The 135180-nt window shown below is 43.3% G+C and overlaps 1 protein-coding gene and 1 non-coding gene across 3 annotated transcripts; one reads left to right on the top strand and one right to left on the bottom strand.

Moving 5' to 3' along the window:
- Positions 1-31579: 31579 nt before the first annotated feature.
- Positions 31580-121017, bottom strand: CNKSR3 (CNKSR family member 3). 2 transcript variants are annotated; one of them, XM_010965736.3, is made up of 13 exons: positions 120348-121017; positions 66980-67143; positions 60828-61030; positions 60233-60320; positions 54913-54954; positions 52069-52188; positions 48902-48961; positions 44194-44262; positions 43811-43957; positions 38650-38774; positions 35937-36145; positions 35362-35451; positions 31580-32961 (listed from the first exon to the last, which is right to left on the bottom strand). In XM_010965736.3, the coding sequence occupies exons 1-13, from the start codon at positions 120397-120399 to the stop codon at positions 32663-32665; spliced, it is 1668 nt and encodes a 555-aa protein (XP_010964038.2). In that variant the 5' UTR covers positions 120400-121017; the 3' UTR covers positions 31580-32662. The 2 variants fall into 2 exon arrangements, with proteins under 2 accessions (XP_010964038.2, XP_074224227.1); XM_074368126.1 differs by having other exon boundaries at positions 31580-32873.
- TRNAN-AUU (transfer RNA asparagine (anticodon AUU)) lies at positions 55916-55991 on the top strand. The gene is given in 2 exon segments: positions 55916-55952; positions 55956-55991. It is a non-coding gene; the product is annotated as a tRNA-Asn (tRNA).
- Positions 121018-135180: the final 14163 nt, after the last annotated feature.

Raw genomic sequence — 135180 nt, 5'->3', positions numbered from 1 at the left:
CCCTACCTCACAATCCAAATGTCAATAAAATCTGTGTTAAAAATAAATAAATAACTGTCGAGGGAGCAAAGAAAGAGAGAATGCATGACAAAGTGACTATTTGGTGAAAGCTTTGCCTTTGGGGAATAAATCAGAGTTTGAACACTGGTTCAGTCTCTGGTCTCAGACTTCCTCTCATTTTTTTATATTCATTTCATGATAAGATAAAACTTCAATCTGCAGAGAAGTGAAAGGATTCAAAGAAGATGCTGTATATTTTGACCAAGAATATAAAATGCATGCTCTCTTGGTGGCTTCTTATTTGCAGAAACTTCTGTTTCTGAGAAGAGCTGCCTTTTCTTATTCCCACGTTGAGCTGTCCTCTGGTCTCCTGCCTTTAGCATCCAACAGTAATAGATGACGTCAAAAGTATTTCGTGACATCAGCAGCACAGGCTTATTTTTCATCAGGTTTAGATGCCATCTTCACAGTCATCCTCACAGGGCGTGTAATTTACACTCGTGGGGCCAGGATTGGAGCCACTTAAATTCTCCGAGCATAATCACCTGATTCATACAAGAGCAATAATCCTCAAGTCCTTCCCGTTCAGGCTAAGCTGATCACAGATTTTTTTTCTTTTTCTTTTTCTTTCCTTTTTGCCCCTTTCCTTCCCTCCCCAGACTCTATTAAAATGATAGGGAAAGTATACAAAGATATATATATATATAAACCCAAAATAGCAAAAGTAAAATTGGAGGAAGAGCATTAGCACTTGAGAGATCTTAACAGATTTCTGGAAGATGGGATGACGAAGGAGGAGTAAGAGATGAAGGAGGTCAGGGGACCACAGCATCCCATCAGTAAGAAGGACACTGGGGCAGAGAAACTGGCCACCTGGGATGCAGGATCCCTGAGAGGATCAGGACTCAAAAAGCCCACGGAAGTTAGAAAACCTAAATGAGTGAGGGGGCTGAAAACTGGAAGATGCACTGAAAGTCTGCAAGACCCTAGCCTTCCTCCCACACCCCTCTGTCGAGTACCTCTGTCAGCCCCGCCTTTACACGGTGTGTGTACAAAGACATTCAATCCTGTGAGCAGCCGTTTCAGCCCACCCTGAGTAGTTCTGGGGAAAGGGTGCTCTTCTCCAAAAAATTTGAAATTGTACAGAGAATACAGACAATGAATGCTCACACGGGTACTTCAGAGTGAAAATCCCACGTTCTGACGTGAGAGAATCACTCAGCATGTTCTGGGGCATAACATCTTCTCCCTGTTGGGTAATCAAGAAATGTAGAAGAGGAGGAAAAAAACGCTCTTCTAATCAGTATCCTTACAGATACTTATGAAGATTTTGTATACATTAAAAAAAAAAAAAAGAACAGGGTGGTAAGAAAGATAAATAATCTGAAGATAAGAAAGAACCTTTGGATATGATAAATATGATTGCCAAATAAAGGTTTTCAGGAAAGGCTGGGAAGACAAATTGAAGTAAATCTTTCAGAAAATGTTATCAATGACCTCATCAAAGAAATAACATGAAAGATTTCCATTAAGTGAAGTCCATGAGTATTTGGATTAAAAGGTCTCAATGAGTGCCCAGGAGAAAGAATTTCAGTTACGGTAAAATTCCCAAACACCAAAGATGATGAGAAAATCCTAAAATCTCCCAAATACAGAAAACAAATCACTTTTACAGAAACAAGAAACTGAAGGGTTCCCGATTTCTCTGAAGTAGAATTGAGGGTTAGATAGCAAGTGAGCAAAACCTCCAAAGCTCTGCAGGACCTTAATTTCACATGAGAGTAGATGCTCATTCATTCAGCAAATTCTTGCCAAGTAACTGCCAGAAGCACTGAAAATGGAGATTTCATTATAATGGGAGTAGGAAGGAGATGAGGGTGTTCTCAAGTGAGCCAAACCCTCAACTCTTGTTCCCTGAGGTCAGCAGATAGCGTCTGAAATTGACAAAAGGGGAGGCCATGAACACAGCAAAGAAATCACAAGGACTGAAACCAGAAGAGCCTAGCGGGAAGCCCGCAATCAAGTCGGAGTGGAGAGGGTTGCAGCAGAGGGACGATGCTTTTCCCGTAGCCCCCCTTGCCTCGATGCCCCCCAGCTGCCCCAGCTGTCCATCTACCCGTCATGATTCAGCCCACAAGTCATTCCCCGGGGAAGCTTTCCCCATCCTTCAGACTGAGCCACTCCTTCCTGTTTGCTCTCGCAGTATTCTGCACAAAATCTCAAATTATATTTTATTATGTTTATAAGCACATGTGACATGTGCCTTCTCAAGTCCCTGTTCTTAGAAAGACCTCATACTTGATTCGATGCTCTATAACCACCATTGCAAAATTCCACTAAGGAAATTCCACTAAGAGTGATATTGGACAAGGGATTCCCCTGTTTTCATTTTGAACTGGGCCCTGCGAATCATGCTGCTGTCCTGTTTGGAAGTTTACGTCCTAACTGGACTGTCAGCTCTTCAAAAGCAGGGATGAACTGTTTGTTTAAATTTGTATCCCCGTAAACGAGTACAGGGACCTCAGTAAATCACCGTTTGCCTAACTGATACTTACATGTATTTCACTTGTCTTAAGGGCTATATTTTTATAGTCTAAGATCCAAGAACATAATCCATCTTTCAGGAAAGCTATGATTTGTAGGATGCCAGGAGTCACCTTAACACCATCCATAAAACATCTCAGACTCTTTCCTCTGATGCCTGGAGGGTCAGAGTTACAGTTTCATTCCTTTCTTTTTACGACCTTTCCTCTCTTGCACTGTCAGTCCCTCCGGGAGAGGTAGCCTTTAAGCTTCGCTAGCGAACCTTAACCAGCGTGAATCTGTCAGGTCCCTTCCGTTCAGACAGAACCAACCCCATCCCCAAAGCAGGCAAATCACCTTAAGTTCACACTTTGAACACAACACAAGGCTGTGGCACTGATTTGGGACCGTGTCAGTAAAACATACAGATGAATAATTCAGCTTGCTGAGCCTCAGCCACGGCAAATCAGTGAAGTGAAAATACGTGAAATTACACCAATACTCAAGATGGTTTTTGAAAAATATACATGGTCTCCAAAACATAGGACCTCGTCTCTAATTTTCGCCTGACCTGAAATGTTTTTATCACCTTCTCCACTGATCCATAAAAAACCCTCACCTTATTTACTGTTTATCACTATCATTATTATTGAATTTTATTCAGAGTATTTGTGGACTATGTTTCTTGAGCGATGATGTGTCAGACTCGGGGCTGGTTACCTGAAGGCTCTGGAGCTGGGACGGGAGGAGAGCTCAGGGACACAAGTGGACAAGGAGGACAGGAGACGGCATGGGACTGGAGCCAAAAAGAAGGACTGGGAAAGGTCAGAGACAGGGGGAAAGAATCCGGTTGGGTGTACCTGCGCCGGCTCACAGAGGAGACGGTATCCGCGCTGATCCCTGGAGCACAGATCGGCTATTGGCAGGGGGATGGGGCAGGGGAGGACCGTCCACCTAGTGGGACAGGGTTTAGGAGACCAGCAAGCTGACCATCAGCTCAGTGGTTCCCACTGAGCTGCTACAGCGCCCCCAAGGGGCGTTTTGGAAATTATCGGGGCTTTTTTGTTACAGGGATTGAGTCACTTCTGGCGTCTAGTTGGTCTGGGGGTGGGTTTCATGGTAAGAGTTTGATGCCCTCAGAACAAAGCATTATCCTGTGCCGATGTTCATAAATATGAATAGCATGGAAGCCTTAGCTACCTGAGTCTAGAAATAAAGTGGGGTTTTTTTTGCATGGCTTTTGTATACGTTAAAATATCATCACGTTCAAATTTATCTTGCAAATTTGTTTTGCTTAGAAATTTATGAAGAACCATTCACCATTTCAGAAACTCACGATAGCTCTGAAAGGCCCGCTTATGAAATCCGTCCTGTATCCGCCTGCACTAGTGGCTGCCGCTCACAGTGATCGGACACCTGTATGTGAATGTGGTTAGTCAGGCGTTCTTCAAAAGCCAAATATTTTTTCACATGTCAACAATATGTAGTTGAATATCATCTTCAACTTAAATCAAAACTTACTCCTTAAAGACTGGAGCAAGGGTCTGACTATTCCATTTGTTTTCCTAGTGTGATCATGTCTGAGTATTTATATATTAACATACATATTATTTGATTATAAACTGCTTTTATTTCTTTTTTATATCTCATTTAGGACATGAAGAGTAAATAGAGAGTTTGTTCTATGCCAGACATGTTCTAAGACCTGTACGTGTAACTCACTTGAGCCTCACAATAACTCTGAGACAAGTAGGCTTACCCCCATTTCAGAGATGAGAAACTGAGGCACAGAGAGGTCAAGTAACTTGCCCAGGGTCCCATGGCAAGCAAATGGCAGAGCCTGGATTCAAACCTGGGCAGTGTGGCTCCAGGCCTTGTACTCTTAACCAAATTACTCTACTGGATTATATTATTTTTTTAAGTGTATATGTAAGTAGGGTTTTTTTTAAGTTTATAAATAGGTTATTTTATTTATGAATCTTATTTCAAGATAGTAAAGAGGGCATTTTGATATACATTTTATCAAGAAAAGGGAAGCAGTGAGTCTGATAAGGTTGAGAATCACTGGCATAGCTGAGAATCGAAGCTGTTGGGAAGGAGGAACGAGAAATGAAAGTGGAAGGCTGGCTGAGGCCGCGACTGAGGCATGTCTCACCCGGCAAGCCAAGGAGTATGGAATGAGCTGTGTAGCAGGATCCCAGCCTACTGGAATGAAAAGCATTCTGAATATAATGCAGTTTCCCGCCATTGTATCATTTTTCGATGCAGAAATGTTCTCCTTGTTAAAAGAAGCAAGATTTTCAAAGGCAGGGTTTTTTTTTTTTTTTTTTTTAACTCTAAACCCCAAGGTACAATGTCTGGCATATGATGGTCAAGTAATGTTGGCTGAGTTAATTATATTTTCCAGTATTCAAGACTAAAATGTAAAAGCTTGGTGCTTGGCTTCTCTCTCGTTCTCTCTCTCTTCTCCAATCCTCAGTCACTTGCTTAATTAGGAAAAGCATTAGCTCCAACCTGATACATTTGGGGTCTTCCCCTTAACCAGCAAAGATCCCCCTAGTAGTCTCACCTAATAACCTTAACATAACCATTCCCTGTTGCAGTAAATGAGTTGGTAACTGGGGCCATTTTAGCCTGGATTATTTCTTAATAGCAACCTGCTGACAAGTCCCACTGAGTCTGTAACGTTGTTGGTTAAGAACCTTGTTTCACCAAATCCAAATCAAGCCTTCATCAATAACAAAGGAGATCACGCCCAGGGGAACACAACATCGCAGCCATTCTTACCTCATGGGCTCTTGAGGCCACAACAAAGCCAATATTCTAGAGGGGAGGCCAGGGCCCAACCAAGGCAGATGGCCCCCAGCTGGACTTTGCTGGTTAGCGAAGCAGACCTTTGGCAAGTAAGGCTCTTATTTCTCAGTCACAAAGGCTTCTCCCAAAGTACCCATTCCATCACTCTTCAGTGCTGTTTCTCCATCTCCCACATTTCCAGCCAGGACTGTGCCCACAGCCCCGGCCCAGGCAGAGGCTCAGCTCCACTGGCTGGTCTAGGAGTGCCATCAACCAGCAGACACTCTGAAGCCTGCAAAGACGAACCATGGTGGAGGCAAAACAAGAGACTCTCACAAAGTAGACAATCAAAGAATTGGAAACACAGGTAATAGGGTAGGTGCTGGAAATACTTTAAAATATAGATCTAAGATAAGATTTCTAGTATAAATTATTTGTTGGATTTTCAGGATGTTCCTAGCAAATAGAGTCAAGACAGAATGACAATGGAAGTATCGCAGAACAAAGATTCATCTGGAAGTGAGGACTTATGGGTGGTTTCTTCAGCATCTACAGGTCCACAAATTCACTGTAGTGTGAACTGCAGAACTTCTGTGACTATAACTCCCTCTACACTGTGAAGTCCTGGAAACCAGGGTCAGTATCTTGTTCCCTGATGTATCTCACCATGCTCAGCACAGAGTGGGCACTCCACAAACATTTCTTGAAAATGTGAAGGAAAGATGGAAGAAATGAAGAAACAATGTAAGCGGGTATGTCAGTGTCCCATTGTTCTTGTAACAAATTACCACAAACTTTGTGACTTAAAGCATCACAGATCTGTTATCATACAATTCTGAAGGTCAGAAGTTCAAAATGAGTTGTCAGGGCGGTATTCCTTCTGAATGCTCTAAGGGAGAATCATTTCCTTGTTTTGTCCAGCTTCTAAAGGCTGCGTGAATTGTTTGATCCATTGCTCCTCATCACTCAACCTCTGCTTCTGTTGTCACATCACCTTCTCTTACTCTAACCTTCCTTCCTCCCTCTTAAAAGGACCTTTGTGATTGCACTGGGCCCACTAGGAGAATCCAAACTAATCTCTCAATCTCAAGATCCTTAACTTTGTCACACCTGCGAAGTCCCTTTGCCATGTGAAATGACATATTCACAGATTCTGGGGATTGGACCATGGACGTCTTGCGGGATGCCCTACTAACAGTCAACTGGGGTAGACATTTTTCTCTCACCTAATTCTAATAGTTTATAATACACACTGCTTTTTTATTCCATAACTGGCTAGATCCCACTTAAAACGTGAAATATGACAATGTCCTCCCAATTCCCAGGTCAGTTAATGACATCAACTAAGCCAATCTCCTCACCTCCAGTGGATCTCACCAAGCCATCCTCCATAATTCTGAGAAATCCCGCAAACATGCAACTCTCACTCCCCAGGAGCTGCATATAACACCTCGAGAAATATTTGCTGAAATAGTTACTGAACATAACTGGTGATAATAGGTACTGATTTGAAAAAAAAAAAATGTTCAAAAACCAAATCCTAAAATCCAGCATCTGATGCTTCCTTGTTTGTGAGGGGTTATTTCAATTTGATTTCATGTTTCAGTTTTGTACAGAAGCCTATTACTGGTCCATTAGTTCATGTGTAATTCATATGAGTGGAAACTACATATTTATAATGTTAGATTTCTAAGCATCCAGAGATAAATCACAGGAGTTTGAAACTGACTCCTCAGGCTGGTGTCCACTGGTCACTGCCACCAAGTGGCAAGTGTTGTCATTGGAACAAGTGAGCACAGACACGGCGGCCTGTCATTCATTCTTCCCATTACAGACTTCGGTGCATAAGGAAGGCCATGAAATCTGTCTCAGACCTTCACTGGCCCAGTGATGAGCTGAGACTTAGAACCGCAGTTTGCAGGATTTTTATATCACAACAGGAAAAAAGAGGTAACGATTCTTGTGAGGTCCACCATAGAAATCAGTAATTTTTTTCCTTCTTTCCACGTTCAACTTTGCAAAACACAGTAATACCTTGTTTACTTGATATTAAAGGGTATGTGACCATCTGAAAGGTAGTTTTCAAGATAACTCAAGCTTATGTCTGTAAGAATTAAAACTTATTTTCACAATTTAACCATCTATGATGTTCTAACTACAAAATGATATGCCTGTTCCTCTTGGTGCAGTTGTGGAAGGCCCATAGTTGCCTAGAAGGCTGGCTCCTGCTCGGTCACGTTGTGAATTCACTGCTGTCCAGGTTCAGGCCCATCTGTGATGGCACAGAAACCCCTTTGTCCCTGCCTTGGGGTTTCCTGGACACAAGGGTGCTGACTTACCCTAACCAAGTCACACACAAAAACCTGAAAGCAGACTTATGAATTCGTTTGAGATAAGAAATGCAACACATTTATATAGCCATCAACCTGATCACTCTCTTCTGTACCTGTAACAGGGGTTGTTGGGGTCAAGGGCAGGAGGAAAGAGGGAGAGGAGACATAGATGCCCCTTAACAGGGAGAAGCAGGGAGCTGGGTTTGATGGCGTTTCTGCTCCTATTCTAGTTCATGTAGCTTAGCAACATTCCCCCCTCTTCCTAAGACAAATTACATGAGTCTCGGCTCCTGGGGAACAAAAGGATGAGCTAAAAATACTATTAAACACGACAGTCATTAAAGATGATGTTTTGATTGGTTTTCTTATGTTTGTTTTTGAGTTTGAAGCATTTGATCCTTTTTTTTATTCTTGTTTAAATTTTTGCTAGTTCTATTATTCCTAGTTCTATTACAAAATAATAAGGGAATGTAAACTGTATAATTTGTGCTTTGCAAAATAGATTTGCATATTCTTATTGTCCAAGTATACGATTAATTACTAGATGTGTTCAATGGAAAAAAAGTCAGTTCTCTGTATTGTAAATAATTTATATCTATTAATTCAACTTTCAAATTATGTTATTGCTCTTTAAATCCTTATTTACTTTGCCTACTTGATCTGTCAAAGACTGAGGGAGGTTTGTTAATGTCTATGACATTTGGGTATTTGTCAATTTCTCCTTATATTTCCAGTAGAAATTGTTTTATATGTTTTAAGTTCATGTACTTGGGCTTATATAGGTTTTTAACTATTAACATCTTCCATGTAAATTGTGCCTTTAACTAAAATGACACCGTCTTATCTAATGTTTTTGCCTTGAAATTTATCTTATCTGAAGTTAATATTGCCACTCCTTGTTTCCTTTTATCTGCAGACAATTTTGCCCATCTATTTTTTTCTTATACTTCTAAATAAATTTGGCTTTGGTGTTTTTCTGTTTGTAGTGTATAGATTAGTACTTTATAGAAACATAGTTTAAGAATTTGTATCGGCTTGTGTGTCTCAAAACCGCTGGGTTTGCTCTTCCGTCAGCTTGTTTTCTGCTTTCTGCTCATTTCTGTTTCACTGATGCGCCAGGGTCCATGGCTAGAGCACAATGACTAGGTCCAAGCCAACCAGGGACTCCCCTTGCTGGACTGAGAAATGGAGCCAACGCAATAGGAAACAGTCGAAAGATCGGGAAAAAGTGAGAGTCCTGAAGGCTTTCTTCAAACACCTATATTCAGCCATACTGGTAGAAAAGTCTACCTCTGGGCCAGCACTGTCCAACAGAACTTCCTACAGAGACCGAAATGTTTCATGATTTGCACTGTCCAATATGGCAGCCACTAGCCACACCATGACTGTTGAAATGTGGCTAGTGCAACCAAAGAGTTGATAAAAATGGTGCATTATTAACAGACGGGGAAATGCAAAACAAAGATTAAGCATCTCAGCTAAATTCACAGGATTAGCGACTGAGCCAAAACTAGTAGCCAGGCCTCCCAGAATCTGTTCCTGTCCCCTGAATATGCGAGCTGAGATACGCAGTAACTAATTGACAAAGCAATCAGGAGGAACTAAAAAATAAGATCAGTATTTGATGTGTGAATTTCTGACCATTTCTTTTCTGTTTCTCATTGGTTGTGGCCACTGGCATCAAATCTAAACAACAGTCTTTGGAACTAAATTATCTCTAATTATGCCAACTATAAACAGATTGGTCCTGCTATGTTTTCATCTATAAAGTTGATGTGCTGGCTGTTTCTTAAGATATGGTTAGGGGTCATGTTTAGAAAACTTCAAACGATTCTGATTCCATATTCTAATTCCTAGTTTACATCAAATACTTATTCTGATATTTAAAGTTACAAGACGGAAAATGCGACTCTTGAGAAAAAAATAGTTCTGAAATAGCCTCTCTAAGCTACCTGGAAATGCCTGATGCAAAGAGCTGCTAATACTGCACTAATGGGCCTCGTGTCAGGGTCACAGTATGGCTCGTTTTCCTTTTTATGCGGGAGCTGCCCATTATCTTTTCCCTTTGGCCTTTCTCTTGTTTGGGTCTATTTAGAGATTTTTTTAAATATTTATAATAATATTGTGGTATATTTAGATTATAATTCTTGGTAAAAGGCCAGCCCTCAATTTTGTTTGAGACATAGCTAGTAACTCAGGAGATTTCTGGAAATTTCAGGAAATTTCTGAAGCCCAAAATATTCACCTCTGACCTCTCAACGATCATGCTGCCTCAGATCTGTCCTAAATGGGTTGCCAAGCAGCCAGGAAATCTACGTAGCAGCAAACATTGAAATGAGCTAAAATGAGTCTTTGTTTTGTTTTTTGTTTTTGTTTTTGTTTTCGTTTTTTCTGGACATGGCCCTTCTGCTTTAAATTTTTGCAGACCCAAGGAAAGTGGAGAAGATTTTCATACGTTGATAATCATCGGGGAAAAAATTAAAAATCAGAGCTAAACCGGTCAGGTTTAGGGCCCAGGCTGCACCAGTCAGAGAGCAGAGAAGCAGCAGAAAGAAACCCCAAAAAAAACTGGAAGTGGAGGACTACTTTCCCCTGCAAGTTGGGCCAAAAACACCCAAGGCTTAAAGTCATTCAACTCTCAGGTTAATTGCCAGCAATTTCTATGATGAAATCTCCCACAGAAAAGCTCTCTGTTTATTATCAACATCCTTGCTATGGGTCAATCTAGCCCTGTTTTCCCGCAGATCTGACTGGGCTCTAAGCTGTGTGTTTCAAGGAGAAAAGAATTCCAGAGCGTCTTCCTGAAGCCTCACTGCTCTCAGCCTCGTGTGACCCCTGGGCTGTGCTGCTCTGACATCCTTCCCGACAGCAAGAGGGAGGAAGAACCACACACATGGCTAAGCTCACAAAATCCACCCCAGGCAGCGCCAGTGAGCCAGAGGCTGAACTCCTGTTCCCACCGAAGTCTGCGTGAGCTTCCCCAGATCTGTGTGGCCAACAGCAGACAGCCGTCCTCCAGGGTGGTCCATGCATCTCTCCCTGGAATCTGTGAATCCTGCTCCTGACAAGAGTTTACAAAGAGACCTTCGTGGGCACCAGGAGAAGGAAAACAAAGGAAGAAAACCCTGGCTCTGTTTGAAAGCCTGAGTCCAAGCTAAGATTATAACCAAAAGGCCCGTGACTGGCAGCAAAGTGTATTTAGGGACAAATTAACATAAAGTTGAATGTGGAATTCAAGACTACATCTGTAAGTTTCACCTCAGGTCTTGAAATTAAGAGTAAGGGGGTAAAAATGTTATTGGGATCATTTTTGATCCAGAGGAAAAGTTTGAGGAGAAATGACATCAGAGATTAATTAACTTTATGAGCAATGATAGCTTTTTGCAAATAAACTTAAAAATATATATTAGGATGATAAAATGGCAGTGGCTTTAGACACTAATTCAAAAAGAGACAAGCACCCCAAAGTTAATAGCTGCATTATTTACAATTGCCAAGCTATGGAACCCAAGTGCCCATCAACAGACAAATAGATAAAGCAGAAGTGGTGTATATATACAATGGAATACTACTCAGCCATAAAAAAGAATGAAATTTTGCCATTTGCAGCAACATGGATGGGCTTGGAGGGCATTTCACTAAGTCAAATAAGTCAGACAAAGAAAGACAAATACTGTATGATATCACTTACATGTGGAATCTAAAAAAATACAACTAATGAATATAACAAACAAGAAGCAGACTCACAGATACAGAGAACAAACTAGTGGTTCCCAGTGGGGAGTGGGAAGAGGAGCAGGGGCAAGATAAAGGTCGGGGGGTAAGAGACACAAATTATCATGTGGAAAATAAGCTACAAGTATAGACTGTACACCACGGGGAATATAGCCAACATTTCATAACTCTAAGTGAAGTATAACCTTTAAAAATTGTGAATCACTAAATTGTACACTTGTAACTTGTATAATATTGTGCACCAACTATATTTCAATTAAAATTCTTAAATAAAACAATTCCTCCAAAACAAAAAAAAAAGAAATAAAACCCATCTAAATTTTGCAATCTTACATACAGGTAGTCCACACTTTGCATAGTTCCAATATGCGTGAATTTCAATTACTACAGTTTAGTTAAACGACACCAGATGTGCAAAAACATGGTGCAAATGGCAGTTATCAAAGTGTATTAACTGTGAGCAATTGCATAAAATACAAACTTCACTGCTAGCTTTCCAGTCCCCTAATCACTACCTAAATAGCAGATGCACATCATGATCAGTGACCAATCACGTCGTTTCTTCCACAGCCTATCAGGGATGGGTCACTGGGAATCTGTTATTCAGTTCACACAGAGCCAGCAAAGTGTGTGCAAAAATGGACGATCAAACACATAAAAGCAAAAGTGCAGCAAAGAAAAAGAAAGTAATAAAGCGGGAAGTAAATTTCCAACCAAATGTAAATGGGTTATAGAACAAACAGTCACGCATAGGATCATGGATTCTGCCCTGGTCCTGAGACCCCAGATATGCAGCCGGAGGGTTGGTGAAGGTGAAGTCAGCCATATCAGTGAGGGGTGTGGCTGGGACACAAAGCAGGAAGGCATCGCCAAGGAAGTGGGGTAGGCAAAAAACAAACAAACAAAATCACACTGAAGAGCTCTGAGGATATTCCTCATTAAAACACAGAGGATAAAATGCTGGAAGCTGATTCAGATTTAGAAAGGAGCAAGACAAGTCTCCAGGATGTTGAAAAGATACAAAGAAGGCAATCTATTCTTGATAAGTCTTTTACAAAGAAATAAAACACGTTCATTCTCAAGCTTTCTAACATTTTAAATTACCAGGAACTATGTGTATGTGTGTGTATCAGTTTTACTATTTTTTTTTCATTTCCCTGACATTTATAACTGACAGAAAGGGAGCAGCTGATGTTTTGATAAAAAATTTTAAAGTTCACAGTAGACCTGTAACCTTGCCCATTGATTATTAAGCTCATTTTGCCAAATGTCCCCTTGCGTGGTCATACTTACGGTCCTGCACTACTGTGCAAAGCAAGAACCGTCTACTCTATTTTAAATTGGAACATAAATTCCTCTTTTTTCTCAAGGCACTGCTACGTACGCTCTTGATAAGAATTCTGATGGCGACATCTCCTCCTGCCTCGCTTGCATTGCTGTGAGTCTCCCCAAAAGGAAAAAACAAATGGTCAGCATCCTCACCCCTTCCGCCAGGTGCACCCTGTTAAAGTGGAAACGAATCCCTCTTTTTCAGGGATCATCATCACTGTGTCACGTATAAGGAATACTTTCAGTAACCACCCCTTGGTGATTATCTGCAATTCAAAGACAGGTTTCTAAAACCCGGGGCGCCCCCCTACAGCCAGCACCTGTCCCCATAACAAGCTGAATATACTTGGGGTGTAGTTACCTTCATGCCAGTCTTCAGCCTCAAAATAAGGGACATGCAGAAATGTCTGCCCTCAATCTAGTCTCACATATTGCATTTTGCACATGTTATCCCTCGAGCTACTCAAAAGCCTCCCTCTCTGGCAGCCCAGTTTATTCACAGAGTCATTTTCCTTCTGAAGAATGCCTGCCTCGCCCCCACTGTCTGACTGCCTAACCCAGAGACCTGTCTATCTTTACAGCCTGGGTCTCTGCCACAGCCTATCAAATAGCAGGTGCCCAGTAAATTTGTTTTGGAATAAATGAATGAATGACTGAATCCTCAAGTCTCACCTCCGACAACACCTCCTCTGAGAAGCCTTCCCCTCCTCCACCCAATGGACCACGGACTGGCCCTCTCTCCTCTGCAGCTCGACTTCCGCATCTTTGCTCTCATCCGCATCTCTTCCAAAAGTGAGTTGAAATCATTGCCCTTCCTTAAAAAAAATTTTTTTTTAAATCCTCTCCTGGATCCTCAGTACCTCAGATAAAGTTCAAAGTCCTTAGTTGACGTTCTTCTTTTATTCCTTCCTTCCCTCAACAAGGATGTCTCAATGGTTGGGTGTGTTATGAACAAGTTGAGGGCACTGTTCTCAGAGTCAGCCACTTGGACGCACTGATAGACACACAAACAGCTAAGTAGGGCACAATTCAGGGAGTGCAAGGGCAGAGATGTGCAGTGCATTTGAAAGCGGGGGGGAGGGGGGGCGCCTAATTTGTCTTGAGAATGAATGGGGACGAAAGGCTTTCCCTGAGAAGGCAATTGCTTGTGCTGTCTTAAGGATGAGCAAGAATCCGCCCACCAAAGAATGGTGGAGAGGAAAGTATGGAGAGGACAAGGCATCCTCTGTTTTCCTAAACTTAATACGATAGGATACTTAATACACCAGGAGCTAACACCCTAGCAGCGGGGAGAGAGCCTCATCGGTCCTTACGGCTTGGGTGCACTCCCTCATACGGATGCCCCGTAGGTGGTTCAACCAGCCCCCTTCTGATGGGCATTAATATTTCTAGTTCTGTGATCTGTTACCATAAACAATGCTGCAGGGGGTGGCACGGCCCCTATTTGTTGCCGTTTGTACTGTTACCAGTTGTAACTTTGGGATAAGTTCTTAGAAGTACGATTGCCAGATCAAAGTGTGAATGCAGATGTAATTATCCTAAATGTTGCCAAGTTGTGCTCCACAGGGGTTGTGTCATGGTGCATGCTCGTTAGCAATGTATGAGACCGAAAGGCAATTTATAGAAAGATTTTTTTTTTAAAGGTGGTGTCAAAATTCTGGTGTCAGAACTGTACTCTAACAGCATCCATGAGAGAGGACAAAGCTTAAAAAATGTAAAGCGCTAGGAAGTCAGCTGCACAGGTTGAATCCTAAAATCAGAACGTTTATTGTAATGGATAACGACGTGCAGGAGAATAACCAAGACTTCTGACTATGCTTTGTCCTGGAAGAGGACAAAACAAACACCCAGCCTTCCTGGAAACCATGGAGAAGTGGGAGCCTGTCTATCCTGGGAGAGGTGGGATCACTGGTGCATTGCCCATGATTAGCAATCACTGTCTGTCTGTTCCCCAACTGCATTTTGCCATCAAGTAAATCTCACAACAAACTTGTTCTGCCCCAAATGTCTTCAAGATCTTCACCCCTGTCATCCTTACTCCCACTCCTCCCGGACCCTGGGGTCCTAATTTTCGTTGAAAGCAAAGTGGTCAGGGCAGCAGGGTCCCATTAAAGCTTAGTGATTTGAACCACGTAGCTCAGCTCCTACACCTGATCTCATGCTACCAAACTCCCAAATCCATTTTCTGTGTTCTTTGTGGGGACAGCTGAGGAAGGCAGATTGTGTTGTTTTATCCATTTTCCTATATTTGGTTTAAATAAAAATGCTACAGAGATATGTGCAAACTGTATGTAACTAATGATGCAAATACAAATCTAATCCACACTGCAATTTAAGACCTGGAATATTACAACATCCTCGAGGCTCGCTGTGTGTTCACGCTTGAGCCTCTCTCCTTCCTTCCCTGCAAGCCTCTTCTGAGAAGGATGTGTGTTTGCATTTGCTGAGAGTCAGGTGATTCCCTGGGCTGCTCTGGCCTCCTATGGGTCCTATCAGGTGGGACTTTGTGTTATATGGGCAAGGCTTAGGCTCCACATCCCAGGACTGCTGTAAGAGCTTGCCCTCAGGGACACTTTCCTGTCCATTCCCATCATTCTGGGCTCCCTGGTGGAGGTCCTGTACATTCTAACAAATCCAGCAATGCCTTATAAAATAGCGTCACTGTGACTAATGCATGATTTATTTGTAGGGGACCAGGAGGGTTCTTCACAGCAGCCAGTGGCCCAGACTACTGTGAGTGGAAGTCTATGGTTTCCTCATTCTTGCCTTCGGTCTTGCGATAGTGTCTCCTTTCCTTGCTATATTCTAAGGATTACAACAAATCCTATTTCAAGTGCTGCTACCCCTCAAGAGTTTTATTATCTATGACAGTTTCACCTGGTTGATAGCGGTTCCCTGAAATTCTGTCTTGAAGGACTTGAGATTCTTTTTTCCTAAACTCTTCAGGAATGCAGGCTTAGTTTCTTCTGTGAGTAGGCACGTGATGAGATGAGTGACAGCCTCGTAAGACTTGAGCCTTGACAGCCTTATAACCCACCTCAAAAGTCATATGCTGTCATCTCCACCATCTCACGATTGGAGTTCCAGGTTCTCTCCATTCAGTGTGGGAGGAAATTACACAGGGGGTTGAACACTTGGTGATGGAGATCACCAGAGGTCCTCTTGTAGGCTGCCTCCTAAGCCTGGAAAATATTTCTCCTTTGAAAGGAGTATAAAGCCAAAGATCCCCAAAGCCTAAAGTTTGATAGTTTGTAAGCTGCTCCAAAGTTCCAAATAAAGAACAGAAAGGAAGCTTTTACATTTCCTGTGCAGGAGATGATTTCACATTTTTGCAAGAAATCTCATAGCTTTATCCTTATACCTCAAAAAAGATATAAGCTTATCACCTTATATCTTTTTTGAGATTCCAAAAATGAAACTACATTTCATGACTAAAGGGTAAGGAGCTGCCAAGTTGATAGAAACAAGGGGGTTGTGGCAGAAAGTTGTTATTCAAAGGTTCTTGAGTTTTCCTTGTAAGAGTCTTTGAGGTTAGTTATTTTCCACAGAATAATAAACTCCATTCAATGAAAAAAAGTCTTGCCTTGCTACTTCTGACAGTAACTGTCATCACAGAATATTAGTAGACGACATCGCCTTTTGTTTTGCTTTGCCTTCTGGAATGCTGGATATGACAGCACACACAGTTTCTGGAATTTCCAAATAATCTTCTAAGGAGGTAGAAAGCCCTAAGTCTGATTATAAAACAATGGTAGCCTTGTCACTGCTCGGTTAGCAAGCCAGAAATCCGGCAGAGTTCAACAAAGCAGTGGTTATAAGATACTCATATATGACTCTGTTTAATTGCCAAACCTCTGAAGAGCCTCTGGGTTTTTCCACAAGGTGCATCAGCACCACCACGTAATGGCTCATAAGCCCTCTCCTCCTCCCGAAGAATCAAATTCAAGAGAAGCCGATGCGAGAATCTCCCACCAGAATGTGCCAGGCGTCTTTCCAGACTTCCCGGGGATGTTAAGGAAGTTAAGGTGCTGCCCTCCAGGACCTTGCAGACCTCTGCCCAGTGTGGGAGACCTCTCAGGGCTCGTGGGGGGTTTTCACGATGTCCCTCCGTGTTATCACCTTGCAATAAAGCGTGACAGCTGGTGACACAGGAATTCAAGGAGGAAGCCTCTTCCTTATTCTTTTCCGTCTACCTCTGCCCATCACCTACTTTCCTGGGAAGAGCATACCTAAGGGGGCGAGCACCTGGCTCTTCCCCTCCAAATTTGAGAGGTTTGGAGTCTTATTCTGTCTAAATCTTCCCCAAATCTACACAATATATATAGTGAGCCTGCTCAGGCGTGACTTTAAGATTTTAGACCCTTCATCCTGCCAGGGTTGTAGTTTCATGATATAATAACAACTGCAAGCAAACCTCAGCCCCTAGTGACTGACCCAGAAGGGATGTGTCCAGGGCTCCACTGCAGCCTTGAGAGCAAGGGACACAGTCCAGGTGACAGTGAATGACCACCTTCAAAGGAAACAAGAGGAGGCATGGTGGAAGCAACAGCTTTTTCGAATGGGCTCTTTGAGTTTACATCATCCTAGGAACTTCGTTCTCTTCTTGAGCAAGAAGAAGTAATCCTACCCCATGCAAACCAAAGCCTCACTCAAATGCTTGATCCTATTTCAGTGCATCAATTTCCCTTCTCCTTCTCTTATATGTCTCAGAATTACTCAAAAAGAAAAAGGCACGATGCAAAAGCAGCCAGGTTGATGGAGGAAAGCCCTCTGTCTACTCCATCTTGAAATGCCTAAATTTCTTATAGACATCTTCCCTTTTTTGAGGTATAATTAACATAGAACCTTATATTAGTTTCAGGTGTACAACATAACGATGCGACACTTGTATCTATTTTGAAATCATCACCACAATAAGTCGTGTTCGCCACACATAGTTACAAATTTCTTTTCTTGTAAGAAGAACTTTTGAGATTTCCTTTCTTAGCAACTTTTAAATATGCAATACGGTATTATTGACTGTAGTGGCTATGATCTATTACATCCCAGGACTTATTTATTTGATAACTGGAAGTGTGTACCTTTTGACCCCCTTCACCCATTTTGCTTGCCCCCCACACTCCATCTCTGGCAACCACCAATCTCTTCTCTGCATCTGTGAGCTTGGGTTTTGTTTTAGTTTTTGCTTTTTTAAGATTCCACAAAGACGTGAGATCATATGGTATTTGCTAAAGACACCTTTTTACACTACAGGTTAACAAACTTAAAATCTTCCATTTAAAAGTCTTTTGAAACACTTATGGATTACAAAAATACATAGACTCATATGAAATTATTAGCATCCCACCCACCCGTGTCCCACTTCCCTAACAAAGAACATGTTTCTGACACCATCCTTCCACCTGTCCCTCTCTAGGATCAAAAACAACAGACGTCCTCCAAAGTCCAAAGGCAGGTTCCCCCCTAGTGCTCATCACTTTTGAAACCGGACTAAGTTATCAAAACCAAAAATTTCTAGAGGTAAAAAAGAAACTTCTCCAAACAAATAAGCAATTACCAAAACATGGAGGGCAAGGTACTTAATTCCATTCAAGAAAGAGTTATTTAAAATCAGTTTGAGATTTGCAGATATTAATATATATAAAATAGACAAAATAATAAATTGATACTGTATAGCACAGGGAACTATAGTCACTATCTTGTAACCTACAGTGAAGAGGAATATGAGAACAAATGTATGTATGTTCCTGTGTGACTTGAGTATTGTGCTGTACACCAGAAATTGACACAACATTACAAACTGTACTTCGATAAAATATATTTTTTTAAATGTCAAAAAGAATTGTTTAGTGTGTTTATCACTGTAGGAACAGCCCTGTGAGTGTGCTAGATGTTTTCTGTTTGTCCCTTCCCATCTACTCTTTACTCCCTCAAATCTACCCCTTGCTTTGGGCCAAGGCAGCTGCCCTCCAATGGACCACTCTGTCAGTGGGGCTTTCCTGCCCCCTGGCTTCTGGTTGGGTCCTGCCAATCAGGGGGTGCTGACAGGAGAGAAAAGTCAGAGCACCTCTCCTCTCCGCTCCCTCCCTCACTCCACCTCCTCTGCATTGGCAGTGATCTTCCACCAAAATTCATGGCTCCTGATGGGCATCCTCTCCCCTGACTGCCGCATTCTCCCGGGGTTCCAGGATCTCCCCATCCCCTAACCTTCTGTCCTCCCTGCTGACCCTGGCATGCTTCGTCACCCCTTGTGGAATCTCTGCATCTCCTGACGCTTTTATAAGTAACTCGTTCCTGAGACTCTCATCAACGACCTGCCTCGAGGGTACCATATGCTTCCTGTAGTGACCATGACCAGTACTGTTCATGACTGACTTTTTTTAGCCTTCATATCAATGCATCAAGCATTCCACTCTTTTCCAAATGAAAAGTAATTTCAAAGGGAAAGCATAAGCCAACCACAGGGCGCACAACTTTACATAACTAGCAATGTAATTTCAGGCATTGCTGCAAAGAAAATTAAAGAAAGCTGTTTCCTTGTGTACATTATTTAAGTGAGGCAATAAGAAAGGAATGTTCAGAAAAGCAGGGATGTTTGTCAAGGTCAGGGTCCATGATAACCATACACTGCTGCCTGTTGCAGCCCCATGAGAGTTCACAACGGACATGGCCGTGCACATGCAACACGTCTTCCACCTTTAGTGAAACATAAGAAACTGACAAGCTTTGGAAATTAGAAACATACATATTCAATTATTTTATTAGGCCTTATTTAATGGGAAAGTTTTTCCATAATCAAATATACTGTACACCATTTTTCTAACGTCTGAAGCAATAGCTTACAAATAAAACAGACTGGAGACTTAACAGTTGAATTTTTATAGGAGATTTGATTCCTTCTATCTCCCAAGTAGGTTTAATTAGCTTTTCAAAATAACCAGCTAATTTCCCGGATGCAGGGAAGAGCAAGAATAGAAATCAACTGCTCTTCTCTTTTGTACAGAAAAACACACACTCAGAAACACAGAACTGAATTCACTGTAACTTAATCTTTGATTCTTTATACATCATCATTATCATCATTGGTCCATGCTTGTCCTTTTATTTTTAAAATTTCACTTAAAAAGTAATTGACTACCTCTGTACCCACCATCCCAACCCAGGGCTAGAACATTGCTGACCAGTCACAAATCCAGCTCAGCTGGGCTTCCGGGGTCCCGCATCCATTGCTGACCAGCCCAGGGCGTCCCCTTAACCGTCAGCCACACAGCCGGGCCAACCCCCTGCACATCCAGGTTTCTGGCTCCTCCTGCCCCTTGTGGATTCAGGGGAAAGGCCACACTGGAGGGGCACTGTGAGTGGCCACCGAAGAGGCTGGGTGACACAATGAGAAAGTACAGGGACTTTACCCTCCCGTGGGCTGCCCTGACCTGGAAGATAAATTCCCCCTTCCCCTCCCTCCTTACAGCTTCCAGAAGAGCCCCACTGAGCAGGCACAGTCGCCCAGAGACCCATATTTACCCAGAAGGGACACATCACTGTGTCTCAGCCTGCTCGGGCTGCCGTGACAAAGCACCACAGACTGGGGGCTCAAACAGCAAATACGCATTTCCTCACAGTCCTGGAGACTGAAGTCTGGGATGAGGGTGTTGGCAGGGTTGTTTTTTCCTGAGGGTTCTCTCCTTGGCTTGTAGACGGCCGTCTTCTCCCTATGGCTGCCCACAGTCCTTTCTCTGTGCACACACACATCTGTGTCCAAATTTCCTCTTAAGAGGACACGAGTCATACTGAATCTCATTACTTCTTTAACAAAACACAGTTACCTCTCAAGTACCGGGGTTAGGATTGAACACGTGGATTTGTGGGGTGGGACCCGCCCGATTCAGCCCACACCACTTTCTATCGCGTCACATGTTTTGCCTCACTTCCCTCCTTCCTCCATCTAGTTGCCCTGGGTTTCTCTGTTGCAAATCAAACATCAGTACTTTTATCCTTGACTCTGGAGAGAACTGGGCTGATCCACCTGTACGTCCACTTGGGGGTCCGTCCTTTCCTGTGCTCTTGCCGCCCCACCAGAGGCGAACCACGTCTTGAACAGCGTGTTCTATCATCCCTTTCTTTCCTCTTTTCACTTACTCACTAAGTAGTACTCTCTTCCGTTTTACCTGTTTTAGAATGTTTTAAAGAGTGACAAGCTACATGCTGCATTCTGGCACTTTCTCCAGTCAACACTGCGTTAATAAGATTCATCTCTTTGATGTGAACAGCTGTAATTCATTTGTTTTCACTGGCTGGAGCTGATTCCATTTTAAGAATAAACCACCACACAAACAGTATTTTGTTGATGGACGAGAGGTTGTGCTGTGCAAACAAAGGCAGATGGCCAAGGCACACACAGAGACCACGTGCTGGGGACACTCAGAGGCAGCAGCAGGGGTGCAGGTCCCGTGGTCAGCTTCCCCCAGGGCAGTAGACGGAGGTCTGACAGAGCCCAACCTCAGACCTCCGATGGAGTCCCTGGACCTGTGGGGCTTTTCAGCGCATCATTAAGGAAGCGCCAGGCCCCTCCCCTGGCTTCCTCGGGGGTTGTGACTGCAGCTGAGTGACGCTGCCCACCAGCAGCAAGACTGGCTTCCTTAGCATTCATGGTGGGGGCACAACCAGCCCTTCGCTCTCCCCTGGTAGTAGCGGGGAGGTGGGTTCCAAGCATTGCGTTCGATCAGATTTTGCTGCCCTAAGTGATGAGTCATTGCCAGTTTCCACGGAGCTCTGCAGGGACCCACCACCTTTGCTGGGATAACAGCTTGCTGGGATGTTCCCATTCGCCTCTTGGGCAGTTACCGTTTCATTCTCCAGAATAGATACCCAGGAGCGAGACGGCAGTATGAACAGTCAGTGCCAGTTTAACCCCACATCAGCGATGCGTGCGAGGTCCCACTGGTCCTCTGAGTAATTACTTCATTTTTGGCAGTCGGTTAGGCATAGAAGAGCATCTTCCTGTGGTTTTGATTTAGATCTGGCTGCTGACTAATGAGTAGCTTCTCATGTGCTTATGGACTATTTGTGTTCCCCTTTGTGAAATGCTTTGTGCTCATTTTTGTACTGCTTTGTCTTTCTCTAACCAGGATTATATATATATATTCTTGATGCCAATCCTTAGGGTTTGTTATCCTTCCTCAATTTTTAGACCTTTTTTTATTTTTTACAGTGTCTCTTGACGAACAGAAGTCCTTAGCTTTAATGCAGTTGAATTTATCAAACTTATCTTTTATAGTTGGCCCTTTATTGTCTTGTACGACAAATCCTTCCCTATCCTAATGACATAGAAATATATAAAACTCAAAATGACGCATGGACCAAAGAATAAATCATAGCAAAATTAAAAATTAGTTGGAATTAAACGATAATGGAAACACTACACACCAAACCTTGTGAAATACAGCAAAAGTAATGTTTCGAGGGAAATTTATAATCTTAAGTGTAAATATTAGAAACATTAAAGAAAAGTTGTATTTTAATGAACTAAGTACTCAACCTAGGAAACGTGGCAGAGACCACTAGCCCTCACCAAGAGCCCTTTCCCAACCTCCCTTGCACTTAAGGTGGCCATGATGGTCATTTCTAGGACAAGCTGGTTAACTGCTCAGTTTCACTGTCCCATGTCCCACAGCCCAGTCTACCAGACGCATAGCATAGGGTAAGCTTGAAACCCCAAGTTTGAAAAACCAGAGATAGGAGTGGCCTGGGTCCCCGAGTCCCTCGCTGGAGGAAGGCCACCATGCAGCATTGCCCAGCCTGGAACATTCACAGTGGACTGACTCTGTATACAGAAAGTGTCAGCTGGGAGTGTGTTAAGTCACTGAGATGTTGGGGTTGTCACGGCATGAGCTTAACACAGGAAGTTTAAAAAAAAAAAAAAACAGATTAAGCCCAAAGGAAATAGAAGGAAGGAGGAAATAAAAGAGCAAAAATCAATGAGATGGGAAAAAGCAGCAGCAGAAGGATTCAACAGAGGGACAGCTGTTCTTTCCTGAGCCTTAGACAAGCCATGGGTAACTCCCAACTCTGGCCTTAGTCTCCTTGCCGAAGGTGTTTTCATCTCCCCACGCTGTTCAGAAGAAGAACACGTTGAGAGCCAACATATATGAAGCCAAAGGGTTGGATTCGTTGTTTCTCTTTCTTCCAACTGCCAAAAAATGGGCTGTATTTCTCAACACAGGAGGCAAAGGATGGGAGATGGACTGAGCGTAGAGAGCAAATTCAGAAATCAGGGTGACTGTGGTTTGAGCTGCATCAGGAAAACACAAAGGTGAAAAAGGGCGAGTGGAAGAAAGGTGGGCAGAGCAGGGAAGCAGGGTTTCCAGGGGTGCTCAGGCCAAGTGCTCCCCACGCAAGGAGAAATGACACAAGCAGAGTACGTACTGTCACTGTGCGCCCTGAGTACTTTCCATTGCCAAGAAGAGGATCCAGTCCTATTCCCCGTATAATAAACCTAGACCACATTTTCAGCGAATTCTACACGAGCCCTTTAGATAGAAGCACATCGCTGGATGCATCTGGAAAAGCAGCACTCCAAAGGCCCCAGATCATCATCACCATTAATTTCCGTTTGCAAAGGAGTTTCTTTATTTAATCATCTCGTATTTCTTCCTTTTAATATATATGTATTTTTTGGTTGTTGAACTACTAACAGTTGAATGTCTCCTGCTCGATCTGCCATCTTTGGGGAAAGTCAGGTTCCCGAAGGAGCAGATTTTCTGCTTGTTTTCAGACGTCAACAAAGTGGAACCCGCAGACCCGGGGGAGCCCAATGTAGCCTAGAGCAAAGGACGTTATTTTTCACATAGACTTCGATGTCTCAGACATCAGCAGCGTTGTTTGCGGTCTCTGAAACACAGCAACAGTATTCTCAGTAGTTCATCACTCAACCCCTTGGGATGAAGGTTCTTAGTAATATTTCACTGTCTACTTAATAGCCTTAGTACTTATGCACTTGGTTTTCTCAGGTCCAAATCACACTCCTTCAATCAAACATCATATACCTAGAATTGTCTTCCATTTTGCCTAAATTATAAGAACTTCCATTTGCCCTGACTGCCACGCACCATTAATTTTCCTATGGCTAATTTGAAACCACCTGTATGAATCTGAAATGAGTCCTTTGTAGACTTCTGAAAGTGCTTACATTCTCAGCAGTTACTATAATCCTGTAACCAAAGAAGCGGTTGTTGACAGCCAGGGTTGAGCCTTCCTACAAATATGACTGAGTTCTGACACCTGGTATAATGTCTTCCTTTAGAATGAGAGCCAACGTAATGAAATTCTACATGTAGTAGTCTGCAAAAAAAATCTTAATATAATTTCTTTTTTTCACATACGAAACTTTAATCATTTTTTCTAATTTTTTTCCGACTGCACAGTCATTAACTTTACCGTCTAGTTATTTCAATAATATTGACTCTACCTATCATGTGAGTTATACAGAATCTGCTTTAGAAAGGGTCATAATCCAAGCTGGAGAGCCAAACATCTAACCAACAGGATGAGTCGACGCTATAGAAAGACAGCAGAGACCGATGAATTCTGTCCAGAGGAGGGTCAAGGAGGGCCTCATAGGGATGACCTTGGGAGTCACCTTGGTGACTGGACCTGGAAGGATGAGTCCATCTTCTGGTTAAGAATCTAGAACTAAGTGCCAAGGCAGGGGTTTAAGGAAGAATATCAGCTAAAATTAACTAGTTGTTAGTTTAAACTAACACACAAACTCTGATCAATTGTATTTGATGTTGTCTAAAGAGTGTAATTCAATTAACATCCTTGCATACACTCTAGGGGGGCTTCAGTGATTTGCCTTCCTTGAGGAGAAATCTGAAAAAGGCAGTAACAATTCCAAGTAAAATATAGTGCTCTCAATAAGATTAGCTTAGCTCTTCTTCCATTTCCTTAATTGCCCTAAGAGCAAAAGGAGAAGCAGATAATGAAAGGTCTTGTTTAACTTTTTTCCCCCAAAAATCAGGTTCTAAGGCTTTTATTTTGTTTTGCGGGCTTGTTTGTCTGTTTGCTTTTCAATTGCTCATCTGATCTAAATGCCCATGGCCAACCCTCGTTTCTCCTTGACATTGCCATGAGCATAATAATGTAAAATGCCAATTTCGTCATTCACCCTTAACTTTCTTCCTTTTATCCTAGGAATTAAACAGATTATTTCCTAGAAAATAAACAGATGAGTAAGATCAAGTTGAGGGTCACCTCTCGGTGTTCAGGGTACTGGGGGGGGATCCATGGAGACAGACAGTTATTACAAGGTGTAATTTTAACACCAGGCACAGAACAGAACGGAGCTTTGCTAGAAAGTAAAAGGAAGAAACAGACATGATCTCTGTCCTCGGAGCATCTGTAACCTACTAGGTCGAATGGTGATTATGTAGGTTCTTATTTTAATATGGCCAAATATTCACCAATTCATAAGATTCTGCTTCACAGATGAGAGAGACAAACACAAGCGCTCAAGCAGGGGTGGCGCTGCCATGTCCATAGCAGCCGAGTATCTCTGGTCTGTGTGCTCACAGTCTGGCTGATGCACTGAGTGTCCAGATGGCTGAAATAAACCAAATGAAAGCTGAGACTAAGAACAATTTTCCAGTTCCCTCTGTCCCTCCCAGAGCGTCTCTCTCCCTATTTCTCCCTGGACCTCCCAAAGCATTACTTGAGAGTGGGCATCTGAGGACAGTTCTTTTCAGCTTCTGCAAAGGCAACACACACTCCTAGTTTTATATTTATGTAAGAGTTCCTTTTCATAAGAATTTCCAAAATAGAAACCATTCTACATGATTAATTTTTCCCCGAATCACAGGAAACACAGAGGTAAGTTTGAGGGTACCACTTCAAACTACGGATGGGAGGCGAAAGTCATTCAGCCAACTAGGAGATGGGGGAATGCAGACTTCCTGTTTTCATACATCACTCTGTTGAAGACAGTTGGGGGGATTAAAGAGAGAAAGTATGCTGAGGATGAATCAAGCCAATGTTAAAATAATACTGTATTATTCTGAGTGTGTCCGATCAGACTTTTATCATTTCTGCATTCTGACTTTGCCAAAACTTCTGAGTAACTGAGATTTGTACCAGTAAAAACCACATTTCCAGGCCACGGAATACACAGCAGCCTTCTAACAGTGTGACAATGGCATTATTTTGCTGATTATGGACAAAAGAATGAGCAATTCCCTGTTGACCAGCTCTGAATGCCTCATTTAATAGAGGTTAAGATGGTGTAAACACTGCTACTAGAATGTTCCAGCAAGAGTCAACATCTCCTAAGTGCTGGGTGCTGGGCTATCCTAAGACCCTCACAAACATCACCTCATTTAATCCCCATAAGCCTGTGAATTAGATTCTATTATTCCCTTTCTAATAAACAGATGCGGACCAGAGAGGTAAGTAACCTGTTTCGAGTCCCAGAGTTTATTAAGTCCTAACTTGGGACAGTTTGGATTACCTAACTTCAAAAGCTGAACCCCCTACTTCTAACTGCTGGATACCAATTTCCAAAAGTCAAAGACATCTGAATTAGTACTAATTCCTAAACCTGCCCCATCCTTATCCTGGCTCAGCCTCAGCTGGAATGGCAGAGAGGTATTTTTGAGTAAGAAAACAGGACCCCACCCCCACACAACTAAAAGGACAATTTCTTACTTCAGACACACTATTACTTTATATTAAACTTCATTTTTAAAGTCTTTCCCATTTCTTTGCGATAAATCAAAATGTTCAGACTAAGGTATGTCCAAACATTGAAGAATTATCTTCAGATCTGGTCTTTGTCGCCCAAAAAATAAAGCTAAATGGTGAATCCCTTTTCATGGGTCTAGTCAAAGGAAGAACAAGGGGGAAAAAACGATTTTTTTCCTGCTGATGTTGCCTCTCCTTTCAATCATTGCTTCACAAACAGTTGAGCATTTACAACGTACCAGGAAACGGAAGGGTAAATGATGGAAACATTGATATCCTTGGATGGGAAGGATATAGCCCTTCATCTTTTAAAAACACTTTGAGGTTTATTTCTTGATTTTTCTCCTACAGCGTCAGTTTTACTCTTCAGAGAAACAGGAAGCTTGGTGAAGCATGACTGTGTGTGACATTCAGCTGCAAGCATGACGTGAGCACTCAGGCTGTGAACTGTCTTCATCTGAGCAGTGACTCCTGGGCGGTGGGATCCAGGAGAGAACGAGGACTGACACCCCTGAAGCACCACCTTCCATTGCATCCTCACGTGCTTTAATCCCTCAGGTCTGTTGAAAACGGGCAGCATTTAAGCGTAGGATCGACCAAGAGGAGGAGTTTCATAAACACTGCCATGGTTTTAGAACGTGCCTAGGGATGGTCAGATCACAGCCACAATCTAGTCCTTAAAAACCCGACACCATTTCTATGTAAGGGGAGCCCCAAAGGCTCTGACATACTATGTGTGACAGCCTTCTGGCTGCATGACATTATTTTGTTGCTTACAGACAAAATTTACCTCTCCTCTTTCCAAAATCAGTAGGTCATAGGTCATTATTTCAGAAGGACTTTTGTAGTAGGAAAAAACTGTCTTAAAAGAAACAAGAAGGAGGGGAGGGTAGAGCTCAGTGGTAGAATGTGAGCTTAAGATGCATGAGGTCCCGAGTTCAAAATGCCTCTGTTAAAAATAAGTAAATAAGTAAATAAATCTAATTACCCTGCCCCCACCAAAAAAGTGAAGAAAGCAGCAAGAAAAAAGAAAAAAAAGATTCTCTTCTACACACACACACAGGGTTTGGGACAGGCCTCTCATTCCTAAAACTAGAGAAAAACATGACCCTTCAGTAAATCTGAATTTGATATAATCACCTGTCCCTTTACTTATGTTTACCAAGCAGTACACTTCTAGAAATAATTCTGGCCAAAAATAAATAAAATCCCTAAGGCAAAACTTAGCATTTGAGAAATTTCCAGAAAAATTTAAGGCAATTTTTACAATAAGAAGATTAATATTTTTTCTAATCCCATGTCCTACGGTTTATAAAAATCTATCAAGTCCCTTAGGTATCAGTAAACACGGACTGTGGTCCTACTAGGCTGATTGCTCACACAAGGTGTTCTACATATTTGAAGAAACATCAGAAAGGGCAGCTTTGTGTTGGAGATTATATGCAAGGTGGGCACCTTGAAAAGGTTTGTGTTTTCTTTAAGCCAGTTTTTAACCAATACATTTTTAAATACTCACCTTCCAGGTGATCAGCATGAACATACAAAAAAGATACACAAGCAGGGTAACTCCAAGGGTGAATAAAATCAAACGTCATTGGCCAACCCAAAAAGTGGTCATACCAAACGTAGTTTTTTTCCTTTTCAAGGTGCCCACCTTGCATATAATCGCCAAGGAAGCAGGTGGCAGTGGCCTCATCCCAGAAGAAATGATGCAGTGATTCTGTTCGCAAGGGTGGGAGCAAAATGGGAAGCACTTCTCCGTAACGACTAACCACAGATACAATGGGTGGAAACATCCCAGCGAGGCCTGCATGGCCACCCCCTTCATGCTTATAGTGGGAAAAAAGCAACTTATTCAAGTGTTAAAGAGATTAACTTACACAAGCTCTTTAGGGGATGACAAGTTAAGTGTAAATACCTCTCAGAGTTTTCCGAGGGCTAATAGGCTGAAATTCGGGAATATTGATGGCCTTTGGGCCAGAGGAGGCAACAAATCCTTGACTTTGGGGAGAAACACAGAAACAAAAGCCACCACAGAACAGATTCTTTGGTGGGGAGAGAAATGAGGCGAGAGGAGCAGAGATAGAAAGCAGACAAATACAAAACCTGAAGACTGAAACTCTACTCAATGATGGAACAGGATTTCTTTTAAATCACTTGTTCCCAGAGGGGTGGTACCGCCCCCTAGAGGCAGTTGTGGGAATGTGAAGACTTTTGAGGCCCTAACATGGGAAGGCCGCTACCTGCATTCAGCAGGTGGAGCAGGGACGCTACACAGTACAGGTTGGACCCCCCTCCCAGCAGAGAACTGTCCCCCATCAGCACAACTTCCAACCGCCCCACCGAACATTCATGTAGATGGAAAGCCAGTCTAGAATTACCTGAGTTTAGTTTAAATTATAATCTAATTTCATTTTATATATAAGCATACAGGGAATTTTTAACCCAGTTTTAATATGCATTGGATTTTTCAGGGAGGCAATTATTTTATAAACTGATAGAAAGTGCAAAGCAAAATGAACAGGATGCCAGAACCAGACCACTTCGATTTTAATCCCAGCTCTGCTGTTTCCAGCTATGCACCCTCATATGTAAAATGGGAGTAACAGTACCACCCACCTCAGAAAGCTGCTAGGGAAGGATTTAGACCAATGCCAGGCATCCAGTAAGCATCATTTGGATGTAACGATTAAAGATTTTTGTTTTATCTAGAACCTTATCAAGAACTGGCCACATTTTAAGAAAAGGGAACTCTTGTACACTGTTGGTGGGAATGTAAATTGATGCAGCCACTGTGGAAAACAGCATGGAGGTTTCTCAAAAAATTAAGAATAGAACTACCATATAACCCAGCAATTCCACTCCCAGGTATATATTAAAAAAGAAAGAGAGAAAGAAAGGGAGAGAGAGAGAGAGAAAGAAAGGGAGAGAGAGAAAGAGAGAAAGAAAGAGAGAGAAAGAGAAAAAGAGAGAAAGAGAGAAAGAGAGAAAGAAAGAAAGAAAGAAAGAAAGAAAGAAAGAAAGAAAGAAAGAGCTCTAATTAAAAAAGATGCAAGTATCCGAATGTTCACAGCAGTATTATTTACAATTGCCAAGGTATGGAAGCAACCTGTGTCCATCAACAGATGACTGAATAAAGAAGATGTGAATCTACAATGGAATACTACTTGGCCATAAAAAAGGAATGAAATTTTGCCACTTGCAGCCACAGGGATGGACTTGGGGGCATTATGCTAAGTGAAATAGTGAATGACAAATACTGTATGACATCACTTATATGTGGAATCTAAAAAATACAACAGTCTAGTGAATAAAACAAAAGAAGTAGACTCACAGATACAGAGAACTAGCGGTTACCAGTGGGAATAGGGATGCAGGGGAAAGGGGGCTATTATGGGATTATATGAAATCATGTGTGTGAAGCTTTTGAACATTATAAAGCACCACAGACTATAAAGAATCTTTCATTCAATTAAAAAAACAAAAAAACTGGCCATACTTTAGAAAGTTGCTTTGCTGACATCAATCCCATTTCTGGTGCTGAGCTGCTAACACAGCCGGCCTGCACAGCTGCCACGGGCTTGGGGATTCCACACACAGGTCCTAGGATGTGCTTCACTTCATTGTTTCACACATCTTATAACATAATCACACTAGAGCGTTTATATATTAAAATAATTATTTCATTACAAAATACTTCTATACGTCTGTTTGTAGTCAGGACATTCTGAAGAGTGTGTAGAGGTCAGTTACATTACCTATTAATTTCATTTTGGAATAGCAAATGGAGGTGATGCTTCTATGTGTGAAGGTAGGCTGTATCAGCCATGATGTTCATTTATGATTGTAGTGACGTTATAAAACATTTATTACAAAAAGGGGTGAGTGCAGAGTTGGGTCTGGTGGTATTCAAAAAAATCACCGTTTTAAGGGACCATATCCCAAAGTGTCATTCTACATTCTGCACCTTCAGATGTTCACACATGGCCACCATTCAACCTGGATTACTTCTATGCAAGCAGTTTCCACTAATTTCTAAGAAATTAGAATTAACCTATTTTGTACCTCAAGAGTAAAGATACAAAGATTTATGCAAACTTCTTGAAGCAGCAATCTATTTCTCAAACACATTTCAAGAGAAAACCCCAAATAAAAATAAAAATGAAGTTGTGTAGGCTGACTGGAGGCAGAGAACCCAGAAACTTCTCTGGCCTCCCCTAGGGAACAGTCTAGAAAACACCGATCTGGTACAGTAACTTAAGCTGGGCACTGAAAATTCATTTGAGGATGGTCATTAGATCACAAGGGGCATCTTCTCCACAGAAAAGGGGCTAAGCTCCAGCAAAGAGCTCCAAAATTCCAGGACTCGTCACTCAGGCAAGCTACAGCCTTAAGAGCCCTCTGCTAAAATCTGGGGAGAGAGAGAAAGAGCTGTCACCCCATTCTCTGGGCGCAAAGCCAGCTCAGGCTAACAGTAAAAGGGCCAGGGCTGGCGCTCCTCCTTTTCCACAGCCCCCTCCTGCCATCAGTGCCCTATTACCAGACCTTCCCGCCCCAGCTTGGCCCTTATACGGTATCCTGAGCATCCAATGAATCGCACGTCCCAAGCCTCTTCTTCCCTGTTTGCCAAGATCCTTTCCATCCCCCATGAAACAACTATATCTTCACTGCAGTCCCCTTAGGGGTGGGTTGACAGGAAGCCAGCTTGACTGAAGTCAATCACACTAATACACAACCGGTTGCCAGTTCCCTTAACCCCACCAGAGGCATTTTAAAAGGAAGATGTTTACTAACTTCAGGGAATGTCCACTTCGTTGAATTTCAGGCAGTTCAGCAAAGTGGACAATTTGATGGGTGGGGAGAGGGTATTTTTCAGAAGGGAATATCAGCTTTGCCCAAGAATACAGCTCAGAAAAGTCCCCGAATGTAATTTGACTATTCACATGCTCCCTCAAAGCCCCAATTTCTAATCCCTAAAATCCGAAAATGCCTGGGGAAGCTTTCTTTTCTTTTTTAACAAGAGCGCCCGCGGTGGCAACAGCCACGTGATCACTCGTCAACCTGCAAACATCTTGAAGATTTTTTTGTTAGCTTCATGTAGGACGCAAAACAGAAATATATCAACTACATGTGACTAAGAGTAAGAAAAATATACAACTATATTTAAAACACTTAAATTAACAAGATAGTACTTTTCCATTCTAACAAAATATCATACATTCAGTTTAAACAAGAGTTAATATCCAGACACACTTTTCCACAATACCTGATGCTAGTTGAAAATTAGTGACCATGAGATTTTCCAAGAGATTTCGCATTAGCAAAAAGTGTTTAATTTTGAAGAACTGTCCGTTCTTTTCTGGAAGATCGTCACTGAATAGGTGAAAATGCGAATCAATGTCTCTCTCATAAACCCATAAACATTTTGCTATTCCAAAATGTTTTTCGGAATGACACTTTGGCTGTCAGCAAATTGTATAGCTTCTTCTCCCTTAAAGACAAGAATATATAACCACCACAAAAACGAGATCCCTCACAAGTAACCATAAACCTCTTTGTGTGTCATAAGCCCTATCTGAACGTGTTCACGTATTTCTGGATTAATTGACTTATGCTGAGATGGTTATGAAAAGGGCCTTAACCCAGTGTAACAGGCCTACACGTACACCTCTGCTTGGAAAGGGCAGGAGAAGTTTGCCACATTATTATTTCAAAGTCAAAGCTGCTACACTTCCACGTATGGTACATTGCTCAAAAAGTCAAAATAAAAATGTTTTCTTCACCGGCTTTTTCGGGTGAAGAAGTTGGACCACAAACCAGCACATCTGCGTAACAGTGGCCACCAATCTTAGTCCTACCCCCAAAACAAACAATGGCCCCGTTCCCCATAATGACCACAATATTCTGGCCGGGGCGCCGGTTTAGAGAGTGTGTCTCTGTGTTCTGACACTTAAGGACGCAAACACCAGCAGACTCTACCCATCTCTCTCCTTCTGCCTCCACAAGGCAGCACCTACGATCCTCTGGATTTGTTCCTATCCAATGACTTCAAAACTCCGAGAAATGCAATATACAACTTACAAAAAAAAAAAAAAACAACCCACAAAATTGCATAAGGTCGCTGCATAACACTGTGGACGAAAATCAGAACAGGTGGTCAACTGCAGAAGCAAGGCACTTGGTAGCAGGAGACAGGGAGGGTCCGGGGAGCGCGGGGCTCAGTGAGTCAACAGTTTCAGGCGAGTGAACCAGCTGACCAGCAGGGACGGCTCTGCGGAGGAGGACTTGGCCGCCGAGGAGCCGGCTTTCTTTTTGGTCCCCTCCTCCTGGAATGGAATTGTGGCGCTGCTGTGGAGATCTGAATTGATGTAGCACCTGCTGCCTCGGATGTAGTCTGCGCCTCGGACCAGCTGCCTCTCGGTCGTGGGCCTGGAGAACCGGTACGGGGACGACGAGCTTTCCTCGACGATGGGGGGGATGCGCTCGTTACTGAAATACCGGCAAAGGGCGTCCTCGCCTGTTTTCAGACAAAGCCCACAGGTCCATTAAAATACCCGTCCTCTGCAGGGCGCCATCCAGCGGCCGGGCCGCAGCTGCTCTGACTTCCCACGCCTCTCTCGGAAAGGGGCACCACTCCCCGCCCTCCTCCCGGGGTCGGGCTACCAGGCCTCCCAGGCGGCCACGCCCTCCCCACCGGGTGCTGAGAAAGCAGAAACGAAACGGAAGAGGTCCACACGGCAGGCTGCTCGTGCGTCTGAGAGGAAACACAGGGCCAAATGCAACCAGAGAGTCCATACTTTCTTACCCGTGTAGAATTTTCACACTGTCACTTGCAATCAAAAATCAAAGAAGCCTTATAATTCTATGACTCCTTCACATCTGTCCTTGCTCAGTGCCTGCAGCACGGAGCACGCGTCGTGGAGCATCCCCAGGGAGTATTTAGGAAGGTGGGGTGCCTTTGGTTGTGACCCTGAATGCAGGGCAGGCACTCTTCACCTTTAACGGATGGGGTTCAAAGACTTCCATGCTCTGCAAGGCTTGGGATATTTCCGGAAAAGGAAGGCTGATCCCACCCTAAAGGCCAGGAGACCTCCTGGGATGGGGAGAGGGAGGGATTAAGAAACCAAGTAGAAACCTAACACACTGGGCACTCTGATAACACGCAGCATTCTTCAGACCCAGAAATTCCACTTTTAAAAGTGTACGAAGATCTATGTACAAGATGCTGATCGAAGTGTTATTTACAACTGGGGGGGGGGGGGATAAAGCAGAAACAACCCGAATGCCCAACAGCAGCAGACTGAGTCAGGACGCACTACAGACCTAAGACGGATTGCTCACGCAGCTATTACCAAAAACGCACTTGGTCTAAACAGCATTCCGCAACACGGTATTACTGGACATCGATCTGCTCCGTTCACACATGGTTTCCAGGTGTACAATGTGTAAATATGGGAGCAATCAGAAAACGCACACAGCATGCAGAGTGAGTATTTCTAGGCTAGGGGAGCAGATTACAGATGAGTTTCCTCGAACCTTCTAGATGTTTTTCCATGTGCTTGCTTTGCTTTTATAATCAAAGGGGAAAAGTTACTTTTCAAAAGTACCCTTTGTCAAAAAGCCACGTTTCGTAGGAGTCAATTAATCTAAAATGTCTAGAATAGGTAAATCCAGAGACAGAAAGTAGATTATTGGGCGCCAAGGGCTGCAGGAGGAGGAATGAGGAATGACCGCCTACAGGGGTCTCTTTTTCAGGTGATAAAATATTCTGGAATGAGACGGTGGTGCTGGACACACAACTCGACAAACGTACCAAAAACCATTGACTTGTACACTTTTAACAGGGTGAGCTTTATAGTATGTGAGTTGTCTCTCTAAAAAGCTGGGTTTTTTTAAAGTGCCCATTATGTAGAGACCTTTCTTTCTAAAACGAATATACCAGAAAAACGTGGAAGGCGGGATGAGGGTGGAGCATCTTTCTACTTCCTGACCTCACACTCCCCACCCCCACCCCCCAACTCTCCACAGTCAAGGAAATAAAAGGCTAAGTGGGGGCTTCAAAGGCCAAAAAGAATGGCAGTGACAACGTGGACGTTGCTAAATCCAAACAAAGGACAGCCCTGCCCCCTGCTGGCAGCTCCGCAGATCTTCACGTGTCAGCTAAGGGTGTCGTGGCCCCTAGAAGGGAAGGCACTTCTCTCCCCTTTCTACTGCAGTGCAATCCAGGTGACTCGGGTTCTTTGGTGACCAACTTTAAAGTCCCAGGAAGATGGAAGGGGTTGACCACTTTGGAAGCTGGGCCTCCAAAACATCTTTCCTCTTCCTCTTACTATCAAAAGCCTAACGTACTCCGACTTCCACCTGCTCTCTGTTTCTACACAGTAAAAGCGAAGTTACTAGGTCCTGCCCATGCTGACCATCAAATGTAATCTGGCCAAAAATATTTACAGACAGTCCCCCCTCAAGGCCAGTGTCATCACTAGTAACTCTGATTACAGGGTAAATTAAACGCAAGTTTCTTTTCCAAGAGTAATTATGCTCTAACACAAGAAGGATTGGGGAGGGAAAAAGTCATGTCTGTTCATCAAAAATCAAACAGACTCCAATAATTATAGTCAGAGAATACAGGAGGAGACTGTTTAACAAATCATGTACTTCTAGTTGTTTAGAAATTGCACCACCAAGGTCTACAGCCTTTTTCGAGCACACGATCTGATTAAGATGATATAATTCTGCCATTCTAGAAATGGGTAGGCACTTGGAGGTCTTCAGCACCCCCGATGTTGTAGATGAGAAGACGGGGCTCAGAGAGGCCGGGTCCTTCTCCAGTCCTTAGAGCCCACTCAGGACTAGGGCTGAACCCAGGGCCTGGCCTTCTGACTCCAGGTGTGGTGCTTTTCAGGTTACTTAAACTCACCTTTCCTCCCATGACCTCGGGGTCTGGCAAAGGGGTCCACGATCCCCATCCAGCTCGCATCTGCAGGCATGGACAGAGGCCGGGGCTTGCCTTCAGAGGGAGGGAAGGAAACGGAAAAGCTGAGTTTGGGGGGCTTTGGGGAATCCGTCCCTTTCTTTACAACGAGCCCCTCCCCCCACCCGACAGCACACTCACTTCAGCAGAAGAGATAACGTGCTCTAGAATGAGGCACAGGATTTGAAAGCATCGATTTCCACAGCACGCCCTCAGGGCAGAGGCAGGCTGAACCTGAGCCTGCCGGTGCACAGGGCAGAGGAAGTGCAAGTTAGAACGCAGGCTCTGAAAGCTAGAACTGTAGCATGACCTCACCCGGCTGGGCTTTGATGCCACGCAGCATAATGACCCAACAGCCTTCTCTCGAGAGAGAGGAATAGCGGTCTCATACTTAGAATTTCACTGAGGGTTATGTTTTCCTCGGATTACCCTTCAAGTCTGCCAAATTCATCCAACAGTTCCAAATAAGGAAAGGGGCTGGGGGCAGGGGGAGGAAGCCAAACAAACCCTCCGCAACGTACCGTAAGATGGTGTTTTCTCTCTCATTTTTGTGGGCAGAATATTGGTTTCCGCTGAATACCCAGGCAGCTGATCAGAATCAGCGATGGTGAATCTCCGTCTCCGGCTTTCCTGGTCCAGGAAGGAATTGGGAGACTCGGAACCTTTAGGACCAGCCAGTGGCTGTTTACACTTACTGAATCCTCCATAAACAGAACTCCCGTTCTCTTCCCTGAGAAACAGAGGGCAATCATTCAGATGCCTGCAAAGATCCTCTCACGCTGAAGAATTACACGAGACATACCACCTCTAGCACACATAAGAAGTCAACCTACTAAGTAAAATGAGATTTTCTTTTTCATACGTGTTTAAATGATACAAATATACCTTTGAAAAGCTAACTCTGGTTTCCCTGTACATCTGTCCTATAACTGAATCTCCTACTTACTACAGAGACCGTAAGTTAAGGTACGATCTAGCAAACCTTTCTTCTCACGTCAAGCAGTATCTGTGCAAGATAAAGCAGACACTTCATGTGTGATGCAGTTGTTAGGTTTGAAAATGATGTTAAAAAATACTAAACGCCTTCAGAGTAACCAATGGAGAGTGTCTATTTTCTGAACTAAGTATAGAAACCAACAAAAACTGGATCACTGATCACAACTTAATTCTTTCGACATGTCAGCTCATAATAAAACTTAACTTTAGTTGAGTCCAGGTTACCAGCTGGTTAAATTTCTTGCATTTAGTCAGAAAATACTGGAGGAGGTTGTTCCATAAGGTGATCATCAGAAAACTACTAGAAAAATACAGAATCCACTGGGTCCAAAAATAATCTAAAGGTCAGCCTTGCCTAGTGGTGTCCCCCTGAGCCTGCTGCCTGCATACCCCTTCCCCCCACGACTCTATCTCCTTCCATACTTTTAATCCGGGCGTGTAACTTCCCCATTCACAAAGCTTTACTGACTTTTGTTCTCTGTCACCATTTGCATTTTTTCATTCTGCAGAAAATACCCTTCACCAGTGGTGTGTGTGTGTGGGGGGGGGGGTTCATGCACGTCTCCCCCAAGTAGATTAAAAGCCCCGGTTCCCTTTCACCCTTAACACATACATACCCTTTTTTTTTTTTTTTTTTTTTTTTTTTTTGCCACAGCTGTGACCTCTCGCTGAGACTCAGACAGGAATATTTAAGATTAGGGGAGTTGGTGGTGGCTGGGGGTGGGGGTGGGGGTGGGGGTGGGGCCCTCCCTAGTCTCAGTGAACTGCCCAGGCACTGCTCATCAGTGAAACCCTCTGTTCTCCACGTGCAGGGGCAAAAACTCCTTATAGTTTTAAACACACTTAAGATACCCCATGCCCATGGGACTCCAGTCTGTGAACTCAGAAGAGTCCTGTCTACCAACCAGAATGGCCCTGAACAGCGAGGTCACTGCTCTGCATGCTGTAATAAGTTCTGAGCAACCAAGACTCAAGGATGAGAAAAATCACGTTAATTCTTCTTTGTGCCCAGGAAAGAAACACAGGAGAAGCGAAGAGCTCAGCTTAGCAAACAAATGAAAAACTCCAATATAAAGTGAAACATCACTATAAATTCAGTCCAAACTTTGTCTTATGAAATATTACAGCATGATTACGTATTTCTCAATTTATGCTTGAACAGCTGACTAAGGCACAGACAGTTCTCTGGGGACAAGAATTACATCTGTTTTGCATAAGATGGTAACTCAGGCCCAACTCTCAGTAAATATATGTTGAATAGATGAGCCAGATTCTCTAGCTTTACCAGCATATGTAACTTCGTAAGATATAAATAAGCCTACATTTCATCCCTTAATCATCTCCTATAATGTCTAGCATGACAATCCTCATTTTACTGTAAACATTTAAGACAGCCATTAAGAAAGCAATGATCTTTAAGAATTTATAATAGATACAAACACACAAGTACGTGCAAATATAGCCCACCCACAACTATTGTCACAGGGTTTTTTAAATCCTATGAAGAATACATCTCGCTCAGCAAAAGAAAACTGTAACTTCAGTTAATCTTACAGAAATATTTAATATCTTCTGCCCCAGAGATGAAGTTACTATGTAGTTAATGAAATTTCAGCTTCAGGGACCCCCAAACAGCTCCTTTCAATGCCTAGTGAGGAGCCAAGACAATGCGTTTCCAAGAGCACATACTTTAGGGAGCCCCCTCCCCACCAAACTGTATGGCTTCAAGATGCATCAAACTGGATCTGTCCCTACACTTCCCCCTAAAAATCACACTTCCCCCACCCCCAGGTTTACTGAGATATAACCGCCATGTAATACTGTATTCATCTCAGACGTCCAACATAATCATGTATGTACTGCAAAATGATCACCACAGTAAATCAACATTCATCACCACACGTAGTTACTAATTCTTGTGATGAGAACTTTTAAGATCGATTCTCTTAGCAATTTTCAAAATACGCAACACAGGATTGTCAACAACAGTCACTACACTGTGCACTGCATCCCCAGGACCTAGCTCATAACTGGAAGCCTGTGCCTTCTGACCACCTTCACCCATTCCACCACCGCCACCCCCCCAGGATGATACTTCTTTGCAGCAGATTCAAGACTCAGCCCCATCACTCTGGAGTTCAGCAGCATCTCCTCTCAAGACGCTCCTGGTCTTCCCACCACCACTAGAGTCTCCATGCCCAGGAGACGTGCCGACCATAAAAACGGGCACCGACGTACCGGGGTGAGTAGGGAACAGCCGGTGGGGGAGGAATATACAGATCCAGGATGGCTGGCTTCTCCTTCTTTAGCGAGGCATCCATTGTGCTGTCCGGGGACTGGGTGGTCGTGGGCAGAGGCGAGGTCTGAACGGGAGCAAGTGTAAAAGCGTGGAGGTTAACTCAGAGATGCCTGTCCCCAAAGCCAACACCAGCCCCTGGGTACCCAGGGGCCCAGGTCGTTTGTGCATTCACAGCTACTCTCAACATTCAACGTGTGGTCTTCTTTGAGACAGTCAGAATTTACCAGGAGTTTTTGTTTTGTTTGTTTGTTTGTTTTTACATTTTTTTTATTGAGTTATAGTCAGTTTACAATGTTGTGTCAAATTCCAGTGTGGAGCACAATTTTTCAGTTATACATGAACATACATATATTCACTGTCAGATTTTTTTTTCACTGTGAGCTACCACAAGATCTTGTATATGTTTCCCTGAGCTATACAGTATGCATATGCAGAATAGATAAACAAGATTATACTGTATAGCACAGAGTTTTTGTTTTTTTAATTGAAGTATAGTTCATTGACAATGCTGTGTTAGTCTCAGGTGTGCAGCAAAGTGATTCAGTGATACACATATAGATTCTTTTTCAGATTCTTTTCCATTATAAGTTATTGCAAGATATTGAATAGTTCCCTGTGCTATACAGTAGGTCCTGATTGTTTATTTATTTTACATATAATAGTGTGTATCTGTCAATCCCAAATTCCCAATTTATCCCTCCCCTCTCCCCTCTGCTAACCATAAATTTGTTTTCTATGTCTGTGAGGCTGTTTCTGTTTTATAATAAGTTCATCTGTATCACTTTTTAGATTCCGCATTTAAGTTCACTTAATATATCCATATGGCTGAAAATGGCATTATTTCATATGGCTGAAATAATAGGTCTATCCATATGGTCTATCCATATGGCTGAAAATGGCATTATTTCATCCTTTTGTGGTTGAGTAATATTCCACTGCACATATATACCACTTACTGAGAGTTCTGAAAGCCTTAGATGCACAGTGAGAAACAGAGGCCCGGGAACCAGGTGCTAGACGGGTTAGGAGTCTAGCTCTCAGCAAATCACTGAAGCCCCCCGAGCCTCAGTTTCCTCCTGTGAAAAACAGCCAAGCTGACAGTGCCTCTCACACAGGGCGGCAGTGAGGGCGGAATGAGTCAGTTCACGCAAATCACTAGCAATGCCACCACTGCCGAAGGGTGTGGGCTCGGAGCTCAGACTGGGTGCCATCCTGGCTAGACCTCTTATTAGCTGTGTATCTCTGGGCAACTCACTCAGCTTCTCTGTGCCTCATCTACAAAATGGGAATAAACGGGGGCAAGAATAGTACCAACATGGGGTGGCTGTGAGGATTAAGTGACAGTATAGACGTACACGCTTAGCACCCAGCTCGTCACACAGAAAAAACCCAACCTTATGCTGCTTAATTTAGTATTACAGACATGCACACATAACAGAGGTTAATTTTTAAAACTGAAAATCCACACAGCTTAATTTTAGTCATGTGACTGGTCTCAGAGGACCTATTTTTTAAGCCTTGTGTGAGACCTGCAGTCCTGTCTCCCCAACAGTCTGGTAGCGATGGCCAGCCTTGCCCGGCTGGTAAAGGCGCAGCAAAGAAATCCGAGTCGAAGCTCGGAGATATTTGGTGAAGGCAGTGGGAGGCGCCACGTGGGGACTGTGCCAGACTCTGGGGGACATAAAAAGATGGCCACATCCCGTCCAGCGCAGGGGTGATTGATAGCGAGCCGGTATCTCCTGGAAGTGAGAGTGTGAACTAGAGTCTAGGAGCGGGAGGACGGAGTCCCCAGTGCTGAGCCACAGCCCCATTTTGGGGAGAGACGCTGAAGCACAGGGGGACGGGGCTGAGTCTCCAGTCCCTCATAAAATAACCCCCATATCCTGCAAGTCAGCCCCTAACACACAGGTTGTCAACTCTCCTCACTGTGCAGCCAACTGACATCTCATTCTGTCAATCTTGCACAATGTCTGGAAACATGGGGCCAGGACCCAAGCCCCCAACAAACAGAAGCAGAAGCAAACTGGAGCACTTCCACAGAACCGGCACTCCAGCACTGATGGTGGCTTCTCCACCAGTAACTCTCATTCACCAGGACTGGAGCCTAATAACAGAGCGATGAACACCCTTCCACTGGTGATGAGCACTGATGATGTCGACAAGAACCAAAGCAGCTCCCTCCCCCCAGAGGTGGGCCCCCAGGCACACAGACCCCTGAGAAATGACACACTAGGGAGCGCCCAGGGCAGCCAAGCTGCAAAATGGCCTCTGCGTTTTGGTGGTCGTTCTCTCCCTGGGTCGGAAGCAAAGCTAGGGTCCCCCTCCTCACCGTCACCTCTTCCCCCAAACTGCACTGTCAGTGGAACGTGGCAGGATGGCGGCCAAAACCAGAGGAAAGGGACGTGTGTCCCTTCTTCAGTGAATTTCCAGGAGTCAAGGGACTAACTGTAGCCTCTACTCTGAAATAATTTGCACTTCCCTTCCGCACACATTCACCTGGATTTTCCTGTCGCTTCAAACTCAGGGAGGCTCAGAAGACTCATCTCCGCCTCCCAGATGGCTCTTCCCTGACTTGCCAATTTCCGTCGCTGGTATCACCCACCGGGACCACGGTCACATTTCTCATCTGCTTCGCCCCTGCCCTGCCTGCCCTCCTCGCCCCTCCCCCAGAGCCTCTTCTAACAGTCAACACGAATGCCTGGGAGTGAGGCTTAGAAATACTAAATACTTGTCAGGGTCCCACAGCTAAGACGGGGCAGAGGTGGGATTTGAACTCAAGGAGTTCAGCTCTGGAGCCCCCTCCTGTCCACTATGCCCTGCTGCTCTGTGAGTCCTCTTGATGCTTCTTCCAAAGGGCCCCCTGCATTAGTCTTTCACTAGAATCACCCAGGTCGCCGGCCTCGCCGAGAACCACATCACCAGTCGTCGAGACAGGCAACACCTCCCAGCTGTGTTCCTTGTGGTTAGACAGCATCAGGGGCTCCTTCCCCCAACCCCCAGAATGTGACTGTATGTGGAGACAGGGTCTCTGAAGACACATTTAATTTAAAATGAGGTCATGTAGGTGGACCCTAATCCAGTCTGACTGGCGTCCCTGTAAGAAGAGGAGATCAGGACACAGACACAGAGGAAAGACGATGTGAAAACGCCTAAGGAGAAGACGGCCATCTGCAAGGCAAGGAGGGAGACCTCGGAAGGAGCCAGTCCTGTTAGCGCCTTGATCTCAGACTTCCAGCTCCCAGAATTTTGAAGAAATAAACTTTTGTTTCAGTTGCCCAGTTGGTGGCACTTTGTTATGGCGGCCCCAGCAACCTAACACAGATATTAATGTAAAAACCAACTGTCAGCTTGTTGTACACACTCTGTAGCCCGGGACTCCACACCGCTCGTCCAGCTCGGCCCGCCAGCCCAGCTCTCTCTCCCGCCCTCTGCCCCAGAGGGCCTGGTCTGCTCATTCTTGCAGGACGGCTGTGGCACCCACTCAGGGCCTCTCTGTCCACCAGGAACCCAGTTGCTGTGAACATTTGTTGCCAAAAGCTCACAGCTGCCCCCGTCTCTGGAGAACCACCCTCAGTTGACAGCTGCCTTCCCTGAGTACAGCCCTGAGAGCACGTCACTGTGTGGTTACACCTGTGCGACAGGACAAGCCTAGCTTCTACCTGAGACAGCACCTGGCTGGCTCTCCCTCCTTATCCTGCCTCCCTCCCTGCGTTACAAACTCTCCCTGAAGCACATGCCCTAGGTCATCTTCACAAGAACGTCTGCTTCTAGGAAAGCTTGTCTGGGCACCGCCCCACCCTGATGGCCACACATCCTGGGTCTGTGGGCTTGCGTCTCGTGTCTAAGGAGCAGTGTTCATCCCCTCCAGGACCCCGCCTCCCATCTGTCTCCCAAAGCCCACCTAGTTCTCCAGGCTTCAAAGTGCCCCCACCTCCCTGCGAAGAGGCGCCTTCACCTACCTGTCTGTCCCCATCGCCCCTTCTTCAGAACCCAACATCTACCCCTGGGCACCAAGGAGCTGGCAGAGCTAGGGGACAGCAAGCACTCCATCAGCAACTGATGATGAGTGCAGACCTCCATGATGTTACATAACACACTCTGAGAATTCCAGAACTATTCAGAGATGGCGCCCCTCCTACTGAGCGATGCAAACAGAAGCAGCGGGGGTGCGACGGATGTGCTCTGTTATTATTTAAGAAGTGACTTTAATTCTGTGCCCCTCCTGGCTCCACTCTCTGCGTCCTATTATTTATTTTTATGTCCCCGGCCACACCCCTAAGGTACATATGGAGATGTATTTCCCATGCTCCACGCATTGCATCACGAAGTTTCCAAAGTGATGGCTTGAGACTGCCACTGTTCTTTCCATTCGAAGATGGACAATACAATCACACAGTTGCAATCTCACTCTTACAAAAGGGCATTAAAATGTTATTGCTTTTCATTCATGGTTTAGGAATTAAACACTAAGGACTGATGACATAACAGTGGGGTTGGTCAGTGAGTCCTCCCACCCAGGTTAGGCAATAAGGAGTGTATTGTTTGTAGAGAATTTAAATAATAAAACTCACTAAAAGCCAGTTGGCCTTTTATTATCACCCAAGACCTCCAAGTCTAAACAAAGGAGTGATACAGCCCTCTGCCTCTATGCTGGCTGGGCTGGGCCCACAGTCCCTACCCTGCCTTGACACACCGCTGACTCAACCCCATGTGGTCTCTCCAAGGTTAATGTTCAGACTGGATCCCTTCACGTGGGCGTGTGTTTGAAAGGACAGAGAAGGATCAGAAGGACCTTTCTGCAGTGATGGTGGCCATGAGCCACAAGTGGCTACCAGGCACCTGAAATGTAACTGGTAAGACTGAGCCACTGAACCTTTCATTGTAATTATCTAAAGAGTCGCAGGTGGCTAGTAGCTGCCATACTGTTCAGGGCAAACCTGTGTATTTTCATATACACAGGATTACAGGATAATTATCCATACACAGACTCTGGAAACCAATCACCTTCAAACTGTAGTCTTTCTTCTGGGGGACAAATTAGCTGTCGGACACAGTTCCTGCACTGATGCCAGATGAAGGCTTACAAGTAGGGACAGTTACCTGCACCAGAGGCGGCTTCCATCGCAGGTTTTTCAGGGGAGCAGGTGTAAAGTTGAAGGAGCTCGTAGGGCGCTTTTTAAGCAGTAACACAACTCCTGAAGGATTCTCTCTCAACTTTCTCACCAAATTTTTCAGCTGCCATCCCACCTTCAAAAGAAAATGAAGAGAGGGGACTCACTCATGAATAATGAAAACTCAAGCCTATGGCTTTATCTCAAAGAAACCAGCTGTGAGCAAATAAGTAGCTATACATGTGTCTGTCTCTGCACTGCTTAAAGTTATGGAAAATCGGATATAAGCTGCAAATTTTAAAAATGCAAGCAAGACGGTTTAAAAGTTTTAGGGGGGACTATTAAGTCTTAAGTCTCAACGAACAAACTCACCACAGTTTGCTGATTCACCTGAATGACTTCATCACCAGCATGAATCTTCTGAGATCTGTCTGCAGGAGACTGTTAGAAACAAAGAGACTTGTCTTATTTTTCAAATCTTCTATTTCTTTCCGCTTCTATTTCTTCTCCCCTTTCTTCAGAAAATGAGCAATGGAAATACAATTTTCCCAAGAAATGTTACTCAGTATACTTGAGTTCCCCGAGAGCTCACAGCTTGCAGAACCCGGCATATGAATACAGGTGTTATCTACTTTATTAGTGGTTTGTTATAACAGATAATTTGTCAGTTGGAACAGCTAAGGTTCAACTAACCTATCAAGAAGAGTGGGACACACGATGGGCTGAGCAAAGCCACCGACTCTTTTAGAAAGTAACTGACACATATCCGTACCAAAATTAATCTTGCAAAAGCCGACTGTTTAACACATAAAGACCATCTCTGTCACTCTACCACCCCATTTCCTTTTGAGCAGTTATTAAAACAAAATCTTATTTTCACTCAAACTTGTTTTACATGCTATCACAATGCTGTTAAAACAGATAGTGGCAGGAGAAAATGTATTTCTTTGGGGAAAATGTAAGTATTTTTCTTTTTCAGGTTGAATTCAAAATGGATGTCTTTTCACAGTATCCAAACAAAGTCCAGACTTTGTATCCACCAAATAATATCTGCTACATACAAATTTGCAAATATCAATACAGATACATATACACATTCACATATGTGTGTACAGACAGATAGTTAGGTGTAAACTATTTGTCAAATATTTCCCATGGTATTCTTGTTCATTTAATCAAACTAGAATTCTTTGTTTAAGATGTTTCATATGACCAAAAGAAGAGATGTGAACTTATCTACAAAACAGAAACAGACTCACAAAGTAAACAAACTTATGGTGACCAGGGGGATAAGGTGTGGGAAGGGATAAATTGGGAGTTTGAGATTTGCAAATAAACTATTATATATAAAATAGGTAAGCAACAAGTTTCTTCTGTATAGCACAAGGACTTATGTTCAATATCTTGTAGTAACCTATAATGAAAAAGAACATGAAAACAAATAAATGTAGGTACATTTATGACTGAAACATTGTGCTGTACACCAGAAATTGACACAACATTGTAAAAGGACTATACTTCAATTAAAAACAAAAAAAGATATTTCATATGACCGAAAGAGAAGGAAAGGATAAAACTTTGATTTCAAATTATAATCAAACGTTATCTAAGCCAGTGTATTTTATTTTATGACATATAAATGGCTGAACCTTCAAACAATCTCCAAACAGCCTTTAGAAACAGCACCTTGAACACGGTGAAGGGGGCAGCACACTTGGTGAACCTTCTCACTCAACTGTCACGACGGGCTCAACCGGAAATGAGCAAGTGACAACCGTAGCAACAGTCCCTTTGATTCAGCTAGTCCGACACAAGGCCCAGGTAATTATGGCAGTTATTTTTTAAAACATTTAACCTGCCACCATAACAACCAGCAGTGCCTCACCTGAGAGACCAGCATTGTGGGTACCCCTGGGAGATGGCCTGTCTCAAATGTCTTCCTCTTGAGGCACCTCCTACATGAATACAATGTATCAATGCCGCTTTTTGCCCCTGGTGTCAGATGCTTAACCCAGGTGACGGATCAAGTCTTACAGGTCTGCCTGTAGTCAGTCCAGTCCAGTTAACCTTCCTGGCCTGGGGATTCATTTCAGGTAAGCTTCACTTTCTAAAACATGGGCCTGAGGCCAGGAAGTCCCTGTTTATAAATAGGCAATCTTAAAAAATAGTAAGCCCCGATGGCTTGACCTGACTTCTCTTCCTAAGGACCCTCACACATTCATTTCTCAAACGCCTCCCCATGTGGTTAAGAGCTGTGCTTGGCAGGACTCCGGTAAAGAGAGAGCCTGGGACCAAAATCCTCCCTAGGGCAGTAGCGCTGGCCTATCTTCACCATCTCCTCCATGTGCCGGGCCAGACTATTGAAACTGATGCTCGTTTGGTTTGCTGTAGAAGAGCGATGACGGGGAGAAGAACGCATGCATTCCTCCGAGGTTCACCCCCTTCCCAGCATGTGCTGGGGGTGGGGAATGAGCGTACAGATGGGGTGTGGTCAAGACTTCTGCCGAGGTCTTGAATAACTTGAGAAAGGAAGACAGATAGTAAATCACTAGATATTGTTAGTCTGACCTTGGAATGAGCCTGGCTTCTCAGGTAACCTCCAAAAAAAAAGCAGACTGGATGCCTGAGATGACCTGCTGGCACTGCTTCAGCCTGGAGTCCAAGATAGCGGAGTGTGGAGATGCGTCGCTTGGGAATGCCAATGGTGACTTCCTTCCACTCCCACCCACCACGCTAGGCTTCCATGAAAACATTCTGACTCTGAAGCCATAGCGACCTAAATGATAGCTAGAAAGTTGCCCTGGAGCTGGCATTTTCTGATGCTGTTTAAGTGTAAAATGTCCAGCACTAAGTGTAAAATATCCAGATCAAGCCCTTCAGAAGTGAGCTCTTACCTAACCCCCCACCCTCGCCGACAAGACTTAGGAAGTGGCTGGCACACTCCAAGGACTCGATGAACCCAAGCTGATTGACTGACAGAATGAGGGACATTTTCAAGTGGATTACGAGATGGAATACGACAAGTTTTCCCCTTTTCAATCTTTCACAAGATGGAAACCACCACCTCTCCCTAGGGGACAGGTACCGCCCTGTACGGGACCACCAGGGTCGACCACAACCAGACAGACAGACCCTAATCTCTCACCCAGTCTTATGAGTCTGGTAGGAAATCTAGGGATTATATCATTTAACATTTCATTTGATTTAAAAGCAGTTTTGTTTAATCTCTCATTCAACGCTCATCCTTCAAAGTATGGGGTAGGAGCTGGGGTGGGGAGCAGTGAAGGGAAGAAATCTATGTGCCTTCTGGTAATACTATTATAGTGTCACGCATGTTTATCCAAGATCAATAAAATGGATTCAAAGACCTGATTGAGCCTGGAACTCCACAGGTCTGGCTGTTAATGCAATTGCCAAATTGCTAGATGCAAAACTTCAACTCTTTAAAAACTGACACGAAGGAGGGAGAGTGTAGCTCAGTGGAAGAGCATGTGCTTAGCAAGCACGAGGTCCTGGGTTCAATTCCCAGGACCTCCATTAAAAATACATAAATAAATAAACTTAATTACCTCCTCCCCATCCCCAGAAAAAAAAATAATGAAACAATATTCATCATCCTTCTGAATCTATCCACCTCCAAAAACATGTACTGAGTAGGACACAAGTATGTTCTTGCTGTGGTTCAGCTCAAATGCACGAAGTCTCTGACAAGGATAAGGGAGGAACACTTGTGATTTTTTTTCTTTCGCACCAACCCCAGCCTAAAAGGAGAACTTCCTGTACATTGTTGCCAATCAGGTGCTGTGGTATAATAATAAGCTCAGTGTATTCTCTCTGTAGCTCAACAAAGGATGCTTAATGATACGAGCATCTTCTACTCATTCTTCTGCCTGAACCACACAACTCATGTATAATTCATTGACTGCCTTAAGCAACGTCCTTTTGGTCTTATTACTAAATCAAGTGTGTGTCACAAACCCTCATCAAAGATCACGCTGTTTTATCTTCTCAGAAGACCTAGCAGCTGAAGCTCAAAATCGGACACATACAGATTAGAAAAGGAGTTACCAAGTTTCTCGTTTTTAGGAATTACTTTCTCTTGTCTTAAGTAATTAGCTAGTCATTAACTCCATAGACACAGGCTTCTTTTACACTGATGCAGGGAGGCTTTTCAAACATTTTTAGCTTCATATCAATGTCATTCAGAAGCTAGCCATATTCTAGGTTGCATAAAGCAAGCATTCAATTAGCTCGACTTTTCACAAATTCAAAATGGTTCAGGGGCTAAAGAAAAACCTTTCATGTAGCAGAATTTTCAAAAGGAAGAAAACAGGGTACAAAGTCCCTCCCAGAAGAAACAGCCCTGCTTTTTCTATTCAAAGGATTAGGGGGTGGCGGGGGGACTAAATTTCAATATCATGCAAATATTATGAAATACAACTCTATGAAAAGAATCTTTGTTGAGCAAAAATCCCAAAATAGTTGCTCTGGTGACACACATAAATTCCATTAACAAACAAGCAAGCAAAAAAAACACTCCATTTTACACATATGGTCACCAATTCCAGCTCTTATAAGAGTGATTCTCTATACTGTACAGCACAGGGAACTATACTGAATACCTTGTAGTAACTTATGGAGAAAAAGAATATGAAAATGAATATATGTATGTTCCTATATGACTGAAGCATTGTGCTGTACACCAGAAATTGACACAACATGTAAACTGATTATACTTCAATAAAAATATTTTTAAAAAGAGTGATTCTCAACAACAAAGAGATGATTATTTTTGTATTCATGGGTTAACACCTCCAGGGTGCAAAAAATAATAAACACAAGGGTGGGGGCAAAAACTGGGCTAGGTGTATAAACAAGCACAATAAAGGACAATTTAAATAATACATGGATGACAGCTGGTGAAAAGCAGCAAGCCAGCAACAGAAATAAAACAGGCACCCACGCTCTCACTACAGATAATAAAACGGCACGCACACGTTTAAATGAAAAGTATAGGGACTCAGTCAAATCTGTTTAAACATACAATAGCTTTTGTATTTAATAGAGGACGTGAACTTACATTTTCTGTGGTTCCAGTAATTACGTGCAATCCGTCATAGGTGGATTTGATGTACATGCCCTAGAATGAGTCACAAATATATTAACTCGTTATCATTACTCCGACATTTAGAAATACTGCTGCAAGTGAGATTTAAACTTATAAAACAGGGACCTAAATAAACTTACAAGTTTCTGCACAGCAAAGGAAACCATAAGTAAAACAAAAAGACAACCTACGGAATGGGAGAAAATTTTTGCAAATGAAACCAACAAAGGCTTGATGTCCAGAATATATAAGCAGCTCATATTACTTAATAAGAAAAAAACAAACAACCCAATCCAAAAATGGGCAGAAGACCTAAACAAGCAATTCTCCAGGAAGAAATACAAAATATCAATAGGCACATGAAAAAATGCTCAATATCACGAATTATCAGAGAAACGCAAATCAAAACTACAATGAGTCTCACACCAGTCAGAATGGCCATCATTCAAAAATCCACAAATGACAAATGCTGGAGAGGCTGTGGAGAAAAGGGAACCCTCCTACACTGCTGGTGGGAATGCAGTTTGGTGCAGCCACTATGGAAAACTGTATGGAGATTCCTCAAAAGACTAGGAATAGACTTACCGTGTGACCCAGGAATCCCGCTCCTGGGCATATATCCAGATGGAACCCTACTTCAAAATGACACCTGCACCCCAATGTTCATAGCAGCACTATTTACAATAGTCAAGACATGGAAACAGCCTAAATGTCCATCAACAGATGACTGGATAAAGAACATGTGGTATATTTCTATAATAGAATACCATTCAGGCATAAAAACCGACAACATAACGCCATTTGCAGCAACATGGATGCTCCTGGAGAATGTCATTCTAAGTGAAGTAAGCCAGAGAGAGAAAGAAAAATACCATATGAGATCTCTCATATGTGGAATCTTAAGAAAAAAAAAAACCAAAAAACATAAATACAAAACAGAAACAGACTCATAGACATAGAATACAAACTTGTGGTTGCCAAGGGGGCGGGGGGTGGGAAGGGACAGATTGGGATTTAAAAATGTAGAATAGATAAACAAGATTGTACTGTATAGCACAGGGAAATATATACAAGATCTTATGGTAGCTCACAGAGAAAAAAATGTGGCAATGAATATATATATGTTCATGTATAACTGAAAAATTGAGCTCTACACTGGAATTTGACACAACATTGTAAAATGACTATAACTCAATAAAAAAAATGCTTAAAAATAAATAAATAAATAAATAAACAAACAAACAAACTTATAAAACATTAAAGGCAGTCCCTTCAGAACAACACTCATTTTTAAGCCTCCTGAAACATTGTAAAACAAGATCCAAAGAGCGATGAAGGGGAAATGACCAAGTCGAAACACTAGAGAAAGGAATCAGAAATGAGATCTCCTTGGTGTTATCATTTGTGTGTAGGCACAGAGAATTTTGCTATAACTCTGGGGGCTCAGAGCAAATGCCCTCAGACCTGCAGAATGAATGAGGTAAAGACTGTTCTCTCCTGACCATCTCTTTGTGTGGTGACACAATGTATTCAGTTAATTTGGTATCACCAGTCATTGCCTGGTGACTTATCCAAACCACTAACAACCAGACCAGGACGTATGAGTGAAGACTATTAAACAACACAACATAGGAAGTAAATTAGAAACAGGCACCCCTCCAGTTTAAGGGAGGCACAAAGATTAACACGCTCCTTCCTCAAAGACCTGACAGGCAAATTCAGGGGTGATCACCGTCTCACGGGGAATACACCTCTGCCGTTTGACACACCATGGATAAAAACCCATTGATTCAACTTTTATTAAGATGGGGAAAGAGAGCAAAAAGTAGATAGTGCCAAGAGTAGTTGCCGGTACTAGTACTGTAATCACAGATTTTTGACCCTGAACTTGCCTGCCCAGCAACCTGCAGCACTGAGATGAGAATCTCGTACAACACTAACACCTCCAAGGTTGTGCCCCCTCCCCTCCTTTCCTGTCGCTTTCACAGGCGGAGTCGTCGGCTTCTCCCCCAACACTGTACTCCTCTTCCCAGGCTGCGCTAGAACAATTTCACCATCTGAAACGGCCCCTCCACGTCTGCTCACTCAGGGCAGTTCTCCACTTTAACACCTGACTGTAAACCCACCTCCAGGAAGTCCTCCCTGTTTATTACAAACCATCATTTACTCTGCAGCCGAGCAGTCTCAGCATGTACATTTCTCCTTACTGAGAATGTGGGCTTGTCGACTTTGGGTTTTTTGTTTTCCTGAGAGCAGGGACTGCCTTGATATCTCCCCACAGCTACCTACACACTAGGCGTCCTCCTCCTCCTCCTCCTCCTCATGATCACCAACACCTGCAACAGTATCTGCAGCCACCAATCACTGCACACAGACTATGTGTCCAGCTTCGGCGCTCAGCAGGCATCATCTAATTTAATACATTCAACAACCTTGTGAGGGTTATTGTTCTTATTATTCACATTTGACAAATGAGGAAATTGGCACACAAAGATGTTAAGCTACTTGAGAGCTGGGGTTTAAAGCCGGCTCTGTCTGATGCAAAGGCTCTAAGCTCATCCATGAGCCTCACTGTTTCTTCCCTTAAATTCCAGCACCTTAATCACATGGGCTCCTGGGAGATCTAGGTACCTAGGTATGGACCTCGGTATCTACCTCTACGTAGTCTCAGGGCAGGTTATTACAGAGCTCAGGCATTAATTCTGAAATCTTTCCAAAGTTTTTTTTTTTAAGAATCATTTCTTTCAACCAGTCTCTCCTCACATTCATCTGAAGTGCTAATAGAGATTTTCATAGCAGATGTCTTGTACCCAGAGATCATCTTTCCTTCATGTAAATGTTTTCTACCTCCTTATATTGCTAAGTCCTAAAAATAAAACTGTTTCAGACAATTCCTTCAAGGTATGAGTGTCTAGTTTTAAAACAGTATTTATTTTTATTCTTTGAAGATATAAAACGTATCAAGAGTTCAGGACGGCAAACTTCAAACTACATGGTGGAAAACAATCTAATTGAATTCTACTATTCAGAATTCTAGTGACAGTAACAAGGAATTATTTTAAAACACACACACACAATGACTTTAATAAATGATGATGTGTTCCTATTTGAAAATAAACAAATGTTGTTAGAATTCTTACCAGGCCTTCCCCGGGCTTAATGTTTGGTAGGTGAACCTCCTCCAGACACGCACACTGGCTCATAACAGGATCCGTGGTAGATCGGATTGTTTTGTCACAGATGCCATTTAAAACCTTGACCTCGAGTTGGAGAAGCAAACAGGGAAGATTCAATCACCAACCAAGTTTATCTCAAGCTAAATCTTTAAAAAACACACTTTGCCTATCACCTTAAGCTCTGGCTGGCAATTTTGACGATACTGTTCTATGAACACGTGGCACTTCGACTCCATATTTGCAATGTGTGTGAACGGTGTCGCTATTTCAGCTTCGCTTTAAAAATACAGCTTCTAGGGGGAGGGTACAGCTCAGTGGTAGAGTGCGTGCCTAGCATGCACGAGGTCCTGGGTTCAATCCCCAGCACCTCCATTAAAAATAAATAAACCTAATTACCCTCCCCCCCAAAATAGTTACATTTAGATTAATAGGCAAAAGATAGGAATCAACAACTCCCCGTAGATGAAAAAAAAAAAAAGGCTAATAAAGTTTTTTTTTTTTAATATAGCTTCTATATTAACTCGTTTACAGCCACTGGAGATCACAGGCTGGGCAGTTAAGGAGAATCAGGTTTCCCTGCTATCTGGGTGGGTTTTTTAGGGAAACCAAATTCTCTACAAACCAAATACTGACAAGGTAAAATATACATTTTTTTTTGCCTACACCTTTTATTAAATAGATTTTACATTTTCAAACAGTTTTAGTTTTTAGGAAAAAAAACTGAGCAGAAAGTACGAAATTCTATATACTTCCTTCCTCACCCCGACAAGTTTCCAACACAGTTATATTATTATAATACAGTTAATAGTAACAAGCTATTATTAACATCTTGCATTCTGTTCCTGTGGTATATTTGTTACAACCAATGAACTGAGAGTGATACATTACAGTTAACTAAAGTCTGGTTTACATTAAGGTTCACTCTTGGTGGTGTACAGTTCTATGGCTTTTGGCAAATGTATAATATCATATACTCACCATTACAGCATCACAGAGAACAGTGTCACTGGGCTAAAAACGCCCTCTGCTCCACCTACTTGTCTGTCCCCTCTCCCCCACTATGAAGCCCTGGCCATCACTGATCTTTTTACTGTCTCTATGGTTTTGCCTTTTTCCAGAATGTCAACCAGTTAGAATTATACAGCCTGTAGTCTTCTCAGATTGGCTTAGTAATATGCATTTAAAGTTCCTCCGTATTTTTTCATGGCTTGACAGCTCACTTCTTTTTCTTGCTGAACAATGTTCCATTGCTTGGATGTACCAGTTTGTTTATCTGGTTACCTACTGAAGGACATCCTGGTTGCTTCCAAGTTTTAGCAATTACGATTAAAGCTGCTGTAACAGCCTGCGCAGGTTTTTGTGGATATAAGTTTCTTTGATTTGGGTAAATATCTGGGAGTACAAGAGCCGGATCACAGGGTAAGAGTCTATTTAGTTTTGTCAAAAACTACCGTGTCTTCCAAAGTGGCTGTACCATTTTGCATTCCCACCAGCAATGAATGAGAGTTCCTTCTGCTCCACATTTGGTGTTGTCAGATTTTGGATTTTAGTTATCCTAACAGGTGGGGAGTGGCACCTCATTGTTATTTTAATTTGCAACTCTCTAACGAAACATAATGTTGAACATCTTTTCATATACTTATCTGCCAGCTGAGTATCTTTTTTGGTGAGGTATCTGTTCAGATCTCTTGTCCAATTTTTTTTTATGAGGTTGTTTGTTTTCTTATTATTGAGTCTTAAGAGTTCTCTGTATATTTTGGATACAAGTCCTTTATCTGATAATGTGTTTTGAAAACAGTTTCTCCCAGTCCCTGGCTTGTCTTTTCATTCTCTCAACAGTGTATTTATGGAGCAGAGTTTTTAATTTTAATGAAGTCATCTCATCAATTTTTCTCTCATGGATCATGCTTTTCAAGTATCTAAAAGCTCACTGCCAATCCCAAGGTCACCTAGATTTTCTCCTGTTATTTCTAGGCATCTTTGCATTTGACATTCAGGTCTACGATCTTTTTAGTGATGGTTCACATTCTCTGAAGGCCAAACACTGACGGGGTAAGATTTTAGAGGCAGGAGGACCCGAGTTAAGGGGTCTCCATATAGGAATCGCAGTGGTTACTTCAGATTATTTCCCCCAATCAGAGTCATCTAACCTTTCAAAATTAAACAACCAAGGAAATCAGGAAATTCCAAAGAGTGATTTTCTTTTTCCAAGAGGGAGAACCCAAGAAGTGACACTTTTTCACATTCCTCCAATTTGTTTAGCCTCCCTATTTATGGAAAATATATTTATAGCAGTTTCATTGCTAAATTCCTCAACATCAGTAGGAGGAAGGCCTTATCAAATGAGCACAGGCTGGCTTATATCAAAGGGAGGAAGCGGTGATGAATAGTTACCAAATGCTCTTTAAACAGTCACAGTGCATCTCCCTTCCATCACAGGGTTCTTGCCAAGAATTTTTTTTTAATCAAAATGGTCCTACCATGAAATCTGCAGATCAGTTTAACCCTGATTAACAGGTTAGCTAGCAATTTAAGCGTTAAAAGTGTTCAGAAGGGAAAAAATTAAAAGCAAAGCAGAGACCCCCAATATACACAACTTAAGCACAGGAATTTTCACAGTATTTGGTCTTGTTGTTAAATAACTTTTATTCTTCCCTTTCCACCTAAGTGAACAGACTCATATCCCCAAAGCCAATATTTCAAAACATGTCCTGAAGTAATCAGCCACAGTACATTTACTTTAATTAATGTGATTCCCACTGCTTTGGGAAAAGGAATTTTACAATAACTTTTAGAAGGTGTACTTACTACAGTTAAAACTTTCTCCTCCATTTCTGCTACAAGGCAGTCCTAAAGAAAGAAGAAAGAAAAGGAAAACTGTAAGAGCTAAAAGCTTTTGGAAACGGTTGGCTTAGCTCTCACGAGATATTCCCTGGGGCCCTGGGAGGCCCCTGCCCCAACCCCGACCCTGCAGCTGCAGGAGAGACCTGGATTGGAGAAGGGGGCAGAGCAGGAGTTGGGCTGGCATTCCTCTCCTCCTAAGGCTCTACTCTCTCCTGACGCAGGACGCTCATCATCCAGGGAACCTGTCTGACCAACTATTTAATCAGAAAACCCACAAAAATCACTGAACTGAAATCCACCCACTGTCCACACTGCACAGAGAGGAGGAAGTCAGGAGTCAGAGTCCAAGAAAGCTGACGGTGACTCCCCAGTGTGACCCCAAGCTGCACTAGCACTGAGCCAACAAGCCAGGCGTCTGTAGCTCTGGGGCTGCCCACAAGAATAGCTTTCAAAGGAGGGTTTGTGTAAACTTAGCCACAACGTTTATTTTAAGCACCACTGAGATTAAATCAGATATTTCAGTCCTTAATAGATGAAAAGGGTTCCACAAAACATTCATTAACCCGCTGCCAAAAAACTGGTCTTGAGGTATGCTGCTGATGACAGTCAACCATGGGCTGGAATGCAAAGCATTATTTACTCAGCTTAAGAACAAAAGACTCGGAACCATATGAACCCCATTAGCTGATTTTAGGAATCACCATCGTCCTGTCTAAAAGCAGCTAAAGTGAAACCACCAGCGTGCAGCTCTTGTAGTGAACCTTCTAGAACGTATCTGCAGCAGAAGATTCCAATCCACAGGCAGCGTGCACACAGAAGAAAGGGAGAGCAACAAGATGTGGCACCATTAAGTATAATCCCACACTCGGACATCCTGAAGAAAGTGTGTTATTTTATGTCCATGAAAGATGTCCGTTGGAACTGTCAAACAAAAATCTTTACTTCAATCAAAAAGTCATTTTAGGGAGGAGGGTGTAGCTCAGTGGTAGAGCACATGCTCATTAGCATGCACGAGGTCCTGGGTTCAATCCCCAGTACCTCCTTTAAAATAAATACATAAATAAATAAATAAATCTAGTCTACCCCCCCCAAAAAAGGGCCATTTTAGGTCATTTTTTTAATTGCCACTAGGGAGTAGAGATAAAAATGTAGGATAATCTACACTATGTGATTTTATAATCAGATTTTCGCTCCCGCCTTCTTAACTTTTAAAAAAAACTTCCTCTACTAGGTAAAAATGCAGGAAATAATAGTTAACTCCAGAGCTCCCCAAATTTATATTGATTCAGGAAAGGAGCAGCCAAGTGAGAAAACACTTTTAAAAAAGAAATTCAAAAATGTATTTTTGTACACGTGAATCTGAAGCAAGTTTAAACTGCAGGAGCAACCTCTGTGAAATATGAACAACTACAGCTCAGAAGTGTGCCCTTCCTCCTTCACCTTGTGCACGGAGCTAAACATCACTTACCTTGAGGGCCCCTCCCCTACTCACACCACCTGAAGGACAGAATTATTCAATATGTGCCAGCTTTAGCAAAATAGAATACTTACAGCCCTGTGCTAGAAATAAAACTAATACTCTGTGTTTATGGGTTTTTGTTACAAATCGCAAAATGACGGGAGGGCTGTCATCCCCGCGAGACGATCGCCCACAGGCAGAGGCCTCTCCCTACACGAGGGCCAGAAGCCAAGGTGGAGGTGGGACCTCCTGAGTCCTCATACTCGATTCCTTGATGGATCCAAGAAGCCACCAAGAAAATGATCTCCTTGTGGCGATGGAGCCAGTGGGTGAGAGGAGCGCTCCTGCCTCCCCGAATTGTCCCAGGCAGCCTGTGAAAGGCTCGCCTTTTCCCTTCCGCCGCAGTGAACGTGGTCCCCACACCCATTCCTACTGGCAGGAAGCAGCTGCAGGTCTGACTTCATGTTGTTTGGTGTGAAGGCAACAGAATGGGAAAAAAAGAAGTACTGGAACCGAGTCAGCCCCCAGATCCCGACAGCAGGGCTGAGCTCTGTCACAGTCCTGGGTCACCTGCATCAGCAGGCTCAGGCCAGCCCACCTGGCAGCTCCCAGGTGCCCCTTCCCTCTGCTGCTCTTCCTTCTTCCTAACTGAGCAGCCTGGGGCGATCTGCTGAACCTTTCCACCTCAGTTTCCTTCTCTGTAAAGCGAGGATGATAAAACCTATCTCAGAGCGTTGTCGAGAACAAAATGTGGTAACCCACGTCCAGCACGTGGTCCACACCTGAGACCCCAACAGCGCCCAACAAATGGCCTCGTGGCTGTCCCTCCTCTGCTGCAGGGTGTTCTTTCTTTCCATGCAGTTTTCTCGGGCTCCTTCTTACTCACTTCGCCCATCTCTTCCCGCAAGGGAACTCCGCACTTGCCACTGCCATTCAGTCTCTCACCATCACAATTTCAGCTTTCATGCCCTTGTGACTTCGGGAGGACAGAGATCAGAGTCCCGCCCCACCATAGGATCCTTCCTCTGAAGTTACAGCCTGAAATGTGGACGCAAGCTCTCTCTCCCTGGACTCGGGGTGGGACTCTGGCTGAAGCAGGCTGAAAAGAAGCGTGCAGTCTCCTTACAGGGAAAAAACCAGCAACTGGCCGTCCTTCCAATCAGGAGAGGTACACGCTGTCATCCAAAGGAAGGATGCAGAGAACGTGACACGAAAGAGGCGGGGAAGGCGGCAATGCATGGAACACGGGAAGCAGAAAAAGGACAAGCAGATGCCTCTTTTGGCAGACAGGGACACAAAGAATGAAGACTCAAGGAGGGCATGTTCCTGATCACCAAGAATCAACAGACTCAGCTTTGTTACCTTCAATTCCCCAGAAGACATAGCGACAAATGGAAAAGACAGGTTTCGTCTTCAAGAGTCAAAAGATCTTCCGTCAAGAAGTTTTGAGAAAAACTGCACTTCCTCGGGTTGAAAGAGGGGGTGGAATCCCTGGCAAATTCGGCCCTGCTGCTGCCCTGACGCCGCACATTGGAAAAGACACTGCAGCATCCTTCAGTTGTGCACACGGATGTTATACCACTTGCCAAAGCACTTGTGTTCTCCAGCGCTACAGAAAACACGTGCTCACCGAGAGCGAAACATGTTATTTCAATCTAAGTTCATAAAATAACATTCCCATATATATTTATACATTGCCAGTCTTAATCCTTAAAAATTGTCCAAAGTTTTAAATAAACTAAAAAACACCAGAAATACCAGAATATTTGTTAACTTTGTCTCCTTCAAGTACCAAGTTTGGTTCCAGAAAACCAGGACCAGGCAAGATTTTAATTTTTCCCACTACAGGATGTAATTTCTCAAGTAGGCCCTGTGCTTTCCATGCGTTATATCTTATTTAATCTTCATAACAATCTTTTGAGGTAAGTATTGCTATTTTTGAAATATTTTATATTATTTCTCTAGATTTAATTTTACATGAATGCATAAATGTGGTCACATACATGCTTTTGGTTAACGAAAAAAAAATGTTTTCTTTGGCTTGGCTCCTACGTCCCCTCCCCACTTCCCTCCCTGCCAAAGTAAATCCAACTTTTCTTCCAAATTGCCTGCTGTATTTATACATTCCTTTGTATATAGGTTTTTGGATGTATGTGTGTATTACACATGCATGTACACACACATTTTAAAATTTTATTGGCCACCATCTGTCTCCATATTACACTTTTTCCTGCTTTTTTCTTACTCCACAATAGCACGTAGAAATTCCCACAAATCATCTGGTGAGGTATGTATTAGTATTCACATTTTACGGATAAGAAAACTGAGGCTCATAAGTTTTAAGAGACTTGTCGAAAGTCCCAGGGCTAATTCCTGGTAGAGGAGAGCCGTGGCTGTCTGTCCCTGAAGCATATGCTCAAGGAGCACCGAAAGGAAAACAGAGACAAGAAACAAACACAAACAATACCCGTGTCCCTCAAGTTTGCGTTAAACTGCTTACGGGTCAAACGCATTATCTCATTCGTTCAAACACACACTGAAAAAGCACCGTTAATCGTGTGCCAGGCACCGTGCGGCCCAGTAAGCAGGGGCAAGTGCGATGGCGATGCCCAGTGGGCGCCCTTCTAATTCTAAGCAGGGTCGGACGTGACCAGAGCAGGATCTGTATCCCTGGGCACCGTCCACCCCAAATGCCAGCACTTAGTGGTTGCATGATGAATGTACCAGAGTCGGTGTCAGGCTCTTTTTGTCAAAGTTACTTTATACACAATGAAAAAGAGCCGAAACTCTGAGCCACTTTGTGGCTCTGAGCTCTCTCCTCAGAACGTGGCCTCAAAAGCGCAAGATGAAGTCACACATGCCTCAAGTTCAAGGGCTGCTCAGGACAGGACCTTAAACAACAGCCAAACTCCACTCTTCGTGTTCCAGGAACAGACAGAAAGCACATGGCTTTTCAGAACTGCATCTATTTTATGGAATGGTTAGAACTGAGGAAAGGATGTTCTTTACTTTTTGCCAAATCAGCAGTGGAAACAAACGTGCAATCACAGAAGTTTAGAACAAGTGGGACATGAAAAAAGGACAAGCTCTTCCTTACATTTTATGGCCTCAACTCAATTCAAAAATGTTTCTACAAGAGTCTGCTCCGTGCCAATTACTATCTTCCCGGCCTTTACTAAGATGCATAGGTCTGGCCAATGAGCTGTGCCTGATGACATGTCACTTCCAAACCAGAACTTTGGCAGTGTGAGAATCACCAGGTTCTTTGTCCCTCTGCCCTGGGGACAAGCAACCTGAGATACTGGTTGTTCTATCAGCCTACATCCTGAAGTAAGAACAAAAGCATATCCCCCCAGCTGACCCATTTGGATGTAGATAATCCAGGAATAAACTGCTTAGGTTTTGGGGACTGTTTGTTACTGCATCACAACCTAGCTCATCCTGACTGGTAAACCCAACCAGCAAATGTCAAAATGAAAAGAAAATTAAGAAGCAGCTACAGTAACATACTCAGAACAAAGATTCTGATGAAACTGAGTTAATCTAGAATTTCTATTTTAAAAAAAAATGAAGTGTTCTAACACTGTAGAAAAAGTACGAGACTATTAGCACAGCTATTTTAAAACAAAAGAAGGTAATCTTTGCTATAAAGGCCATTGGTAATTTTTCACAGACACCATCTGTATAATGCATCTGATCTAAAGCTTTTCATCTCTCCTAGGGATGGGGGGAAGAATGGTACTTCATATCTGCATGTAAACCTTTTGAAGAAAGGAAATGGGAACAAGGGGAAAAGCTTTTAGACAGTGACAGTGATGTACTGACCTTCTGGACTGCAGTGGTCAGGTCCAAGCAAAGCTGAATGATTTTGTTCTTCGTTACTGAGAAATCGGTGATCCCTGTAAACGGAGCCCTAGAAAGCAACAAAACTTCTCTTAAAAAAAAGGTGGAGAGGATGAATCCACTGGGATACCACACTATGTTAACAAGCACTGCTATCCAACAGGTAGTTTAAATTGTTTTATAATTGTTTCCTCTCAAGTCACAGACAAAATACCAATCTGACAGAAAAGAGACACAGAAGTTCTAAATAAAAATACAACAAAAATGAGCCAAGAGAATTGATGTCCCTTCAGAAGTCAATTATCAGCTTTCACACGACCAATAATCAGTAATGTTTCACTTCAGTAAAACTCAACTTTAACTCTTCTCTAAACTGCTGTTAATTTGTTCCTACTACTCATTTTCTTGGTAACTTCCAAAGGGACCCTAAAATCAACCACTGATCAAGAACTCCTGGACAGGTCCAGTGGCAAGGACAAGAAAGGGACAATGGTTCATTTTCTAAGGCAAAGCACAGATTACCAGTGCATCTCAGACTCTCCTTTGATAGGACAGTAAAACACACCCATTAACTTACCGGTCCAGCCAAGCTAACAAGGCCTTGGCAGCACCTATGAGCTCCACCACAGAGGTCAGGAACTCATTGGGGGGCTTATGGGAGGTGCTCCCATCATAAGCTGGACTTTTCCGCCGGCTACTTATATAATTCTGTAAGTTGTGGGAAGATGCTCGCAGTTTCAAAACCAAGTTCTTCATATTATCGGTCTCAAGGCCATAATTCTGTGGAAAACAAAATCACAGGGAAAAATTCAAAACAATCAACAATGTCCAAACTCTCCTAATAACTCAAAAGCCTCCTAAGTAACTTGAATAACTCCTACATCAGCCACAAAACCCTACGTGATTTACCCACAGTGTTGATCTCACCCACGTGGGCCATGCCAGCCTTCTCTCTGTTCCTCTCACAGCCCACTCTTGCCTCAGGAGCTTTGTTCTTCCTAGTTTCTCTTCTCGACATGCTCCTCCCACAAATTTTGGCATGAACAGCTCTTTCTTATCACTTACATCCTAATTAACTCAAAAATCCCCTCCTCTTCAAGGTTTTTGGACCACCTAGAGCAGTTTCTCAACCTGGGCCATACTGACATTTAAAGTCCAGGAGTTCTTTGGTTGGGTTGGGAGGTGGGGTTCCAGTAGATTGTAGAATGTTCTCGTTAGGTATCAGTAGCATTCCCCACTCCCTCAGCTGTGAAAACCAGAAAACGTCTCAAGACATCGCCAAGTCCCCTGAGGTCACTCCCCGGCCCATCGCCGCTGTCACCTCTGAACCACCATGTTCCTGCTGTCTTCCTCACTGGGATGCGAGGTCTGGCAGAGCTGGGCTCTGTGTTTACCACTCACTACCACATTTCCAGCACAGCAGACACAAAGCAGTCGCTGAATGGAGGAACTTCCATCGGATGAGACTCACACAGAAGCAAAGCGACACTGACTAAACACCAACTCACCTGAAATGTAACTTCCATCTCATGGGTTTCTAACCAGTGTTCTCTCTGAACAATGTTCAACGTACTTGGGTGCTTTTAAAAAACCCAGCTCATGTGACATTATTGCCCTGGACTTTCAGATAAAGAACAAATCCCAGGAAACAACACGTAAGTCTGAGATGACTCTAGGGGAAGGGGTGATGAATTTCAGTATTCAATTGCATGTACATGTCCTAAGCTGGTGTTTCCTCATTTTTTTTTTTACAAGAAGTCAAGATATTTCTGGGGTATATTAAACTGTGTCAGTAGCATCCCAAAGCAAGTATGTAGCCCCATTTAAATACTGGGAATAAATATACAGCCAACATTTTTGAATATTTACTCTATGCCAGAAACTCTGCTAAGGGCTTGGCAAGTAGTCTCTCAGGGAAAAAGCACAGGAAAGTGGAAATGATTTTATCCCCATTTTACAGGCGAGGAAACTGAGGCACAGAGACACTAAATAAATTCTCCCAAGTCACACAGCTATTCAGTGGTAGGGGTGGGATTCTAACCAAGGCAATCACATCAGGGGCACGAGCTTTGAATCATGATGCTGTATATCCCCCCTTCCACACTCCCTGTCCAAGAAAGGGCAAAGTGATGAGGCAGAAAACAGGAGGGACACTAGACAAGAAAACAGAAAAGTGGCCAGTGATTCTGGATCAAGGACAAACTAACAAGCTGCTTAACCCCCCTAAATTCTGTCCTGCCCTGTTCCACCCCCTCTGATGTGTCAGAAGTTCTTTCAGCTGGCTTCAGCCATCCCGGACCTCATTTCTAACTTTAATTCGATTTCATGTGACGTTTAAATTTACATGGCATGTTGCTCTTAGTAAAATAAAAAATATTTTTTAAAAATCTAGATAGAAAAGAGTGAAAAACAAATATAAAGAAAAAAACTTCCCAGATGCATTAACTGAAAACTGTCTTTGCAAGCTTTAAAAAAAATGTAAACTTCATGACAAAAATGAGTCTTCCCATATGAACAGTGGTGTTCCATCTAAACCTGATATTCTTTCATTTTTTTCAGAGTCATTTTCTGGAGACCAAAATATGGTATTGTCCTTCATTTGAGAAGACAAAAATAAAGATGGATTTTCATCACGGCTTGTTAAAATCAGAGAATCAAAGACCCACAACTGAATAGATAAGGGGCCACATGACACAGCTTGTTTGGAAGGACTTATGACTGCGATTAAAGGGAACTGTCCCTTTATTCAGTTAAGTACTCCGCCTGCCAACTTATATCAAAAGTTCTGAACTAAAAGCAGGAACTCAGCTCTCTACAGCCAATGTCATCACAAAGTACTTGGAATTTTTGCTACCTACCATACACGACATTTATTGCTTGAACTCAAAAAGGGTTAAATGCATTTTAGTGTTACAAGAAATTTTAAACCTCCATCTTCTACAAACCTGCCACTTTCAATATTAAAATAAAGGAGAGTAGCTTATTAACGGGTTCTTTCCCATTTCCACTAAGTTTCTAGGATTCCTTTTTTTTTTTAATCAAAAACAAATGGGACTAGAAGGATGGCTAGATGTAGCTATAATAGATTATACTTTTATAAAGAAGGAACATTCCTTCCCCTTCTACCCCATTCCACAGTAAGAAGAGAACAAGAAACTGATTATATTAGTTCCAAAGAACCTCTACTGTAGAAACATAATCAGGAAAGTATTATTGACTTACGTGCCCCACAGTGAGAGACAGCAAATGAATAATTTCTCAGGCCAGATTTGATTATTTTCACTAATCTTTTCCCTAAAATCTGTCTCCTTCAGAAATTGCTTAATTCAAGATAAGGTATTAAGAAGATACAAACTAAGTAAGAAACGAAATGAGTTTCCAAAAATCTATGCACAGACTAAAAACCTTCCACCAAGATCTCACTTCATTAGAAATAAGCCATCGGGGCCATTTCCTGGTCTGGCCAGAGAAACGACGCGACACAGAAGAAAAGGGAACAGGCAGCTCCTCATTCTTCTGCTGTCTTAAATTGTATATGTTTTAGCAAAGGACAAATCTTACACAACTTCTCTGCTACTTTCTTTTCCTGTTCCTTCCAGCTTTGTCTGAGATCTAACACACGTAGTGATTAAAGAGTGTCACAGACACACGATCAAATCCATCCTACCGACTTGGGTCAGTTAAGTTTCAACCGAAGAAAGTTACTCCACGGTGTAATAAGATCAAGTGAAACACAAGTTGCTAGCAAGGATTCCTCTTCCTGCATGTTTTCTCCCCCATAACAAAAAGGATGACATTTTCGAATCGTTGCCAAGGCTGGATACATGATGAACAATGAATCATCTCGGGGGCACCGGGCGCACAGAAGCACCCTGGGCAGATAGACACATGACAGCTATTTCACTTAAGCACACATGTAGGGGGCATCACTTAACACATGTATTGATTCCAATTTTGTTCACTTTCTCAGCCTACTTCAGCCTCAAAAACACATCTGTCCCTGACTTGGCCTGTAGGAAGCTAGGGTCTGGTTGATCTGGCAAAGAAAATGGGTTTTACAATTACACCTTATTGCTCTCCATCCCACCTTAGAGATGGATGCTGTCCAATGGGACTTTCTGCAGTGATGAAAATGTTCTCTGTCTGCACTGCCCAAATATGGTAGCCACCAGCCACAAGGAGCTCTGGAGCGCTTGAAATGTAGCTGTGCGCCTAAGGAACTGAACTTCATTTCACTTTAATTAATCTTAATTTAAATAGTCGCATGTGGCTAATAGTTACTAGAAAGAAGCAGCTCTGCAGCCTGTCCCAGTTACCCTCTGCCCCAGAGAGGAGGAGAAAAATTGGGCTCCAACCCTGAATTCAATCCTGGGAAGTGGTTCTGGTTCTGCATTGCATCCAAGTCACTCTCCAAAGCCAAGGTCAATATTCACAAAAGGCAGTTTCTCCCCTTGCTGCCCATCCAGAACCAGCAACTTGTGGTCCATCTGCTCATCAGTTTTGGAATCTTCATCAATAGCTGTTCTCTGTTTTAGGTTCTTGGAGACTCTATCTGCCCTTTGCTTTCCAAAACTTTCCAGCGTTTTTTTTTTTTCCTCCCTCCTCTCTCACTTCTAATTCTACTCATTTCCTCTCCATCATAAAATCAACATCCACTAAAGTGTTTACATTAAAGTGTCTTCTATAACTCTGGGAACAACTGCAAATATATATTAACTTGTTCAGGGGATGGACTGTTCAAGACAAAAGATTATCACCAATTTATATATACAAAGATCCATATAGTATAAATGAATTAAACAGATAGTATGAATGATAAATGCATTACAATAAGAATATTTTTAAAGAGATTATAGCAAGGCTAAAGTTATTTTAGTGAAACTCTCTAAAACCTTTCCCAACCCAGAAGAGGCACATTCATATAAGAACCCTCCTGTGACCCTCCTGTCAAATGCATTCACTGATACTCTGCTGCCCAAAACATGTCCAGAATGAGTCTGAGGTCAGAGCTTTGTCTACAGAGGAAATTAGAAGGAAATTGTAGGAGATAAAACACAGCTTTAGGTTCTGGCATCTGTTCAGCTTTGTTCATTTTAGTCTAATATTTTAAGAGGTAGGGAAGGGGGAAAAGCAGGGAGACAGCTGTTATGTTAATCATCCCACTGGACGCAGGCAACGTGCCTCTTTCCATCCTTCCTCCTCCCTCCTCTCATACACTGCGGATTTCAAAGTACTTTACCTGCCCTCAGAGCCCTAGCACAAAGTGAAACAGACAATCTCAAATAGCAGCAAAGACCAAAAAGCAATGTCCCCAGAAGGTATACTGAGAGTAACTCGAACATGTCTTACTGTACGAAAAACACGGTTTTAATAATAAACAGGACTCAGATGTCTTCTGGGCAGGGCAAAACATGTACACGTTAGTACACAGCCACATCTAAGGAAATGTCACCCCACAAATGGGGAAAACAGACTCCAGTGTAACAGACACCAGCGTTTCCCGGGAGGTCACAGAGCCAGGGCGTGTGCAGCACAGCCAGGATGAAAATGCAAAACCCAGCCTCCCAGGCCAGCGCTCACACCACTTGGCCACGGCGTCTCCCTGGTGGCAGCTCATTTATCAACCACAAATAATTTCCCCGTTACTTTCCTAAACGAGGGTAGCGCATCTGAGAGCAGAAGACAAGGCTCTGTCCATTTTAAGAAGAAGAATACGCACTAGGCAGCAAGTGTTATATAAGCAACAGAACGCAGACCAGCAAGGGCAGAATCGCCGGGAACATTCTTTCCCACCATTCTCTGTGATGTCACTGTATCTACCCCTGGCTCAGGTTCACAGCAGAACTAAGCCAGCAGGAATGCTGCGTGTGTCCAAATCCTGACCGTTTAGGAAACGGCATCGTTCACGTGGCACCGTGACAGACTGCCACGGCTCCCACCCTGTGCCAACCGGTTTGTAAACACCATGCCCTGATAGATGTTTTTCATCTACACCTAAAAGAGCGACACACACGGCCACAAGTGTGATGAAGAGTCAGAACCTGGCAGGGTTTAACTCACTCATGTTTAAGCCCAAACTCAGCTACGAAGTGTAATCAAGTTGACGTTTGTTCCCCTCTAGCTACCATTTCCTGGGGTGATTATTTCAAGCACCAGCATCACTTACTGAAATAGCACAAGTTATCTGTGAAACCTAAAAATGCTTTTTAGAGTAACGAAAACAGTCGTGCAAATCAGAACCCATTTGTTGTTTCGATGTAGAAGACAACGTATTCATTCAGAATGATGTTCATCTTTTTATTCTTTACAAAAGATAAGAAAATTAGACTCATGCAGAATTTTTTCCAGAAAAGGCACGCTTTCTCTGTAAAGGCCACCATAGCAAATATTTTAGGCTTTGAGGGGCCTCCACGGTCCCTGATACCACCACCCAACTCTGCCACGGTGGCACAAAGCAGCCACAGATCACGCTTCAATGAACGTGCGTGGCTGTGTTCCAATAAAACTTTATTTATAAAAATAGCAGGCCAGATCTAACTTGCAGGCCAGAGTTTGCCAACTCTATCTAGAAAATGTTTCTTTTCTTCCCTTCCAAGGTTATTTTCTGCTCAGGCTTTACTTCAGTGGATCACTAAGAAAATGATAAGGGAAATCGCAAACAATGGAGATTTAAAAGATGAGGTTCTAAAAATCATCATCACGGCACAGATCACCTTTTCCTGAACTAACCAGTGCACAGAGAAGGTCCACAGCCTCCAACACAAGTTCCTGGTGGCCAATCCGAGTGACACCCAGCTCCTCAAGATCTTGATGGGAAATCTGGAGCAGCTGTTCTCCGTTTATCTTCTCCCGTTCGAACTTGTGGACGTACTGCTGCAGGCAATCATCCAACCCTACCAAGAAAGCAAAAAAGTCCATCATTGTCATTTCGTTCCGTGGCTCAAAAAATTGCCCACGTTTAAATCAACCTCAGGAACTGCCAATTACACTCCATGCTCTGACTGTCTGCACAATGTGTGTTCCACCTGAAGGACACCTTTCACGTGTGTCCTCCTCTTTATAAACAGATTTTAAATGTGCATCTTAAAATGTTCAGAGGGATGCAGCACAATTTTGACTGTTACCTTCTCATCCCCTTTCGGCTAAAAGAATAAACACTAACCCCCTGCTGACTTGAAATGCTCGTTATCTGCGCTATTCATGTCTGTCTGCTAAGCACTCTCCCTCTGGGACGCCATCCCTCTCCTAGCCCACGTGAGCCCAGTGGACTTGCCAATCAAGATGCTTTGCCACAGTGACTGGCCACAATATTCTCTCCATCAGCCAGTTATAGGTTCACGGATGACCATGTGACTCCAGCAGAACCAATCAAAATCTTCCCTGATATTTGATATATGAACGTAAGAAGATAAAGACTGTTTCTTCTCCAGTTGGAAGACATAAAGACACAACTTTGCGGATGCTGGCAGTCATTTTTCCAATCAGTTTTTGAAAAATAAATCCAATTGAGAGAGAGAAAGAATATGCCCCAATAAAATCCTACATGTCCCTGGATCTAACCCTTCTTAGAGATACCTGAACCCCAGAATTTTGTACTTAAATCAAAATAAATTCCCTTTTTAGCTTAAGCTGATCTGTGTTGAGTTTCTATCCCTTGCAACTGAAAAAGTTCTGATGAACACAGACTCCAAAGGAGAAGGTACTAGCAGTGAGAAATAGTTAGGTTATGGGAATTTTTGAAGGCACCAGCAGTGGTAGAATAGGTTAGCTTACAGGAATTTTTCCAGGTCAAATACAACTGCCAACAGTGTTGTATTTTAATGTTTTTATATACTGATTAAAATAGGTAAGCCTAATAGAACTTAAGATTCTTTATTCCTGTATAGAGAACTCTCTGGTCAACATGTTTTAATGGTTTTACTGGAAAATTTTACACTGAATCAACTGATCCATTTAAGTCTAATAATTAAAAGTCACCTTAGTGTTTTAAGGCTAGATTTATATAAATTCAATCCCAACACACAGGATGAAAACTCAATTTAACTAGAACAAAGTATGTAGAAGGCATGCTGCTGTTCCCTACACACACACACGCACGCACGCACGCACGCACGCACATCCACTTCATTTACCCCTCACAAAAGCTCTCTGTGTGGATACTCTGAACAAGGAGAAGCAGACGTAGGTCCAGTACTTACTTTTGGCAATACTAAAGTCCATGGATTTTAAATTCTCATGTGCTAGGCTAGACCACACCTCTGCCCCACAAACTTTCACCATTTGCCTCTAGATAAGATACAGAAAGAGGAACAATATCCTGATAAAAGTTGGGGGCTACCAAATTACAGGAAGAGGAGGCAAGAAAAAATTAATTTTATGATAGCTAGTTGGAACCAACCCATCCTCCCTGAAGCGACATCTGTCTAGCAGCAGGTTGGGGACACTGATACAAACCCAGCTCCATTTTGATGGCCTCAAGCCACTAGTGGCCCCCATGGCACGTGAGTGGGGCAGGCAGTGGAGGCGACGCAAGTCAGCAGGTATGGAGGGTGGCATCCAACCTGGGTACCCAGGGCCATCTGTCTGCTCAGGGGCAGGACCGATCTGCAGTTGACAACAGTGACAAGGGCCAAGAGCCAAAGAGAACCTCTTGGCAACTATACTTCCATTTTATAGATGACTAAATTAGGGCTCATGGAGGTTGCATGACTTGTCCACAGTCACAGAGCTGGTAAGATGCCGAGGACTTTGTTAGCCATCTTCTTCAGCTCAATACAGAAGAGCTCAAATTCAAATCAAGGTCTGTTGACACCAGCCCTAATCTTTTTGCATTCTACCTGGCAAACATGAGATTATAAAAGTTCCTCTCCAAGCATCTTCCCAAATAAACAGAAAGGTCAAATTACAAAACAGTTACTAAAACAGAATCATGGAAACCTAGAGGTACTTAGAAGATACTTCACATTTCACTGAATCCAAAAAATTGGGAAAATACAGACAAATGACTAATTACTGTGAGTTTTACCCTACATCACTTAGCCAGCTTTAAGCCAGATCAAACCCATATCCTACCATCTCCCCTCCTTCAGAAGTTTGTCTTCCCTTGCTTACCTTTAAGCTTTAAAGAGAATTTTTGTTTCAATTTGTCATAAAAGTTTAGGACAACTAAATCATACATTTAAACCTTGTTACAGCTGAACTGTATCTTCCCAAGATTCATATGGTGATGTTCTAATCGCAGTATCTCAGAACATCACTGTATTTGGAGGGAGTATGTTTAAAGAAGTGATAAAGCTAAAATGAGGTCATATGGTTGGACCCAAATCCATTGTGACTGGTGTCCTGACACGAAGAGGAGATACATACACAGAGAAGAGCATGTGGGGCACAGGGAGAAGAATGGATCCGCAAACCAAGGAAAGAGGCCTCCGAAGAAACCATCCCTGCGAACACTATGATCCCAGACTCCTGGCCTCCAGAATTGCTAGAAAATAAATTCCTGTTGTTTCAGCCACCCAGTCTGTGGTTCTCTGTTTTGACAGCCCTAGTAAGCCAATATGAACCTAATAACATTTTATTTCATATTCCTCCACATGTGATAAACTCTTTCCTAAAATAAACACGGCCCAATGACCAACAGAACTGAGATTCTTGTTTACTGGGCCAAGCAAGTTCATTGCTCAAAATACAACCATAAAACTGAGAGATTTGGATTAGTTTTCATGTGCAGAAGAAATCAGTCCATCAAATTTAAAGTGAAGGAGCCATGCACAACGGAGGTTCATTAAACTTCATCCCTGAGTAACAAGCAGAAATAAAGACGAGGCCAGGTTTCTCTTCTAATGAACTGTGAAACATTTCACTGAAGAAACAGGATTTCAGAAGTAGCTTCGGAGCATGACGGAAATATTTTGGACACAGAGAGGAAGGCTGAGATGGGAGGTGGGAGGAGCGTTCTGGAGAGGACAAGAGCTGCAAATGGTTGGAGAGAAATAAAGAAAACAGAAGAACATTTCCCTGGAAATGGGCCAGATTCTCCTTGAGAATTCTGAGGCATATAATGATCTGACCTCAACTAATCAAAAGATCCCGAGGTACAGGAGAATTACCAAGTAGAAACTCCATGTTGCTACCTACCCAAACACAGACTCTAAAGTGGCTTTAAGGCTTTCCCATCAAGGGACACATATATTGAATATGCTAGTTTTTAAACAGTATTGTCCCCAGTTTCATTATTTCAATACATGATGGCCAATTGTTCAGTTTTCCAATTGTTCAGAATACAATTAAACATTTATAAAAAGCCAAATCAAACAATTATGCAGTTCCACAAAGGAGGGGGAAGTCCCCATTTACAAATAACCTGGTTTTAGAATTGGTAATACACTGTACACTTTAACCTATTTGTCAATTCTTTGGTTCAAGGAATTTACAGAAAGTCTAGCAGGACTGAGAGAAACACATAATTAAATAAAATTAGATTAAACACAGTCCACTTACACAAATTAAATTAAACACATAATTGCATGTGAAAAGAAGCACAAATTAAAAGAAAAGGGAGTCCCATGGAATAGAAGCCACAGGGAGAGGTGGCCCAGACATCCTCCGGTTCCCAAATCTGTAAGCAATCCTAAACCTTCAAAGAAATCCCAAAGGCAAAAAGGAAAAAAATAAAACATTTTATGATTTAAAAGATACTACTCCATGATTTATATCAGAAAGCAGCAGGGCAGTGGTTGAGAGTCTGACTTCCACTCTCAGTCATGCTTCTTGCTACCTGGGTGCCCGGGGGCAAGTTACACAGTTGGCTCATTCGTAAAACAGAGATACTAATACTATCTACTACCCAGATCTGAAATGAAAATCAAGTGTTAATAGTTATAAAGCGCTTAGACCACTATGAAGCAAATAACACTCTTTGTATTTTGTTCAGTTAAAAAAGCAATTTATTCAGGCCCTCAGTTTCCTATAGGTTCAATAACAAAAGCTACTACAGAGACACATAAACTCTCAAACACTTAGGTACCCCCTCTGGAACAGAGTAAATTGGAGATAAAACAAAATCTCCACAGCCCATGTTATTACTTTCCCTGGAAGGTGCCCCTGATTTGTGAACTTACCATTATCATTATTGTCACTTAAAAATGTTAGGATTTATATCAGAACATAAGCACCATGAAAATAGTCTCCTTTTTATTCATTGCTTATCCCCCTGCATCCAGAACACTGATGGTGCACAGTATTTGTGAAATAAATAAATGAATGCATAAGAAAGACAAAGGACTTCACGTAAATATGAATGTTATACCAATGCACGAGTCACCTGATCTTATTTTCCCATGCAAATGAGTAGAGATAACGAACTACTGATTGTGATATCAGTTAAGATACTGGTTGCAAGTTTCAATGTTTCAAGATTAAAGGAGGTCATTTCCACATTGAGAAATAGTATAAACTAAATAAAACCCCAAAATAAAACTCCAATCTTTAACGAGCTACTCACCCTGTACTAAGAATCGGTTTTGATTAATTAATCTCTGTAAAACATGAAAAGGATTAAGCAGTGAGAGTGGATGCCCCAATGCAAAAAAGTCTAGAGCTATTCTCTTCCTATTTCCTGTACGAGACTAAAATCAGGTCAGTGACTAGATGGCCCTCTGTTCCAGCAGGTACAGCCCACGGCAAGGACTTAACAAGACCATGCTCTCAGCCAACAGGTCCAAGTCAGCCAAAGCTCTATTCCTGCAAAGACAGTGAGCCCGGAGTGGTTCTACAGCTCTTCCCATCAAGTACTTTTGATCACTAAAGCATGTTTAACGAGAGAGTTTTGTTTTGCTTTGCCCTGTTTTTAAGGAAATGTACTGATACAGAAATGGGTCTAGCTAAAGCTTGTAGATTCGTATCTCATCCAGGACTTCTAAGGGCCCCCAGTGACAGATGATGCGAACAGGATTTGGTAGACTGTGTTCTTCGAATAGGAGATTCCATCACAGATCACACGAATTCAATTTAATTCAACAGCGTATGGAGCGACTACCCCATACAAGGCACTGCGCTGGGTACGGACCTCCACTACGACGGAGATGAGGACTTAGGAAGAGGTCAGTTCTTGATGATCTGAACCAGAGGGAAGGGAACAAGGGTTGAGTGGAATATTTACACCTAATTACAATATTCCCGGAGTTCCCAACACTTTTAAAACTATTAAATGGCAAAGATCTGACATCAAAGCTCTCCAGCCTTCTCAACTTACTGATACTCCTGATCCAATATGTTGTAACGTCTCCCAAAATTCAAAAGGGTGGTGTACTGTTCAGACCTCCGAGTGCCCTCTTCTGAAGTGAGCCACCCAACTCTACCCTTTTGGAATGACTCTTTCGTCACCCTGTTTCGTTGACGTCTGTATATCTTAATTTTAAAGCCAGCTGATGAAACTGGTTTAAGTATAGCCATCTGAATCTAGGCAATAACATCACGTTTAAAACATAGAGTGTACTGACTTTAGCTCTATAACTTCAAAGGGTTGAGGAATTCTTTTTGCCTGGTCTGGCTGGCCTTTCCTTTTTAATTAGTTTGGTTGGTTGGTTGGTTGGTTGGCTTGTTTGTTTGTTTTAAAGGAGGAACCGGGGATTGAACCCAAAATCTCATGCATGCTAAACATGCGCTGTACCACGGAGCTATACCCATCCACCCCTCAGCCTTTCGTAATGAGTCAAAACTGCAACCAGTGTCTCTAGGATGCAGGAAGGAGGGGAGACCCATGGGGCAGCCTGAGACAAAAGGGCACATCCAGCACGTGCCGCCACCTTTGCACCTGCTGAGGCCCCTGATGAACGCACAGTTCCCTCTTCTGGATGTGGAAGGACCCAACTTCCTCACAAGCCCTCCTCTTTCTCCTCTGTCAGAATATCCTGCATCCGTGCTGAGGGGAGACACTGCAACCATGACCTCCTTTCTTTGGCTCAGTATCCAGTCTGCCCCCACCAATCTCAAGAGGACAAGGGGCCCAGAAAAAGCAAAATGAACTGAGGATAAGACAAGCACAAGCTAACCATCAAAAATGGTCAACTGATGCTTCTAATCAGACGATGACCAAATCTAAGAGAACAACCAGAAAGTATGGTGTCACATCTACCATTAATGAAGAATCACACATTAAACAAATATGCCTTATGATTTTTTTTTAAACTTCTTATCCTTTGGAAATGCCTATTTCTTATGTTACGGTTGTATAATGTGCATGCCAGTCCAGTAGACTGCATAGAACTGATAGATAAATGTCTACATGTTGTCGGTGAATGGCCACAAATTATTTACTTACGGAAAAGCACGATCAACATTTGAAGGCTACAGAGCTAGACCGTGATGCTTCCCCAGCTCTGCTCTCTAATCTAAGACCTAGCACAATTCAGACCTGAAACCCTCCTCTCTCTCATCTAGCCTCCCTTTCTCTCCCCTTTTCCTTATTTTGGTCAATGACTCCAAGGCTTACAGAGCTGCCCAAACCAGAAAGTGGGAGCTGTGCCCTCCTTTTCCAGATCCTTCACCCCCAGGACTTTACGTCTCCAGGTCTTCGAGTTCTCCCCATTTTAATGCTGTGTCCCTCCAAGAGGCCCCCTCCATCTTGTCCTGCTGTCACAGCTGCCCAGATTTCTACCATCATCCAAATCCGTGAGCTTCGCGGGGCATTCCAAGCCCTTTAGGGCCTGTCGTCTCCTGACTCCTCTACAGTCTCGCTTTTCTACAACATTCATCCCCCTGGTGAGGATGCAGAAAACACCGCTTTGCTGGGTTTCTCAAAAGGAACAAAGGTGCAACTCACAGGCTGGCAAACACAGCTCATGGGCTTTGTAGGTAAGGTTCCCATAAAGGGAACTCAGCCGTGCTCTTTTGTTTACATATTGTCTCTGGCTGCTTTCGAGATACAATAACAGAATTGAGTGTTGAGACAGAGACCAAATGCCTGCAAGGCCTGAAATATTTACTATCTGGCAGTCTACAGAAAAGGTGTGCAACACTTGGTACAACTACCAGCAGCAAAGAGTACAGAGTGATGATAAATCTGCCAGCTGGAGGCACAGACTAGACTGGGAATTAAGTAAATCTGATTTTTTTCTTTTGTTTTTATACTTTTGAAAGAATCATTTAATATCATTACATTGAATTTAAAAGCAGAGAGAAGGTCATATTCCTCCCTCCACCAAAAAGTGCTGAACACGTTTCAGGAGACCGCTTCCAACTTTTTAATCCACTTTGTACAGAATAAAGTTCACCAATTTGCAGTGTACAACTTGATGAGTTTCGACAAATACACACAGTCATTTAACCACACCACGATCATGATGTAAACATTTCTACCACCCCAAACGGTTCCCCTGTGCCCCGCTTGTGTGTTAGTTCTTTCTCCAGAGCCCCTGGCAACCAATGACCCACTTTCTAACGAAGGGAACCTGATTTCTTATCCTGGCTTTAGTCCAGGTCCTACCATGCGCAACACTGGCTCAACCGCTTATATCCGGTTCCTGGGCCCCTGGTGTGAACTACGAGGCTTCGATTAAAACTGACACCCACACACTCCCTACTCGCAGCTCTGATTTTCTCAGTCATCCGGCCAGGCTTCCGGTTAAGGGTAACCTGAGGAAAGGGGACCACAATGAGACGCCACGTCTGAAAACCAGATCAGAAGAGCTCTCCGTTCGTTTCAGATCTAAACGTCTGCGCTTCTCCACTCGTGATTTAGGTCAGCATAAATCTCTCCCCGCAAAGATGCAGAGTATGAAGAAGGAAACCAACTGCCCAGAAACTTAAACCCCAAACATCCTTAGAGCCAAAAACGATTAGCAAATGAATGAACTTGGTCTTGAGGAAAACTCTGGGCAGGTTTTCTGCCCTGATTAGAGCCATGAGCGTATAACGCCATCACTGGGGCTGCCGCTGCCTTCAAAGCAGAAGCTGCCTAAAATCCAAAGACATCCAAAGACCCAGCCACACGAGAAGCCTGGAAACCCAATTAGGAACCAACAGAGCCTCTTCACTATGTTTATCCAACGGAGCAACTGATTTTGAGGAGGAAGGATGTGCTGCTGGCCATTTTGGGGTACCAAGCTGTAAGAACAGAAATGCTGAAGCCAAAATAAAAATGTGTGCTTTTAAACATTTGGGAAAAACCAGTCCATATACCGTGGAAGAGCTACAAAAGAATGTAGCAACAAAACCATGGTTTCCATTTCTTACGAGAAGGCACAACAGAGAGGGCAGAGGGTGGTCAGAGTTTTGTTTCTAAAATAAATGCAACTTTCTTGCTGGTAACCAATGTCTTCTAAGACCGAGGTCACCCTGAAGACATCAGAAGATGTAACCAAGAAACAGCCACTCTTTGGGTTTCACTACATAAGGAGAGGATTTATTACTGAAACAAAACTTGGAAATAGCCAAAGGCCCTGGCCAGGATAATTTAAGGACGTGTAAATAGGAGTTCAAGGATTCAAGTTATCCAGAAAACAACAGCAGATGGACTGCCCTCATTTGAGGTTCCTGACTAGTAAGGAATGCATCCCAGCTGAAGGTTTTAACCAGGAACCTCTGGCTTCCAACTTGTAGGTCTGGCAACCCGCCCGGCCCAAACCCCCCAAGACTGCACAACTTCTGACGCTGTGGAAGGGATCCAGCCCACCATCCCCCCAGCCCTCGGCATCCCAAGCCCAGCCACAAAGGGGAGACGTGCCCACAGTGGGGACAGGGGACAGGACCGGAGTTAGTGCTGCCTAAAATCATCGCTGGACGCAGAGGTTTATGAGGATCTAAATCACTGAAAAAGAATTGACATGCAAATCAGGATCAACCAAAGAACTGATGGTCTAAAGCAATGATCAGAATTCAGACTATCACGACAGGGGGAAGGTAGAGCTGAGTGGCAGAGCATGTGCTCAGCATGCATGAGGCCCTGGGTTCAATTCCCAGTACCTCTGTTTAAAAAAAAAAAAAAAAAAAAACAGTAAATAAATAAACCTAATTACCTCTCCCCACTCCCCTAGAAAAAAGAGACTATAATGATAGCCCTGAATGTTCAGTGTTGAGCTCCTCTTCCCTTGCCCCCACCCCCACCACCCAAAAGAATGATGGACTTGAAAAATAACACCGAGGGCAGGAAAGAAATTCAACTTTGCCTTAGACGTCTGAGGTTTTGGGGGGGGGGGGGGCGCGCGTGTGCACACGCAGATGTCCATATATGTACATGTCACATTTGTTATTAAACAAAAACTGCAAACCAAGTTTTCAGATTCTAAAAACATAAAAATAAAAATCAAAAATAAAATTGTGAAAATGCACATATGCCACAATACTCTGGTAAAAGAAATGTGTACTTTCCAAGGCTGGTTGTTGTAATTCAGTAACCAAACCATTGTAACCACTTCTGGAACACTTGGACCCAAGGGGAGGAGGGGGGCAGCATGTGAAAGAAAAGAATGTCCTTCACCCAGTAAACTGAGCTCTCCAACCCCCACCCACAGCACAGCACAGCTTCTTTTTCCAAAACAATAAATTAGATTTGGTCTAAAAACCAAACATTGGCTACAACTATTGTCACTGGCACGCGTACCCTGAACCAAAGGAAGAATTAACTAGTTCCCCGTACACACGGCACATTTAAGTTCCTAGAACTGCAGACAACCAACCCAGGGTGTGGACCAGGCTGCGGATCACGGCAGCAAACCTGGAAGCTTCCGCTGCACCCGTTGCTTGAGTGTCAGTACTGCCTGGGGGAAGTTCCACCTTGAGGAGGCGAACATGCAGCACATCAATCACCTCCATTCCGCCTGGGTCCATCAGGATTGCCATGGAAAAACTGCCGCTTATCCAACCCTCTACCAACACTGCCAGCACCCTTTCAAAGCGCACAGTCCAAACAGCTAGGCTGCATAAGGAATTAAGTACCTGCGTCAACAGGGGGCTGCATGGTTTACAGAGCAGCTGCCCGTATGATGATGTCTCACTGATCCCTGCAGTGAGCCTGGGGAGGATGCTGGCCAGGTCGCAGTACCTCCACTTTACTGATGAGGATTCCCAAGTGCAAAGAGTGCCTTCTTCAGGACATCGTGCCAATAAAAAAGCAGAGCTGAGGCAGAGCCCAGACATCAACAGGGCACCCAAATCCTTGCAGGATCTGAGGTGGTCAGTGAAGAAATGGACAGAAAGTGACTTAAAGAAATACATCAACTTACAGACTGCTTCAGGCTCCCTGCTGAACACTGCAGAAATGGTATAAGATACAATAATTGAAGATCAAAGGATTATCAACAAAGCAGGGAAGGGGCTTTACATTAAGCCCATTTTACAGGCCAGGAGAATGCTTTGGGGGCTTCTGGAGCCACACTGCCTAGATTCAGTTCCACTACTTCCTAGCTGTGTGACCTTGTACAAATAACTTAACTTCTCTGTGCCTCAGTTTTTTTCCCTTACAAAATGGAGAAGATAAGAGTACCTACCTCATGGGGTTATCTGGGTGAGTAAACATGTTAAAAGATTGTAAATATTTGTTAATATTCTTAAAGCATCTACAAATATTAACGATAGGGTCATAGTAAATGCTATTTAAGTGTTTGTGAAATACAAATTTAAATTTTAATTTTAAAAAAATAAAACTGGGGTTCAAGGAGCTGTTAAAGTAACTGGCCTAACATCACACAACTAGTAAGATGCAGAGTCAGGATTTAAAACCATTTCTGAGCATTTTAAAAGGACAGCACAGAAGCCTGGGTGGGGTGGGGAGATGTGGAGTCTGAGGGCAAGAATCTGACATTATCAGCAGCTGATGCCTTTGACTTGGTGAGGGAGCAGAGGGGTCAGGGCGAGATGCTCACAGACAAGGAAGGGGAGAAAGGTCCGAACAGCTGCTAAACTGGGGACAGCTGCCTGGGACGATGGAGCAGGTTTGTCAGGCAGCATGCATCTTTTTTTATTTTCATAATAACAGCTTTACTGAAATAAAATGTACATACCATACACTTCACCTCTATCGAGTGCACGCATACAATTCAGTGAGCTCTGGTATATTCAAAGGAGCACAACCATAACCACAACCAATTTTACAATATTTTCAACACTCCTTCCCCCCAAAAAAAACCTCTGTGCCCATGAAGCAGTTCCTCCCCACTCCCCCCGCCCACCCCCAGCCCTGGGCCAGCACTAATGTACTTTCTGCCTCTCTGGGTTGGCCTCGCTATTTCACGGAATGAATCCTGGACGCCACATAAATCGAGGCATACAATATATGGTATTTGGTTTGGTGACTGGCTTTTTCATGTAGATTAATGTTTTCAAGGCTCATTAAAACCTTCTCAACACACAGTTTAAATGTTACTCCCTTGGTCCAAGCCCTGCTGGTTCCCAGTGCACGTGAGATAAAATCCACAGCCTGCAAAGCTCAGTCTGGTCTGCCCGGCTCCTGCCCGCCTCTTTGCCTCCATCTCCTGCCATGTTCTCCCTCAGCCCAGCGTGCTGGACACTGGTGAGATCTAGTCCCTCCAGACCTCAAGCTTCTCGCTACCCCGAGACCTGCCCCCGTGATGTTCCTTCCACCTGGAATGTTCGTGCCTCCTTGCCCCTCAGCCTCCACTCAAATACCACATCACAGGGAGGCCCCCACTGAGCCCAGTGCATAAAGAAGCCTCATCATCCCTATTCTCTCTGTGCATCCTGTTTGCTTCTTCATAAGACTGGGCATATCCGTGCGTATTTATTTGCTCGTTAGCCTGCATTTGCCTCTCTCTGTCTCTGAAACACGAGGCCAGGGCTACGCATGGGCTGATGACTCACCGTTATGCCTGTGTGCTGCCCAGCACAAAGGAGGCACTCAAATATTGGTGGGATGCAAGAGAAAAAATAAAATACATCCTGGTCGAGGTTGAAGACCGCAACTCGGAGAGGTGTGACCTGCTGAGGTTGAATGACCCCCCGACCTGTCGGTCTTCCTCAGGGACCCAGTCTAGCTCTCACCTCACCTGTCTCTCATTAACCCCTCAAGACCAGAGCTGTGGGTTTTGCTGATGGAAAAAATCGAAAGAGAAATTCCCAGCTTATGGTGTGGCGGGGACGAATCTTCTAGGTTCTTCAATACAAAATTCCCACAAGTTTGCCATAATTGTGACTTCATAGAATGTCCCCTCTGGTTTCCTGAGTGACTAAAGTGAAGCATTCTCCTCCGTCTCCAGAAAAATCCCGTATTTACTGCACGCTGGGGAAATACGAAATGCCCATGTCTAGTGCTACTGGGTGACATTAATCTCATAGGTCCTCTCTTCTTGTAAAAAGGTCACCTGTATGTTGCGCAGAGGGAAGAGCACGTGGGCCTGTGACTCTAATTCTCAGGGCTATGTGACCTGGAGCAGACGGTGTCCCCTGTTCCCCAGCGTGCAAAGGCAAATGCTGGAAAGCTGACCCGTGGCCCACCAGCATATTTCTACGATTCTGTAATCTTAGGTACCACCTTCTTCTCCCCATCCTCAGATGAGTAAGATACCACCATCATCCACCCACCCCCCTGGAAACAGAAAGGGCAACGGCTCGCGTGTCAAAGCCAGCTCCCATCAACAGGGCAGCTAGTTGGCACTATCTGTATACAGTAACTGACATGCGGAGAAAATAGTGCTTTCGAGGTGAGTACATTGTAAGAACATATAGGCCCAGAATGAGGGCAGAATTTTGCAGATTATACTCGTTGTTTTTGTGCCATCCATGATTTAAAAACTGATCCTGTGCCGGCTCAGCCAGGACTGGCTCAGAACGTGATGCCACCGGCCTCCCTGGAACCACCCCCTCCTCACAAAGCAGGACCAGCAGTATCTTCCTCCCACAGAGGGACCAGACAACGTCTCCAGAGCTTTCTGAACTACTCAAAAGAAAAAAAAATCTATACACGGAAACATTCACACAGGCATACAGTACACATGGTGGATCTTAAAAGTACACTAAAGAAAGTGCACACAGCCTGAGCCCCCAGCACCCTCTGAAGCGCGGCATCCTGGTACCAGAGGAAGTGCAGATGAAAACACTCCAAGAGGGTTTGGTGAATAAACAGAAGAGTTTCAGTCTCAAGATCTGCAAAATCAATGGCTTCAAACGAATTCTCAAGTCTTTAATGCAAAATAAAATAGGATTGACTTATCTCACCCAGTACTATGGCTAAGGGGGGAGGGTACATCTCAGTTGGTAGAGCGCTTGCTTAGCATGCACAAGGTCCTGGGATCAATCCCCAGGACCGCCATCAAATAAATAAACCTAATTACATGCTTTCCCCACAAAAAAAAATTTAAAAAAAAATACTATGGCTAAGAAGATATTAAGCTTTCTGTGACATAAAAGTAAGAAGAATAAACTAGAATTGGGAAAAATAAATATGTAAAATTACACAAACAATAATAGCAAACAGTTAAATGTCACTACACGGCAAGCATCCTTCCAAAACTTAATACTTATAAACCCTTTAATCCTTCCAATGTCCCCCCAAATGTGTACTATAAGTGTCCCACTTCGGAGATAAAGAGCTGAGGCACAGAGAGGGGAGGTGACTTGCCCAAGGCCACACAGAGCCAGGGCCCACACCAAGAGGGCTGGCACCAGGGTCTCTGTCCTCACCACCACATACCGCTCTCCACCCTCCAATGTAGAACGTTCACAGACTTCCCTTTAACCGATCTAAGGGAAGTACATATTATAGAACAGGAAATTATCCAAGTCATTTAAGCTGACCTAGTTTACTGTCTACAATCGCCATCAGGAACTTTAATGGCAATGTAAAAATAAATGGCTCTCCCACCCAGATGGGTCAGATGAGAAAATTAAGAAACTTGGAACACCAACTCCTACAGACCGGTTGTCGATAACATCTTGAGTTGGTGTCCCAAGTTTCTTAGCAACACTCTAAAATACAGATGAGACGGACTCTATTTTTCCCTAGGAAATCTGAACTGACTTTTTCACCAGCTCTTGCACTTTTTTCTTTAAATGGAGATACAGGGGATTGAACTCAGGACCTCATGGTGCGCTCTACCACTGAGCTATACCCTCCCCCCTTTCACTTTTGAATGTGGCTCTAGAAACTGGCCTTTTAGGCCAGTGGTGACCATAAGAAGAGAGTGATCCACCAATAAAACCAACTGCCTTTCAAGGATTCAATATCGGCAGAATCCAAACTCTCCACCTACCTGTACTTCCCAAAGTAATTTTTCAAAAACTTAAGTTCAGAAAAAGGCAAGCTATCTCCTTTTGGGATCAAATAAAAATAGGGAACATTAGATGGTATGCTTCAAGTTTTCTGTATGCCATTAGCATCCCAGAGAAAGACAGAGGCAGAGAGAGAAAATCCTACAAACAAAAAAAAAAAAGAAGAGAGAGAGAAAATGAAGAGGAGCTGTCAGACCCTGAGGGCTACAGAAAAGAAAAAAAAAAGAAAAAAGAAAAGAAAATTGAAAAACCTGTGTGTGGTATGCTCTCTAAGCACAGAACAGCCCAGGTCACTGGGCTCAGGTACTGACTTGCACCTACCACACAAGCCAAAACAAAAGCAGCACCTGCCCTCCAGAAGCCCGTGCAGGGATGCTGCAAAACTGGGAAACACCGTAAAACTGGAGGCTTCAGTCTAGCAGAGTCTGGGACCCAGGCTCTGCCCTAGGGGAAAGAATGGAGAACTCCCGGCAGGAACTCCCCGCTTTGGGGAGAGCGAGAGGAAGGATGGGAATGAAAGAGGTCCTGAGCTGTTCTCCTCCACTTGTGTTTTTTAACAAGGGGAAGAAAATGTGCCAGTGCTGCTCTGCGGAAGGTAACCGCACAGACACACACTACTATATGTAAAATAGATAAGTAACAAGGACCTACTATACAGCACAGGGAACTATATTCAATGTCTTGTAATAACATTTTATGGAAAAGAATCTGAAAAGAAAATATATATATGTATGTAGATGTGTAAGTGAATCGCTTTGCTGTACACCTGAAACTAACATTGTAAATCAACTACACTGCAATAAAAATCAACAAAAAGAGAAATGACTATAGAGAGAGTAAGAAGGATAGGGATGCAGGAGGCAGGTGCTGCCAAGCTAGGAGGGAGGGGAAGTTTTGAGGAAGAGGAAACACAGATGAGACGGCTACTCTGTTTCCCCAGAGAACCCCAAAGGACAGTGACAATCATCACCAAGACCGGTCCTTCAGGGAAATCACAGCTCCTGAAACCTTTTTCACAGAACCTCCTACCTCGTCCTCCCCAAATGCCACTGCAGCCACCCAGCCACCACCACCACCGCCCCCACTGCCCCGAGACTCACAGTATTTGACTCAAATCACCTCTATCCCTTCACTGGCCTGTTTCCACTTTGGGAGATACGTGGCCCTACCAACAAACAAAAGTCTTCTGTGTGGGAGTTCTAATAGAATGACGTTCTCCCCAGAACAAAGAGTTCAATCCCTCTGAGCCAACTTCGATGTATTTATTTAGCATCAACCAGACGCTGCCCTGCAATGCTAGTGCGTTCAGGGTTTGCAAACGCCTTTAGGGGTCCTCATGAAATATATGGTCAATAGGTGGTCCTGAGGAAGGCCGACAACTGGAGATGCCATCTTCCTCTCATGGTCATCATGACAACTGTTCAGTCACCCAAGCGAAAAACCACAGGTCACATTCCTGAGAGGTAATCACTCAAAGTGATTTTGCAAAAGCCTGATGCCTGCCAGGAACATCACACGTTTAGAATGATATTTTCTATCGAAAAAGAGGTATTTAATGTGAAATTTATTTTCAAGTTGTTTATTATTTATTTACTATATATATAATATAGCATGTGTGTATATATATCTATATATTTGTAGATATACACACAGACACACATATACACCCACACTGCCAAAAAGTAGAAAATGACAGATGCATATACAGGAGACCAGAACAGCAGTTCAAACTCAGGTCTCAGAATCTGATTCCTTTAAGGAGCATAGGAAACACTGAGGGTGTGCACTAAACCAGATGCTCACCTTCCTAGAGAAAATTTCTGCCAGATCTTTGCCCAGCTGACTTTCTCAGGTCCCTCCAGTCTCAACTCAAATGTCACCTTTCAGAGAGGTGCTTCCTGACCACCCAATCTAAAAAAGTCCATCTGTGCGTCCCAGGCACTTCTATCATACACATTTTTTATTTTCTTAAGTTATCACTCTTTGAAATGACCTTGCTTTAATAGGCTAATGGCCTCCCATCAGGCTCCTCCCTGTAAACCATCTGCACCATAAGAGTTAGGATTCTTGGAGATTCCTCCAAAAACTAAAAACAGACTTACTATATGATCCAGCAATCCCACTCCTGAGCATATATCTGGAGAGAACTCTAATTCTAAAAGATACATGCACCCCAGTGTTCATAGCAGCACTATGTACAACAGCCAAGACATGGAAACAACCTAAATGTCCATCGACAGATGACTGGATAAAGAAGTTGTGGTATATTTATACAATAGAATACTACTCAGCCATAAAAAAGAATAAAATGGTGCCATTTGCAGCAACATGTATGGACCTAGAGATTATCATTCTAAGTGAAGTAAGTCAGAGAGAGAAAACTACCATATGATATTTCTTATATATGGAATCTAAAAAAAAAGAAAAAAAGAGGACACTAAAGAACTCATCTACAAAACAGAACAGACTTGCAGACATAGTAAACAATCTTATGGTTATCAAGGGAAAAGGGGTGGGAAGCAATAAATTTGGGAGTTTGAGATTTGCAAATGATAACCACTATATCTAAAAAAAGATTTTAAAAATTTCTTTATAGCACAGGGGACTATATTCAATATCTTGTAATAACCTTTTATGAAAACAAATATATATATATATATATATACACGTATGACTGGGACATTATGCTGTACCCTGGAAATTGACACATTGTAACTGACTATACATCAATGAAAAGAAAAAAAGAATTAAGGTCCTTGTCTAGCCTATCGCCTGCATAGCTCCCGCTCCAAGAATAGATTCTTGCTCCTAGGAGGCGTTCAGTGAGGAACTGTGGAATGAATAAAGAATGAATGAATCCACACACACCAGACAAAACAACGAGAGGACGTGAAGCACGAACACAAATACTGCAGACATGGAGTTAGACAACCCGGCCTAAAGTCCAGCTGACTTCTTACTTTGCTGGTCATTTAACTTTTAGACTTCAGTTTCCTTAGTTTTAAACTAAGATAACATGAAGTTTTGTGTTTGAGAGTGTTTTGTAAATTATGAGGTATTCGATTACTGCTATTAAAGGTATCTTGAATCAATATTTATACTGGCATCAATGAAAAAGATCATGAGACTACATCCTTAAATAAGTGTGAGTTAATCTAGTGAGAATGAGCTTTCTCATCTTCAACCCCACTTTGGAACTCTCACCTTGGCCTGCCACCTCACAGGAGCACGATGAGTTGTTTACATATTACAGTAGAAAGTATAGCACAAGGACTGGGTTCAAGTCCCTGCTCTACCACCCAGCTTCTCATCTCCCCTATTCCATATGATATATAGACATACATATAGTAAACGTGTATGTATGTGAATAACCCACAGTCTGAGTATTGCTGTGAAGAGAGAAATGGACTGCTAGGCTTTGCACAGCAGGTTACAACCTACCATGTGGGTCTATGTCAGGATTATGGCTCCAAGGTCACATGGGCACCACTGGGAAAAGTATAATCCTAGTAACAGAGGGGCAATGACAGGAGTCCCATTCCACTGGCAGCAGAAGACAGCACCTCCACACAAAGCCTTCTATGACCACCCATACACTTTATGTTGCCCAATGTTTTTTATTAAGATACAATTCACATACTATAAACCTTACAGTATGTGAATTACATCTTAATTCTTAATTTTTAAAGTGTACAATTCAGTGATTTTTAGTATATTCAAAAGACTGTGTGACCACCATCTAATTTGAGAACATCTCCATCATCCAAAAAGGAAACCGTCCACCCACTGGCAGTCACTCTCCATTCCTCCTCCAGCCAACCCCCACCTCCACAATCACTAATTACGTTCTATCTTTATAGATATGCCCATTTTGAATAGTTCCTATAAATGGAACCCTATAATATGCAACCTTTTGTTTCTGGTTTATTTCGCTTAGCATAATGTATCCATGTTGCAGCAAGAATCAATACATCATTCCTTTTTATGGCTGAATAATATGCCAGTGTATGGATATATTATGTATTTTATTCTATTCATCTGTTGATGGACATATGGGCTGTTCTCAACTTTTTGGTCATTATGAATAATGATGCCATGAACATTTGTGTACAGGTGTTTATGTGAACATATGTTTTCAGATCTCTTGAGTGTACACTGAGGAGTGGAACTATTGAATCCTAGTTATTCTACATTTTAACTTTTTGAGGAACTGCCAAACTGTTTCCTGAAGGAATTGCACTATTTTTCATTCTTACTGGCAATTTATGAGGGCTCCAGGTTCTCCATATCTTCACCAATACTTATTATTACCCATATTTTTTATTAGAGCCATACTAGTGGGTGTGATGAAATATTTTATTGTGTTATCAGATATTAACATACAAGTTTTTAATAGGTCCTTAGAAATAGACTACAAATGCCAGATGGCAGGGGAAAAAATCCAGATTGCATCAGGGCAGGGTTCCCAAACTTCATTCATTCAAGAACCACCCCAACGATTCTGTCAAATCTGAATGCCATTTCTACTATGAGATACTTAATTTTAAAAAAATCAATTCATTTTTGACATTATTTTTGAAAAAGTCTGTAAATCACAGCTATAAATTAGTATCACTTGTGAACGTATCATAAACATAAATATCATGAAAATGAAGCAGTTAGCTGGATGTGAATCTCCTAGGGCCAGGTCTGCTTCTTCTTGTTAAAAGGGAAACTGGAAGAGACAGGTGTTGAAGAAAGGCTAGCTGCAAACACAGTCTTCCCTTGACCTAGTCAGACAGTCTAAATGTATCTCTAGTATTATCATGGGCTCCTCAATTTGGAAGACTCTGCTGTAACATTTCAGAAAATGCCTTTCCTGAAAGAGAAGGTCGGAAACCGGGTTCCATCGTGATGGTTATACCCAGAGGTGTAACAGACTAGTCCCTAACAGCTGTCATATTTTCACAGCCCATTACACTGGGCTGAGGGGTGTCCCTTCTTGGTGTTAACAAAATTCATTCAAATTTCCAGTAAGTCGGCCATTACTCTAGCTGCCAGCACCTGGCTCTCCAAGTTTCAACAGAAACAACTTTCAGAGCAAATATACGTAATACAAATTAAAATAAAGAGCACCTGCCCTTGGGCAGACAAGCCCAGACAACACGACCCGTAATGTGACAAAGTGCCTGGATGAACCTGACTGACAGTGTTGGCCCCAAGTATAATAAAAACACAATGCCTGGCTGGGATCAAGTGCATTCAGCCTCCCTCTCCCAGCCTGACACATGCACTATTTATGCACAAGTCAGATAAAAACAGCCAGGGACAGCATATTTAGGCACCTCCAGGTTTGAAAACTAATTATCATCTGTCATCATCCAGGCTTAATAGAGTACTAAACAGATCTTCCATTGAGAGAAGAAGGGTGAGTATTAAATTTAAAAGTCTTACAGAAAAGAATATGAAAACGAAAATACGTATGCATATGCGCGACTGGGACATTGTGCTGTACACCAGAAGTTGACACATTGTAACTGACTGTACTTAAGTTTAAAAAAAAAATTGAAGGTCTTCCCCTGCCGCTTTCCTTGGGCACACCTATTCAGCTCAGATCTCAGCTCAAACATCCCGTCCAATGGAAATATCTCCCTGGCTCTCAATACGAAAGCCCCTTAGCCTGTATCTCACAGCACATTTGCTTTCCCTTCATAACACACCTGGCTTTATAATTCAATCTTTGAATGGCTGGTGTGTGTCTCCCCCACAGGACAGGCTCCGTGAAGACAAGAACCAAGTTGGTTTTGCCCATCAACATACCCTCAACAGCTGGGGCAGTTCTTGGCCCAGTGTAGCCATTCAAGAACTATTTGTTGAATAAATGAGTTCAAAATTCTGCCATACAGTATCCGGCTTGGCCATATTTACAACCACCACCGAGAGTACATTTCCAAAAGACAAAAGGGCACAGGGCAAGAGTTTTTCAACTTCCTAGAGTTTCCTGCTACTTGACCACAAACCAGTCCTTTCCCTACAATAGAAGCCTCCATCTCTTCCGTGTAACTTCCAAAAACTAAACTAACAGTTGAGTCCATCAGTGAGCCTTTATGGAGGGTCTGCTGGTCAGTGGAGGAGGAAACAAGCAAGAAAACTAAAACCTACTGAGTGCTTACCATGTGTCACATACTCCTTTAATCCACACACACACACACACACACACACACAAAACCTTGTTGTCACCATGATACAACTGAGACTTGTAAAATTTTGTAACTTGCTCAAAGCCACACAGCTCATAAATGATCAAACAGAAGCAAGTGTCTGGTCCTTGAAGTTACACCAGTGCCAGATAGAAGACGTGAGCTGAAAAAGGCTTAAAACAACAGACAAAAATGAGCTGAAAGAGGCAGGCAAGGGCATTACAATACAACTACTTCTAAGAGCTAATGTTTACTGACCCTTGTCCACATGCCAGCACGGCATCTAACACACATGACTCCACTGATTCTTCCTATGCACCCTGTGAGGTGGCATTACTATTATCCGCACTGTGTAGACTAAAACTGTGGCTTAAGAGAAGCCACCCAACCAAGGCAAGATAGTGGGTGTCTGAGATCTGAACCCAGGTTGTATGAGTTCCTGTCAGGGAATGGACCCCTTCCTCCACTTCCTGCCTTGATGCTGGCAGAGAACAGCACACACCAGGGTTCAGAGGAGGAATGAGGACGTATGCAGCGCATGCATTCAGTAGGCGTCTACTGTGTGCCAGACAAGACACAGAGCATGGTGAGCAGAGATAAATGACGTCACTCCTGCTCTCTAGGAGTTGATATGGAGGGAAGGCAGTGAAGACGGGCAGGTCTTAAGAGTGTAGGGTCTGCTCCTACACTGTTGGTGGGAATGTAGTTTGGTATAGCCATTATGGAAAACAGTATGGAAATTCCTTTAAAAATTAAAAATAGACTAACCATATGATTCAGCAATCCCACTCTTGGGTATATATCCAGAGGAAACTTTAATTTGAAAAGATACCTTCACCCCAATATTCATAGCAGCACTATTTACAATAGCCAAGACATGGAAACAACCTAAATGTTCATTGACAGGTGACTGGATAAAGAAGTTGTGGTATAGCTATATAATGGAATACTACTCAGCCATAAAAAATGAAATAATGCCATTTACAACAACATGGATGGACCAAGAGATTATCATACTAAGTGAAGTAAGCCAGAAAGAGTTAAGAAAAATACCATATGATATCACTCATATGTGGACTCTAAAAAAAAAATGATATTAAAGAACTTATTTACAAAACTGAAATCGACTCACAGGTTACCAAAGGGGAAAGGTACGGGGAGGAGGGTTAAATTAGGAGTTTGGGATTAGCAAATACACACTACTATATATAAAATGGATAACCAACAAGGATCTACTGTATAGCGCAGGGAACTATATGCAGTATCTTATAATAACCTATAGTGAAAAAGAATATGTAAAGGAATATATGCATAACTGAATAGCTATGCTGTACACCAGAAATTAACACAACATTGTAAATCGACTGAAATACTTCGATTTAAAAAAAGGAGGGGAAGGGGGAAAAAAAGAGTATAGGGCTGGAGCCAAGACACCAGGGTTCACACACCGATGAACTGTGCAGCAGTTGCGGGCCGTGAAAAAGAAAATGGTCTAATACAAATAAAGCCCCTAACACACACCTGGCACCCAATAAGCATAAATAAATGTTAGCCATTATTACTCTACAAACTAACGAAAAGCAAGTTTCGCCGGAAAAGGTATGGCCAAATCAAAGGACTATGGAAGGAGAGAGGAGTCCAGAAGTATCTGAAGAATGTGCAGATGGACGGGGCTGACCAAAGTCAGACACTCCCTCCAGCAGCTTTTGAGCAATCTGCTGGTGAAGTGATGGGAGTGAGCCCAGCGCAGATGGAGGCGATGGCATCACAGGAGAAAGAAATGGACAGGATCCGACGACGGACTAGAAATGTCATATGAGTGGCAAAAATGAATCAAAGTCGGCACTAAGGGTTTGAGGTAGGGTGACCGTTAAGAGTTCAAACCCTAACCAGGTAGAAACCGGCAACAGGGAAGGGCCAACAGGAAAGACCTGAAAAGGCAGAGGAGACGTGGAGGAAGAAGATGAGGTAACGCCTTTCCTCCCGCACCTGCTGAGTGGACTGTGCCTACAACACAGTCAGCAAGTGGGCGGAGCCCGCAGGCAGTGGGAGACCAGCCCGGGGTCCCGAGGAAGGGCTGGCCCAAGGAAATGACCAGTTCCTGAGCACATACTGTGTGTGCACCTGGTCCAGCGGAAGTCTCATTTGTTCTGCTGAAGCGTCCACAGATCAGTCTTACTATGTCCCTTCCTTTTATGAGGAAATGGATGTTAGAAGGACTAAGAAAAGTGCTGACGATGACACAGATGGAAAGCAGTAGAGCTGGTCTTGAGACCAGTTCATCCAACTCCAGAGCTCACTGTCTCCCCACTGGGAGGCTCAGAGAGAGGAGCCGCCTTCATGGGAGGAGAGCAGAACGGAGGTGTCACACACACCTGGCCCTTCTGCACACACACACCCACACCGACCCCCCCATCCTAGGCTCTTGTTCTCCTCTGGGCCAATCTTCCTCCCCTCCTGTGATTTGGCAACTGCACTCATGAATCAAGATCCAGCAAGAATCCACCCACTCCACGCCGTTTTCCTGACCCTCCTCCCCGCCCCCCTCCACATGGCATGCACAGACAAGCTTTCACCGAGGTATGCTGATCTGGCCACCATGTGCAACCCTGATGGACAGGGCTGATTCGGCTGCAGATTCCACCTTCCCTGGGGCTCTTCCTCCCCCTCAGCTGCATCGCACTTGTCCTGGAAGCTGTCCTCTCGGTCAGAGGTCAACCTTCTGGACAGAGGACTCTCATTCAGGCACGGGCGCATCTCAAAGTGCGCACCCTCTGACAAAGTCCAAGTTCTGTCGCTGTTTCTCCTCCACTATTTCCTCTTCCAAACTAGGATTTACATTTCTAGGAAGAAGGCACTTTCCGTGTTGTTCCTGGTGCCTTACATAAACATGGTAGACGCCCGGTAATAATCGTTGCTGTCAAAGAGGGTGACAAACAGCCTTTAGTATGGAAACACCTCCAGTGGCCTCGCCCTGCACACCCTGGACCCAAAGGGAAGCCAGGAGGCCTCTGGACAAACACTATAAGAGGCTTGAAGATTTCTTTTTAATAATTTTACTTATTATTATTTTTAATGCCTTTTTTCCTTCACTTTTTTTTTGGTGGGGGGAGGGGTGAGGTAATTAGGCTTACTTATTTATTTATTTTTAGAGGAGGTCCTGGGGATTGAACCCAGGACCTTGTGCATGCTAAGCATATGCCCTACCACTAAGCTATACCCACCCAACCATTAGGGATTTTTTTTTTTTCCACTCTGCAAACCCAGTAGTATTGACAGTAGACATGACGATATTATTATCGGGTTTTTTCAGATATGGATTGTTTTATGTCAGCAAGACTTGAAAAATAAAGAATGAGTCCTCTTTCTTTCAAATATGAAAGATATGATAAAGCCTCTGCAGTAAAATACATTCACTTGACTTACACAGGCCTTTTGAGACAGAGCCTCATTTCAGAAAGCAAGGAAGCTGACTTGTTTCCCGGCCTTCAAGGAGACAAGTTGAGTAAATGAGGAAGGCACACACATGTACGGTGCTAGAAACATCTGCTACCTAGAAACCCAGACCAGGGACTTTGAAACCCCGGCCTTCTGGGGTCGCTTGGAAGGCAGTCACAAGCATCAATATGTTATCATTACAGTAATCACATGCTTCAATGATTGTGCAAAATTCTTTCCCAAGAAAGGAATGTTGAATGCACTCTGTTCAGGAGCACAAGAGAGTCAATAATTTTAGAAAGATTTCCATCCAAAATTGAAGAGAAAAATAAAAAATATCCAGCTTTTAAAGCGATGAAGCTCAGTTGCCAGGAAAAGCTACGTATGGGGAGCCATTCATCCCTCACCAAGTCCCGTCCGTGGGATGGTACGTCCTACCAGTGCTCTCAGAAGAACTGCAGAATGTCCACTTTCTTATCTTTTTTGATAACTTTGCCGACAACCTAACTGCAAGACACAAATAGCTCTGAGGTCAGCTGTCTTGAACCTACTAAAACCTATTTTTACAGGAAGAACCCAGTTTTCTATGGGAGCGTTCAGTGCATTCCAAAGAAAGATAATTCATCAAGATTTCTCAAAGCTTTCTATCACTGAACTATCAAGAAATGAAGAAAATGATAATCACATTACGACATCCTGATGTCTGTTGGAATGAATGCCTGGGCAGCTTTGTAGAGTAGGGGGGGCGAATTCTCGGAGCTTTTCTGTAATTTTCAGTAAAGTTTCAAAACATCCGCCAGAGAATGAGACTGATACTCGTTCCTGATAATGAGCCAGGTCAGCAAAGCTTGGGCCCATCTGAGGCCCATCTGAGGGGCAGGATCGCCGGATGGTCCCTTCTTTGCTCTCCGCATTCTCCAAGGAGCTCCCTTCCTAGAGACCTGTCACCAGCTACACGTGCCATTCACACTGCTCCTCCTAACACCCAGATATACTCATGTAACCCACCCCTCTCCATTTAGCCCCTAAAATGGTCTTCCGTCATGCAGAGGATAAAGTCCAAACTCAATAACATGACTCAATGCCAGGCACTGGGGATACGGCCATCCATTCAGAACAAAGTCCCTGCTCTCATGGGGTTTCCATCCAAACATCAGGACACAGGCAACAGACACACCAGCCTGGAACGGGTCAGGTGTAAATGCTGGGAAGAAGGCTGAAGCAGGGAAAGGAACTAAGAATGATACTAGTCAGAGCAAGCCTCTCACGGGAGAGGAGCAAAGTCCTGACCGCAGCAGCGTGACCTCCTGCCACGGGAAGGCCTCCTGGTTAGCCCTGGGCTTCCTGGCCAAGCCGCCTTCTCCCTCTTGCATCCGGCAACTCCAGCCTCCCTGAGCTGGGATTCCTTCTCCTAACACAGCTCAAGCCTTGGCATTTGTTCTTCTCCTGCCAGCAATGCCTCCCACACTCCAAGCTGACCTGGCAAATTCTTCCCGATCCTCCGAGATTCACCTTAACTTCTCTTTCTCAATGAGGCCATCTCTGGACACCATCCACACGCCACCTCCCACCCCAGCAAAGCTCATCACCGCTCCTTTCTGCCACCTTGACCATGTATTTTTACTCAAGTCTCTGGACCCCTGAGTAAAAGGGAGCTCCTTGAAGGCCAGAGTGTGACATTCATCCCTGTATCCCCAGCGCCTGGTCCTTCGAGACAGTCATACCTCAGGGGCTCAGTTAATGAATGGATGTCTTTACACCCCCATCCCTGAAAAGACCCGCCCACAGAGAGAGCAGAGACCCATGAATGCCCTTTGATTCAAAACTCTCTTTGTAAAATTGACTTTTTTTTTTCCTGAAAGCTGCACATTTTAAATGTCTTTTTGGGTTTTTCCCTATAAAATTATCTTGACACCTAGCCATGTGTCATGGCACACGAAGCAGCTATAACTCTGCTGTTGGAAAAACATTATGCTGTGAAGGAAGAGCCCCTATCTGCCAAGACACTTTACAAGGATTGCTAACGAGGCAGTGAGAATGTGGCGCTGGACCCTCTCTTTTACAGCCTGGCAGCCTTCTCACAAAACTTTCTTTTTTAGGAGGATAAATTTTTTTTAAATGAGGAGGAGCACACACTCTTTTTGTGGCTTTTTTCTTTGTACAACTAAACTCTGGACCTTTAACAACTCAGCCTAGACCTTCCCCATCCTCACGGCACCCAAGCAGTTGAAGAAAAAGAAAATAATTAATAATAATAAGGCAGAGACCAGGACACAAGACATAGAGGTCTTGATGAAAAAGACAAACTTAGGGTCAAAAATTCTGCCTTCAGTACCAATTCCTCTGCCGCTACGTTAGTTTCCATTTTGTTTTCAACATTGGGCAAATCAGAGTTTTAGACAGGAGAGCCTCCTGTGTCTGCGTCAGGATGCTGGACTCAGAGTCAGGTTTTAGCTGCAGAAATGCCAACCAGATCTCTTGAGGACCAGCCTCAGCCACACTGCCAGCTGTCCTCCTCCAGCCCAGACTGGAGTTCTGAAACTGAAGACCCTTTAAAAATAACAAAGGAGAACAACTCAGCGGCTCCATCCCAACTCAAGCACAAAAGAAGGTGGAGGGTCGGGGGCAGGGAGGAATTGTTCCCATATTTCACATAAACACAGATCTTACTGCAGTGGTGAGGAATGCATGAGTCAAACCAGAGCTGACAGTGATCACCAGACAAATCGAGCCCCCTGCTAAACACGAATACGGGGATGTGCACCCCAAAACTGCGACAGTGGCCCTCCCTACGGTGAAACGTTTGTGTTTACATAGTTCAAAGTGGCTTTTTTAAGAATAAAGTGTCCCTTTTCCATGGAAGGCTAACTGGTTTTTGTCCCAGAGGAAGCACCTGGAAGAGACTTTCAAGTGGAAAACTTGTGCCAAAGTCATTTGAGATTTTGTACTTGCAACTCAATGTAACTGTATATGGTTGGTTCCCCCGGCCCCCAGACTCCTTCACACTGTGGTGAAAATTAGTTCTGCCTTTGGACAGATCTGGGGTTCACTGCACTGCTCTTGTAAGAGGGGGAGGTGGGGGGGAGGCAAGCCGACTGCAGGATGGCTGAAACTCCAGAAGGGTAATTTCTGGAGAGGTCAACTTTCTCTTTGTTGATTAGCCCTGGTGAAGAGTATTGAGAACCATGCATCAGAATGTCTAGGATGGGGGCCATCTCATTTCAGGACAGGGGAATATGAGAGAAAAAGAGAAAGAAATTGCAAGTACTATTTCCTGAGCCCTCCTGTGTCCCATCACACGAGCTAGGTACACCCTCCCGGTGTCTGATCAACCCTCAGAGGAAGCACACAATGTATGATTATCATCCCAGTTTTGCAGATGAGGAAACCAGCTCTGAAGGGCTAGGTGTGCACCGTTACACCCCCAAGAAGCACTGGAGTGAGAATTCCATGCAGGGTTTTCCACTCTGCCCCAGGCTGGCTCTGCCTCCTCCTGACAGCAGGTGACAGGATGTGAAGTTTCCTTCCTGTATTTGCCATCTCCCACAGCAAGTAATGTCCTCCAGTGTGCGGGGGTCTCAAGAGGGGGATGGACGTAGGGAGACAGAGCTGTCCCCATGACTGGTCCTCAATGTGCTGGAACTGGCCGATGCTCAGTTAAATGAAGGAAGGCAGTGGATGGAAAACCCAAATGAGTGAGCAAGTCCCTATTGTATGTTGTCCAGACAACTCCACTGAACTGTAAGGAGCAAGTTCACATTCAACAGAAGAAATACTGTGTTCTGCATCTCTTGATATCCCATAAACCCTGATTTCCTTGAAAGCCAGATTAAAACAGCTAACTGTGCCTGGGCCATTATATTTAGAGATGGTAATTTCCTTATAAAGCCCAGGATGTGGCCCCACCTTGTAAGAAATTTGAAGGTCATTCTAATGCTTATTTGATAACAGCTAGTTCCAGTAAAAATCTAAATAACTTCACCATGAAAGTTCCTCTCTCTTCTAGAATTTCCCTCTTTAAGGCAGCCACTGGCCACGTGAAATCTAAGAGACCCGCAGCCTTCAAGAGAAGAGATGAGGAAAACAGGCACACATTGACATGTGACCTTTAAAATTACATCGTCTCTTGGGATTTGGAGAGTTTATGCGTGCCTGTGTTGTTATTTTAAAAAGAGGCCTGATGACGAGGTTCTGGTCACTTTCAAAGCGCTGAAGAAAAAGAATGACAGCAGGTGGCTGGCAAATTGTCAAGCCAATAAGGCATCTTCCCCCTTTGTCTAAACAACGTGGACTGAGGTCATAATGACGGCATTCCAACAACAGTGGCTGCTCCTGGGACAAGTGCTATCACAGTTGAGGAGCAGCCGCAGATGCCCGTGGTCTGTTGGGGTTTGGCAAGCTCAAAGGTACAATTTCAGCAAGATGTTATCGAATGCCTCCCATGATGTCAGCAGCCCACAAATATATCAAAACAATTACCTGTCCCATTTCCCCTTCCAAAGGGTTCCCCTCATCAGTTCTGGGTCTCACTTCTTGGGGTTAAAAGTCCACTTGTCCTTTGGATCAACTTCTCTTCAACAGGCTTTGCAAAATTACGAAGCAAGCTTTGAGGAAAGATCCAAGTCCCACATGCTCCCAATGTCTTAGTAGGAGATCTCAAACACTGCATATCAGGCCACCCCTCACTTTAATACAATTCTGGCAAGAAAACACTAATTGTGTGCTTAAAGCAGAACTGGTGTCACAGTAATAAACTCTCATAGCAAGAAATCAGTCTCCCTTGTCAGGCTGACCCAAGATATTTTGCCAGGTGCCAGAGAGTCTGCCATAAAACATCCTGAATCCTTGTTCGGCACCGATGTGGGTGAGCCTCGCCACCCCCTTGTTCCTAAGAGGCACCCAGGTTTCCATCCAGCCATTCCTAAATGACTGATGAAGCTAATGAAGTTTGATTGTATAAATAATTACTTCTAAACTGGCTGAGGTTTCTCTAATTAGGGTGATGTGGAAAGACCTTTAAGACGGTATGAAATGTACAAAGAACTACAGATCAGATTCAAACTACATGCAACTCCATTTATACAAATGAAAATAATTATACATGAATCTGTATAAACATTTATGCAAATGTCTAGGAAGGGTTCTGGAAGATAGTCACAGCCAACTTGGAAAAAGGAGAAGAGTTTCGCCAGGAAGGAGAAAATGAAATATTTTTTAAATTACCTGGAGTAATATTGTTTAAATTTCTTTTTTTTTTTTTACAAGAAAGTATTTCTATGTTCCTGGACAAATAAAAATAAAAGCTGCAGGCAACAGAGAGACAATGGGGGCAGGGGTAAATATAGGAAAACAAACCACATTCCACTGCTCCCAGTGTTTAATCAGAGAGGACTTTCCATTAATATGCTCGTGATTACCGCGTTGCTCCATCGGCTGCATTTCTGGCTGCCACATTAAGAGCAGCTGTTTCCTATTATCCGTTATCTGTTTCCTCCAAGGCCGTGAAAACTGAAAGGCAGTTCTGTCTGGTTCCAGAGGCTGAACGTGTAAACCTGCATCCACACCTTCACCCCAGTGGCATCCTGGAGGAGGGGCAGGAAGGCTCCAGACAGAACCTGCTGCCTTTATATTTCTGAGTCCAAAGCAAAGCACTATTCCTGAACCTTCTTCCCTGATCACATCCCCAAGCCACGGAGCCTCCAAGCACCTGACAGTCCATACCCATCACGACCTCTCCATGTCACACCAGCCGTCCTACTCAAAGACATTTAATGTTCTTCAGCCCAAAAGAAAACAGGGATCACTGATGAAGTTTCAACACCTCTTTCTGTTCTGAAACAGACCACAGGAGGTAACAATGGAAGCACAACCGACATGTGTCTGCAGGTGGCCGCGGTCCTACCACCAAGGTCACCCTCCAGCACTGCCAATGGACTGGTTTTAGTTTCCCAAATCTCTTCACCTGGAAGGCTCTACCCTCAACCTCCATCTGGCTGGAAAATTCCCCTTTATCCATTAAAACTATCTGCAAACAACTGTCCCCTAAACTATACCCACACGCACAACCCCCACACACACTGTACCCTGTGCTCCTCTGAATGGCTCCTAGACCTGTAAGCATGTCCGTTGCTGAGTGCACCCCACCATATTGTATAAAAATCAGTGTTGCCACCTCCCTGCTAGACAGAGGCTCCTCACTGCTGGACCCCCCAGAGCTGACACGGAGTCTGCAACACAGATGGTCAGCAGAGGCTCACGGCCCAGGACTGCAGTCCAGATGGGGACGGGAGGCTCCCTCCACACTACTGCTGGTGGGTGGGACCTACACAGCCATAAATTTTATAGGATTTGGGAGTAGAGGGCAATTAGGGTAAAGCTGGGAAAATAGTATAATCAGAAACATTCAGAACTGGGAGCCTGGAGAATTCCATTCCAGGCTAGGCCCTGCCACTACATCTTTGTCCTGTAACTCTCTGCGCCCCAGTTCCTTTAACTTTAAAATGAAACAATTTACTCACTCAAAAGAACATGTGTTTGGGCTATAGGACCTATGGTCATCACCAATCCTGAAGAGTATATAGTTAGGGGGAAAAACAGAAATCAGGGTGCTGGAACCACAGCCCCAGGAACAATGCCCTCCCCTTTACATTCCCAGTAGAAGCCAAGAAGGACCCCAGTTTTCCTAATACACAGGCCGTTTTCTAGTTCACGAGGCAAAACAGGATTAGCATCTTAGCACTGCCAAACACACACAGCCTTCCACTAGCGGGCTCCTCCTGGTCTCCGTGATCTCAAACCTAATATGATTTTCCCCAACACCTTGCCCTGCAAAAAATGAATTTAAAATCTGACAATAAAAATAAATTGCTAATATTTTAATTGCAACAAAGTCCTCTGTTGCCATTTTAAGCAGCAAAAGACACTGACAGTGAACCCCGGGTCTTTAAAGGTTTGTAAACAGATGGTAAAGTAGCCACCCAGCCTGGTGGCAGCTCCTGGCCTGACCGCTTCGGGCCTCTGGATGAGGGATTTTCAGCGTGAGTCATCACCCCTGCTTTCTTAGAGAGCAAAAGTGCAGTTCCCCCGAAGACAGTGCTGCCGATTAGCACAGATTTTAACTCTCTCTTTGTGGGAGTTTTTTCAGCTTTTAAATTCAGTTCAAAAATTGATAGCATCTAAAATATGCTATGTGTTAATTCATTAATAATGCCCAACTGTTTTATTTTTTAATTTTTATTTATTTTTATCATTTGGGGGGGGAGGTAATTAGGTTTATTCATTTTTTTAATGGAGGTACTGGAGACTGAACCCAGGATCTCAGGCATGCTAAGCATCTGCTCTACCACTGAGTTATACCTTTGCCCCCTTAATTCATTAATAATGGACCACATCTCTCCACACTGAGTTCTGAAGCTGTAATGGGGGAGGGAGGAGGGAATGGTACAGATAGCCTACAAATATATTTTTAAAGTAATAATAAACATAAAATAGTATGCATATATATGTGGAATACTACTCAGCCTTAAAAAAGAATGAAAGAATGCCATTTGCAGCAACATGGATAGTCCTACAGATGACCATACTAAGTGAACTCAGTCAATCAGAGAGAGACAAATATCATGATACCACTTATATGTGGAGACTAAAAAAAAAAATGACAAAATGAACTTATTTACAAAACAGAACGAGACTCACAGACATAGAAAACAAACTTATGCTTACCAACGGGGAAAGGGTGGGAAGGGATAAATTAGGAACTTGAGGTTAACAGATACACACTACTATATATAAAATAGATAAACAGCAAGGTCCTACTGTATAGAACAGAGGACTATATTCAAAAGCTTGTAATAACTTACAATGAAAAAGAATGATATATGTATAATTGAATCACTATCCTGTACACCAGAAACTAACACAACATTTTAAATTAACTATATTTCAGTTTAAAATATATGTATATAATCACCCTGTGCGAGGAGACAAAATTTTTTTAAATAAACATAGAACAATTAGGCAAATATATTAAGTTGGAAACTGATCTAGAAGAAATTAGGTGCCAGTTTCTCAAGGGGGAAAGGGCCTTCTCTGGCTAATACAGATTTATTCAGTTTTAAGACAACTTGTCTACAGTACTCACTGCTGAAATCCTGTTCCAGAAGCAGGTACATTTGGACTAAAATATAAAAACACTTACTTCCTCAGCTCAAAGATGTCTTACAGAAAGTACTCCATCTATAGACAAGCAAATGTAAATGCTTAAGCTTGTCCTTTTTTTTTTTTTTTTTTAACTGTTTTTTTCCTCTTAACAGAAGCACTGGGGATTGAACCCAGGACCTTGTGCACACTGAGTGAGCACTCACTCTACCTCTGAGCTATCCTCTGCACCCTGAAGCTTCTTCTTTAACCCCCTTTGCCTCCCGAACAAACTTTAGGGATGAGTCTGGCTCAGAAGCCCAGGTCTGCTCTTAGCACTAACAGCACGTCCCGCCTTCCACCAGGTGCCTCCCTGCACAGGTGCCTTTCTGAGGGGACCATTCTTTTTCCCTTTGCACCTGTAACCCTAAAAGCCCTTGGGGACCTTTGCAACCTTCTGTGACTTTGAAACCAAGGGAATCAACTCTGGTGACTAAAGGACAGAAGAAACCAACATTCTGACAGCTATTCCCACAGTGCTTACAGGAGCAGATCTTACGAAATCACTCCTTGGCTCCCAAGAAGAAACCGGGCTGGTTTCCTTCACTGGGTTTGGCGAGACGGGGCGCCTTCCATGTGGGGCTAATGGACCAAATGATGACAGAAGACTATTACTCAATGGAATACTTACTACACCAGGACACACCCAAGGATTAACTGTCACACCCACCAGTTATCAAAAGCCACAGCGAAGCAGGAAATGTAATAAATCGTGGACATTAATTGTGATAAAGCAGGAAATACACACTCGAAGGGCCTGACTTGGGTGACAGGCTTCCCTCCGACCCTTGGGGACCATATTCTACAGATCACTACTAGGAGCTGTCAAGCCTCAGAGCACTGCATTAGTGGAATAACCAGGCAGAGGGATTTAAGAAATCATATCTTGAATTTAAAAGGTGTAACTGGCATCTCCTCTTCTCAATGAGATTTTAGGTCGACACACTCCCCAAAGGGAACATGATCCAGTCTTTCTCTTTACCACGCTTCTCCCTGAGTCGTAATTTACTACTTGTAAAAGGGAGAGGATGTGTTTCATTTGAAACTATTCTGTTGGAAATGTGAAAAAAATTTTCCCCAGGATCTCCCTGTGCAACAAAACAACAGCTGGAGTTATATCAAGCACTTACTGTAGGCCAGAGAGTTTATCATTTATTGTGGTAAATACTCCACCTGCATTATCTTACTTAATCCTCACCACAAACCCTGAAAAGTTTAGTGACAGCATGACCCTAAATTTAAAAATAAGCTCGTTGACTAATAATGCATAGAAATTGGCCAACATCACCCATCTAGTAAGTGATCGGAATGGATCCAAACTTAAGCAGCCAGTTTCCGTCTTAAGCACTGTGGACTTCCACAAATGTTTTTAGAATGAGGAATGGCCCAAGCAGGAACACACACATTTATATAGCCATAAAAGACAGAAAAGAGAGACAGAGAGAGACTATAACTGGATACATGAATACATTTTCTCTCCAAGAAAAAATCCTTAAGAGTAAAATAATTATTCCTCTATTGCAGGCAATTAACTACAGGCATGTGCCCTTGTCTTCATCCAAAGTAGACACATTCCTTTGAGAGCCATGATTTTTAAAAACTGATTCCACCTCTGTTAGGAAGACCTTCAGGTTTTACCTTCCTCCCGATCAAGTGTTTAACAAAAGGCCCTAATTTGAGGAGACACCATCCCTGACCATCTCAAGTGCAAATGTTAATCCTGTCACTTGGCTGGATTGAAATCATTGAAAATGATTTTTTTAAAGAAAAAAAGAATGTTAACTGCATGGAACAAAACAAACAAACAAAACAACTCTATTCCTTGCATCTCACTGCAACAATGTCACTTTCATTATAACCGTGGATTTGTAAAAAGCAAACAAAAGCCAACAATTATTAACAATAAGATCTACAGTATGAAGTCTGCTTTTATAACAAAAACAGTCTTATAGTGTTTTTATAACATGATAGTTATTATAGTTATCACCAAGGATGATAATTACCTACCTTAACCCACAAAACTGTTTTCAGATCTTCTGATGACAATTAAGTCATTAGAAAAGATTGATTTCACTACATTTATCACTTCCGGGAAGTCTACCACAATTGCATTTAATAAGACAGCTTTTTCCTAGATCCTCAGATTTCTCCCTGAATTCGTTTGGCGGCTTCTAGGCATTTATACCTTTCTTTTGTTATTAGTTAGCCTTAGAAAATGTTCCTTTTCTCCTTAATTCACCAGAACATGATTTTAGGAGATGGAATTTCTATGGCAGAGCTGAAACACATATTACCTCAAAGTTAATTTTAAAAATACAAAATACGAAAAAGGTATCAATATATAGGCTACCTTAATAAAATACTTTTGCAAATATCCATTCCAGGGCTTTAAAAAAAAAAAAAAGATGAAGGAGAAACAGAAACACCTTCAGTGATGTAAAAAGAAGTTACAAGACAGAATTCCGGATTGCTAAAATATACAGAGAAAGATGCTAAACGTTTTAAAGTAACAGCCCTAAGTGTCCTCTAAGGGATCGCATACTCAGAAATCATGGGGGCGGGGGAGGAGACAGAATCAGAAACACTGGCTGTTTTTCTAAAATGGTAACTATTAAAAACTGCAATTTTACCTTGTGAAATCATTTTTTTTTAACTACATTCCACGGAATTACAACGGGGGACTGTGGAAGATGGAAGCCTTCCCAGAACCGAGTATACGTTCGCCCTGGGAAGGCTGCGGCGACGTCAACCACCCACAACAATCTGGGAAACAATGCGGAGCCAGAGACACAGCAGCCACACCCCGCAGAGGTGGGTCCTCACTTGTGTTCTTTCGTCCTACCGAAATCAAGCCTCATTAAAGTCTAATCCGCGGGTTCCTCCAGAGTTCAGGACCTCAGGAATGAATCCCCATGCGGCTGCTTCTGGATCTGGTAGAGCCGGTGTGTCATCTGGGCCCGAGTCTGAATTGTTCATAGCACGTATTTTTAAGATTTTTTTAGGTATAAACTGCGCCAAGCTAAAAGTGGAAATGGGAGTAGGGGACAGTGCTTCTTACGTCCTCCTGGGGCTGCGGGGGTGGGGAGAGTTCCTAACCCTCGGACGACAGTAAAGTCCTACAGAAGCTCTGCTATTGCTCGGGCTCGCCCGCTACAGCGAAGACAGAACGTATAAAGACGACATTATCTGCTGAGCTAGAAACGACCATGAATCATTCATCAGCCGCGGGCAGCTGATTAGGGTGGTAGCACGCTTAACTCCCACGGCTCAAGGTGTGACCTCCAGGCCACACCCCCGCAGCACTCACTTCCTCTGCGCTCCCGCCTCCCTCCCCAGTCCTCACCCCTTTTCTCTCCCACTGCCAGGCAGTCCAAACTCCTGTTTCTTTTTTAACTCAAGCCAATGTTTAAAGCAGTTCCTTTAAAAAAAAAAAAAAATTTTTTTTTAATGGAGGTACTGGGGCTTGAATCCAGGACCTCCTGCATGCTAAGCATGCCCTGGACCACTGAGCTATTACCCTCCCACAGTTCCTGCTTTTTTTTAACGAAGAGTTTTTATGTTTCCTTAGGCTATAAAAGTCCGATCTATTTCACATCTCACAGATCAAAGGAAATACATACCCAGGAAGTCAGGTTAATTTTTGCACGGAGCCTTTACCTGTTGTTTCTCCTTGAGATTCAGGGACTTCCCTACAGTAGAGGGACCAGTTCACTCCCCGTCTAAAATCCAGTATGATGCTGTTCCGTAACACTGAGGCAAGTGCCTCCCTAATGGAATCCTGAATCAAATTTAACATTTAGAAGCCTGAAAAAAATACATACACACATATGTATAGTTATATGTATGCATCAATATATATATGTATTACATATGTATACACACACACACACACACACTTCCTCCACAAAGGAAGACCACCCGAAGACACAAAGTCCTCCACTGATTTCCACCTGCTCAAAGGCATAAACAGGGCCCTGGTGTTGTAGCCCCTTCCCTGCCACCATCCCTCCAGGCTCACCTCTCTCCACCTCACGACAGATCCAGCACAATTAAGTTCTTTCAGCTGCGAGTAAATGCCACGTCTCTCTTGCCTCCCAGTTTCCTGCCAAGTGTCTTCTTCCCCCTTCTCTAGGCCTGGCTACCCCCTGCTCATCCTACAGGCCCGGATTGGGATGTGGCTTCCTCCAAGAAGCCCTCCATGCTGTGTCCATTCAAATCTGAGTTAATTACTCCTCTGCACCCCTAGGATGCCCTGGAGCTTAAGTCCCTGTGGACTTGTCTATGTTCGCCACTCAGTGAAAGGTGCCAATGACATAGGGACCCTGTCTGGTTCACTGCGCCTGGTAGAGATATGACAAGTGTTAAGTGCTCAATAGACATTTAGTGACATATTTAAAGTCGACTGGCTTATCTCTTTTGGCACCAATTTTCCTGCTTCCATCTACGGGCTGTAACAGACATTGCTTATACATGACATCACGGCGTTCGGAATATCAGGTAAGTCTTACAGTATAAGAAGGAAAATCATCAGCAACAAGGCATTATTCCTTGTTGGTTTCAGACCTGTCCATAACAAATCTTTTTTACCTAAGTGGGCAAACCCTGGAATCACACAGAACCCAGGTAGAGAGCTATTTGCTCTCAATTCCAAGTTTTCATTTTCCAAAAAAAAAAAAAAAAAAAAAAATTGTGGAAAAAAATGGAGTAGAGACAGAGAGTTTCTGTGGAATAACTCTTCTCTATAGAAGCCACTAGTATATGGTCATTCAGTGAATGACTGGCTTTGTCATAAGAGGCTGAATCATCTAGAGAGTAGTTACCCAGCTCAGGGAGGGCAGAACCTGTCCCAGCGCATCAGATACCTAGTTACCAAACAGTCGTCGTCTATTCCAAAAGTTGGTTACAGATTTTAAAGAATTAAATAAAATGCATTCAGTGCTTGAGTCCGACAAAGAATAACACAGGGCTGCATTCATTCCGAAGATGCTTTAACACTGGCTGGTCTCTCGCAACATCAATGCCTTTTCCCATCTGCTCTTAAATTTACTCAGACTTTTGCCCCCATCAACCCAGCAAAACTGATTTTCAAGTTCACCAATGTCCTCAACACTAAATACACTGCTCAGTTCTCAGTCTCTTGCTCACTTTAGTCTACTCAGCACAGCAATCACTGTAATCATGAAATGTAAATCTGATATCACTTTTTGGCTCAGAGCTGCCCAATGGCTCCTGAAACACCAAATTAAAGCCAAAACATATAAAGCGATCCCTAAGGCTCTGCACTCTCTGGCCTCCCCTCTCCTCTTTGATCTCATCTCCTGCTGCTTTTCCCTGGGCTGGCTCTGATCCAACTGCACTGGCCTCCCTAATCCTTCAATATGTCAGGCACTGGCCAGCCTCAGGACATTTGTACTTGCTGCTCCCTCTGCCAAGAACATTCTCTCACATGTTAGCTGATTGCTCACTGAGAGCTTTCCCCAGTCACCCTAGTTAAAACTATTCCCACTCCCTTCCAGCATCCACCTCCAGCCCCTGCCCGCGCCGCACACCACATCCACGTGCTACTAATTTTACTTACTGTCTATCTACCTCCGCTACAACATCAGGTCTGGGAGACAGAAACTACCGTCTATTCTATTCGGTGCTGTACCCTCAGCTCTTGGAATAATAGTGTCTGGCACAAGGCAGGCACTCAATAAATATTTGCTGAATGGATACATGGTGACTAGCAACCCTCATCAGGCTTGGTGAGAGTGCCAGTCAACAGGGCCCTCCAGTTAACAGACTGAAAGTTAAATGCACAGTTACAGTTAAATTTCTCCTACTTCATCCAAAATTTCATTTCCAGAGCTGGAATTAACATGAAAGACAAGTGGCATCATTTCAGAATACCAAGTAGTGGAGTTAGTACTAATTTAAAAATCATTGATGAGCAAGGAGCATAATTCAATAGGAATGTCAGCCGTGCAGCATACTGGGGAAGATGTGATAAGAAAAGGCATCTTCATTTTAAAGCTGATCCTATTAAGTAAAGAATCTGTTAACTTGACCTGAGGAAACTCACAGAAGAAATGACATCTACTCCTAAGGGTTGGTTGGGCCAATGATGAACAAGAAAAAGGGCCACATCACACTGCTGAAGGTCAGACCTGCCACCCCGCCCTTGAGTGCCAAGCCCTTGAAGAGCCCTGACACCCCTTGCAGTCTTCCAGTCAGTGCAACCCAAAGGAGGCACTCATCTCGGGAACCCGCTCCCCACCCACACGGCAAGTGCAGCGAGAACTGCTTATCTCACCAAGCACCGGACAAGAGTACAGGGATTACTCCAAGACGCGCTGTGCATTTATCAGCACTGATTTTGTATCTCCATTTCCATGCTGTCCTGTAGGACCCTAATCTGTTTTACTTTGTGTTCCATGCCTTAGACTGTGCCGGACAGAAATAATTCTGGGTGTCACATTCATGTATATTGCATCATTTCACACTCAAGTTTGAGGACCCAACTCTCAGCTAACACTCTCCTATTTTAACACATTTCATGTGCCAAGCTGCATGATATTTACACCTCATTAAAACATGAGACAATCAGAGGTTTGCGGTAAGAGAGAGCCCTTTGTTTTCTTAAGTATTTGAATCATACAAGACTTCTCATCTACTAATTAGCACAACTTCTGCAGTTGGAACCTGTAAGATGTGCTCACTCTCTAACCCGGAGAGCATCTCCTTGCAGAACAGAACACATTTTTCATGGCATTGCCATGCTAAGGCACTGAGGCACAAATCATGGACATTCAATCCCCTTCCCTCCACTCCCACATGCGGACCCTGCGAAACTTCCAACTGCTCATGGGTCGTGCCTCTCTCGGAAGCCTTTCCCTCCTCTCACTTTCTCAGGCCCTCTGCTCTGACTCAGGCCTCCTCAACCGTCCCCAAGAGACCACCCCAAATGCCCCCCCGGAACTGATCGTTCAGACTCCAATCACTCCTCCCTCCAAAGCCCTCCCCACATCCCACAGATCTGCCAGCAATACACCCGCCTTTCAGATCTCTGTTTTATCTTCCCATTACCCACTGAATTAAGAACAATCTCCCTAAAAGTCAGTGGCTCTCAAACTGTGGTTCACAGACCACCAGAAAGACTTGCAGGCTGCCTGCTAACACACAGCTCCCGGGCCCCACCACACACCTACACCTACGGCAGCAGGCCTCTGGGAGTTGGGGCCAGGAGCCATTTGGTCCTTATTAGTGAGTGACTCTTATGCCCACTAAAATCTGGGTGCCAACACCCTAAGGCTTGCATTCAAACAACATGCATGGCTGGACACATCTGGCTGTGCTGGGTTAACACGTATCAAACAACCCACAAGACTGAAAAGGAAATTTAAAAGCTGGGCTAGCAGTTTGAAAGTAAAAGAGGGCGGCCAAGGCTGCCAGGACTTAAGGGTTCAAGATCACGGAGAGAAAGACAGGAAACCAAGTCTCATTTCTCTCCCACGCTGCCCTTTGCAGCTTCTCTGAGTCCCAGGCAGCCTGGGGATGAGGCCAAGCAGAAAACAGGCATGGCTCTAAATACAGGAGAGAAGCCATTTGGTTCCCCTAGTATGTACAAACGAGAGAACAAAAGCCACGTCTAATTCTATCATCCATAGAAAACCAGTGCTGGCCCTGTAATACATTTCCTTCTAGTCTTGGTAATTTATATTTAAACAATCTCAGAAATTTAACTTATGACAAAACTAGAACTTAAAAACATTAAGGGACTATCCAAAAGCACATAATCCCTATTAAATATGTTTTTAAACCCATCATTTCTCAGTTAGAGTAGCTCAATCAAGTATTAAAACGAGAAAAGAAGTAGATACGGTATTCTCTCCAATTTTTTTATCGAGTGTTACGATTACAGGTTAAATTTAAGTACATCAATTCAAATTACAGTGTTAATAACGTAAATGTTTTCCTCTTGTCCTCAAAACTTATCACCAGGACAAACATGTTGTACCAACCAAAGAGCAGCCAGGTAAGAGGTCAGGTTCTGGAACCAAACATTTCTTTGACTCAAACCCCATCTACTGATTATGTGACTTCAGAGAGGCCACGGCCTGATTTCCTTGACCCTAAATTGAAGATGATAAAAGTGCTGCCATCAAACAAGGACTGTGAGGACTAAATGAGGTAATTTACAAAAAGCCACAGCCAGGGCCGGTGCATAGAGTCAATGTCAATGTCAACGTCATGTGCTGCCACCTCCCCACGAATCCGTGAGCTTTATTTATACCCAGCTCCTCTTTTTGTTCCTGGCATGAAGCAGAGTAATTGGTACCAAAAAGGGAATCTAAATTTTTTAAATTTTATTTTTTATTGAAGTGTATTGGATTTACAATGTTAGTTTCAGGTGTACAGCAAAGTGATTCAGTTATATACATACATACATACATATTTTCAGATTCTTTTCCATTACAGCTCATTACAAGAAATTGAATATAGTTCCCTGGGCTATCCAGTAAGTCCTTGCTGTTTATCTATTATATATATAATAATGTATGTCCGCTAATCCCAAACTCCTCATTTATCCCTCCCACCTTCCCCCTTTGATAACCAGACTTTGTTCTCTATGTTCATGAGTCTATTTCTGGTTTGTCGACAAAATTTGTATCTTTTTTTAGCATCCACACATGTACTCTGCATGTACTGCTATATGTATTTTTTCATTTTATGTTTTTAAACAGGAATAAATGATTGAAATACAAACCTAATGAAGGTTTAACAAAAGAACATCCATATCCAAAATATATGTGTGTGTATATCGGTGTGTCTGTGCATATGTGTCTATACCTACGCATGTAAATGTACACATATATGAACTGCTCACTTACAAAGCAAGCTGAAAGGTTAAAATATTCTGAAATTCCTTCTGACAAGTTCTGTCGACTGTATTTTGGGGTGAGTAACTACCCCAGCTGAAGCACTAAAACTAGTGCTTTTCTTGTTTGTTTTGTTTTGTTCCCCCATTCAGAGCACCATCAAGATGAAGACCTTGAGTAAATAGATGACTTCCTATTTCAAACAGGGCCCCACAAGCCAGCCCAGAAACCTGGAGTAAATACCTTATTTCAAGGTATACGTTTTATTTTATATATAAAATCTTTCCGTCCAAACAGAAAGAGTTCCCGTCAGAGGCCAACACCACACAGCCAATGGCAAAGTAAACTCAATCAAGAGAGGCCAAATTCCGGTTTTTATACTGGAGAGTAACCACTCAGTGGTCTGCTGGGTTCAACAAGGCATCGGTATTTCTGGCTTAACGATACCTATAGGGAACTGCATATTACAATTTGAGAAATAATCGAATTAGTTAAGGAGCCAAATGAAACGATAGGTAAAAAACAGATTTACTACATAATTAGTGAATTACTATATATTTGATTGTATTCGTATTTTACATGTCTGTTTTTCATGAAGACAGTTAACCTCAGACCACAGCTGTCCACAGGGAGAATCAACAAACTTGCCCAGAGATATGTAATGCTTGGCCTATACAAAAACAAACAAATAAACAAACAAACAAAAATCTGTTGACACATATCTAAAACCTGGAAAATGTCACATAGAAATCCAGATTTCCACCTCCATTTGAAAGCAACAACCACCACCACCAAAGGCAGAAGATTCTGGAAACTGTAGGTCCACAGTCAGCAGAAACTGAGCAATAAATGTACCTTTGGGTTTGCCACAGTTCCACCACTCCCTATTGTCCCACGTGCCCCCATGTTTCAATCTCTGACACTGTCCGCCTGGCCCCTGTAGGCAGTAAAGTCTGCAACTCTTGTTGCGAGTCTCAATGCCATTCCTGGTCTTCAGTGTTCGCTTCGGTAGTAGCTTTCTTGCTTCGGACTCTCTCTTGGCCTTTGTCAACTGCAGGAGCAGCTGCCAAACTCGACCCGCACTGATCCAGTGTCTATGGACTACAACAAAAGAGCGTCTCACCTTGGACGGCCACTTATTTGCCACTCTGAGTATTTCTCTTTTCTGCTATTTCTCTCCCTCACTTCTTGCATCTGCATGTATTGTTCAAAGCCAGAAGCTGAGTGCTCCGTGAAAGAGAGTAACTACCCACTCGCTCTCAAGAATGGAACCGGGGAGGGGCTGCCACATTCGGCTCCTCTCATAGAGCAAGGCCTGGAAATCCCACACAAAACCTAAACAGGTCCTTTCAGACCGTGAAACCTTCCCCTCCGTTCTGCGTCTTTCTGACACACACAGAGGTACACAACAAAAGGATCCCCTGGGCCTGGGGTGGCGCAGCTGGCGGGGAGCCCATGGGGGATAAAGGCTTTAACTCTTCCCTGCCCATCCTGTGGGAAAGACACAGACTTTGGTGCATCAACACACCAACTGACATATGTAACCACCGCCCCTAGGACAAAGTGCTCCTTCCTTATCAAGCATTACGTATTAGCTAAAGCCCAACCGTAGACAGGAATTAAGGGGGATGGTCTGACGCACATCACTTTTTTTTGCAGGCTGCACACGAGTGGTAGAGACCAGTGGTTCTCAAATGTTAGCCAGACCCATTAAAATACAGCTTCCTGCCTCCCACTCCCAGTTTCTGATTCTGTGGATCTGAGACAGGGCCTGAGAACTTACACATCTGAGTCCCCAGGTGACACTGCTGTTGAAAAAGGATACTCAAGAACAGCAGTGACAAGATGCTGAGAGGCACCGCAGGTATGTGGCGGGGAAAGGGTTTCTCGAACATCTCAGTTTAAAAATGTCAGGAGTCAAGTACAATGATCATGTATTTACAAATGCTTGTTAAGTATCCCAGTTAGATGGTGCCAAATGAGAATGAAGAGCTTCTCCACCTCCAAGAAGAATCTTTATTATGGATCAGCTTTAGGTAAGAGTCTTCAACTTGGCCTAGGGGGGCTTATGACCAAACCACCTCATAGCATCCATCTCTAGACATCCTACTAACAAGGAGTGTTGGTGTTTCTTATTTAATACTTATGACCAACAACTTCAGTCTTGAGCGTAGACAGATGTTTCCATAACTGCTACTCAAGTTGTGCCATCTGCTCACAGGGAGTTTAAGACTCCAGTTGGAATCCAGGTTAAGATGGTGCTGTCAACAGGTGTCACGTGAAGTCTGGTCCACTCTACACATTAAGCTACTTTTCCTGTTTCAAGGGTCATATTCCAGGGAGGCTTTTGACTTGATTCTCTCTATGACAGTAATACAAAATTACTCTGAGAACACGAAAGTCTGTTCGATTAACACAGGTTAAAGTTGGAAACACACACACACACACACACACACACACACACCCCCACTCCTAAACCCAAAAAGCACTGAATTTCCCCTCTGCTGCAAATCTCTGAAAATAGGAAATAGAATGTTTCCTTTCCCTAAAAGGTTTTCCTCAGGAAAGCATGATTCAGACGATCATAATCACTGGCTTTTCTGACAGATGACACGTAGGGGTTTTCCTCTAATAGGTCTGAGAGATGTTCTCTTTAAAGTCGGGGGCGAGGATGATACTCAGGGTGTTCAGTAAGCTTCCAGTCATGTGCAGTCTAACATAAGCTTACCTCCCTTTAGTTCCCTCCCCCTCACTTCCACCCCGTTGATAAGTGATGCATTAAGTGTTAAAAAAAAAAGAGTGCTGAACTCTTACCTGTTGAAAATTTCTCAAAATACCATCGATTCAATAAAAAACATGGTGACTTTATTTTCTAAAGTAAAATTAGGACAGTCTATCAGTGGAACAAAATATTTTCAATTAGATCTATGGAGCAGTTTTGACTGCTTTTCTTTGACTCAACTATTTTTCAGGTTTTCATATGAAAAGTTTTCTGATTTTTACAACCCACTGATCTACATCCTAAGGAAGTGTTTTGCTCTAGTAAACACAACCACATCTGCCCTTCTGATCCCAGGTTAAAAACTGTTCAATCAGCCATTTGATGTCAAAGAAAACAGACCAGGCTAAGTCCACTTTCACAAAAACCCTATTCATAGATGAATAAACAGCCTCAGAAACTGTAGCTGCCAGCAGAATGTGCCAGGAAAGAACAATGATGCGAACAAAGCATGTGGACGCCAAAGAAAGACCACGCTCCCCGTGTGAAAGGACAAGAGAGTAATCAGGATGAGGGGAGGGCAGGGAGAGCTCTTAACCCTGATAGAGAAGGAAAAGTGAATATACATCCCAACTTCAGATATAATATTTTAATTACCTGGATATGAAGCCATCAATGAACCCACTGTACCAAGAACTTGGCTTCTCAAATGTTGGAGCCATCAATACCTCAAACCAAGATACCACCATCTCCAGAATACTGCAGTGCCTTCCAGCTGGACTCCCTAAATTCACTTCTGCCCCAAGAATCCAAGTCAGCCGACGTCACTCCCTTGCTTTCCTTAACAGCTAGGAAATACTGCAAATGCCTGACCAAGACTTAGAAGACCCCACGTGACCTGGCCACTGTGTTGCTCTCTCACCCCATCTCCACCCATCATGACCCACGGTCCTTGCTCTATGGGACTATAACCTCACTTCTTTTCCTCAAACCCTCCAAGCTCCTTTGCGCCTCAGGGACTTTGCACTAACTGTTCCTTCTGCCTACAGTGCTCTTCCCCCTCATTTCCTAATGGCTGGTTCCTCCTTGTCAGTAATACCTAAGTGTCATCTTCTCAGAGAGGCTTCCCCAATGACACCATCCAAAGAAGTCCCAGCCCAGTCACTCTCCTTCACACCTCTGCTTTCCTCTCTTCTTGGCGCTTCTCACTAGTGGATATTTTCTTGTCCGTCTGTTTTGTGGTGGTGGTGGCTGTGATTACTGTGGTTTGTCCTCCCTGAATCTACCATATTAAAGCAGGGACCCAGCTTGACCCTGAACCTAGGACACAACTGGATTTCCATCACCTAGAGTAATACCTGGAACTTAGTAGGTCCTTAGTAATCACGTAGTGAATGAATGAAACTCTCTTTTTACTGCAGGGTGGAATCTGTCATCAAGTGTTCCTCCTAAGCTCTGTCCGAGAGAGCTACTACTTAACCTTCCCATGACATTTTCTTCCTGCAAAACACACAGGTCCTCAAAGGAAGTGAAGGAAGTGTCCAAGGAAACAACGGGGAGAAGACAGATAATGGAGTTGATTTAACTTACCACCTACCTACAGAGAGGGACGCAATTGTCATAAATTATTAGTAAACATATGAAAAGTGACAATCAGCCACAACAGCATTAAATATTTAAGCAACAATAATCCAATTATACCACATATGAACTTGGAGTCATTATGCATTAATTGATGATAAGTTTGTGAACAGTTATATGCCATGCAGTATGCAAAATGCTTTCCCTATATTACCACTTTTAATTCCAACAAAAACACTGTGAGTTAATTATCAGTCCCATTTCACAGATGAGAAAACTAAGGCACACTTGGGGAAGTTAAGACCCCTACCCAAGTTTTCCAACCAGTGAGTGTCAAATACAGAATCTGAATCCAGCTCTATTTTATTCCAAAGCTAGCATATTATTCACCAAGCCTGGTCTCACCCACAGCAGTTAAAATGAAAATGCTGTGAAGGATCAAATGCAAGCAGGAAATTAAGCCATGAAAATTGCAGGTGTTGTTAAAGAAAGTTAAATTTATGTACGTATGTACATACATATATATGTACAATTCCACCAAATAGAACTGTTAACTGTATCAGACAAAAAATTTGCCATATGACACTCAAAGTAAAACAAAAATTAGATTAAGAGTCAAAAGGAGAAATGAGTCATTCCACGATTGAGCTGCATTCTGAAATAATACAGGGTCAACAAACTACAATCAAAATAAATAACTGGCAGTGAGTGTCTCAAATGCTAAACGGCCAGGTCCGAAATGTGTGGTGCTCTGCTCAAGCTGTGTAATTATAAAAAGAAAAAGAGAGAGAGAAAGAAAGAAGGAAAAAGAAAGAAAGAAATGTATCCCACGAGTGAAGGGATAGTCAGGAAACACAAAAGTCAAAAGTTCTTTGAAGCTGCTTCTTCCCACGCTTGTCGATGAAGTGAGAATGAACAGCAGCACCGTGACCGGCAGAGGAAGCAGGGGCCGCACAGAACAGGCCAGAAGCCTGCGGGGTCTGGCCCCAGCTCCCGGCCCTTCGACCTTGGACAGCGCACTTAATGTCCGATGACCCTGGGCAACTCACAGAATGTCCAAAAGTCTCAATTTTTTCATCTGTGGTGGAGATGTGCCTTCCTTACGTACCTCTCCAGTTTGTGAAAATTTCAAATGAGAACAAACATGGAAGAGCTCATGTAAATAAAACTTACTCTGAAGTCAAGCTAATGGCTAAGCCAGTGGTGAAAACACCAGAAAATCTCATAAAATAAGAGTAAAGAGGAAAAGGAGGGGAGAACCCGAATGTCCCAGAGCCAGAATGCGGCGGCTGGGAATGGTCAGAGGGGAGACACAGGAGCGGTGAGACAGGACAGAGGGGCCCTCGCGGCTCCTCGCGGCAATCTGAAGGCAAAAAGGGAGGCGTCCGGTGAGGACGGAGCCAGAGGTCACCTCCCAGTCTCCTCGACACAGGACTCAGACAGCTGGTCCTGGCACAACACTTACTTTCAAATTTTGAGAACTGCCCTGAAATGACATTCAGTGTCATCTTCCAGGAACAATGAGATCGCCCCCCAAAATCAGCTCAGGGTGGTCAACCCGGTGCAGTCACCAACCACAGGACTGTGTGACTGGCCAAAAGCCCAACTCATCCTCCAAAGTCCACCTGAGGATCCCGAGAACAAACTCCAATTACACAGCCCACTGACCAGCCCATGACTCCCTTCTTACTACTTGTCTTTAGAAAAAAAAACAGAAAAGTTGTTATGAGAACCCTTCAAGTCCCAAGAAATATGGAAGGAAGCTCAGGGGAAATATCTCATTTAGTTTGCTGAGAATTACCTGATGCTGTTGCTAGGTGGTGCTTCTAAGTATAAGCACCCTAAGATTGCTTTTTGGCTGTAATTAGTGGCCAAGTCAAGCATCCTCAAGTTAAGTGACGTCACTGAGGGACTTTAATAAAACAGATTGAGCCCATTTCAGATCAGACAGTGGGACTCACCAGCGAAGCATGCAGCTGGACGCTACAGAGGTATTTTTCTACCTGCGAGGAGCACACAGGTCCCCAGGGGATCTCGTTAAAATGCATTCTAACTCAGCGGGCTTGCACTTCTGCAGCTCTAACAAGCTCCCAGGTGATGCGGGTGCTGCTGGTCAGGGACCAGGTGCCAGACAGGGGTCAACAGTCCCAAGCAAGAGCCAGTCCTAATGCCATGCTCACTGGAAGTCCAGTTACTATAAGAAAAAAGTTGAGAAGATACGGTTTGGATTTATTTACCCAAAGAAGGCCCTTGATATTGGCAAGAGGCATCTATCACTCGGCTAACCATGAACCTCCTTGACCATCTGCCAAGTCCCACCCCAATCCTCTGAGTACAAATGGCAGGAGAATCTCCACGGCACTGACAGGTGTCCCTGAATGGTAGGAATCAACCTTATGACAGACCAGGCAGCTCAGAGAGAATAACATATGTCCTGGAGCTATAGGATAAAAGAGGAGAGGAAGCAATAAAAACACAGAGCAGTCATTTATTGAGAGCTTACGTAAGATCGCAGGGGCAGGGGCGGTAGCAGGATACAAACCCGGAGTCCGATTTCAGAGCCCACACCCCCACCACTAAGTTCAATGCCTGATACAAGCCACGGAAGGGATGAAGTGATGGAGCAGAGGAGAGCGTTTAAGAGCACCGCCACTTATGAGTGTGGGATCTTGAGCAGATTCTCTCTCTGCTTTAGTTTGTCTTTAATATGGGCTAATGATGGTTCGTACACCTCACTGGGCTTTCTGAGGATTAAATGAGGGAGTCTAAATAAACCATTTAGCACAGTGTCTAATTCTTCAGTGAATGCTTTTCTATTATTATGAGTAGGAAAACTCTACAGCTAGAGTTCAGGAGACAGAACAGACCCAGCAGAGAGTGGAATAAAGAAAAGAGTTCTTGGGGGCGGGTGTAATAAATCAGGAGTTTGGGATCAGCAGATATAAACTACTACATACAGAACAGATCAACAAGGTCCTACTGTACAACACAGGGAAGCATATTCAATAGCTTGTAATAACCTACAATGAAAAAGAATATATATATACGTGTATAACTGAACACTGTGCTGTACACCAGAAATGAACACAACATGTAAATCAACTATACTTCAAAAGAAAAAAAAAAGCATATTAAAAAAAAGAAAAGAATTCTTGAACTATGGCCAAATGATGGACCTACAACTGTCAAAAGAAAGGACCTTCCTTTTTCAGCAACCATGGTGGCCAAAGTATAACCTGGCTGAAATCAGGACTACAAAAAGGATGTACGGATGGCGGCAGGAAGGGCCAGCAGAGTGAGGCAGGAATTGACTTAGTTGATGAGCTACGAACCAGACCTCTGCAGTTAACATGGGAGCTCCAGCCTCTCCAGGACCAAACAGTGAGGCACTTTAAAACTGCCGGCCTGCCACACATAACAGAGGTTACAGAGAAGGAGCAGTGCCCTCGGCCAGGTTACAGAGAATGGACAGATGCCCTGACTCTCCCGGGCTCAGACCTCAAACAAGGTGATGGGGAAATGTTACCCACCCTGGTGGCGCCAGCAACAGGCCAGCTGACTTCTGTTCGGGGGCTACAGCTGGTTTTATCAACACGCTCGCTCAACAACACGCTTACTGCCAGCCTGCCCATTCCAGACCGATCAGTGACCAAGGGCTGGGCGGACGGCACAGCTGGGACAAACCCAAGCCCTTCCACCTTGTTGAAGACACACCCCCAATGGCCTGAAAGAAACACAACTTGGGAAGCTATGTTTTACAATGCAACATCTAATTTTTAAATCAAACTTAGAGACAAAGACCTCAGATGAGCTAAGGTTTTGACCTGAGAAAACTTAACAGGAATGAACATACAACATTATTTCTAAAACAGGGCAGACCCATGGGCTTGACGGAAGCGGAAAACATGTCACGTGTCCTACTTTGAGAATTGATCTATGAATATCAGTGCGTGTAAATTACTGTGTGTCAGAGACTGCTGGCTGCCTACAAATATCTATTCTCCCCTTTTCCTTACTGAATAAATTCATTTTTTTCAGGACCACAATGTACCCAACTTAAAAAAAAAAAAACCTACAGTGACCAACCTTCGTTGTAGTATGAGGGGGTCACATGACAGTTGTGGCAACTAAGACGTAAGCCCAGGCTCGGATGGAGCCTCCAGGAGAGCTCTTGGAAGGGGAAGCCCTGGTGCCCATCAGGCGTTTGTCGTCTCTGGGTCTCCTTTCTCCTGCCTGGAACAGGAACGTCACCCTGGAGGTGGAGCAGCTGTCTCGCATCGAGGTATTTGGTATGAAGACGAACACCGCAGGCTAAGAATGGCTGGACAGGATGGCAGAGGAGCCTGGGGTCCTGACAGCACCACAGAGCCTCCACAAAGTCCTGAGTGCCCTACCTCTGGGCTTCTTTTACAAGGAAAAAATCAAAATTCCCGTTTGGTTAACCCACCAAAAGCTGGGTTTTCTGTTACTGACCCTACTCTTGACACACGTTGTAAAAGATCATTTGTTTTGCAAAAGCTTTTACCAAATCATCTGAAAGGCAAAGTGCCAAGAACCATGAATTAATCTGATAAACAAATAACTTCCCTGACATAATACCGAGTAGGGAGACTAAGACACACATGGAGCGGACGGCTCGCCTCCCCTAACACATGATATACAACCCACGTCATGGGGACCCTGAAGGGCTATTCACCAATGCGGGGTCGACTGCGAGTCCTCTAGGGGTGACCTCCTGAGAGGATGGAAGGAAATAAAGCCAAACTGGGGTCAAACGCTGCTCTGTCACTTCCCAGCTGTGTGACACTGGTCAAGGTACTTAACCCTCCTGTGCCTCAGTTTCCTCAACTGCAAAATGGAAGTAATAGTTGCTACGTCAACGATTGGTTAAGCATATTAAATGGGCTAACACTTGTGCAATGTTTAGACCTGTGCTTAGCATTCACTGAGGATCTACTCATATGTGTGATAACACTGGTGATGGGAGAGCTAAAGATTAGTACAAATAAAATTACAACAATAATATAATAATAATAAGAGCCTGATGAACTACTTCATTCTGCAGACATCAACTTTTTCCTAATGGATGCATCTGCCTAATGACATCAACACGAGAGCAAGCTGTAGATTGTAGCCAGACATAGATAGTTTTAAACCTAAGGCTTTCTCCAGGGCTCATCATCCCCATAACACCACCCTCATGCAGTACCAAGAGTGGCAAAGTCTACACCAAGAGCCACTTATCAGTAGGATGTATTTATTAAAAGGGGGTTGCGTAGTGAGGTTAGCAAAGCCAGCTGAAAATAGGCCTACAAGCAAACAAGTTTGCGTAAGTCAGTAGTTCACTAAAAAGTCATACTTTCACATCACTACAATGAGAAACATTCAAGTAATGTGTTACGTCATTGGGGAGACTGTAGCCTCTTGTCTAAGAGTTAGCCACACACTTGCTCCTTCTATCTTTTCTAGATTCTAACACAGAAAGTATCCAGGTCATTATATGAGGCTGTGCTTAAGGGTCCAAAAGGGCACAAGCATTCTGTATAAAGTTGCCACGTACCAGCCACAAGTATGTAACTTAATCAGTATCCAGTGCTCCGGACACCCAGATACCAAACCACCCCATAATTGTTCTTTCAGGTCAGTTGGAAACTTTCCCTGGATGAAAGCAGTCTCAACTAAGTTGTAACGTCAAGGCAACTGGATACCAAAAACATTTTCACCTGCCCTGCCTTTTAAATGCTAAACAAACACAAACATAACAGGATGTGAATTTACACTTCTCTCCCGATCCCAAGAGGGACCAAAAAAAAGACACACATCTTGAGGGTGTGAAGATCTCACTCCATAATCTTTCTGTGTGCCTGTTACCGTTTTTTCTGGTTGTACATTATCAAGTAGGCTGGCAGCGACTCAGGAAAACCAAAGAGTGATAAGCTGTAACCCCTTTCTGTTATTCAGGAGCAGGACTGTCCAGTACAAATACAATGTAAGCCCCAAAAGTGAGCCACCTGCATAATTTAAAAAATTTTAGGAGTCACATTTCAGAAGGTAAAAATAAAGGTGAAGTTCATTTCAGCAATAAACTTTATTTAACCCAACATGTCAAAATACTATCATTTCAATGTGTAGTAAGTATAGAAAACTAGTAATGAGGTCATAGCTGTTTTTCACAAGTCTTCACACACATGTATATATTATACTTACAGTACATGGCAATTCTGACCAGCCACATTTCAAGGGCCTAACAGCCACATTGTGACTACTGGCTAGCACACTGGACAGAGTGGTTCTCAAGATCAAAAACTGCTGAAGTCATCAGTTTCCTAGCTGCCTCTATGATGGACACACAGTAAAACAGATCAACCAACTCCAGCTGGGCAAGTTGCTAGATGGGGAACCTGGTAGTATCTTGAATGGGGGAACACATCCCTTTGCAAAGGAGGATCTGGGTCTTTACAGCTGTTAAGTTAATGTTTTGTATCAAGCACTACCACTGCTATTTACACTTCACCCAATGTATAAGTATTTGGTGTTTTCATCTTCGTTTTAAAAGCCCCAGAGATTGTGGTCTCTGGACAAACCTCTTCTCAGGAGAGTATCTGCTGTCCCTTATCCCAGAGGAGCAGGAAATGATGAGACATACCCCACTGACACACCCCACACACCCCACACATCCCACACATCGAGCACATCCCATATTCCACGAGGTCTGTGTCTGCTAGGCTGGCGTGAGAAATGAGATGCAGAGATGACCGGTGATGCCACAGCCACGGGTGAGACAGTTAGAAAGATGACCTGATCTTACTAGCGTTACCTACCTCTCAGGCTTACTGATGACCAAGGACAGTAACAGAGAGAGAGCTCTTAGCAAACTCTAAAGCGCTATACAATTCTAGTTATTATTATTGAGAAAGGACACTATTGGTCACCTGGAAGAGCTGATAGAAGAAAGAAAAAAAAATAACAGTAACTTTAAACAGAGAGATGCTGAGCTGGGAGGGGATGCGGAGCCCGAGAAAAATTGCTTGTTCTTGGTGGACGTGTTCTCTTGAAAAAGTACAAAGCTTGAGAACCTCTATCACCTTTCCCTCGAAATCTTGGGAGGTACTGAAAAGTCAGTGTGACAGCTCGGAGTTCAAGCTTCCAGCCCTGCTGCACTGCCCCCCTGCATCTCCAGCCCACTGCTGTTCCTTATCCCAAACGACAGTTTAACTCAGGTTCAAAACAGTTAGACTTCTTCCCAGGGTTTAAATCCCAGTGCAGCCTAAAAATGCAGCGCCACCGGGGGTACTGGCGCCGTCCCGGAGCAAAAGTCGCCGAGTCCCGGGGAGTCTGGCTCAAGGCTTCTCGCCGGCGCGAATGCCTCCGTGTTGGCTCCCGCGCCGCCCGCTCTCCTTCTCCAACAAAAACAGAGAGGCTGGCCGAGCCGCCGGAGTCTCCCTTTACCTGTCCAACCGCCCCGTCACGCCGGCGAACTGCTCTGGGCGGGCGGCGTTTACGAGGTCTGAGGGGAGTCACCCACACAAAGGCGCCTTGTGCCTCTGCGCTCCGGGATGCACAGCCGGGGCGCCCGGCACCGCACCCAGGCCGGGCCGGGAGGCGCCCGCCGCCTGAGATCCGCACCCCCAACCTTCACCCTCCATTCGGACGCCACCCCTGCCCTCCTAGTTTAAAGATAGGGCTCCCTTCAGCTTGCCACAACCCGCACCCCCGAAAGCAGGCACAAGAGCGAGGGGCGCACAGGCCACTCTGAAGAAGTTTGCACGGTCACAGCGCTGCGCTCTCCCTGCTCCTCGCCTGCAGGAGGGGCTGAGCACCCCCACCCCAGCTCCTCGCCCGCCTGATCCCCGGCGCTGGAGACGCCTGCCCACCCTGCCACCCCCACCAGGCCCGCTCACCTTTAGTCCAGTCCACCACTTGTTTGGGGCTCCACTTGGTCACGGGTTCCATGGTGGACGGCAGGGCACTCAGCGGGGCTGAAGTCGGCGGTGAAGTCCTGCTGCCCGCGCCCGCTGCCCCTTCCCGGGAGGGCGCGCGCCGCGGCTGGTCCCCGCGCCCGAGTGCCCGGTCAAGGCTGCATGGCCGCGGTCAGCGGGACATCCCAGCGCGGCTCAGCGAGGGCAGCGCGCCCTCTCCCCGGAGCACCGGACAGCCGCGCGGCTCCTCCTCCAGCTGCCACCGTCTAGCTGCCGCTCCTCCCCCTCCACTCGCCGCTGCAGGGACCCTGGGCACAGCTGCTGCTCCTGGGCGACAGCAGCTGCGGGGACGCGGGGCCGTGAGCCCAGACCTCCGGCCTCGGCTCCTAGCGGGGCCCTCCCGGCCTGGCTGCTCCCCGTCTCCCCGCTGTGCCTACGGCCGGGACCGCCGCCTCCGGTTCTCCGGCCGCGCGCTCCTCTCCCCCTCCAGCTCCTCCTACGGGTGGCGAGCTCTACCGGATCCCCGATCCGCGTGCGCCGGCGTCCCCAGCCTTCCCGCCCGCAGGTCCCACCTCCTGCGCCTCCCTGGCGGGCCGCACCGGAGCGGGGAGGAGCGCGGAGCCAGCGGGCTCGGGTTACAAAGTTTCAGCTCCGGTCCGCGCGCCCGGAATAAAAGAGGGGGCGGGGCCGGGCGCCCAGCGAAACTCGTGGGAGGGGGCGGGGCCGCCCCAAACTGCCGGCTCGGGTTACTTTCCCTCTCTAAGCCCTTCTCCACACACCCGGAGCGGCCCTGGCCCTGCTTTCCTTTCCAGGAGGCGGGCTGTAGATCGTGCGTGCATCCTGGAGGGCCGCTTGGCTTCGGTGAGGCCCGGGTCCTGTCGGTAGTAGAACAGTCTGTCCCGCTGTGAGCAACAATACGCTAAAAAATAATAATAATAATAAAATCAAAAATCAAGTAAGATCTGCATGTTCTGTTCATTTTAAGTGCTTTGTATCAGTATTGCTCTGCGATCAAGCCCTCCTCATTTTCAGTTTCTTAAGGGAAAATTATTATGCTTTATTTATATTTTGGATGACATTGTGACAATTTAACTCACTTCCCTTATAATGCTGCTGCAGTCTTTCCACTTCGCAACTAAAATGAATCATAATAAATTGGTGGCTTTTAGCGTTCTATATTGCTGTATTATAATACTCACATTTGCAAAGTGAGCTAATGCTCATTCGGATTAGTCATCAATCGTGAAGGGAAAGTTGTCAGCCAGCCCAAAAAAGAACAACAACAACGAAAAACAGCGTGTGCACAGTTTCAGTGCCTGATAGGAGAAGGGCCTTTTTACTTATAGGAGCTCAGTCTGGAGCCAGAGTTAACCCTGAACTGGGAGGAAATCCTAAATTTTAATATCCACCTCTCTTCTCTGGAGCCCCACTGCACTCCCTCTCCAGCTCCAGGGAGCTCTGCCTCCTACTCACAGAGATTCTTTTGGCACTTAGAGATTTTTAGCTTCAACTGGGTTCTTTATTTACATCTTCCCCTTGGAGACTGGTAACCCTTTGAGGGCAGAATTTACCTGAGATTATTTAGGGCTTTTTCTCCTCTCCCTCTTCCTACCACCTAGCTGGTAACACTCAGCACGGAGTCAAAGGTATGGTTGGTATTTATTTGTGCAACATGGATGTGTGAATGCCCTCTGTGTGCCAGCCACTGCATTCATGACTTAGTGTGATGTGTAGTGTTTATGCAGGTCCATTTGGATGCACATGTTGGAAGAATGATAGCAGAAGGCCTAGGCATCTGCTGTATAATATGATGAGCTGGAGTACATAAGAAGAAACATTTTAACAAGTGAAACAACAAACCCACCTTCCATGCAACTTATCCACAGGACAGAGGAGCCACAACACAGAGAGATATGCAGTCATCAAATACAATGGGTTTTTTTTTTTTTTTTGGTTGTTTTTTGAGTAAGAGTTATTGATAGACTAGGAAACTTGGTAAAGGCAAGGACAAAATTCCAGATGGAGTAGCTGTCCAAAAAAAAAAAAAAACAAAAGATGACTTTTTAAGCTTAATAACATCAATTAACCATCTTTTCTGTATTGTGGGAAGCAGGGAGGATTTAGCATTTGTCACTGGAGTCACTGGAAAATGTAACCAATCTTGCCCACAACGTTAGTTACAGCAATCACTGTATTTTGTGTCATCTCTGATTATGATTAGGGTGACCCCATAACTTCTTTCCAAACCAAGATATTCCTGAATCTGAACGGGGAGCTATCAATACTTATGTTGGAATAACAGGAATAAACTGGGCCAGATGGTCCCAGTAATTATGAAGAAAGAGTCAAGTGCTAATGAGTTTGCCGTAGACTCTCATTTGATGTTTTCACGATGTTTTCAAATTCATTTGCATTAGTCATTACCAGCAAATAAAAAGCTAAAATTCTCGGAGTCAAACAGGAGTTTGCAAAATTTCATCCCACTGAGTCAACACACTATCTGAACTCAGTACACAAATACATCATCGCTAAAGAGGAAGGCCATGCTAAGATCTCTAACCCAGATGACCAATTAACTATCTAAATGAATTAGCGTTCTGTTTATACTTCAAGTCCTGAAAGCTAATTACTATTTAAATAAGGCCTTCTCCCTTAATTATAGCTGTTAGCATGTGAAAGTTTGAGGGAGGCCTGCCTTCCTGTCTAAAATGCAAACTTGAAGACATCCAAAGTCACTAATGGCATATAATAAAGGCAGAATCTTAGGTAAAAAGTTTTGGAAATTAAAGTGAATACAAAAGGATTATTTACAAATTTCCTAATTTTTCTTCTGTGCTAGCTGTAATCTTAGCTATCCTATTACCTTGCGTGTGTGTGTGCGCATTACCAAACTGCAGCCACGCCATCTTCGTGAGAAGCAGAATTTCTCACTTGCAGCTTGCTGTTTACCACAGTCCCCTGACAGAACAGGCGCTGAATAAATCCTTTCTCTAACTGAGTTGAATTTGTAGAGCCCAGGTTCCCTAGATTTCTCTTCTCAGCACCTTTCTTTTTCTGATTTTGGGTCTCCTGCACATTTAGGTCATTTATTCAGTCAATGAACTACTTATTCAGTACTTGTAAGACACTAAACTAGGCACAAGAAAGACTTAGAAACAAATGCCAAGTAGCTTTTATAGGTCAAAGAGATCATGTAATTTTCAGAGGGGGGTTTTCTTCTGCAGTCTTCAAGGAAAGGACCCTGCTAGACCCAGACAGAGAGTTCTAAGGATCGATGTGATATTTACATGTTAAGCCTGAGCCAGTCTGTATTTTATTAATTTTTTGAGAACTCGGGATGGAGCATTTTAGATTCGTGGTTATTACTATAATTTATTTGATAAACACAAGAGGCGCAGAAGGAGCAAACTTTGAAACAAATTAATCTGTAAACACCCAGGCTCCTTCCCCAGTCCAAGACAACGTTTCCCAGAATGAAAGAAGAAATGATAATTTAGAGAGCTGCTCCAAATAGTCTACGTCATGTCACAATCTAAGATTCTTCTCTTGATTATCATTCTTTCCACCCCATTGCTTTTTTACTCTTTTCAGAACATTGAAAATTACTTAATATTATCTGCACACATAATTGTCTCTTGTATGTCTCTTGTGTCATCTTTTATCTTGAGAGACCCCAAACAATGCTTCAAAATGCTGCCTGGGAAATATCATACTGGGTTTGCATTAAGCATTCTTATCTATGTCATTACCTCACTGCAAAGTCATCTGTTAAAGGTAAATTATCCAGGCTGCCAGTGATCTTGTCTTTCATTCAATTCCATTTGGTCTGAATTTTTCACACCATAGTCATGTAGTTATCTTCCCAAATATGCCAAGTTCCTTATCAGATAATTCAGGTAGAAAAGTTCTCAAACTTTTTTGTTTTGGTTGTTTTAAGTCTCACAAGATCTGCTCTACTTATTCGAATTCTTTTGATCATTCAGTTACATTAATTAAGTCATCCTACAATAGGAAAGCTGACATTTGGCTTTCTTTCACTGAGCCTTACCTGTAACTCAGAGATCAATGTCAGTTGGATAAATGTTCAAAAACCTCACCTATTTTAAACCAGACTTGGAGAAGTTGATGACAATTTTCTAACTCACAAAAGAGAAGCACTGACACCATTAAATCCTATTTTTCAGTATTTATATTTGTATTTTTGAAGAGTTGTTATATGAGGCCATACCCAGAAAAAAGCTTCTTGATGTGCAACTGTTAAAATAGCTGTAGACCAAGAAACAATCAATCCTACATGTTCCCCTGCAGACTGATGCTACGTTTCCTTCCAGCTATTCACTTGCAGAGTGTCCAAAAAGAACTGAAAGCACATGTGTATATTATATATAGCTGCTTCTTCAGATTCCTTTCCTTTATAGGCTATTACAAGATACTGAATATAGCTCCCAGAACTTGTTGTTTATCTATTTCATACACAGTAGTGTAATAGACAAGAACAAATCTGACTCCATATTATATCTGTTTCTTTGGCTTTAACCCTGTGCCCTGTTTTCTAGGCTTAGTTTTGCTACCTCTGCACATTTTGCAAAAGAATATTGCCTTTAGCCTGTCTGGTAAACAGGAGAGCCTATTCTCAACGCTCTGACCTTTAAGGATATTAACACTTCTGCACTTATATAAAGATAACAAGTTGCAGAATGGAAAATAACATTTGTTTTGTTGGAGGTTTACATGATCTGACCCATGTGGACAGCTACAAGAACAAAGAATTCCTACACCAAGAAGTTTTGCAACAACCAACAGCACCCCCTTCCTTTTCAGTATAAAAGGAGCCTGAATTCTAACTTGAGTAAGATGGTTCTCCAAGACATTAGTCTGCCATCCTCTTGGTCTGCCGGCTTTCTGAATAAAGTCGCTATTCCTCGCCCCAGCACCTCATCTCCTGATTTATTGGCCTGTCATGCGGAGAGCAGAATGAGTTTGGACTCAGTAACAGCAGTGTGCATCTTAATCCCAAACTCCTAATTTATCCCTCCCCCTCTTCCTCCCTTGGTAACCATAAGTTTTCTATGTCTGTGAATCTATTTCTGTTTTGTAAATAAGTTCATTTGTCTCATTTTTTAGATTCCACGTATAAGTGGTATCATATGATATTTGTCTTTGTCTGACTTACTTCACTTAGTATGGCAATCTCTAGGTCCATTCACGTTGCTGCAAATGGCATTATTTCATTCTTTGTTATGACTGAGTAGTATTTCATTGTATATATACCACATCTTTATCCATTCACCTGTCGATGAACATTTGGGTTGCTTCTATGTCTTTGCTATTGTATATAGTGCTGTTAAGAACACTGGCCTGCCTGTATCTTTTTGAATTAGAGTTTTTGCCTTTTCCAGATGTATACCCAGGGGGTAGGATTGCTGGATGATACAGTAACTCTATTTTTATTTTTTCAAGAAACTTCCATACTGTTCTCCATAATAGACCTAGTAAACTTTTAACATTCGAAATAAAACACAGATTTGAGGGTCATAAACATACTAAGCCACAATTTTACAAAATTCCCTGAAGTGTTAACAAGAAGAACATAAAAGTAGTTGTTTACTATTTTGTATTTTCCTAATTTGACTTTGGCATAACAGAGATATTTTATAATGCCATTTCAGGTCAAATAGAAATGCATAACCAAATGCTCCAGACTATAATTAAGCAGCTTTGATGAGCTTTGAGTTCAGTCTAAAGATGATAGATAGCCTTTCATTACACAGCTACAATTGCATACAGGAGAGGAAGGTTTCTCCCTAGTTGTCACCTATCAAGGGCACTTAAGTTCTGCAGCCACTGCCATTCAACACACCCAGATTTTCACTGAAAGCAAGTTTATGCCTCCCATGTGGGATCCTTAGACACTGGAGCCTGTAACAGGATCCTATTCCTTAATTTTCTACAACTAGTCCCTTGTATTTGGAAATACTATAATCATTTGGGATGGGGGAAAGGCAGAGAGAAAAAGAACATACTAGAAAAGCAGGAAGTGTTTCGGTCTACTTCAGCATCAAAGGCGAAAGGATGAAGATGAATACCGATCAGTATTTTCCTGGAGGGAGGCAAATGATTCCATAGGATTTTAAGAGCACTCCCAAAGGTCTAATTGAACAGGAAAACTCACACTTGCTGCCAAAAAGTCAGCAAAATGGTTGTTAAAACTCACAACCAGCTCACAAGTGCTAGTCATTGTTTTACAGTAATTGTTTTACAGTATGCATTCCACCCTGGGGAAAAAGGAAAAAAGAAGAAAGAAAAAAAGCTCCCAGATCAAATCTCTTTTTCCATTTGAGCACCATATAAGTTCTGCTTTTAGTTACAGAGGAGTGGGGTTGTAGCCATTCTTTTGCCATGTTTTTCTCCTGGAAAAACTGTAGGAGTGGTGGAGATTTCAGGAGCTAGAGGAACCTCGGTTTAGGGGTCAACAGAAAGCCCACTGCTGGTTAAGCTCATGATGCCTGGGTCCTAGGAGACCCTTGGTGCTGGGGGGACTGCAGCAAATTGGGGATCTGCATAACCCCAGGGAGTCAAGCCAGCAAGGCTCACCTCTGCCCTACTTCAAAAAATGCCCTCTGTGGATCCCACTAAGTGACCAGCCAGGTGGAGCAGGAAATGAGAACAGAGAAAAAATACAACACTGGCCTCACCTGCGAGGACCAAGGCGACATGTCCAGGAGGTCAGGTCTGCCTTCTGTATCACCTTCTCTTCCAGGGCCACCTCCTCCCACTTTGTACCCATGTCCTGTGGTCAAAGAATTTCGTCTTTACTAAGGTGCTGGCCTAAGACGGTCCTCTTCTCAGAGAATTCATGTTTTGAAGTGAAACTCTTTAAGGTCCCAACTAACTTGTTATCTCAATCTCTGCACAGTCTATAACCAGCCCTGTAACCTCAAGTCAGTCAGCCTTTTTGGGCCAATATATTGTGGATTTCAGTTTAAAGGAACTTTAAGGATCCTTCAAGCTTCAAAATTCTCTTTTCTAATGAGAATGGCAAGTTGTTGAGGGCAGATGAGGGGGAAGGCGGTTTGCACGAGGGACCTGACCCCCACCTTCCTGTCCACTGTGAGTCCGCAGGGCTCACCACGGTTGTATAAACTCACTTGCTGACACCAGCATAGGAAACAGGACGTGGCCAAGTGATAAAGGGAGAAGAAGGAGGAGATTCAGGATTCTGTATATTGTCTATAGACTTTAACACAGACTGGAGATATGCAATTTGTCAGAACAAAGTTTTGCAATTTGTCAGAAGTTATCAATAACATAATGATAGCAAATCATACTTTGGTTGTTAAACTGAGGGTTTCACTTCTGTCAGTATCCAAATACAATAAATATAAACATTAAATGTACAGAGAAGTGTTTATTAGTATTGCTAGTCTTCAGATGCCAACTCTGGCTCCTCCTTGAGGTTCTGGATCCCCAGGAAAGAATATCACCTGGTGTGAAGGCAGGGGCCCCAATTTCGATTAGGAACTGAACTGCTGTCTTACCTCCAGCCCACGAGATCTCACAAGCAACGTTTTCTGAATTATAATTTCAATGGATTTTTTTTTACAATTCATATTCTATTTAGTTCTGTAGCTATTTTCCCCACTTCTCAAATGAAAACATATCCACAAGATGACCTCTAATTAAATTATTATTTTACAAAGTAAAAATCCAAAATCAGTGGTTTGGTTTTTCCAGAAAAAAAAATTGTACTGGAAGGTTCTAGAACTAGCTCTGACCACAACCCTTTAACCAGTAATGACTCACCGAATCATCTGTCATCTCTCTGGGGTCAGAAGCAAACCATCTACAAAGTGTCTCCTCACTCTGTGTCCTCATAAATGTAACCACTGCAACACCGCTTAACGTTGTTTAAAAATCAACATAAATACATCTGAGGATTGCCTCCTCCTACCCAAAAGGATTCCTGGATCCAAATATGGCTTTAATCAGCAGCTGGGGGGTATTTTTCATTCCTCATTTCGCACCCACTGTGTGGAACAGGATGTCTTTCCCAGCTGCCATCCTTCTCAGTCTGTGTCTCTGTACAACTAGAGATGTCTCAGCTATTCGAGATGCTAAACTCCCACCCATGGAGGGGGAGACAAAGTACCCCCCCTCCTCCCCCATTTCCTCTTTAACACCTGACTCCATCGACAGCTTCTTCTGTTGAGGTCAGGATCCAGGAGCAGGGATGAAATTGCCACATAAATGACAAGGTCTGAAATTTGACTGATTATCTTTTAGACTTTTTTTTTCTTATTTTTCCATCTGCTAGCCCTTGTTTCTGCAGCTATGTGTTGTAAAAGTGGGAAGAATTCAAAGAATGGTGCTGTCTTCAGTTACTAATTAATCCACTAAGAAACTTAAAAGCATTCTTCCCTTCTGAGAAAAGGAGGCGTTATACAGTTGACAAGAGTCCTTTATCTTTAAAGGTCCAAAGGCTAACTCACTGTCAGTCTCCAGTGGAGCTGCCAGTTTTAAAGACTCGCTAAAGGCTTCCCCTGGAAGACTGCCCAAAGGGGAAGGCCAGTCATGGAGAAAACCGCAGCCTGATGAATTCCAAATGTCCCATCTCAGTCATTAAGGGACAGGCCCTGGAACGGTCATCACAAAGGGGAACCTCTCATCTGGTCCAGTCAAATAGACAAATATTATAGCCAAGTAGCCAGAGAATTACCCCTTCACCCACATTTCTCTGTGTGTTGTTTATAGCCTCCGAACAACCATGCACAATCTCTCATCAATTTTCTTAGCTAAAGTGTCGCTGAGCACAATTTTCAGTTGTCATCCCAGCTTATAGCATTTATGTGCAGACAGGCCTAGGTGGGTTCCCCACCAGAGCTACGTTTCTGTCCACTACAGATGCCCCACCAAAAGGAACTCTTCCTTGAGACCCAGAGTGGGTTTTATTTTACCCCTGGGCCATGTAATTCCAGTCTCCAGGTCGTCTAGACAAATCATGCTCAATAGATATGTGAAGTAATGTGAGTCATCTTAAATTCATCAAGTAAACCCAGACATGAAAAAAAAACTTAAATGTTTTCATCAATGGAACCTTAAACAGTGCTGATGGCACCATAGCAACGCAACCAAAACAGTAAGTATAGAGCTGAAGAAACCTAAATTTTTAACAATTCTTAGTCCAGAAGTAGTAAGAATAAACAATTAAAAAAAAAAAAAACCCAACAGCTATAAAGTAAGACATAGCAAGTGATGACTCTCTTCCAACAAAATACAGCAGAGGAGAAGACAGGTGATTTTGAGACCACAGCTTACAGGACAGGTGGCTCCTGTCTCTTACCCTCTGAGGCAGAACCCAGCCTCCAGGTTGTGAGAACCTCCTCCCAAGCAGCCGTGCAGAGGGGTCCACGTGGCGAGGAATGAAGGCCTCCTGCCAAAGACCAGCACTAAGCTGCCAGCCAGGGCAGTCAGCTGCCCTGGAAGGAAGCCTCTGACATCGGTCAGCCTTCAGATAACCGCAGCCTTGGCCAACGTCCTGACTGCGACCTCATGAGAGACCCTGAGATGAACCGTTAGCTAAGCTGATTCTGGAGCCCTGAATCAAGGGAAGTGGGCGAGATAATAGGCATCTATTTAGTGGCTAAATTTGGGGTTAAGTTCTGCAGCATGAAATAACCAAGATAGACTATTTGAACCATTTCTACATTAAGATTTCCATCACGCAGCACAGGACACTATCTCCAATGTCTGTAATAACCTTTAATGAAAAAGAATATGAAAATGAATACATGTATGTGTATGCATAACTGGGACATTGTGCTGTACACCAGAAACTGACACATTGTAACTGACGGTACTTCAATTTAAATAAATAATTAAATAAATAAACTAAAACGTTCCCATTTAATTATCCCTTAATAAGAAAGAAAAAGATTTCCATCACATAAATATATATCACTATCTCAGATATAATTAATTTATCCACTGTCAAACTCTTCTCAATAAAATATAAGCTGCCTGAAAGCAGAGAATTTCTGTTTTGTGCTGTGCTTTTACAGGGAAAAATTATGTGGCACAGAGCAGGTGCTTAATAAATATTTCTTGAGTGTATGAATCATTTGATGAATTTGTCACAATCTCTGTCGGATAAAGAGTGGAGGATAAGAAAATGTTTTCAACGATTATTTCATCAGTAGTGAACGGAATAAACTTCAGCAAAGGGGCTACATGGTAATAGTGTTTATAGTAAAGGTGGAATAAATTTTCTATTGTTAAGATAATTTTTATTACAAAGATTTAATATCTGTGAAATCTATTTGTTGACAAAAGGAAAAGGCTCAACTTAATACCCATCGGGAAAAACAAAAAGGAAATGGCTCAACTGGAGATGAATTCTGTAATCTCTCCACAGAGTGTTAACCAACAAACAAATATGAGAAGAGAGTTCAAGAGAAAACAAACAAAAATCAAAATGATAACCATTCACACATACACACACACACATACACACGCACATACACACACACACACACACACCCTACCCCAGAATCTAGTGTGGGAGAACGGACTAAAAGTTCTCTAAATCGTATGATTAACTCTACTGATAACTTGAAAATGCTGAAGAGCTATCACATGAGTACAATGTGGTGGGTCTTCTCAGAGCCAAAATAAATAGTACAGTGTTCATTTTCAACATTTACAAAGCTGTTGCTGTACTGCGTTCACTGCAGAGTCAGATAGGTCCGTCGGTTCTCTCCATTTCAACAGCTTTCCTTTTTGCATCCAAAGACCCGTCTAGACAGTCTAACTATTTTCCACCCATGTCCCACCAAATCCTTCTCTATTAAATTCACTCTTTTTTTTTTCATTGTTCAAGGTTTATTCAATTCCTCTGTGCTCTTCCATGGTGGTCACTGTGTCATTTTACTTTCTTTGTATTCCCTGGACATAAAGAAATTAGTAAATGACTATGCTGTATTTTACTATTCAGGTCTAAGACAACTTTAAAAAGTCTGTGATTATCTTGTTATCAATCCAACAAGGAGTTAAGTGTCTACCACCAGCCCCTACTGTTCTAGGTGATGTAAATGAAACAAGATTTTTAATAAATAAGATAATCTTTTCTAACACTCAAAAAAAGTTACATAATAAACAAGATCATCACACTAGTACTATGTTAGGCAGCTGGGGAAATTATACATTAATTCAGTTTCCTGGCTGAATTGTGTCATAGAAATGGAAACTGTGGAAGTTCAGTGAAATCAAAAATAAACATTTCAGAAGGAAAAAAGTCTTGTATGGCCCATGCTAAAACCAAATTGCCTGATATGTCTTGAAGAAAACGATCTTAGAAAATAAAAAGAGAAAAAGAGAACAGAGAAAAATAATAGTGCACATGTAAATTAGTTCCATAAAAACTGACTAAAGAACAGAATTCCACATTTAGTAGAAAAGTGACAATTGATTCTTTATGAATTATTGGTGCCAGGGGAAAGAATTAAAATTGTGTATGATCTTATGTTTGGAAGAAGAGAGAGCCAGGAGGGGGCTGAGTGGTGTGCATGTAGCCAGAGGGGTTGTTATGATGGGTCCAGTCAGGCAACAACCACATTTCTCCTTTGGTCAGTTATTTTGGAAATGTAAATACTGATAAATATCGTGAGCCTGGTGGAAACAGCTCTCAAATAATCATAATATTAGGAGGAAGGGAAATCATGGTAAAAACAGAATAAGATGCTGTGATAGCTCACAGCAAAAAAGAATGCAACAATGAATATATATATGTTCATGTATAACTGAAAAACTGTGCTCTACACTGGATATTGACACACTGTAAACTGACTATAACTCAAGAAAAAAAAAAAACAGTAAGATGATAAAATGCAGCATCATGAGTAATCTGAACTTTGCCTCCTCACCATCCTCCCCGCCCCAGGAGGGCGGCCATTCTCACCTCTTATTCACATCCGCAGGCAGAATTGCTCACCCGCTCACATGCCAGGTCCTGTGCTGGCCTGGGCATTCAGCGGTCAACCAAACAGAACACAATCCCTGTCTTCTCAGAGTTTGCTTTTTAATATGGAGGAAACAGACAATAAACAAAATACACACACACACACAAAAAAAGTATCTATGTGACAATTCAATGTTAATTTTTTCACATTAAACAAATATCTTTCAATGAAATTTTATAATTAGGGGGGAAATCTTTGACATTGACCCACTTATTGACCCTTTTCGCAGAAGTATCCCTCCCAAGGAGCCAGGGAGCTAAGGCATCTATGTCCCAGCCATCCTCACTCATGGGCTGAGGGCTGTTCCCAGGGGAGTGCTCATTCCCTGGCTCAGAGCCGGCTTCTTTGGCCGGAGAAAACCCTCAGGCAAAGAGATGCAGATGCTGGCAGGAGGTCGAAGATCCAGTTTGCTGAAGATCCAGTTTGCTCTGAAATGGCAAAGACTGGAGGAAAGGGTGGGGCAGAGTTCGGTGCAGTTTATAATTATACATGCTACGTTACAGAGTACATCGCTAACAGGCACACTACCAACTGGGGCCCTGTGCCCTGCCCCTGGCACGGCCTTCCCTCTAGGGGAAGGCAGCTATGGAGCCAGGAGGACATGGCCACCTGGAACCCATGGAATCCCAGAATTCCTGCCTGGTAGGGGTGAAACTGTGTCCCTCCCCTAAAAAGCTATTGGAGTCCTAACCCCCAGTATCTCAGAATGTGATCCTCTTTGGAGATTGGGTCTTTATATAGATAAGTTAAAATGGGTCATTGCAGTGGCCCCTTCCCTGATATGACTGGTGTCCTTAGAAAAAAGGGAAATTTGAGCACAGAAGCAAACACATGGAGAGGGAAGATGATGTGAAGACACCAAGGAGGAGACGGCCATCCACAGGCCAAGAGGAGAGGCCCCCCAGCCCTCAGAAGGAAGTAACTCTGCCAGAATCTTGACTTGGACTTCCAGCCTCCAGAGCCATGAGGCAGTAAATCTGTGTTCTTTAAGTCCCCTAGTTGTGGTCCTTTGTTATGGCCACCCTTAGTTTAGGAAAATAAGACAGCCCAAGTAGACCCAAGTCTGCAGTCAGTGCCACGCAAGCTCTTCTTCAAGTCCATCTTCCCAAGTGTAGACAGACTGCCAATGTGCCCTCCCTGGTCCTAAAGTGTGGCTATGTGTAGGGGGTGGAGATGGAGCTTGGATGTCCACATGCTCGAGGCATTAGAGTGTAGGCGATGGTTTAACCAAGTCAATCCTCAGAGATTTCCTTTAGCACTGTTAGATTTCAGCCATTTCTTTCCAAGGGGCCTAATCACTAAATTGGATTCAAATTACACTTCTATTCTCGACATTAATTATGATCTGTCATTTAAGAGCAATGGACAAAAGCAGAACCATAAGAGCAACATTCCAACTAAACAAGATCTGTTACGGGTTGAAATGTGTCCCCCAAAAGATATACTGAAGCCCTAACCCCTGGTACCTGTGAATGTGACCTGGTTTAGGAATAGGGTCTTTGCAAATGTCATCAAGTTAAGAGGAGGTCATTAGAGTGGGTTTGATGACTAGTGTCCTCATAAGATACAAAGAGACATAGAGACAGAGACACACCCAGGGAAGAAGACCATGTCACAAGGGAGGTAGACACTAGAGTGACGCATCTCGCAGGTAAGGAGCTCCAAGGACTGCGGGCAGACAGCAGGAGCCTAGAAGAGGCAAGGAAGGATGTTCCCGACAGGTTTCAGAGAGAGCCTGGCCCTGCAGACACTTTGATTTCAAACTTCTAGCCTAAGATCAAAGTGGCACAATCAATTTCTGTTTTAAGCCACCCAGGACTTGGTACTTTGTTACAGCAGCTGTGGGAAACTAACGCAAGATTACTCACGGGTCATCATGTTACCTATGGGGAAATGAAACGCCCGTAAAATGAAAAGATCTGCCAAAGATCCCACCATGCAACCAAGACTGGATACCAGATCTTCTAACTCTTTTTCTAGTCCTGCATGAACATACTGCCTCCCAACTCAAGAGGAAGAATTCATTCATTCACTCATTTCACAAATATTTCTTAACCACCTGCCGGTCGACAGCTATTAATATAGACAAGGGCATACATCGGTCCAGAAAAAGTTTTTTTCCTTGTGGTGCTTAGGAACCTACTGGGATACTGATTAGTAATAATGGTAATAATAATAACAATAAAAAAATTTCACAAGAATGTGTAGCAAATGTAATAATTTACTATTCTAGTAAGGAGAAAAATAGAAAGAATGAAATGAAAAAGTTACAATAATAAAATATTTTCAGAAATTAAAGAAATTAAAGAAGAAAATTAAGTCCAATATTCCTGTACCTATTTTGTTAAAAAAAAAAATCAAAAGTTAGACGACATTGTTATAAATTTAGAGACTAGACCAGCGGTTCTCAAAAGGAGGTGATTTTGATCCCCCAGAGGACATCTGGCAAAATCTGGAGGAGACATTAGTGATCATCATGGCTTAAGGGGGTGCTACTGGCATCCCTGGTTGGCCCATGGAAACTTCTAAACATCTGACAGCGCACAGGACAGCCCCTGACAACATAGAATTATCCACTCAAAATGTCAATAGTGTCCAGAATGAGAAACTGAACTAGACTAAAACAGAGGCTACTTTGTTAGCCATACTCCTTAAGTTTACCCCTCATTCCTTACTGAAAGGGACCTAAAGATTGATATCTGAACCCACTATAAATCCAGAATAATTTATTTAGGATAGGCCTATAGAAAAAAATGTGTATTTCTCATTTCATACTCAATAAATCCTTCCTCCTTCCTAAT

This window comes from Camelus bactrianus, chromosome 8 (assembly GCF_048773025.1).
Source record: "Camelus bactrianus isolate YW-2024 breed Bactrian camel chromosome 8, ASM4877302v1, whole genome shotgun sequence".
Classification (NCBI taxonomy): domain Eukaryota; kingdom Metazoa; phylum Chordata; class Mammalia; order Artiodactyla; family Camelidae; genus Camelus; species Camelus bactrianus.
This window is presented reverse-complemented; position numbering and strand designations above follow the sequence as displayed.

Coding starts and splice junctions, on each gene's coding strand:
- CNKSR3 (XM_010965736.3), bottom strand. CDS start 120,399: ATGGAACCCGTGACCAAGTGGAGCCCCAAACAAGTGGTGGACTGGACT. Junction 60,321..60,827: donor TTGTTAGCTTGGCTGGACCG/GTAAGTTAATGG, acceptor GTTGCTTTCTAG/GGCTCCGTTTACAGGGATCA. Junction 38,775..43,810: donor GGAAGCCGCCTCTGGTGCAG/GTAACTGTCCCT, acceptor GCTCCCGTTCAG/ACCTCGCCTCTGCCCACGAC.